At 39.3% G+C, this 129,704-nt stretch overlaps 2 protein-coding genes across 3 annotated transcripts; one reads left to right on the forward strand and one right to left on the reverse strand.

The window, feature by feature from the left end:
* The first annotated feature begins 12,000 nt into the window (after nucleotides 1-12,000).
* LOC103134328 (glutamate receptor, ionotropic, kainate 2) lies at nucleotides 12,001-87,628 on the forward strand. 2 transcript variants are annotated; one of them, XM_007546522.1, is made up of 16 exons: nucleotides 12,001-12,050; nucleotides 29,514-29,681; nucleotides 30,484-30,747; nucleotides 34,500-34,681; nucleotides 37,025-37,078; nucleotides 38,416-38,589; nucleotides 62,317-62,460; nucleotides 63,276-63,383; nucleotides 63,513-63,626; nucleotides 63,755-63,961; nucleotides 66,451-66,674; nucleotides 71,580-71,698; nucleotides 74,063-74,280; nucleotides 75,150-75,375; nucleotides 79,071-79,321; nucleotides 84,576-87,628. In XM_007546522.1, exons 1-16 carry the CDS (start codon nucleotides 12,020-12,022, stop codon nucleotides 84,738-84,740), a joined length of 2,649 nt encoding a protein of 882 aa, XP_007546584.1. In that variant the 5' UTR covers nucleotides 12,001-12,019; the 3' UTR covers nucleotides 84,741-87,628. The 2 variants fall into 2 exon arrangements, with proteins under 2 accessions (XP_007546584.1, XP_007546601.1); XM_007546539.1 differs by having other exon boundaries at nucleotides 30,484-30,741.
* A 6,957-nt stretch (nucleotides 87,629-94,585) lies between these two features.
* lin28b (lin-28 homolog B (C. elegans)) lies at nucleotides 94,586-121,130 on the reverse strand. Its single transcript, XM_007546554.2, has 4 exons — nucleotides 120,901-121,130; nucleotides 119,985-120,187; nucleotides 104,779-104,966; nucleotides 94,586-102,735 (listed from the first exon to the last, which is right to left on the reverse strand). The coding sequence occupies exons 1-4, from the start codon at nucleotides 120,908-120,910 to the stop codon at nucleotides 102,423-102,425; spliced, it is 714 nt and encodes a 237-aa protein (XP_007546616.1). The 5' UTR covers nucleotides 120,911-121,130; the 3' UTR covers nucleotides 94,586-102,422.
* Nucleotides 121,131-129,704: the final 8,574 nt, after the last annotated feature.

The following is a 129,704-nucleotide window of genomic DNA, read 5'->3' on the forward strand; positions in this document are numbered from 1 at the left end:
TATATATATATGGCCCTCAGCTTATATATATATGGCCCTCAGCTTGCCAGTGACTGTGACGTTGAGTGATAGTATTATCGCTGCCATCTGCAAACAGCATTGGCAAAACCAATTTGTCTCTGGGCTGTCAGCTGCTGGTGAAATCATTGTTGACTCATAAATGCTCTTTCTTTCTCTACACGTTCTGTTTACATTTTCTTAGTATAGACATATGCTGGATATATTTCAGACAGAAATGCAATCATTATTTTTCATTTTGAAGAAAGGAAAAAAAAATCAATTATTTTCTTTCAGTCAACTGCCAAAAGACAAAAATCCCCTCTGGTGAAAAAAGAGAAGGTGTTTTTTTTTTCCCTGACCTCCCTCACTATGTCTGCACTGTGATATGGGATCTCTTATTGCATTTCTAATTATAAAGAGGCTCCGTCCTGTGAACTGATTTATGGCGAGGCTAAATGTTCAGGGTGAGAAAGAATGGTGGGAACAAATTCAAGAGGAGCTGATCACTAATTGACTTTATTTGCTTTCGGTTTCTGCCAGTCTGGAGTATCGGCAGGCTGGAGTTGAGTTCGGGATTGTAAGAATTATGGATAACACCCAGCGCCCTGGCCCGCTGCCAGCATGTTCACAGCGAACCCATTTAAATACGCACAAAGCTGCTTAAAATATTCATGTGTCACTTGGCCTCGCTGTGGCTTATAGAAATGTGAAACTATCTCTGCTGGCAAATGATTTCCATGGTTTAAAAATACCCACTGTGGGTTTCAAGAACAAAGAGGAGATCTGTCTCACATTAGCATGCAGCACCACACGTGGACTCGAAGCAGAGAACTATCTAGATGGATTTCTAAAACATGTTTACAGTCCCGACTCTTTGAAGGTCTCGCTGTCATGCCTCGGCTACGAAAAACCTCGACGCTGATTAATTCTGGGGTGCAGATTGTTACCGTTTTGAAATGGCAAATATCCGTGAGGTATGAAATTAGTTTTCTTGCTGTGCTAAGAATTAAGCCATTTTCACAGATTTACCAGTGTCATTTTAAAAGATTATTTACATAGGAGGTGGCTTCAGCTGATTGACCTTGTCTGCAGCCATTTTTCAGTTTTTTTTTTTGCATATCAAATAGAATACACACGAGACCTGTGCTTCTCTCTTGTTGTTGGCTTCACTCCTGTGTTGGATTTTCACTTTTCGCAGCCTTTCACTCACTGTCATCATCGCTCATGAATTCCAGTGTTAAGGTTAAGGGTTACATGTGCAATTGTTCTCTGAAATGTCCCTTGAGAAGAGTGCCTTTGTCCCGCTTAAAGCTAACTGAAGGTCAGAGCTGAGAGCACTAGCATGGAAGACTTTTTTTTTTTTGAGTGTTTGCATTCTTTTTAATGCATGCAGAACTGTCCTTCTCAATGTTCCTCAAAGGGAGATGGTGGCATACATTGATGTCATGGAGGGGTGTGAAAAAAAAGAACAAAAAAAAAAAACAGAGTTTTTCTTTTTTTTGTTGGGAAGGTGGAGAGGGGCTGTAGAGTGTGAGTGAAAAGAAAAACAGTGAGTGTTGAGGCCAGCAGATACAGAGTAAAGATAGATTAGTTTGCCTCAGAGCAGTCCACTCTCAGCCCACTCGCAGTTCTGGTCCGTTATTGCCGTTTTCTTATGGCTTTTCGCGAGGAGAGACAGAAAAGGAGAGAGGAGTTTGCTGTGGAAATGTGGTGGGAGGCCAAGAGTCATGCACTGCATCTCTGAATAAATGTCAGCGGAATCGTATTAAGAGAGCTGCAAATTTGCCTGCGACTACAGATACAGATGAGAAGACTTTAACAGAAGAGGAACACGTCGGTAACACTAATGTCCTTGTGGTTGCTTTGAAAAATTAAGCTGGGGATGTGTTTTTATTAGCCTTTATTAGCTGTGTGTCTCAACCAACTGTAAAATGGTGGAAATCAATACGAATCGAAACGCTGCTACGGGGAATAATGAAAAAAAAAAAAGTAGAGAAAGAATCAGGCAGTGAAAAACAAATAAGCAATGCAAAGTCCCAGATGCCACCCTCTTTCATGTATCACGGGTTCCCATCTGTGGGAAAGGAAAAAAAGGTAAACAAACATGAGAAAAGCAAACGTAGACGTGTGCTGCAAGTGTGCGTAATTGCGCCAGGAATACATTTCTCCTTGAATGATTGACAATTTATGAAGTAATCTTATTTTCCCGCAGTTTCTAATCAAGATAAAATCTACAGTTATCTGATTTCGTTCACTTTCAGCCATTCTTAATGTTCTTTTAAATGTCCTAATAAAAATCAAACGGTGTCGTGTAAATTTGCATTCAGCTCCCTTTTCTCTGATACCGCAGATAAAGAATGCAATTAACTGCTTTCAGAGGTCACTGAATGAATAAACAGTGCCCACCTCAGCATAAGTATGGCTGTTTTGCGGATGCCTTGTGTGTGTTTTTTTTTTTTTCTTTTTCTTTTTTTTGTTGCATTAGTGGAAAAAATACTGGACCACAAAAACCAAGGAACAAACAATTTTTGTAAGAAGCTTAAAGCAGTGTTAGCTAAAGCAGTACTCCATTCTTTGAACATCTCAAGGAGCACAGTTACAACCATCATTCAAAACTGGAAAAGGGATGGCACAACATTAGACTCACCAAAATGTGGCAGCCTACCTAAAACGGCCAGGAGAGCATTAGCCGGTGTCGGAAACGTTGGAGTTGCCTTAGATAATGTTTAGCATGAGCCTTAAAAGCGTAGCCTGAAAAGTACTAACCTTATGTTAAATTGTTCTAAGATTTACAGCCTTTTAGAGACGTCACATTTTGTCCAAGTGTTGTTCGTCTATTTGGTAGTTAGCAGCTACCACTTTCAGCCCTATGAAAAAAAGAAAGCATATTTGAAGTTAAACTGTCCAAAGCCCAATGTATTCTGTTGCACCTAAATGTTACAGTTGTGAAATTGTAGAAGACTCTATTGTTTTAAGCTTTGGTCTATTTTTGAATAATACAAATACAATAATAGTAGATGAAAGCAACTGCTGAAAGAAAACTGTCAGCGGTTACAAAAGGTTTTAAAATTTCACCTCCCAACAAGAAAGGCCAAAACATAAAAAAATAAAAAAAATAAAAAAATCAACAATGATCAAAGCATATCCATGTGTTAGGATGGACCAGTCAAAGTCCAGAAGGAAATTGAATTAAGAATCTGTGGTCAGGCTTCAAAATTGCAAAACACTGCCACGCTCCATTTGATCTGATGGAGAATGAGCGATTTTGCAAGGGATGGGGAAAAAAGCTGACTCTCTAGATGCGCAAAACTGGTTGAAACGTAACACAAAAGATCTGTAATTGCTGTGAAAGGTGGTTCTGCAAACCATTGAGTCCAGGGGAAGAACACAAAGGCTTATCACATTTTCAGATGTCTAGTTTTTTTGTGTGTGTGTCTGAAAGATGAAAAAAAAAAATTTTTCTTCTATTCCAATTTTGTTTACATTACTTTTTGTTGATCTATCTCATACAACAATCCAGAAATATATTGAAGTTTGTGGACGGAAAGTGATAAATCTAAAAAAAAAAGAAAAAGAAAAAAAAAGAGCAAAACTTTTGCAGTAAATCCAGCTGCTTTAGGTATCTGTGATTAGTTTCTTGAGAAGAAACAATCGTAGCATACCGCCTTTCAGTTCTGAAACTGTACATTAGCGATAGGTGCAAGAGTGCATGCTTACTCTGTATTTTCTCGATTGAACTCTATTAGGCTAATGCATTGGACTTCATAACCATTTACTTCATGGTGGTATGAATATGCATCAATTATTTATCCCCCCTTTGTCTTCATATATGCATCTTTACAAGTTTATAGATATAGATGTAGATACAGATACAGATATATACATATATATACACACACCACACCTGTAGACGAATAAATGCTTCCTGTAAACCAAGACATCAACATGTTTATTCCAAGCACACAGCCAGAGTAAACAAACCTGAAGCCACCTGCACCACAAATGAAATCTCTGACGTCCAAACTGTGCGGGATTCTGAAGTCAATCGATTACAGAAAGCCCTCTGGCTCTCTTTGCTATGATGTTAGACCCTGATCAGGTTGGGTTATCACTTTCCAGCTGAATAAAGGTCTTTGAAGAGGAGTGGCGCAACAGTCTAAAGGATAGAGGACAGAATTCAGGCTTCGATTGATAGAAAAAGCCCGTCGGAGGTGGGAACATTTCTCTGTGTGAACCAAGGACACAGAGAGAAACGTGCTCTGTGGGTGCACATAGTCAGGCTGAATTTACTTAAAATCATGTTCTTTGAATCAGCGTGGCGCACCTTTGTCTACAACACACCAGGGCTATGCAGAATGTCTCCCCCGTTCAGAGTTTTTTCCTTTTTTTTTTTGTACTTTCATTTGTTTCTCTTTGAGAAGTTATGTGTTGCTCTCTGGTGTTTTTGTCTCAAAGTAATTAGTGGATTGAGATGTGAGAACAGAAATATGAAAAAGAACAAAATGTTGGGTTTTTTTAGACAGTTATTGCAACATTTAAAGACGATCCCAACTATATCTATGTGGTAAGCTTAACAGTTTGAGAAAGCTTTGACGCTTTTTTTTTATTTGGCTCCATATTTTTGTTTGAATTTCGTATTTTTCTAAAATGACAAGTCTGCCACGTGTTAAATGTTTTCATAGATAGATTTTGCATGCAGAAATGTGCTGTGTAGTAACGGTCATAAATCACCCATAGAAAAACCTTCCACACATTTACCCATCTCCTATCATGAAGAAATGTTGCAGTTACAAGTAAAATATGTATTTAACATCTGTAAATGGTACTATACCAACATATCAAGCGCCTATAGGAATACCACCTACGTGTGAAATATTTCCATAAATATTTCCATGTCTTGCATGCAGAAATATATGGTAACATTTTGGCCACAGGACAAAACCTTCCCATGTTTGTCATGTTTAAATTATTTTGTGTTGTACTTTTTTCCATGGGATAATTATACCATGTAGTAAAGTAGGAAACGCATGGTAAAAACCGTTCACATGTGAATTATTTACCCACATTTCAGATGCTTAAAGCTGTGTAGTGACATGTGAAACATGCTTTAAATGTTCCACTTATAACAAACATGTATTTCCCCTCCTACACATGTTGCTGTGCTTATTCCCAACTGTATTTTTATTTTGCTGTCATTGCTTGTGGGGCTTGTTTGTCGTAAATGGGGGAAAAAAAAGTAAATTTTTCTTGCCATTTTCTTTTTTCCATAAACAGCATTACTGCAGAGTAAAAAAGAAACTTGGTCAGATTTATTTTTTCATATTGCACAAAGGATTTTGATCAGACTTAATGCAACCCACCGGCGCTGTTTTCTTTACATAGCCGCCTATCAGATATGCGTACAGAGATTTGGCCTCTTTTTCAACATGACAGAAGGCTTCAAATTTTCTGCCTGTCGAGGTGTGACTAAATGTCAAAAATAGTGAGATATTGCAGACAGAAGGTCAGGAGGAAGATTAAAGCAAACCTTTTTTTTTGATTTTCTTCCAATTTCATCTTCATTGTCTCTCTTTCCCTTACCCTCAATGATCCTTGTTTACAGAGAACAAAGTGAGCACACACACATTTTTTATATATATTTTTTTTTGAGGGGCTTCATTATTTGGTCTGTTCTTTTCATTTGTCTGCCTCTGGCTATTTTCTTTGCAAGAGTCACTCTGCAGGCCTCTTTCTTTATTCTCACTCTCTCTGCTGCTGTTCAATTGCTTGTGTGTTTGTAGAACAAGTGAGGAAAAATTGACACACCTTTGCAGCAAAAGTGTACCTGCAGCTCTGATCATGAGCTAGCTTCTGAACAACATGGGAGGCTGATGAACCCAGACCAGAAGCTGACATTTTCCTGCCCTGCGGCAGAGCGAACGGGGAGGGAGGGGGAAGGGGGGGGGCAGGTGTCTGTTCAGGTCTAATGGGCCATCCATTCAGGGCTTTAATTGAGTGTCTTTTATCTGCCTCTAGTGACCTCTTTTATTCTCAATTCTTCCCTCTTCGTTTCCTTCGCTAATCCATTTTTTTTTGGGGGGTGGTGGGGGCCCCACCCACCACCCATCTTTCCACGTTTCCCTTTCCTTTTCTTTCCCTGCCTCTACACTTCACAATTTTCCTCCTTTCAGCTGCCATACTTCTGCTTCTCCTTTTCTAGTTTCAACATAATAACTGGAAGCCTGTTGTTTTCTGAACCCGTCTGACAGGTTGAGAGGAGTCAGTATGACGACATGGTGCACTTTCAGCATCAAAATCATGTCTCTTTTACTATTTTTTTTTAATGCCCATTTCTATCCATTCGTCCTTCACTGTCCTTTCGCTCCCTTTGGCTTTCGGCTTGTCTCCTTGTCCGTCCCCTACTTTATTCTCCCTCTTTTTTCAATCAAGCCGTGCTCCTGTCTGTCCTCTGGTCTTAGTGTGCTCAAAGACAACTGCATAAATCCTCATTTGACATGCACAGTGTAGACTTCGATTTTTTTTTTTTTTTTTTGTGGTCCCTTCAAATCCTAAAGAAAAGAATACAATCCCAACTATAAACTGCAAGTTTTGCATAAGGATTACATTGACGATACATCTAAAACACATTCAAATATGCAAATCTTTGTGTACGACGACGATATTCGCCTTAAAAATACTTCTCCAGTGCAGAAACACAGTTCCTTGACGAAGACCTCATACCTTTGAATGCATTTTAACATTTTATACAATCACAAACTTCAATGTATTGCACTGGGATTTTGTATGATAGACTAATGCATAGAAAGCAGTATGCTGTAGAAATATTTTAACATTTTTCTTCAGTATCTTTTACCCTCAGAAGCCTCCCTATTTTGAGTCACAAAGCAAATCCTTTTGCATCACCCTGAACACATAATCCCTGCCATAAACATAATGGTGCAGCATCATACTGTGGGTGTGATTTTTTTTTAAACCCAGATGGGAAGGCTGGTCTCCATTCAATTTTACTGAACCTCAGTTATTTTTGCAAGGAACCATTTTAACCAAATGTACCACTATAACTGCAGTAAAAAATGGTTCTACAAAGTAATGATGAGCGATGGGGCTGAATATAAATGGAACATTTTTCCGCCTTTGTTGACATTTTTTGAAAACCATGTAGAATATTCCTTTCATAGATCAATGAGTTGCCTATGTGCTGGTCTATCTCCAAAAATCTGAGCAAATACATTAAAGCTTGACGTAAAGTTTCACACTCAAAATGTGAAATGATTAAAAGGTTGTAACTTATTTTAAAGGGCGCTGTACCTTTGATGAATAATAGAAGCACTGTTTAAATGAAATCTCTCAGTCAGAGTTTTAATTTTGCACATTTATATACTAATATCTAATATTTATGGAGCACGTTGTGTTTTAAACGGTACATCTAGGACATATAAAAGATTTTCCACCCTATGTTCATTAGCTAGATGAAAACTGATGATTGGATGGATCGATATACATATGAAGATTAAAGATTATACTAAACCGATTAACAAAACCTTTTCATTCTTCCCTTCTCTCTCCTTCCACCCTGTAAAAATCCTGCTGTGAGAATTAAAGAGCTGCCTTCTGAATTAATTCTTGACCTTTGGCTCTAAAGGGAGATAACATCTACCCCTCTACATGGAAGAAAGTCTAATTTTACAGACATTTTGATCCAAATTACAATAGAGAGTGTAATACAGGGCCATTTTAATGTGCAGGAGAACAGAGAATGAGAACAGGAGCGACAAAGGGAGCAAAGAGTACAATGGAGTCCTGTATAATTTGCTTTGGCCTAATTGCAACAGCATAATTTGAACTTTTCAGCTCCATGTCAAGGTCTGTTAAACATCATATTTATTAGAAGCTCCTTAATGCAAATCTATCTTGTCATCCTGCTGGAAAAATGCGCCTGAAGATTCTACTTTTTCATGACATAGAGGCAGCTTGAGCTCCCCATGCTTAACTTCGCGAGAGTTTGTTTTAAGGCTGCAGGATCACTGTTAGCAGAGTCCTTATCCATATTTATTTTGCTGAGCGATGGTGCTCCAGGGTCTTTGCATCCTGGGATGCACCAGACAGTCCATCCTGCCTCGCACTTCTCATCTGCAATGCCAATAATGGTGATTTTATCGCAACAGGGGAAAGCGATAATGAACCAGCGATGCACATGCATAGTCACAGTATTCTCCAGGTTGGACTCTTCTAGCCTGCAGTGGATAATTAGCATCTCTCACATGTGCTTAGGCTTGATTAAAACTCAGTTTACAGTGAGCAGCGCTGTGAGGTTGCCATCTGTCACCTGCAGAGGCCACCCTGTGATGTGCTCTTGCCTGAGAACGCTGGTTGGTGCGTGCGAGCGCGCGCGCGTGTGTGTGTGGGTGTGTGCGCGCGTGTGTTTTGATGAAGGATTGAAAAAGATGAGGCACAGACAGAGAAACGACAGGAACGAGTGAGGCATGAAGCCATCGGAAGCATTCTATTAAATAAGAGTTCCTTCTCGCTCCCAATGGGCTGTACATTAGAGCCAATGCACATATTTTCTTCTCACAGCAAAACCCTTTGACTGCAGTTCTGAGGTTTATATTTACTTGAACCATATCATAAGACTGCAGCTTAGGGAATACGTATCTTTATCGCGAAGTGATGTAAAGAGTGTGAAAGCGCCAAGGTTCTTAAACCTACTTTTTTCCCAAACAAATGCATGTTTACTGAGCCCCTCTTCATTTTAGTAAAACAAAACATTGCATCCCACATTTGTAATAAAAAGTTCATCAAACTTTAATGCCGCATTTATATATTATTGCCGAACACGCATTTGCAGCGTTATTCATCGCGGTGTTAGACGACCTGACGTTGTTGCATATAAAAACATCCCGTTTCCATAGCGATGCCTTCTGGATTTAATGTTCTATCATAAAATGTTTGGGCAATTGAAAAAGACATGGAGAAATGAAACCCCTTCCATATGTCAGATATGGAGACAAGATTTCTGAAGTGCCCTGTGGAAAAACAACAGAGAGGAAATATTTATTGAGGCTTGACTGATTTTCCTGAGGCGCTGCTGCATTATGCCACCAACCGGAACCGTGTTGTTGTTTCTCTTTTCTGTTAGATTAGAGCCACTGTCTGGGATTTTCTTTTTGTTTGCTCTGTGTGTTTCTCGGGAAAAAATTGTCCTCTTTTTTGTATGAAATGGGTTTTAGTTCGTGAGCAAGACATTTATTGAATAATGGCACAAAGTTTACCAAGCAATATTGACCGTACAAATGCTCTTTTTGATGATATTACCTCTACGTTTATTACACTGTGAAACCTATTATAGATGTTGAGTATTTTAAATAAATTTCCTTGCACAGTAGTTAGATATATTTTTATTTATTTATTTATTTATTTTTTACTATTTACTGATGCAGAGTCAGTCAAGTTAATTCACAGAGCAACAATATAACCAGGGGTTTAAAATCATTTGAATGATTGGTGTATCTCGAAATAATAATAATAATAATAATAATAATAATAATAAATGAGATTTGCAATCTTTTCTGCAACACATTTGTTTTATCACTTTGTAAGATTGTATACACAAACACTAATAACGTCCTTTGCATTCTGCCTTGTCTGGGTTTTTTTGTTGTGGGAGGAGCTTGTGAGAGCTGTGATTGGCTGGGGGGGAGGAGTTTGTATAAGACTTGATTGGTCGTTTTGGGTGGGTTTTGAAAAAGTCACAACTTCCTACCTTCCATTATTGTGCTACTGGAGACTTTTTGACAGAGACACGTGAAAGCACCAATTGTACTGGAGCTACAGCGAGCAGTAAGTGCTGCCGTGATTCCCTTCCACCTCCCAAGCACTAATGGTGGTCAGTCTGAAAGCAGCCGTGTCGTGCAGCAAACCCAGCCCTCACTGAGAGCAGACAGCAGAACCACCATATTCTGTTTTCATATTGTAAATGTAATATGACTATAAATGTTGATGTTGCACATAATTTTTTCCTTTTTTTTTTTTGTTTTTTTTGTTGCGCATCAATAAATCCCTGCTTTTGATTCACACAGTCATGGATTCACCTCCTACACAGCGCGTGCCCCTGATAACTGTCTTTTGGTTAAAATCTATGTAGGTTCAGGCAAAGTCTTTACTGCACATAAATAATTTCATAAAGTTCAATTGTAGGGTTAAAGATTTTCAGAGTATTTGTAATCACTTGATATTTCTATCTTCAACTGCCTGGATTCACATAACACATAAGTAAATTACACTATGATGTTATCTAGTGACTTCTAGCATCTTTTAGGTCAGCCAATAGGGTCTTTCCTTGTTGTGGAGTTGGCAACAGTGACTGCAGCGGCCCTGACTGGACTTTTTATGCAGCTAGTAGCAGCAATGAAGATATTTAAGAAATATCTATTTGTAAAGATTGAACAAAATATTTCCAAAATGTAAATGTATAATTAGTTGAACACGTTGGCGTAAATGTGTTGTAATTTTCTTATTAACTTAAAAATAGCTGTTTGTGATACGTCAAAACTCACAATGACTTCAAAAAAAATATGTCTTGCTATATTTTTCACACATGGACGTCGCCATTTTTTCAACTGTGCAATAGTGTTGGAAATTTCGGCTCTTTTCAAAGAGCTGGCTCTCACGTCTCGGCTCCCAAAGAAGAGTCGGCTCTTTCAGCTTCCAAATGGCTCTTAAATTATTATCATCTGCAGCCCCATATGTTAACATAACTTGGTGAGTAGGGATGCTTTATATGATAAAACCTTTTCCATTCAATGTTCTCTAATGAGAAGACTAGGGCATTTCTTTCATCTTATGTATTTGTTCTGTTACAAAAGCAGACATTCTCACTTTTATGTAATATTTTAGTCACTTTTAATTTTTTAACAAAAACAAATGGTTAATTTATTTGGACTCTGTTTTTCAGCATATGAAAAATAACTGAATCCGCAAGCAAATCTGCCAAGCACATTATTAAGTTATTATAATAACTTAGATCTTCAGCCAGATAGGGCTTCTCTTTTACAGGTGGGCAGTTATATGTGTGGGTTTTGCGACACATTCCTCATCACCACTGTCTATTTACTGAGGAGATGGACTCACCTCACAGTTATGTCATTCCCCCTCTCTGCTTTCACATAATGGTATGATCCAATATCCTCTCAAGTAGAGGTTACAAGACTGCCATGCTAATCGAAACAGCAGTCTCCGTTCAGCGGAGCCACTCAAAGAGTGAGAGCTAAGCAACAAAAGGGAATAAAGTGGGGAGACGGTGTTCTGAATGTGAAGACCAGACCCTAAGCAGGAGTTACAGACCAAAGACCAGACTTGACACAGAGCTACTTAGAGAACTACTTACCGGATCACACAGTCCGATCAGAGGTTCGTGTCATTCATCATTTCATTCATGAAGTTGAAGGTGAGAACAGAAGCACAAACACCAGCTTCTTTTGCCAGAGCTGTTTCTTCTTCCTCCGTTTGGTCCGCCTCATCTTCATTACCTCTTGGGATTTCTACATTCCCGTCAATTTCAAGTGCGCTCTGTTTCAAATTGTAAAGGCTTAATTGCTGTTTTGACTGGATAGAGCTAGCCAATCACATCCAGTATAATTTACCCAGAATGCATTGCGTCTTGAACAACACGGTGACTTCCGTGTGACAATATTTTATTAAAATTAAAAAAATAAACCCGACAGTTTTTTTTTGTTTTTACATCTAAAATACATATTTCTCAAATAAAGGCGATTGTTACAACTAATCATTGATCCCTTTAAAGTTGTAGTATGTCACTTTTATAAAAAATAATATTTTTTTTACATATTTGTTGAAACTGTCACTATGTGGAGACAGTTTGGTATGAGACATAATTTAACTTCCCTGCTTTCTTGCGATTCTCCCAAACTATAAACACCAGTCAGAGCCCAAATGGGGTCTTAGGCTGTCAGTCACAATGTCATGTGACCAGCTGATTTCCTAGTTAGCGTAGCCACTGATGACAGCGAATAAACGGTTTCCCTGTAATGGTAAGTTGTTTTTCTTTGATTTACACATTTATAAGTGTGTGTTTGAGGGGTGAGTGGCAGCTTTAAGACTTTCCTGCTGGCTCTGATTGGTTGTTTTTGAGCGGGAGCGGTGTAATAGCTCAGGGACAGAAATGCTCATCTGTCTCTTATCATACTGTCACAAAATAGTGACAGTTTTAACAAACATGTAAAAAACATATTCTTTATAAAACTTAAATACTACAGCTTTAAATGTTAAGAGTTTTGAACTGTATATGTATTATGTTTTAGCAGCTAACTTTGCTGCAGTGCTAATGCTAACCTGCTTGCATAAACATAAATGTTGGTTTTAGTTCATTTATTTAATTTTTCTCAATTCTTTGCCAGAGTACTATTGCTGTATTGTTAGGTTTTTGGTCATTTATTTTCATTCACCTTTTTGTTTTGTTTTTTTGTTTTTTTACCATTCCAGTTTACCTGACATTCTTGGCAACAAAATGTTAGGTATTTGAATGTATCTACCATTGCACAATCTACCGCTTACAATTATTTTTACTTGATGGGGGATCTATAGGCAATATTTTGTTTGTCACCTGGCCTTGATTAGATCAATGCAATTTTGAAAACTTTGTTTTCAAAATATAATTTAGTTATGCATGACATTTGAACATTTTTATGATGATTTATTCTAATTCATTAAAATACGTGACTGCAGTAAAAAAATGTCATGAGTCCATGGATACCAAATGGTGATAAAATGAAAATGTGTAGAAATGAAATGCAAAGACAGTTGTGATCGTCACCAATGCTTGGTTATCCTTGTCATAGATGTTTGTATGTGTCTGAGGTGAGGGCCAGTTTTCTTTTAATTTAAATCGAACAGTCTGTGATTTTTTTTTTTTTTAGGTTTTTGCAAAGACCATTCATTTTTGTTTTATTTTAATACTTTAAAACAAATAATTACGTGCTTGGTCTACTATCAGGGGCCCTGTGATATTGGCAATACCTCCTTATCAATGTAGAAAACAGTTTTTCCTCTAACAATATTCGTCTAAGCAATTCTTAAAGCTCAGCGTCCTCTTAGTAAAATATGTGCAGACATATATAGGCTGAGTGCATCAACACAACAACTCCCAGAAAGATAAATTACATTTTGTAACATTTCTATGCATTTTAATGGAAATTAACAACTGCGCATATCGTATCCTATTGTTGAACTCCTGACTCTAAATTTCCACTTGTGTTCTGATGATATCTCGGTGACATCGTAACATTTTGACTTTAAAGAGCTCATCTAATCTCGAGAGCAGCCTTGTATTTCTGTGAAATCTGTGTGTGTCCGCCTGTTCCCTTCGCCAAGCATGTGCTCTTAGCACATATGCATCTTATTTTCACAGCAGATAGGGTTTCTTTTCAGTCACATTTGCAATTCGAGAGCTGTGGAGGGCTTGGAAACCACCAGCACACAGAAGTCATTTAGGAATTCAGCAATTCAAGGCCTGTGGAAGTGTGTACTCACAGTTTGGCTCAATTAGTACAAAAAAAGGGGTCCCTGCTTGACAAATTAGCACACAAAATGTCAGCTGGTAGTTTAGCACATCCACAAAGAGTACTTGCAAATTAGCACATATTTTGAGGAGGGAGCTGGCACGTTATTATGAACTGAAAGAGCCCAGGAAATTAGCACATCTGTTGCCAAAGCTGAGAATTAATACATGTTACACGATCACAGGTTTCCTACTTGGAGCCGGGTCAGGAACCATGGCCATGGCAACCATTTCTAATTGAGGATTGTGTATGTGCTCATTATAAGAGATTGATGAAATTGATCTTGTGGCAACGAACAAGCTAATCATTACGCAGAGTGCAGCGGAACGCAGGTATCCCTGAATGCTGCAGGCGTGCACTCTAAATTCCCACATCAGTCACATTTCCCCTAGACTCAGTTGTTTCTTATCCGACAGATTTGTTTAGTCTCAATCATTGCTATGCGTGCTCATGTGTGTTCACTCTTGCACCGTCAAGTGTGTGAGTCAGCCTGAGGCTTAGCGTCCAGCAGTGGCAGGTGACAGTCCACTCTAATGTCAAGAGGCTTTACGTTGGCAGGATTAATTCTGTTCTGGAGGAAACGCTCCCCAACAAGCTAAACGAGGTATAGTCGGATCATGCCACGTTTAGTTTTCAGACTGTATCATTTGCCCTTCAACTGATCAATTTCAGACATTGATTTACTGACTGCATCTCCCCTTAGTTTTTAGCATATAAATATTGCAACTGTTTGATTCTTGGTGCAGCATTGAATGTAAGCGATACCCTGGTTACCGGCTTTCATTCATTTGTATGTTTTACTTTATTTTATGCCCACAACACATTGATTAAATTGTTTGATAAACAACCTCAACCTTAAATCTTGAATTTATTAGTATTTCCCTCCCATTGCCCTTCATTCTCTGCCACAATATGAAGTGTCTAAAAAGTAAGCCATCCCAGTTATCTGTCTAGATGAGGCAGCAGGCAGACATTCATAGTTTTCTTTACCGCTTTAAGACTAACAATTCGGGAATACCTCTAAAGGGTCAGAGCTGCATTTTGCAAATCGACTCACAATTGTAAATGTTTTCTCATTTATCATAATTTTAATTGTACAATTGCAATCAAATGTCTTGTTTGATCTATTCATTATTACATTTGGTATGATTTTCAATACCAAGTATAACGTTTGCACAAACACTGCAATTCTGACATCATTGATATTGTTAAATTTTTAAAAAAATTAACCACCATGACTACCATTCTAGTGTGTAATTTGGTGCATGCCAATGTCTGAACAAACAACAAACAAATGAAATAGCGTTACTTACGACTGTTTAAACTACACCAATTAACAACAACCTTATAAACACCCATCTGAGCTGCCATAAATCCTAACCCTTTGAAGTATCGAGTTTACCAGACCCCGAAGGTCTCATTGCTGTTATCCTGCCAGAGCCATAAGGAATAATGAGTCAATAAATAAATGTCCAATGTATGCAGCGATGCTTTGGTAGCGGCTATATGACAAAATATCATCCATACAGATGGGAGGAACCAAAGTTTCTCAGCAGAACACTGGATGAAGCATTGTACTACTTTTGCCATTGTACCTTCTTTCCATAATCTTCCTCGGTGTACGTTCAATAAATTAGAAAATGATTGAAAAGCTCACTCATTTCTGTACCTCAGCTTACTCAGTAAAGCATGTTAAATAGATTGATTCATTAATTACACAAAAGTTAAGATTAGAATATTACATCAAATCAAGAAAAGTAACAATTTGGGCTTAATGAGAAGTATGTAGAATACTTCTTTAGAGGAGGTATTCTACATTCCTGATGGAACTGCGTGTCTTCTGAGCTTATCGTTCAAACTACGTCCCAGGACAAAGGCTCCTAAGAAGTAAGTAAATGGCTTAATGGAGGAGCATTATTGTGATGACATACTGAAGGCGGCGTATCAGAAAAAGCTGGAGCTTATTAAAGAGACAGAAGCCAATTTCAAGGTGTCAGACTGCGGATATTAAATTGAAGTTATGTTGGATATATACAGTGGTTGTATAACAAATCAAGGTATCATAATTACTTGATTGTGGTATAAAATAGCTCTCTGTGCCTGGAAAATACAAAATACCCCCTTTAAGATGAATAATGGTCAGGCTTCATGAATCAGTTCTTCATAACGCTGAGCCAGCTGCAGACTTATAATAATTGCTAATGACTTATTTATTACTGATCACTTAACCATTAATTATTGTTTTAATAATCCTGACTTTATTTATTATGTTCATTGCAATTTTATTCTCTCTTGCCAAATTGCCTAATAACCCACCAAGCCAACCTTAAAAATAGAAGCCAAATATTAAGCTGTAACTAAAGCGTAGTAAATTAATGTTTAATGTGATAAAAGATAATTAGTGGCAACTTATGGCAGAAACTTATACTTTTTAAGATGACGATAAATGGCTCATCTTGTTCAATTAAGTCTTTAATTATTTCTGGCATTCCTCTTAATAGCTAATTATTTTTCTGGAAAATTTCAGGTTCATTTAGGTAGACTGAAACAGAAAAGAACATCGCGCCACAAAAACGAATTACAAATGAATACATGTCGAGCAATGGCGCACAGAGAATTGAAGGGACAGTTTTCTGCACAGTACACCTATTATCTGGTCTGTTTATATTGAGTACAAACGGCACAGGTGAGTGTCCTGCATACCCTGTGCTCCGTCCAGATATCTGGGGATATATTTTCAGGTAGAGAGAGAGAGAATTGGCCCCTGTGCAGCACAGAAAGGTCACTCCACCACTCTACCAAGGGGAGCATCAGATTAATGACCGGGGGTGGCAACTCTCCGCAGGCCTTCATGCATCATGTCCCATTCACCGCCAAACATGTCGGGGAGCACTCCCACTGGGAATTTCAGTGATATTTATGGAGCGTTCCCATCACTTTTGCCTCCTGCCTATTGGCTCTGAGTACTGATCCCCGCTTGTTGAAAGATGGAGGGAGACAGAAACAGGCCATGGAGGCGGGGGGGAATAGTGGTGCGCTGGGTGGGCGGAGGTCTTCGAGCCCCTAAGTGAGAGACGTCATGCCCATACCTGGGCCAACTGCCTCAGGCAGCCACCCTGCAGCCCACCGCCCTCCTGCTGCTGCACCATTAGTCACGGAGTCAAGTTGTTCATATTGTCACAATAACCCCCCTCCTTTACCAATCTGGTGCTCAGATTCCAAAACTGCCAATGCTTTGGCGCCATAGCATAGATGAGTCACTATGGCAACATATCTGAATCTCATCGCTCATTGTACAGAGCAACCTTGGGTGGAAAGAGCGGGCTGGATTTCTATTCATTGGTGTGTAAATAACCCTTTTTTTTTTTTTTTCTTCCCCGACGCCATTTTCTCTGCAAGGACTCAAGAGTGCTCTGAAGTCACAAAAAAATAGCCTCGGCTTTAATAACTTCTCCGAACAGCTTGTGAACGAAAAAATGTACTAAGAGAATGTGAATCGCATTGATATTTTGTTATGATTGCATGTGAAGGACATTTCTGTACACAAAAAGTATTACTCAAAAAAAACTAATTTTCATTTAGCAAACACGTGACAAAGTTATTTGTGAAGTATGTAATATAATAGAGGATTTTAAAAGGGTTCAAATCCAACTGCGACTGTCTTGCTTTGCATGTTCGTTTTGACTTTCTGCTTATTTTTGATGTTTTTACTCTCTACACACACACACACACACACACACACACACACACACACACACATACACACACATAACTGCACATTGCCTCAACACACATACCCACATCTAAACACACAAAGACCTTTGGATCAGCTGGCCTGTTTTCTCATCCGGGTGGTTATTCAGTTCATAACTCACTCTGGGCTTTCAGTTGCGCCATAATTTACACCCGGTCTGACTGCACAGTTCACACGTACAGAAGCACTCTCGCAGACACACGCACACGCACGCAGACACACACACACACACACACACACGTGCGCGCACAGACGCACACAGACAGATGCAGACTTGCTGATTATCCCAGCTGTAATTCACTCACCTGCAATCAGACAGACCACAAAAACAAGAAGGAGGAGGATGGAGGAAATGATAAGAGAGGTGGTATTATTAGACTTTAATCAAGGAAAAAATAGAACACGAACGACATGAAGGGGGAAAGTCTAGTTAGAGGTTCATGAAGTCCACTCGGGGAGAAATGTCAGATTCATCAGTCACAGCAATCAATACAGAGGCTATTTGATCTAAAAAAAATGTTATGTAAGTATTCATGTTAAGTGTTGCAAGCAACTCAAAATTAGCGATTTTTGTTTTCTGGTTGGTTGTTCAGTGTGTTTGAAACATCCATAGCAACAATTGTGCATTCTCTGAAAGGTAAATAGTGCAGCGTGCAAGTTTTTGCGACCGCTTTCAACATTTTCTCATGTTACACTCGGGGTATTTTATTTGGAATTGAATCTATTAGACCAGCACAGAGTAGTGCTTAACTGTGAAGTTGAAAAAAAAAAAAAAAAAACAGCCACAGATTTCAAAATGTTTTACATCTAAAANTGATGTTATCTAGTGACTTCTAGCATCTTTTAGGTCAGCCAATAGGGTCTTTCCTTGTTGTGGAGTTGGCAACAGTGACTGCAGCGGCCCTGACTGGACTTTTTATGCAGCTAGTAGCAGCAATGAAGATATTTAAGAAATATCTATTTGTAAAGATTGAACAAAATATTTCCAAAATGTATCCCTTTAAACGGATCCACAATTAATTGAACACGTTGGCCTAAACGTGTTGTAATTTTCTTATTAACTTAAAAATAGCTGTTTGTGATACGTCAAAACTCACAATGACTTCAAAAAAAATATGTCTTGCTATATTTTTCACACATGGACGTCGCCATTTTTTCAACTGTGCAATAGTGTTGGAAATTTCGGCTCTTTTCAAAGAGCTGGCTCTCGCGTCTCGGCTCCCAAAGAAGAGTCGGCTCTTTCAGCTTCCAAATGGCTCTTAAATTATTATCATCTGCAGCCCCATATGTTAACATAACTTGGTGAGTAGGGATGCTGTATATGATAAAACCTTTTCCATTCAATGTTCTCTAATGAGAAGACTAGGGCATTTCTTTCATCTTATGTATTTGTTCTGTTACAAAAGCAGACATTCTCACTTTTATGTAATATTTTAGTCACTTTTAATTTTTTAACAAAAACAAATGGTTAATTTATTTGGAATCTGTTTTTCAGCATATGAAAAATAACTGAATCCGCAAGCAAATCTACCAAGCACATTATTAAGTTATTATAATAACTTAGATCTTCAGCCAGATAGGGCTTCTCTTTTACAGGTGGCAGTTATATTTGTGGGTTTTGCGACACATTCCTCATCACCACTGTCTATTTACTGAGGAGATGGACTCACCTCACAGTTATGTCATTCCCCCTCTCTGCTTTCACATAATGGTATGATCCAATATCCTCTCAAGTAGAGGTTACAAGACTGCCATGCTAATCGAAACAGCAGTCTCCGTTCAGCGGAGCCACTCAAAGAGTGAGAGCTAAGCAACAAAAGGGAATAAAGTGGGGAGACGGTGTTCTGAATGTGAAGACCAGACCCTAAGCAGGAGTTACAGACCAAAGACCAGACTTGACACAGAGCTACTTAGAGAACTACTTACCGGATCACACAGTCCGATCAGAGGTTCGTGTCATTCATCATTTCATTCATGAAGTTGAAGGTGAGAACAGAAGCACAAACACCAGCTTCTTTTGCCAGAGCTGTTTCTTCTTCCTCCGTTTGGTCCGCCTCATCTTCATTACCTCTTGGGATTTCTACATTCCCGTCAATTTCAAGTGCGCTCCGTTTCAAATTGTAAAGGCTTAATTGCTGTTTTGACTGGATAGAGCTAGCCAATCACATCCAGTATAATTTACCCAGAATGCATTGCGTCTTGAACAACACGGTGACTTCCGTGTGACAATATTTTATTAAAATTAAAAAAATAAACCCGACAGTTTTTTTTTGTTTTTACATCTAAAATACATATTTCTCAAATAAAGGTGATTGTTACAACTAATCATTGATCCCTTTAAAGTTGTAGTATGTCACTTTTATAAAAAATAATATTTTTTTTACATATTTGTTGAAACTGTCACTATGTGGAGACAGTTTGGTATGAGACATAATTTAACTTCCCTGCTTTCTTGCGATTCTCCCAAACTATAAACACCAGTCAGAGCCCAAATGGGGTCTTAGGCTGTCAGTCACAATGTCATGTGACCAGCTGATTTCCTAGTTAGCGTAGCCACTGATGACAGCGAATAAACGGTTTTCCTGTAATGGTAAGTTGTTTTTCTTTGATTTACACATTTATAAGTGTGTGTTTGAGGGGTGAGTGGCAGCTTTAAGACTTTCCTGCTGGCTCTGATTGGTTGTTTTTGAGCGGGAGCGGTGTATTCAGACGTCAATAATAGCTCAGGGACGGAAATGCTCATCTGTCTCATATCATACAGTCACAAAATAGTGATAGTTTTAACAAACATGTAAAAAACATATTCTTTATAAAACTTAAATACTACAGCTTTAAATGTTAAGAGTTTTGAACTGTATATGTATTATGTTTTAGCAGCTAACTTTGCTGCAGTGCTAATGCTAACCTGCTTGCATAAACATAAATGTTGGTTTTAGTTCATTTATTTAATTTTTCTCAATTCTTTGCCAGAGTACTATTGCTGTATTGTTAGGTTTTTGGTCATTTATTTTCATTCACCTTTTTGTTTTGTTTTTTTGTTTTTTTACCATTCCAGTTTACCTGACATTCTTGGCAACAAAATGTTAGGTATTTGAATGTATCTACCATTGCACAATCTACCGCTTACAATTATTTTTACTTGATGGGGGATCTATAGGCAATATTTTGTTTGTCACCTGGCCTTGATTAGATCAATGCAATTTTGAAAACTTTGTTTTCAAAATATAATTTAGTTATGCATGACATTTGAACATTTTTATGATGATTTATTCTAATTCATTAAAATACGTGACTGCAGTAAAAAAATGTCATGAGTCCATGGATACCAAATGGTGATAAAATGAAAATGTGTAGAAATGAAATGCAAAGACAGTTGTGATCGTCACCAATGCTTGGTTATCCTTGTCATAGATGTTTGTATGTGTCTGAGGTGAGGGCCAGTTTTCTTTTAATTTAAATCGAACAGTCTGTGATTTTTTTTTTTTTTAGGTTTTTGCAAAGACCATTCATTTTTGTTTTATTTTAATACTTTAAAACAAATAATTACGTGCTTGGTCTACTATCAGGGGCCCTGTGATATTGGCAATACCTCCTTATCAATGTAGAAAACAGTTTTTCCTCTAACAATATTCGTCTAAGCAATTCTTAAAGCTCAGCGTCCTCTTAGTAAAATATGTGCAGACATATATAGGCTGAGTGCATCAACACAACAACTCCCAGAAAGATAAATTACATTTTGTAACATTTCTATGCATTTTAATGGAAATTAACAACTGCGCATATCGTATCCTATTGTTGAACTCCTGACTCTAAATTTCCACTTGTGTTCTGATGATATCTCGGTGACATCGTAACATTTTGACTTTAAAGAGCTCATCTAATCTCGAGAGCAGCCTTGTATTTCTGTGAAATCTGTGTGTGTCCGCCTGTTCCCTTCGCCAAGCATGTGCTCTTAGCACATATGCATCTTATTTTCACAGCAGATAGGGTTTCTTTTCAGTCACATTTGCAATTCGAGAGCTGTGGAGGGCTTGGAAACCACCAGCACACAGAAGTCATTTAGGAATTCAGCAATTCAAGGCCTGTGGAAGTGTGTACTCACAGTTTGGCTCAATTAGTACAAAAAAAGGGGTCCCTGCTTGACAAATTAGCACACAAAATGTCAGCTGGTAGTTTAGCACATCCACAAAGAGTACTTGCAAATTAGCACATATTTTGAGGAGGGAGCTGGCACGTTATTATGAACTGAAAGAGCCCAGGAAATTAGCACATCTGTTGCCAAAGCTGAGAATTAATACATGTTACACGATCACAGGTTTCCTACTTGGAGCCGGGTCAGGAACCATGGCCATGGCAACCATTTCTAATTGAGGATTGTGTATGTGCTCATTATAAGAGATTGATGAAATTGATCTTGTGGCAACGAACAAGCTAATCATTACGCAGAGTGCAGCGGAACGCAGGTATCCCTGAATGCTGCAGGCGTGCACTCTAAATTCCCACATCAGTCACATTTCCCCTAGACTCAGTTGTTTCTTATCCGACAGATTTGTTTAGTCTCAATCATTGCTATGCGTGCTCATGTGTGTTCACTCTTGCACCGTCAAGTGTGTGAGTCAGCCTGAGGCTTAGCGTCCAGCAGTGGCAGGTGACAGTCCACTCTAATGTCAAGAGGCTTTACGTTGGCAGGATTAATTCTGTTCTGGAGGAAACGCTCCCCAACAAGCTAAACGAGGTATAGTCGGATCATGCCACGTTTAGTTTTCAGACTGTATCATTTGCCCTTCAACTGATCAATTTCAGACATTGATTTACTGACTGCATCTCCCCTTAGTTTTTAGCATATAAATATTGCAACTGTTTGATTCTTGGTGCAGCATTGAATGTAAGCGATACCCTGGTTACCGGCTTTCATTCATTTGTATGTTTTACTTTATTTTATGCCCACAACACATTGATTAAATTGTTTGATAAACAACCTCAACCTTAAATCTTGAATTTATTAGTATTTCCCTCCCATTGCCCTTCATTCTCTGCCACAATATGAAGTGTCTAAAAAGTAAGCCATCCCAGTTATCTGTCTAGATGAGGCAGCAGGCAGACATTCATAGTTTTCTTTACCGCTTTAAGACTAACAATTCGGGAATACCTCTAAAGGGTCAGAGCTGCATTTTGCAAATCGACTCACAATTGTAAATGTTTTCTCATTTATCATAATTTTAATTGTACAATTGCAATCAAATGTCTTGTTTGATCTATTCATTATTACATTTGGTATGATTTTCAATACCAAGTATAACGTTTGCACAAACACTGCAATTCTGACATCATTGATATTGTTAAATTTTTAAAAAAATTAACCACCATGACTACCATTCTAGTGTGTAATTTGGTGCATGCCAATGTCTGAACAAACAACAAACAAATGAAATAGCGTTACTTACGACTGTTTAAACTACACCAATTAACAACAACCTTATAAACACCCATCTGAGCTGCCATAAATCCTAACCCTTTGAAGTATCGAGTTTACCAGACCCCGAAGGTCTCATTGCTGTTATCCTGCCAGAGCCATAAGGAATAATGAGTCAATAAATAAATGTCCAATGTATGCAGCGATGCTTTGGTAGCGGCTATATGACAAAATATCATCCATACAGATGGGAGGAACCAAAGTTTCTCAGCAGAACACTGGATGAAGCATTGTACTACTTTTGCCATTGTACCTTCTTTCCATAATCTTCCTCGGTGTACGTTCAATAAATTAGAAAATGATTGAAAAGCTCACTCATTTCTGTACCTCAGCTTACTCAGTAAAGCATGTTAAATAGATTGATTCATTAATTACACAAAAGTTAAGATTAGAATATTACATCAAATCAAGAAAAGTAACAATTTGGGCTTAATGAGAAGTATGTAGAATACTTCTTTAGAGGAGGTATTCTACATTCCTGATGGAACTGCGTGTCTTCTGAGCTTATCGTTCAAACTACGTCCCAGGACAAAGGCTCCTAAGAAGTAAGTAAATGGCTTAATGGAGGAGCATTATTGTGATGACATACTGAAGGCGGCGTATCAGAAAAAGCTGGAGCTTATTAAAGAGACAGAAGCCAATTTCAAGGTGTCAGACTGCGGATATTAAATTGAAGTTATGTTGGATATATACAGTGGTTGTATAACAAATCAAGGTATCATAATTACTTGATTGTGGTATAAAATAGCTCTCTGTGCCTGGAAAATACAAAATACCCCCTTTAAGATGAATAATGGTCAGGCTTCATGAATCAGTTCTTCATAACGCTGAGCCAGCTGCAGACTTATAATAATTGCTAATGACTTATTTATTACTGATCACTTAACCATTAATTATTGTTTTAATAATCCTGACTTTATTTATTATGTTCATTGCAATTTTATTCTCTCTTGCCAAATTGCCTAATAACCCACCAAGCCAACCTTAAAAATAGAAGCCAAATATTAAGCTGTAACTAAAGCGTAGTAAATTAATGTTTAATGTGATAAAAGATAATTAGTGGCAACTTATGGCAGAAACTTATACTTTTTAAGATGACGATAAATGGCTCATCTTGTTCAATTAAGTCTTTAATTATTTCTGGCATTCCTCTTAATAGCTAATTATTTTTCTGGAAAATTTCAGGTTCATTTAGGTAGACTGAAACAGAAAAGAACATCGCGCCACAAAAACGAATTACAAATGAATACATGTCGAGCAATGGCGCACAGAGAATTGAAGGGACAGTTTTCTGCACAGTACACCTATTATCTGGTCTGTTTATATTGAGTACAAACGGCACAGGTGAGTGTCCTGCATACCCTGTGCTCCGTCCAGATATCTGGGGATATATTTTCAGGTAGAGAGAGAGAGAATTGGCCCCTGTGCAGCACAGAAAGGTCACTCCACCACTCTACCAAGGGGAGCATCAGATTAATGACCGGGGGTGGCAACTCTCCGCAGGCCTTCATGCATCATGTCCCATTCACCGCCAAACATGTCGGGGAGCACTCCCACTGGGAATTTCAGTGATATTTATGGAGCGTTCCCATCACTTTTGCCTCCTGCCTATTGGCTCTGAGTACTGATCCCCGCTTGTTGAAAGATGGAGGGAGACAGAAACAGGCCATGGAGGCGGGGGGGAATAGTGGTGCGCTGGGTGGGCGGAGGTCTTCGAGCCCCTAAGTGAGAGACGTCATGCCCATACCTGGGCCAACTGCCTCAGGCAGCCACCCTGCAGCCCACCGCCCTCCTGCTGCTGCACCATTAGTCACGGAGTCAAGTTGTTCATATTGTCACAATAACCCCCCTCCTTTACCAATCTGGTGCTCAGATTCCAAAACTGCCAATGCTTTGGCGCCATAGCATAGATGAGTCACTATGGCAACATATCTGAATCTCATCGCTCATTGTACAGAGCAACCTTGGGTGGAAAGAGCGGGCTGGATTTCTATTCATTGGTGTGTAAATAACCCTTTTTTTTTTTTTTTCTTCCCCGACGCCATTTTCTCTGCAAGGACTCAAGAGTGCTCTGAAGTCACAAAAAAATAGCCTCGGCTTTAATAACTTCTCCGAACAGCTTGTGAACGAAAAAATGTACTAAGAGAACGTGAATCGCATTGATATTTTGTTATGATTGCATGTGAAGGACATTTCTGTACACAAAAAGTATTACTCAAAAAAAACTAATTTTCATTTAGCAAACACGTGACAAAGTTATTTGTGAAGTATGTAATATAATAGAGGATTTTAAAAGGGTTCAAATCCAACTGCGACTGTCTTGCTTTGCATGTTCGTTTTGACTTTCTGCTTATTTTTGATGTTTTTACTCTCTACACACACACACACACACACACACACACACACACACACACACATACACACACATAACTGCACATTGCCTCAACACACATACCCACATCTAAACACACAAAGACCTTTGGATCAGCTGGCCTGTTTTCTCATCCGGGTGGTTATTCAGCTCATAACTCACTCTGGGCTTTCAGTTGCGCCATAATTTACACCCGGTCTGACTGCACAGTTCACACGTACAGAAGCACTCTCGCAGACACACGCACACGCACGCAGACACACACACACACACACACACACGTGCGCGCACAGACGCACACAGACAGATGCAGACTTGCTGATTATCCCAGCTGTAATTCACTCACCTGCAATCAGACAGACCACAAAAACAAGAAGGAAGAGGATGGAGGAAATGATAAGAGAGGTGGTATTATTAGACTTTAATCAAGGAAAAAATAGAACACGAACGACATGAAGGGGGAAAGTCTAGTTAGAGGTTCATGAAGTCCACTCGGGGAGAAATGTCAGATTCATCAGTCACAGCAATCAATACAGAGGCTATTTGATCTAAAAAAAATGTTATGTAAGTATTCATGTTAAGTGTTGCAAGCAACTCAAAATTAGCGATTTTTGTTTTCTGGTTGGTTGTTCAGTGTGTTTGAAACATCCATAGCAACAATTGTGCATTCTCTGAAAGGTAAATAGTGCAGCGTGCAAGTTTTTGCGACCGCTTTCAACATTTTCTCATGTTACACTCGGGGTATTTTATTTGGAATTGAATCTATTAGACCAGCACAGAGTAGTGCTTAACTGTGAAGTTGAAAAAAAAAAAAAAAAAACAGCCACAGATTTCAAAATGTTTTACATCTAAAACAAAATCTGAGATGTGTGGTGTGCATTCAGCCCCGCCGAGTCAATCCTTCATAAAACCACGCTCTGCTGTAATTACAGCCAAAAGTCTTTTGGGGTGTTTCAACATCTAACATATATTAGCTGCTTTCTTTCTCTTATAAACTCTGAACAGTTTCCCTGTTTCAGCTGAAGAAAAGCAGGATGATGCCTTTCCATTAGTAAGCTTCACTATGGTGATGTTACCTGTAGTGCGATATCCATCGATTTCAGGTACACAAATTTTAGTCTCATCTCACCAGAGGACCTTCCATATTTTCCCTGTGTCTTCTGTATTGTGGCAAACAACTATTGAGACTACTTATGGCTTTCTTCTTGGAACGGTTAGTGCGTAGCTAATAGTTGTCTTGTGAACAATTACCTGAGCTGTGGATCTTTTCAGCTTCTCCAAAGTTACCTTGCGCCTCTTGGCCGTTGTTTTCATGAATCCTTACGACTTTACCTGGTACTCCATGTTTTGGTAGATTTGTAGTTGTGCTATAGCCAGTGTGATTAAATTTCACATATATGGACTCTAATTAAATTTTTAAAAAATTTCATTTATAGATATCAGACCAAAAGGTTATTCGTGCCATATCTTTCGGATTTTAATTTGAAAACCATCCATCCATTTTCTGTAGACTCTTGTCCCTATTGGGGTCGGGGAGGTTGCTGGTGCCCATCTCCAGCTAACGTTCCGGGCGAGAGGCGGGGTACAGCCTGGACAGGTCGCCAGTCTGTTGCAGGGCAACATAGAGACAGACAGGACAAACAACCATGCTCACACACACACACACCTAGGGAGAATTTGGAGAGGTCAATTAACCTGACAGTCATGTTTTTGGACTGTGGGAGGAAGCCGGAGTACCCGGAGAGAACCCATGCACAGGGAAGAACATGCAAACTCCATGCCGACAGACCCTGGGCCGGGAATCGAACCAGCAACAACTCTACCAACTGCGCCACTGTGCAGCCCCATTTTGAAAACCATTTATACACAAATATTATTTTTTTTGTCTTTTCACTTTGAATATCTGTGCTACTTTGCTTCTAAAATCCGAGGTTGTAAGGTGACAAACTCTGGTAATGTGCACAGGGTATGAATAATTTTAGAAGCCACTGAATGATTTCTGTTAAATCATGTTCAAGTCATTTAGCGGCTGAAAGGAATCGGATGAGCATGATTTAACACCATTATGCTTAGCTTCACATTCACTGAAATAGGCCTGCAGTGTTCAATGTGCTACCCCTGGGATTTCATATAATAATTATGTATTAGGTCAGATAGACATAATTTCTGTCATCTTTTATGGTATTCAATCATTTCAAGATTATCAGTGGAATGTCTGCAATGTAATACTGCCGTCTGAAAGGAGTGCTAAAACAGGAAAACTAATTAAAATAGTTCCCTTAATTGCACGTCAAAAGTTTAAACATTTACTATATTGCTGTGCAAAGGTAACCCATAACTCCTGTCCAGGACTGGAACGTCTTCTTTCACCGTCTACACTGTATATCCATACACAGAGTATAAATGAAAATACCATAAAATAGAGTAAAAGACCCTAAAGTATGGCTTCACAGCGGTGACAGTGATAAATATCACTTCCCTGGGTTAATGACATATTCTTTGGCCTCCTGCACACATTTTCTATCACTCCCTGCCACAGCCACATGCTATTTATAGCTACAATGTCCATTACAGAACAACTTCCCCTCTTTCTTTTTTTGTGATCTTTTTTTTTTTATTTAAATTACCTCTTTCTGTGTATATTTCAGTCTCATTTTCTCACCATGTCACGGCACCAGTAAACAAGCCTTAAAGTTTTTCGGTTTATATTTTGTCAATCCTTTTCTCTGCCCTCTGAGAAGAGGAGAGCTGTGGATGGACTCCCGAACTCCCCTCTCTTTCCCAAGAGAATTTTTGCAGAGCTGCTCTCACTACCCTCACTGCCCTCTTTCATCTTTTAACTCTCAAACATTCCCTTTTAAGTCTGAATTCCATAAGCTTTCTTAAGATTTTGGTTTACTTTCAAAGGTGTGGGATGTTGAAATATAGTTGTTTTTTTTTATCCTGTTTATTTTTCGTACGTGGACATATCTCTGTAAATTCGAAAATGCCTTCCAGTGGGGCTTGTTTGTCAGATTAAAATAATTTTTAAAAATGACTTTACATTAAGCCCACATTTCTATATGAAAACTGTTTTGTTTGATTTGATTTGGTGTAATATTAAAAGTAAATGACGTGCTTCCATCAGCTTCAAGTGGAAAATCATCACAGTTAAGAGAAGTAAAGATGTGAAAACATTTGTGTGTGTAGGTAGTAAACATATGTTTTTTTTGTTTGTTTTTTTTTGCTATATTTATGTAAGGAATTTTTCAATAACTGTCACTTTTTTTTTGGGATTCACATCCATCCTAGAGATAGATGTAAGGAGATACTTTGCCATCGTTCTCCATAACCTAATTCAATTCTAAATTTATATGTACCCTCCTCTCTTACTGTTTAGACATTAGATGATGAATAAAAATGTAATCTCACTCAAGCCTTGCGCATCTTGGCTGTGATGGCAGTCAACCCACATGTTTTTTTTTTTTTTTGTTTTGTTTTCTTTTTTACATGTGGTGTTTGTTTAATGAATCCTCCTAAATCAGTTTTGACATAATCACAAAATGTGGCACATTTTTTGTGAGTCGGCTCCAAACGCTGCTTTCGTTTGTTTGGGATTGTAAATCACGGAGATGGAACATCTGGAGCTTTAATCATCTCTGTTCAGCCCAGAATAATTGACAAGTCTGAAGGGAGCTGTTAGAGGCAGACAGCACCTTACTTTGTGGAAGCGGTTATTTGTCTGATGCTGAAATGCTGCTTTTTCATACAGTCTTTGTTTTTTTTTATGGGCATTTTATAAGGATTTTAGACATTGGTGTCCTGATTGTATCTTCATTTGTGATTTGACTGGCCTTCTTTATTGTCGTCTCCTCACTCCTCATGAATTGTTCCATTGCTTTTTTCTCTCTCGCTCATCCTTCTATTTTCTATTGGCTAGGTTCATTTGCTTGCATTTTATTTGAAAATTGTTCAAATTAAAGGAAGAAAAAGTAAGAGCCAACCTCTCGGTCTGCACGAAAGAATTTAGGAAGGGCATCCGACCCTGATCTCACCTCCCAGTGCAGATAATTGCCTATAATTACACTGACTGCTCCCACAGAATGCAAATCCCCTGATATCTAAGCATCTTATCCTCACTGTAAATCTGTTTAATGCACAGATACACCCAAATTGAATGTGGATATCAACATTATGGATTTAGGAGGGGGAAAAAAATGAATGCACCGTTTGATCTGTAATTGCCTGAATTAAATTGATCATGTTGTTGTTTGAGGCCTCCTGCTCTTTTCTACAAACTCATTATTTTGCTCTTTTTTTTCTTTTCTTTTTTTTTTTTTTTTTGCTTTTTGCTTTTAGGGGGAATTTTTGAATCCATTGAGAGTGGCCCCTCCGGAGCAGAGGAATTAGCCTTCAAATTTGCCTTGAACACAATCAACAGGAACCGCACATTGCTCCCGAACACCACACTGACCTATGACATCCAGAGAATAAATATCTTTGATAGCTTTGAGGCCTCCCGAAAAGGTGAGTAAAAAAAAATGTGCAAAACTTAAATTTAACTCTTAAGTTAACACAAATTTTTCCTTTTTTTTTTTTTTTTTACAATTACTCTGTCCCCCTATATTTTATGGTATTGCACTATATTATATGGTACTTTATTGAACTTTAAAATTTCACAGCATAACCTTATGCCTTGGAAGTCCTAGCAAGTTTTAATTGGCTTCTGCTGTTCTAATTATTCCTTTTTATAAGACTCCTGAAAATTCCCCTCTTATCTCATGTGGATTTTTAACCAAAAGTAGGAAACTTGGCTCAAAATGTCCAAAATCATTCTGTTGGACTCCTCCATTTGCTTCTCAAAGCAATGGAAAATCTGGTGCATTTAAATGAAGTTGTGCGTAAATGCAGTAGTTTCTCGCACAGCTATATTAGTTTAGTGTAATTTTGGCGGTGCTTTACTATGTGTACAAAAGCATAATCTAATTAGAAGACAGAAATGGCTTGTTTTTAAATGAGCTTCCGTAAACTTTTGTGTTTCTGCATCTGAAATGATGATCTAATAAAAGCAAAAATGTATATCTATGTTGAAATTTAAAAAATATTTGTCTTCATCAACATGTACGTACATGTATCTATTTTATTATATGGCATATAATGTATAGCTTCTAATTCACTTTATGAATCCAAGATACACTTCTCCTCGTGTGACAACATCTTTGTGCAAAAATTAGTACTGAAGTTAATCTAGTGAAACATGATTCAATTTAGATTCCCACTAGAAAAAGAAAACTGACCTAATGTACACTTCTGCTTTCTTCCATGCCAGCATGTGACCAGCTTTCTCTTGGAGTGGCAGCCATTTTTGGCCCCTCGCACAGCTCCTCTGCCAACGCAGTCCAGTCCATCTGCAACGCTTTGGGAGTGCCCCACATCCAGACCAAATGGAAGCATCAAGTGTCTGACAACAGAGACTCGTACTATGTCAGCCTGTATCCTGACTTTTCCTCCCTCAGCAGAGCCATCCTCGACCTGGTGCACTTCTTCAAGTGGAGAACTGTCACCGTGGTCTATGACGACAGCACAGGTACAGGTACAGTCGGTGTCTGTCCTTATTCTCTGCATTCACACCGTAAAATGTCTCGGAATAAAGATAAAAAAAAAAAAAAAACAGGGAGCGGATGAACTGCAAAGTGCCACACTGCTCCCGAGAGTTCAGAGGACGCTTTGTAACCTGTCAAGTTAATTCAGAAATCAATAGCTTACTGTTCTGTCTTATTCCTCCAGGTGCTGCCAATGTCAGTCTTCCGAGAGACTGAACAGTAGGACAGAAATAAAACTCAGAAAAAAAAAATTACCCAGAATGACCCTGTGTCTCTTCAGCTTAATGCAATGCAAAACTGTAGTATGTGGGGGCTGACAACAGCCATTAATAACACACAGAGACACTTGATCTCCGAGGGTGGCTATCAAATGTGTCTGCGAGCTATTCTGTCTGTGCTGTAACTTTGTGGAGTGCCTCATAATATGCATTTTAAAAGGCGAGTCATATTTTAGCTTGAGTACAGTGATACTTTTATGAGGTGCAGTGTAGTCGCTCCGGAGAAGATGACAATATTCAAATGCTTATCCTCAATTTATGAGCTATTTGGCGTGATGTGGCTGACAACTAAATCTAAGTAATTTACAAAGAGACGCAAGGAGAATCGCACTCTAGACTTTAGACAGATTGTCTAATGAATTCATTCCCTGCTTCGCTCGATTGGATCGTGCCCTGCAATTGTCATTTGTAATTGTGCCGCTAAATATATAAAACATTGATTTGTTGCTTTTGTCCACATGCGGTGCTTTTCGTAACAATTCGTACCCCTTAAGACTTCTTGTCGTGTTAAGTTTTTTTTTTTTTTTTTTTTTATAAAATAATAAAGAATAAAAAGAAGTGGTGCAGTGCACATGTGCTTCACTCACTTTCAGTTTGATTTCCTTAAACGAATTTTTGAACAAGACATTTTCTCCAGAGGTCACCTAATTAGACAAAATGGTTTCCGTGTACGAACAAGTGGCATCTTTAAAACCAAGAAGCACAGCAGACAGGCTAGACTAATAGTTTGGAGTGAAGTTTACTGCTCAATTCATCATCTGAATATTGGGAGTATGGCACAACTTCAAACAACCCTCAACATTACTACCAACTCACGTTGACAGGGCTTTGCAAGGAAAGCATTAATTTAAAAAGCAGCCAAAAGGCCTTTCGTAAACATGGTGGAGCTGAAGAGATCCTCAGCTCAGATGGAAGAATCTCTTGACGGTACAACATTTACTCTTCCACGAAAATGCTACCCGTAATGGAAGAGAACCACAAAGAAAGCCACTGGTGCAACCAAACCATAAGACATCTTGTCTGTAGTTTGAGACAAGTCACAAGCGGACATACGAGATCAAAAATGAACAAACTAAATGATGTGCAAAATGGAGTGTTTGGAGTAAAACTAAAACCATTTAAAGTGGTACAAACTGATTGTGGTTTTTCTTCAACACTGTCAGGGAAGCTGGTCAGAGTGGATGGTAAGATGGGAAAGCTTAATCCAGGACAGTTGTTGAAGAAACATTTTTAAAATACAGACTGGGGCCAGAGGTTCACTGTCCAACCGAATAGGAACTCAAAACGTATCACCAGAGATGCAAAGTGATACTTTCGACTCGGTCGTTTTCGTGTGCAAGAATAGTCCTGTTAAGTACAGACCTAAATCCAATTAAGAATCCGTGAGGAGATTCGAAAACTGATGTTCACAGACACCCCTTTGTGCAGTCTGACCGAGCTTGAGCTACTTTGCAAAGTAGAATGAGCAAAGCTGTCAATCTGCAGATGTGAAAAGCTGGTAGGAACGTACCTCAGAGGACTTGCAGTTGTAATTGCAGTGAAAGGTGTTTCTACAGGAGAGAGGAGGGCCGAGTGCAAATGCACTCCAGATTCTCCGGGCTTTTATTCGTACAGATTTCTGAAAGCCATGTATTTCTTTGCTTCCACATCTAAATTGTGAGCTACTTTATGTTGGTCTGTCTCGTACGGTCTCTATAAAAAAAATCATTTGGAGTTTGTTGGTGTAACATGACAAAATGTGAAAAGCATCAGGAAAGAGACAATCCTGGCGCATTCTAGCACCATTACAACCTCGGCTTGTGTCTCGAAAGCCCAACTGCCGCATTATTTTGACTCATCTTCATCACTGTTCGTCACTCCACTCCTCGGCGCTTGGCGCTTTTCCCATCCTAAATCCCTTTAAAATTGCCCCCCCCTCTCCAGAGATTCCAACAGATAACCTCTCGCTTTCCCCTCTCTGTCAGTCGAAGGTATCTTGGGCCTCCTGTCTGGACATGTTTTTGTTTTTTTTTTTCTTCTTTTTTTCTGCTGTACGACACCTGACTTTCTGAAGAGTGTGACAGCTGCGTAGCCGTGTTCCGTAGCCCCGCTCCGCTTCCCGCCCGGTCCCAGTCTCAGGCTGTAATCACACAGCTTCATGCTCCAGGGCCCTGCACTGCTGATTGGAGTCTATCTGACGGCTGGCAGGAAAAACTATCGGAGGGGATAAAATATTCACACACGGCCGTTAGAAGATCCAGGGGGAAAGTCTGAAGGCATTAGCCAGAGCTCACAAACATCCACACTGACAATGTTTCCCAAACGCTGAGCTCCCTTGACAGATTTTTTTTTTCCTTGCTTAACACCTCCCAAAGTGTCATCACGAACAAAAACAGGGAGAAGCAGACATGCCCCAGAGTGGGGATCTGCAGGGATTACCTGGGGACAACTCTCGGAGGTTTAGAATCCCTTCCTACTGTAGTTCCTTTCACGACTAGACTTGCGTGGATCTGTTTCACACCAATTTTTCTGCGGAGCCTCGGGGAGACCGAGCCGTACGCACAGTGAGGCCATTAAACTGCGCACACAGCACTTTGCTTAAAAAAAAAATAAAAAAATGGCTGAGCTAACTTAAAGAGGTTCCACAGGAAGAAAACGAAAAAAAGAAAAAAATCCTATCTCTCTCCAGTTCCCTCTCAAACTACCCTTTCTGCTCCATCCATTTTTATACCCATGACAAGTAATCATCTCTCCTATCAATCCAGCCCCTTTCATCCCTGGACTCTGAAGTTCTTTACTGAGGGAGAAACTCATTGTAATCTCATCACAGAGTCTCCTGGAGAGCCGTCTACCTGAGTGTGCGGTCGAGAAATGAAAGGTGAAGATTGTAGCTGAATATGTGACGGCGGCGTCAGGCTCCCCCACAGGGGGGCGCGGGGGGGGAAGTACAAGCTGGGCAAACAGTCTCTCTCTCGTCAGAACACATCTGAAGTGTGTGTGAAAAGACAGAAGAGGCAGAATTGACCGCGGCTTTCCATCAGGATAAAATTGAACCCATTCGGCGCTTTTGTGTGGTGTCGTGGAACACAAGGAGCAAATCAACATTTTGCAGGCTGCTGTCAGATTGGGAGTTAATGTAGGAGGGTGCAGATCGAGATTTTTTTTATTTTTTTTTTTCATGTTTTTGCGCTTTTGGTTTAAAAGCAATGTGGTGGCGTGGTGTAGCATTCTCTTGATAGGTCTGTAGCAGTCTGTTTGCTTGCCAAGCATGTGTAGGAGGATCAATAGAGTGTGGATTAGAAAGGCATGCATATGAGCCTTTTTCTGCTGAGAAACTCCGATTCCATTTTTTATTTATTTATTTTTTTTCTTATGGCAACCCTTAGAATCAGAGATGCTTCAAAATGGCGACAGATCAAACACGGCATTTTGCTCCATCTTTAAAACTCCTCTTTCATGCTATGTGCTGTCCTCTTTGTCCGCAGGTCTCATTCGACTGCAGGAGCTGATCAAGGCTCCGTCGCGATACAACATTCGTTTGAAGATCCGGCAGCTGCCCACAGAGACCAAGGACGCCAAGCCACTTTTGAAGGAGATGAAGAAGGCAAAGGAGTTTCATGTCATCTTTGATTGTGGACACGAGATGGCTGCCTGGATTCTGAAACAGGTGGCGTCACCTTAATAAGCTGAGATGCCTTCATGGGCCTGTAGCAGAAACAAAGAGACAGACTTCTCTCTCTTTCTCTCTTTTTTTTTTTTTTTCACAACCATATGATGAGAAGTAATGGGGAAAAAATTGCGTTCGGCAAAACACTCGCAAATTATTCGCCCCCTCCGAAATTTACTATGTATGAACTGAGAGGAGCTAAATTGATGAATAAATGAGCAATTTTATCATATTATGTTCCGCATTTAATTAAAAAGTTACTTAGGAACAAAATTTACATAATTTCCCTCGTAAAGTCAGGACTGAACACAGAAGCACATCCCTCATTCATTATGTATAAGTGCTAAAACAATAGTGTGTTCACTTTATTACGCCTCCTGTTGGATTTCTCCTCTCTACTCTGTGCACCTTTACTCCCCTTGTATATAATGAGATCCTGAAGACTGACCGCTACTAACGGATGCTCTCAATTGCACAATAAAGTTTTTTTTTTTTTTTTTTAATTAGATTTCTCCTCTCTACTCTGTGCACCTTTACTCCCCTTGTATATAATGAGATCCTGAAGACTGACCGCTACTAACGGATGCTCTCAATTGCACAANCACCTTTACTCCCCTTGTATATAATGAGATCCTGAAGACTGACCGCTACTAACGGATGCTCTCAATTGCACAATAAAGTTTTTTTTTTTTTTTTTTTAATTAGAAAGTCCAACTCTGCTCACAGGCATCTTGAGTTCATTTAACTGAAGGTCGTTATTTATGAAAGTTGCGGCGGCTCTTATCGAAGTGAAGTCTTTATTGAAGAATATTTTAGCATTCTCTCTCGCAGACGAAAACTTATTATGTAATCTTTTGATTTTGCATCTTGAACTTGCTAGCTGAGCAGGTGAACTGAAGCAAAACTTCTTCTAGCCATCTTTGCTCTAGTTCAGCTCAGTCCTCTCTGTCACTGCCCAATCTGTTCAGGAAGCATGATCTGTTCTGTCAGCTCATTTTGTGCATATGCTAAACGAAACACTACCGGCGGGGTGGTGGTTTTTTTTTTGTTTTTTTTTACCCCTTTGTTCTTTGTGAATTTCACTGTAATCATGAAATAATAAATTATTTAAAGAGAATAACAAGAAATGCAGATAAAACTGTTTAATGGCATTTTGCTACACTAGTGTGACTGCTATTTTCTGAAAAATAATCAAGTAAATGTGAACAAGAGTCAAACACAAGGATTTGTGTTTCCCTTGAGCACATGGGATATATAATTGCACTATCGCTATCATTTAATCTCATAGAAAATGTCTGTATTATATTAGTAAGTCTTCTCTTGTCCTTCTGTGAACAAGGAACAGTCCACTCAGTCCAATACACAATTATCTACATAAAAAAACAGAACATTTTACGGAAAAAATCATAACTATTTTTTATCATAAATTAAAAAGGTACACTTTGTCTACATCTTAGCATTGATCTGGCAGTATTTCTTTAAGCGCATGAGCAAACGTTTAATATCGTCACATTTCAGTTTGTCAATTTTGCAGCAGTGCCCCGATCTGAACATGCATGTGGTAACAATTGAAAGAAATGACTCCCTTTTAACAGGAAGAAACCTTCAGCACAGTTCGGTCCAGCGTGAGAGGCCATCTGCCACATCCGGCATATATTCTAAAACGTTTGCTGACCGTTCAGCGCTTGAAGTGAGTTACGAAAGTAAACCATGAGAGATTGAGTATTTTGTATATCTCGTGATTTTAAATAAATATTAGGAGCCAAAGCAAGTCGCATAACCACATTTCCTTACAATATGGGTGGTGAAAAATCTTTATTTGTGTTTGCCAAAAATAAGGTGCAGCAGTTTGTAGGTACCGAACTGTGAAATAAACACATTTTTATCAGTGTAAATAACACATTTTGTGTGAAATATATCTACTTCGAACTTCTTTCTAAAGCAGATATTTTAACACTATATGTGAAAACAAAACACAAAAAAAAAGACAAAGAGAGAAAGCTTGGTTTCTTCTGAAGCTGAATCCTGTGGAGTTGGTTACAAATAAAAACAAGCACAAAGAAAACAGTATTTCTGTTTAAATGGACATAAAATGAGGCGACTGTTTCCAAAGCATTTTTGTAAACCACTCAAGTATTTTTGAGACATTTTTTTAATTGAAATTATGTTTTGTTTCTTTTTTTTTTTTTTCCTTTTCTTGTCATTCTTACTGACCACCTGTCAGCTGCTGTGTAGTGTTAAAGGAGCAGCTGAATAAAAACATCTTTTAATTGACGTTGCATTCTTAGAATTAGTTTTAAATGCAAATTTATATTACACTTCCTGGTTTTTGTTCTCTTCTAGGCCCTGGCCATGGGCATGATGACTGAGTACTACCATTACATTTTTACTACCCTGGTGAGTAAATTGGCACTCTGAATATTTTTGCACATCTGATGACGCTTAGTGATGCTTCTTTTTTTTTCACCCTTTCCTTTTTTCCAGGCACAAACACTATCAGTTTTGTTTGCTGGAAAACTAAATTCATCCGTCTGTGTATCTGATAAGAGTTTTTCTTCTCTCAGAGCAAAATTCAACATAGAGCTTTCTGTAGAGACAAAGAAAAAAAAAACGAGTCCAACGTGATTTTTACCGTGTGTGACTCATTTCAAAGCTTCACTGCAAAATGATAAAACTAGGTAGCTTCAGAAAGCTGAGTCACTTTCAACTGTGTTGTGACTGTCACTTAGTCTGCACTCTCTGTGCATGTTAAAATCAGTTGTGAAAGTTTAACAAAAATTGATTTTCCTCCCCCTCCCCCTAATCCGGCACCCCCTAGGTGACCAGAAACCTGGATGTGGGAGACAAAAGCAGGTGGAAACATTTTATTCTGACTCTGGGTGCCACTGAAGTTCTCCAAAAAAAATCTTTGATCTTGCTACTACAAAGATTGCCCACCGCTATGTTCCAGATGAAAAGCAGCACCACATCCCCAGTAAAGCCAGAGAACAGAAGACTGAGAGCTCAGATAATAGCCCTGAACAGATGATAGTGTCATCCATTTGGTCCATTATAGCTCTAACAAACAAATGATGCACTATGTTATTTGGGAGTCCAGAAGAAAGGCTGAAAAGGTCTGCGTCCACACACATGTAGAATCCTCTCTGTATGTAATGAGACTGACAGCAGGTATGTCATTGAAAGAGGAAAGAGAATAGTGGTTTTGGCTGCCGAGATGGAAACTTGCCCACTTCGAAATCAGCCAGTGTTTGGCAGAAAAGTGGCCACGGCGCTGGCCTGAACTACTGTATACTGGTACCGAGCCATCCGAGCTGGTTTCGGAACAGCAAATATTGACCATGGCACCCGTGTTCCGCGTCCGTCACCTGCTGTTGCTCTTTCAACTGTGTTGTTGTGTCCCAGAGACATCTGCCTGGTTAGATGCCAGATATGCTGCATGCAGGACAATTGGGTTGTCCTTTCACAGCCACATGATAAATGGCAACCCACCAAAAGACTGGCTGTGACCTTGAAATCTTGCCTTAATCAAGGCTACCGCCTCAGTATGATGAAAAATAAAAAATAAAAATACCTTTAGATAAACCTCTTAGCCCTCAGTCATTAGGCCATGAGTGCCAATCAGCTCACTTCTCTTGACTATTATTATGAAAGATTTATGTAAACTTCTTTCTAGATCAAACACGACATTATGCTTTCATCTTTTTTTCTTTTTTTTTTTTTTTTTTTGCTTCCAGGACCTTTTTGCCCTCGATATGGAACCGTATCGCTACAGTGGAGTTAACATGACTGGGTTTCGCATTCTCAACACGGAAAACTCTCAGGTGTCATCAATCATCGAGAAGTGGTCAATGGAGCGGCTACAGGCCCCACCCAAACCAGACTCAGGCCTGCTGGACGGATTCATGACAGTAGGTTTAGCCTTTTTCAGCGCTTACGATCCATGCGGGGGGAAAAAAAAAAACATGTTTGCGGCGACGGAATGTTTCTGTCTCAATGACCGAATCAATCGGACGCCATCTATAAAGTAATGGTAACTTTGAAGATTTTGTGATGCAGGAAATTGTGCTTGTGAGCAATCATTAATTTCTGTTGTTATTTTTTGACATATTTGCTATTTATTTGAGTCTAAAAAAAAATGGCTGGGTGTTAGTTGTCAATCACAAGGCCAGTGCTGCTGGGTTCCTGGGGTGGGAGCTGGAGCAGCATAAATGCCCCTCTGCGTGAAGCTTTGGAGTTGGTGCTCCCGGGTCTAAATGCCCAGTAATGAGCCGGTGTGAATGGTAATAGCCGTTTATCTGCCCTCCTGCCTCTCACAGCACTCCTCTGGGAGCATGGCCAAAATATGACAATCTGTCAGTGTTCATGCAGGGAGAGGGAGCAAATTGGATGGAAATTATGGCCTTGGTTTTTTTAGGATGGCATCCAGAAAAACCCGGGGATAAGGTGACTTGAAAGTGAAAAAAGGGAAGGGAGCTCGTCATGGACATTCAAGGTCCCTCTCTGGGTCTGTTGTTGTAAACAGTCAATTTACTCCACCTCCCTCGCAGCACCTTCCTCTGAGACAAACACCTTTCTTTTCTCCAGCAATCCATTCTGTTTTTCTTGGCAGATTTGGAGTGTAGCATGTAGAAATCTGTGCATTAAAAGAAATCTCGTTTCATCAAAGGCTTTCCGACCAGCCTGTGTCTGATTTGGTACGGCTCTCAGTGTGTATCCACACAATAACAGCTTTAATTCTCTAACTTATGATCAAAAAGAAAAAAAAAAACACCATCAATAATATATATCTATTGATGTTTTTCCACATGCTTTAATCTAACATATTGTGAGGACACTGCACTGCATGTGGTTTTTATAACGAATAAATAACATTTCCCCAGAGGACATGCACCAGCATGTGAACCTTGAATTCAAAACAAGTATAGAGGAAGGAAAATTACTCAAAAAGAGGTTCTTCTCCAGAAACAGAATTCTGTGAATTAATGTTGTTAAAGTGATTCATTAGAATGTTTTTTTTTTTCTTTATAAGTATCGGTTCTTTCAGTATTTAGAGCAGTTGTTTCTTCAAAAACATGATCTAATTGGGTGAATTTTACGGTTCTAAAGTACCAAACACAATGAGAAATGTTTTATTGCTCTATAAAAGAGAACTTGGACTCTGCTGTTTTGTAGTTTTTAAAATGGTATTAAAACAGAAAAATGGGAAGAAAATATTAATATCAATTGGTGCAAAATGTTTGGTTGAAGGATGAGGTTTGTGGTGCATTCAATTTTAATTCAAAAGACAGATTAGTAAAATATTATAAGTTGGGAGTTCAGATTTGATTTTATTCCTATATCCTAGGTGTCATAAGTTGTCAGTGTGACTTTAGGCGTTTTCGCACTGCAGGGAACGGTACGGAACGGAACGGTACGGAACGGAACGGAACGGTACGGAACGGAACGGTACGGAACGGAACGGAACGGAACGGTACGGAACGGAACGGTACGGAACGGAACGCTTCCAGCCCTGTTGTGTTCACATTGCACTGAGGGCGCCATCGAAGCGGTGCCGGACGTCATTATTTTTGAAACTACTACTTACTCATCAGCGAGTAAGCGGAGGAAAAAAAAATACCTCATCATTAGACCAGGTGATTGCACTATATTGAGACGAATCCATGGGTAATTAAAACTAATCATAAAAATATTGAAAAGAGCACTCTTTACAAAATAAAATACAGTTTAGTGAGAGCCAGCTGTCAACGGAAAATCAACGTCTGACTCCATAACAACCAGCGGCCAATCAGCTGCTGGTTCTAAGCAGAACCGCTTGGCCGGCACGATTGGAACCACAGCTCTTGTGGTTCCATGGGGCCGGGTGGAACCGGTCGCAAGTTGTAATGCGAACACGCTCGGAACCGTTCCGTTCCGTACAGTTCCGTGCAGTGCGAAAGCGCCTTTTGTCTTGGGTTTGTGTTGTCTGCTTCAGTTTAAACTTAAAGTTCATCACCTTTTAATGCACATTTCAAAAAATAAAATGTTTAGAAATATAATTAATGCACTAAGCTTTTGTAATCACGTGATTATAACAAGCAATAAAAAAATGTGTTTTGTATACATTATAAGAACAACACAAGTAAAAAGCATCTTAATAGTGCCTTTATTATCATATAAACATTCTTAAAAAGAAAGCATAAAAATTGAATGATAACGCTGTTATTGATGTAACAGATTTTGGACAATAGGACAAATTGCATTAAAAAAGATGTCTCAAAGATGCTTATTCACATCAAAAATTATGCACTTGCCATTATAGAGTTAACATACCCTCTACAGCAGTTCACATCTGAGGAGTTACTATTTGAAGCAAAGGTTATTTTTTTTAACAAAGTTTTACCTGGGGCTTATCAGGTAATTAGCAATTTATTTATGTTGTAAGGGGTCATTGCCAGAATTTCTTCTATTTGTCATTAAAGGGGTATTTGTGCCACAGTTTGAGAACCTTAGCTTTAAGCGGCCTTACTAAAGCCAATTCCATGACATGACTGAATGAAGATAATTCAGCATGAATTTAAAGGTAAAGTCCTTCTAAGGATTGGATAAATGCGTAGCAGAGGAACATTTCTGCTGGCTTTACAAGATATATAGCTCTTACCTTTTGTGTAACACAGTTTTCTTTATTTAGCAAGCAGATTTCCTGATATTTATGCTGGAGCACTTTGGCTGAAGAATCCAACGTTAATGGCATCATTAAATTAAATAGAGGGTGGACTGCAGCAGCCAGTGTGTGACCCTGCATCCCCCTGAACCTTCCTCCAGGCTTTTATTGCCTTTCCTCGATGCCTTGTTCAACGTTTGTGCTGCTCCAGCCCCGTGCTGGGCTTGGAGCTTGTTTGCACTCGTTGGCCAGGCAACAGTTGTGTAGCAATGGTTACCAAGACAACACTGTACATGTCACCTTGTGATTTCATGAGGGGATTGATTGACTGAGATTGAGGGAGGGAGGGGTGCGGAGGAAGGTGATAGAGATTGCAGGCAAAGAGGGCTTTGATGAGAAGAAAGACAAAGAAGAATGGACAGGAGGTACAATGTGAGGTTTTTGCAACTGCTGAAAGTTGCACGCAATGTTTTCTCACATCACAAGGCATGTGTAAATGGGGGGCCAGTGTAAAATCACAGTGACATTCAGTGCCTTTTGGGGGTGAGGCTGAGTTTCGTCTCCAGCAAACATGCATTCTGAGAAGTTCAAGCTCGCAGCCAAAGACTTGCTTTGCGCGTTGCCTCCTAAATGTGTTTGAAAAAGAATGTTTCTGACGTGTAGAGACACATAATAAGAAACATGGATACTAATTAGTATAATTTATTTTCTTATATACTGAATGTGTTGCTGGTCACAGGATAATTGTAGCTTCCGAAAGTGAAATTATAGCTTGTAGAAAATTGAGCTCTACAAACAAATAGATGCACTGAGAACAATGCTATGCAAAAGGTTGAGTATCCTATTGTCACTTGCCCATAGTTTATCTTCCATTGGTAGCACACTTCTTTTTCTTTTTTTTTTTCAACTCGATTGTTGTTGGCTGGGGTGTGGCGATGGCCTGGGGGTCTCTGATGAATGAGTAAAGGAGGTGTAAAGGGCATGGGGGGTGATTTGGTGAGATTCTCTTTGAGTGGATATTCAGGTCGTGCCCGTAAGGGTGGGCCGTCAGAGTCACTGGGTCTCGGGCTTGAACCGCGTGGCGGGATATGATGGTGTGGCTGGGTTGTGGGGTATCATCCTCGCCCTGTGCTCTTGGGTGCTGCTGCTCTTTTGCTTCGCCAGCATCCTTCCTCTGCGTGGGGCTTATAACTGCCCCGGGCCGGGGCGGTCATAAGCTTTGTGTTTGCCTGCTTTGGGTTGTTGGAGCTTTCTAGGGTTGGGTTCACCCGTCCTTTGCTGCCCTTTGGTGCTGTTACAGGACTTCCACTGTTCTCATCATTCTAACAACCGTGCACCTCCGGGCGACAAATTCGTTCGCATACACCAACTCAACACAAGCACAATTATTTCTAGTTCACCAAGCTGCAACACACAAACACACGCGCCAACATGCATGCAATTCCAAATGGTTGAAGGTCATACAAATACAGGTTACTATTACATCATTGTTGCGTACCTACATTGATGCTGGGTGCAGTTTTGATTTAATAAAGTCAGTCACGCAAGTAGGACACCATCTTAAGGCAACCTTTTTGTTGAGCAAGTCTGCCCAGTTGGTACATGTAGGAAAATATTCTCAATATGGGGTGGTATTAGAAATGCATCTGAGGATTCCATAAATGCTGACAGCTTAGAAAAATGTCTGAGCAGTAGGAGTATTTTTATTATAAAAATGAGCCTCACCTGTCCGCGTTATTAATAACTGCTACATATATGGGTTATGAGAGGTAATGAGTTTTACACTTTTGTTGAATGTAAAACTGTGAAAAAAAAATAAATAAATAAATCTGCCATGGTTGGAATAATGAAAATACTGTTTCATCTTGAATAGCACTGTTTTGTTGCCCTGCAACAAGGTTTCTAGTTCAAAAAGTATAGGAGCTCCAGCTGTCTCTCACGCCTCAAAAGCATAAAACTTTTTTTAAAGTTATCTTAGGAGTGGGTGTCCGCAGAGCCGTTTGTGCTTAAGGTGGGCTGATTGGCTGGTGACAGCTGTGCAATGAGCATGAAAAAAGATGGTTTGGAAACTGAAAATTAAATCATTTTTGATGCAGTTTCTCTTAGGCATTAGTATAATATTTGGAACCGAACTGAACTTGAGCACCTCTCAAACTGGCTAGTGACAAAATCTGGCAATTTTGTGACTGATTAAACAAATATGTCAGAGAGATGTTTATTGATGGGTTAATGGGAACAATACTCTGTCCACTTCAGTTTTCATTGGATTCAAAACTATTATGTTTGAAATGTTACCTTTTTCTATCACCTAGTTATTTGGCTGTCAGCCTAAAGAGAGGCATTAATATAAGATGGTGTAATGTTATCCAACACTGGACTCTATCGTGTAATGTAAACACCATAGAAAGAACAAGCTGATTAGAGTACATTATGTATTTAACTTTTTGGCGACACACCCTGGACAATTGGCTGGACTTAGGCATTCACTGCGGTCTGCTTGGCCATATGCTGATACTTTGGTCAGGCTAGCCTCTGCGCACATGAGGTCAATGGACTGTGGCAAAAAAAGTGTGTGTGTGTGTGTGTGTGTGTGTGTGCGTGTGTGTGTGTGTGTTGGTTCAGGCATGTAACTACTGCAGCAGACCTTGTGATAGTAGAGAGAAAACCTTGAAGGTACATTTGTGCTCTGCCTCTCAGCTTTGAGAAAATTATATTTAATACAAAGAAAGGCTACATGAAATTCTATAAAGTGCTGTCCGACTGGTGTACGTCTAATATCAGTTCAAACACAGTCGATATGCAGGAAAATAACAGAGAGTTAATGCACAAGTAATCACAAATAGGTCAATGCTACATTAAGTTGTTGGATTAAAACAGTGCTTACACCCATCAGCGTGCATGCATAGCAGTTCTTAGAAAGAACATCAGAGCGGGCTAATATTAGAGCTGGCATGTCAACCCTAAAAGAAAAACACAATTTGTTATTTGCCGCAAATAGCATGAAGCTAATGGATATATGAATATGCAGAGCTACCACCATGAAAAGAGCTTCCCATCCGAAAATAATTACTTCCTACGAATCTAATGAGATAATTTGATGGGTTGGTTTACTTTAATTTAAATTCTTTAATCCTGATTAAATGAATTAAGAATACACTTACATTTAACCAAGGAAATATGAAATTGATCATCTTTCCCTTTATGAAGCCTTGGGCACAGTTGTTTTCTACCTCTGAATAATTTTACTGATGTCTGCATTTCACTGAGCTGTAATTACCTCCACAGAGAACTGGATGTTCTCCAGTGTCATCAACACAATTGAAATTTCTGGTGTAATAGCTCATAATAATGACTTTTATTAATAGTAAGTACACATAGCAGGGACCTCTTTTAGCTCTTCTGGGGGCTATGAGAATCATGTTAGACTTAAAAAGGCATAATGAACTGAAAACAGAACGAGCAAATGGGAAAACATGTGCATGCACCAAACATTTAAAGTATTTCATTAGAATATGCAATCAAACTGGTTAAGAAAAAAAAAAAAAGAAAATTGCATTTGTACCAGGTTGCATAATATTTAGATATTTCATCATATAATGTAATTCATAGGAAGCCTTTTTTTTTTTTTTTTTGGAACGCTTATACAAATTTTTCCTGTCTGTAACGGCCATTTTGTATAACTCTTTATGGCAGGGTGTCATATCCCCAGTGGGAAATAAACGGCGTAGAGGAGTGAACCAGAAGCCACGTTATACATACTGCAGGCAGGTTTACCAGTATGCTATTTAGAAGCAGATAAATCCACTTATATTAATGTTCACACAATGCACTCGCCAAGACACACTCTTCATCCGTGGCTGGGGTTTGAGCGTGGTTCATTTCTTTGGGGGTTTAAATGAGGAATGGCGGGAGCAGAGGATGAAAAAGGAAGACAAATAAGGAGGAAGCAGGTTTGCTGGGATATGCTTAGGGGCATAGAGAGAGGGAGGGGGAGAAAACAGACACGTAGCTGCATTAATAAGCACTGCTGGGAGAAGAGTGGATGATACCCACAGTGAGTGCTGGAAGAACCTGCAAGGTGGCAGCTATACACTCCAATTAGGAAGTGTTTATCATGCATGTTTAAATACATGTTTGTGCTGTCCTGCAGGTAAGCGTTAAATATGCTGAACACATGCTGAAAAATGTCTGATTCAGTTCCCAATTTGATTGTGCCCCCAAAGAGAGGACTTGGCTTGTGGATTGTTATAGCAAACAATTGTCTGAAATCTGGCAACTGAAGACACACAAGTCCCCGGACGCTTCATTTAAGCAACATTTCAACCAAATCAGGGCCCCTCAGTGAGAGTGTTGAGCCAAATTAGGCAATCCCCAGTCAGTCTAATATTGAACAGAAGATGCAGACAGTGGTTCTGCCTGAAATGAATCACTGCACAGATAAACTTTACACAAAATAAAAATTAAGCACTTGGGAAATCTTTTCATCTGGACAAACTGGTTGCAGTTTCTATCCTGCAGCTTACATAATCTTAACGTCAGAAAAGAATAAATAAATAAAATAAATATATAAATATTCACACAGTTAATTGCACTGAGCAGTAAACTTCTCTATTCTATTTGATGCAGTGTTAAAGAGAAGCATTAGCATGAACAGACCCAGTGAGGGAAGGTGGGAGATGAAAATGATAACGCAGTTTCACGTACTGCTGTAAGAAAACAGATTAAGAAATGCATGAGATCATCCAACAAAAATACTGCCTAGACTGGTGCTTCTGAAATCACATTCCTTTTTTAGAGTAAAATTTTCTCATTACTTATAGCTATGAAATTATGTACGATATTGATAGTTGTTTTAAACCTTCAGCACACATTTATAGTTAACATTGACAGGCCAGCTAATAGCTAATAAACCAGATATTACCTAGGTCTTTTTTTTATTTTTAAATAGATATTCAAATAATAAAAACCTGAATAAAAAAGCGATATCACAGAATTATTTATTATTAAACATTATTGAGAAGATGGCTGGATTTACTACCGCCATGCCATACCGTAACCATTGCACATACTATCAGCACTAAGTCATCATAATGAATCAGCATTTTCTGCTCAGCCAAAAAACATATTCAGCATTCTGCTGATCACTAAACTTAAAGCAGATTTGATTTGTTTTTCAAAATAAATCTGATCTTGCTCCCAAGGATCACAGGTGAGAAGGATCACCTTGGGGCCAAACACCCCCACTGGGAGTTGTAGTCGGTGAAATATTGCAGACATATTTTTTGAGGTCTCTTTAAGTCTTTTGCCTTTTAGGAGCCAGAGTCTAGTGAGCCAGATGAGGCAATTTATAAGCTATGCTTTCTGCTTTGGTGGCTAGCCTGCAGTAGGCTGTTTATTTTGCTTACAGACTTGGTAAGGCTTAATTTATGCCCCACAGTCCACTCTATCATGGCTTTGCAAATCCTGTCAGATATAAATTTTGTCATCAGTTATCGACTCGCTGTGGCCGCTACGACTCTCCACAGACATTTGCAGAAATCTGTGGACTTTTGTGAGTGAAATATCAAATGTCCCTGTCGATGAACACAGTCAGAGTGTGGCGCTGATTAATCGGCAGATAAAGACAAGGATTATAGTTACAACAAACTGTAAACAAGTGAATTGTAGTTTCATTTAAGAGGCCATTCTTGGCAAGTTGTTGTAATGCTTTCAGAGCGGCTTAAAATAACACAGGGCTTTAATGATGCGTTTGCTACGTCAAAGACGGAGCGAACAAAATGAGTTCTGCACAGGTTCACAGGTTGATTGCGTCAATCACAGCAGTGTGATCTGCCTCCCTCTGATCCCACTTGGCAGTGAAAAGAGGCTTTTAAAGACAGCGACTAGGGACAGCAGACACTCGATGCCCTGTGCCGGGCATCACCAGCTGGGCTTGGCACAGCATCAACATTATTAGCACCACTGCTGTCTTGGTCCATAGCAGCTATTTGTGAGTGGGTGAAAACAGACGTGGGGGAGAAAAGGAATTTATAATGAAGATTTGTCATCCTTTTCCCTTTCGCTTCGTTTTTACTTCATTGCAGATTACTGCAGTGGTTCGTCCATTTTTTCCAATCAAGTCCCCTAATATTAAACGTGGAAAAGAAAAATAATTCAGTCTAACAGAAATAGATCAATAAGGCAGGACAAAGTCAAACAGATTCTCAAACGGTAATATCTAGAATATATGGATGCCCACCCGCATGTTCATGAAGACCACACATTCCTCGTCAGTAATGAAAGCAAGAACCTGCTGATGTTATGGGGCAATAAAAGCCTTTGCATTCAGGGACTACAACCATCATCAGATCGGTATCATACAATCATCCCCTGGAGGTTAATGGTGCCGGCAGTAGGAGATGAGTGTTATATGTTCACCCTTGGACTTGGGGATATTGGATGGCCTTAGGAACCTGTGGCATGTTATTATCGTTTCCAGGGTTGATAGACTGACCCTTATCATTTAGATTTAGGTTAGGAGCTTAAAGCACATATCTGTGGTAGACATTTAATTATAGAGTAATGGTTAAAAGAAAGAATACCCTTGTAATTGTAGAGAGAATTAAGAAGTTGGCCCTTACTGGTTTCTAAGATTATTTAAATCCAATCAAAGCATATGAAACAAACCATATATCCTTCTAGCTATATTTTTTTAAAAAAAACAAACATGAAGACATAAACGCCATATATCGTTTTCGATAAACGAATATATCGTTTATCGAAAACGATATATTCCCCAGCAACACTAGATGTGCCCAAGATACATGGTACCCTTAATTAAATTAAGTTTTAATAAGACATAGATTAAACTTGCCAAAGTCTTATGAAGCAGGTAAAACTAGAAATATAAAACTGCAATAACAAATGTGATTTCTATAGAAGAGGCAACCCAGCTCATAATGCATTACAGCAACTGAATTTGGGTTCAGAACTAGCAAGGTTTTTGCAAAACTAAGAAAGCATAAGTGTACATATTCTTTAGTTTCTAAATATAAGTCACAAACTGTTTTATAAGATGTGTAATAAGAGTAGATTATTCCAGTCCAGGTTGACTACAAAGAAGATTGTATTTATAGTTGTTGTCGAATAACTCTGAGGTGGTCCAAATGCCAAAAAACACAAACAAACAACCACAAAATGTTCACTTTTACCAAATTTTAACAAGAATGACAAAATATTTCTACATACCTGAATTAACAACAGAGAACATTGGGAACGAAAAATAAAGAAGAAACTCCTATTGAGCCACCTTTAATTGCTGTTGTACTCTGATATGAGACTAAAGTGTCATGTCTTTTTTGGGAACTATATTTGGTCCACAGCAAGTGTAGCTCCCTCACTTTCACCTCTCTGGTCCTGCCAAAAGGAAATGTCTTGAGGCACAGCTGTTTGACCTGGAAGGTCACCGTCTTTGCACTGCCTCATAATGTTGCACTGGTCCCCTCTTTTGGACATCTCAACCAAATTATAAGCAATTCAAAAGACCGTCTTGTAGAAAGCATTTGACTCGATTGGGCCCAATTTCTTGTTTTTGTGTGTTGACTAGTCACTCAGTCATGGCCTATCTCTCTGGCTCTCTGCCCCATTCATCACTTTTGCGCCACTGACTCACTTCTCAGAAGCACACAGTCGTCAGAGAGTTATTGTGAAACGTCTGCGTAGATAACTGTTAGGAAAGTAATGTTTTTCCAAACATTGTGTTCACTTTTTCGGAGAGTACGCCATTTCTTAATATACAGAAGAGTCTCACCATCTAGAACAGTAGCCCTAAGGTCTGAGACATGCATTCCATCTGAAAGGGAAAATGAACGATTTCTTGAAGTTTAATAGTGTTGAGTTTCACAGGAAACGTTTTTTTAAATGTAACTCAGATCAAAATATTTTAAACATTGTGGAACAAAAGAGACTGCTTTAGGACAATCCTACGAGCTCGGTCTGTGGAAATAACAGATGACGTAGTGAAATGTTTACAACTGCGTAAACATCAGTATGCTCAAGGTCAGGTGCTGTTCATTTCTTGATGATACAGCAAATTAATTAAAAACTGATGACCTTTTAGCTAAGTGTCACTGCGAAGCTAAGAAGCAGGTGCAAACGTCATTGTTATTCACAACCAATGGTTAGTTAGGCTGTACTCTTACAGTCTTTACAAATCAGTACCATCATATGTTTCCTGCCACACAAAAATGCTTAGAAGTGCAATGCTACTGCAAGAAAGTGGTGTGAGCTTTAAATATACCTGAATATATCTGAAAATATGGGGGGGAGGGGTTATATATTTTTATGTATTTTTTTATTTTGTTATAAAACGGTTAAATATTTTAACATAAACAGAATACTTGGAAAAATAAAAAATGTTTTTGAAGACGTATCGTGCCCTTATTTAGTTTCTGTGTTGAAAACTTTCTTAACGTGGGCTTGAATTCATATTGAGAATTTTTCCTTCCAAACTCTGGTAAAAAAAAAAAAATAAAATGTTCAGTCTTTGGCTGAAACTCTGATGTAATTAAGACGGCCTATAATGTTTACTCAAGGAATTAGGTTGGGACTCCCTCCACAGACCCCACACTCCTCCCCCACTGTCTCCTCTGTTGCCTCCTGTTCTCTGGCCACGAGAGCTCACCAGATGGCAAGTGAGATTCAAAGAACTGCTTAGCCATTCAGCAAACCCTCCTTTCCCATTTCACTACTTTGTAGAGTTTATCGCCTACTCCTCCCCGTAAGAAACGATGGGTTTAAAACCTACGTGACTCACCATTTCATCACAGGCGCGACATCCTGCCCTGTTTATTGCCAAGGGACGATCAAATCTACAAAAGTCTTTCGAGCTGCATTTGTCTGAAGATTGATTGGAAACGATGACGGGCTATCATGTAAAATGGCTACTTAATCAGATGTATGCTGGCTGGGGTGGCATTTATTGGAGAGGACGCTGAACCGGACTGCGCTGCCAGCTGCATGCTGCTGCCTGAGGGGTCATGTGGGACACCGCAGCTCTGAGCAATCACAGCCTCTTTTGTCAGACCTAATAAAATAGTTAGGCACCGCAATGTATTTGATGTTTGTTGTGTGCAATCACAGTTTGAGATATTTTTAACCGTGCAGCCGAGCGGCTTGGCTCGAGGGACAGCTGAAGCAGTCTGTCACTTAGTCTACCACATTGTGGTTGTAAATAAAATGAATTTGCATATGCAGACACCACAGCATTAAATGTATTTATTACTCCGATTACCTAATTTCTTTTTTTTTTTAGGGCAGGGCAAATTCAAACTAAATCAAAGCTTCATAAAAATTCAAACTCAGACAAAAAGAAGGAGGGAAACCATTCGAACTTAGAACCCAGATAGTTTATTTGTGTTGGTGTCAGTGTTGCCATGCTATCAAGTGCTGGAGAAGCCTGTTAACCACCCATTTATTCAGGCCCGTTGTGCGGTAGAAGGGAAACTCCTGAAGCATTCGGGCCAGTGGTCCCTCAGGACCAGGACCGAGAAGCACTGTGCTGCGTGAATAGTTTTCTCCCAATTTCAAGGTGTGTTATAGAAGTTAACGCTATTTGTTCTTCTTTAATAAAATGTCAGCACAATTTTTGACAGCAAGGCAAGAAAGGGATGGGATTCGGGGAGGACTGTTCCAAATTACCTGATTCTTTCTGGGCTGCAGTGTTGTTGTTGGCGTATGGAGGTTTCAGTTTTCAGTCGGTGCTGTGTTTGGGGTTTCCTTCTTGCAGTCAGTGGGGGGGTCAAAATTATACTGTATGATTTTGACGGTGTTAGGCTGGAGCTCTGCGGGACGGGGTCAGCCAGCAGCGACTCCCAAGACTCTTCAGGGTCTCCAATAAGGGCTGCCTCCAAATCTGGCGAGGGTCCTTTGAACCCCCCCCCCCCACACACACACACACACACACCGCTCCTCTCCACAATTCAACTAAAGACAACCTCTGCCTCCACTTCTGTAAACACATGCATACAAAAACATGCTGACACCTTGCACACAACGGATGGATGCACAAACGACACGTTTACACGCACACAATTATATGCAGAGGCTACTTCCTGGCTTTTCTCTTGTTACTCTTTGGCGTCTTGTTTTTCGTCACTGCTATTGTTGTGACTTCTCAGGCTCCATCAGCCATCTTTATCCAATTTTATTCTTGTGGCCTGTCCACCTCTTTGCCTGAATCAGATACAATCTAGTGAACCACCGAGTCACTTCAGTAAATTTAATTATTTAATATTTGATTAAATTAATATTTTACTTTCTCATTTTGCATAGCAAACGCTAGTAATGCTGCAAAGCAACGAGCACCACCATGTTTTCCTAAGCTACAGGGCAGCACACACACACACACACACACACACCAAAGACACAAATATGAACAACCAGTGATCAAAGAAGTTATTCTCCAACAAAAAGGTAATTTCAGTAAAGTTAGAGCACATTTCCATGATCAAAATTGAGGTTTCGCTGCTCGCTTAGTTTTTGTTGACGGTACTGTATTACTCAGCTGATCTATGTGCGCGAACATCTAAGAGCTTTTTCTCCCACCGGACCTTTTAAAGCTAAAAAAAAAAAAATCTACTCTATGGTCTTTTATCCCTCATTAAAAAGAGGTTAAATCTAGAGTGAAGCCATGAATGAGCCTGCCAAATAAATCCGTCTACTATCCTGATGAATCTATAACCAAGAAGTGTCAAAATCTTTATTAGACGTAGCTGAACTCGTCTGGTGCCGCAGCATGGGGAAGTGGCGGTAAAAAAACGTTTACATTTCTGCACAGAAAGAAAAGTGAAGGAGGAACCACAAATCCTGCCATTTATCCCCCCACTTTGAGCAATGCTGGCGCACAGTTCTGTGAAATACTGTGGAGAGCAGCTGGCGAAGGCAGAGAATCAACAAAAGGGATGTAAGGCTGATGGGAGGAGGAACCCCAGCAGAACACATTGAGCAAAGAGGCAAGAGATAGACAGAGTTGGAAAAGTCAGGAAGGAAGAGAGTGAGAGGAAGAGAGAGAAGGAGAGAGAAAAAATGGCTGAATCTCACTCCAGGGCTTTTTTTTTTTTTTTTTTTCCGCTGAAGTGATCTGACACCGCCTGTTCTCCATTTTCCACTAGGAGACCTAAGACAGATATAAAATGACCCATAAATCACATATGTCTCATCTCAGTGTTTTTTCAGCCTTCGTTTTTTTTTGTTTTTTTTTTTCATTGTCCTTCTCAGACTTTGTCAATGCAGACTCAGTTTTTCTTATTCAAGGTCTTTGGCACCAGATTTATGGCAGCAATCCAAGTCTGTGCAGACTTCTCAGACACACACAAGAAAAGCAAAGATGATTTCAAAATAATCACATTAAATACCATAAAAATTGCTTTTTTTTAATCAGTTTCTGGTATTTTGGAAAGGATAAACCTGAGTCATATGAGCATCATTTTATGACCATCAGTGTTTTCACCAACAGAAACAGCATCCTTAAAACACTCCCAGTAGTTAATTTCAGATTTTATTTGCTCAGTATAAACTGAAATATGAGAGCCTTATACTAAATAGCTAATTTATAAGCAGTAAAACCAACATGGCTATTACTTGATTTTTTTTTTTTTTGCTATGTTTTTAATTACTCTGCAAGGGTAATGATTTCACATACATAATATTTATTATATAATTGCAATGTTACAGCTTCTTTCTTCATTTTGCTGCCTCAGACTAATACGCCTCCACCATTATGTGATAAATACGTTCTAAGGTTGTGGATAGATTTATTTTGTTGTATCTAGTACTTATAAGAAATGGCGATAGCGGTATCTATTAGCATAAATATTGTTTTATTTGTTTATGCAAGACCAACAAAAAAACAGCAGGGGAAGTATCATCCATGTAATTGCTGAAATATATCAACAGCGTATCCCTCAACTGTTTTTTTTTTTTAAGTTCACTGAATAAAAAACGAAGGCTGTTCAAAGCAACCAGAGAGGGAAAAGTAGTATTGAATGATGTGGTAGTCTTAAAATTAAATGCATCTGTAATTCATGCAAGATGCTGTCAGGCAAAAACGTTTATAAAGGATTTTCATGTAAGGCCCATTTAAAATCGGATGGTATTTATCAGATTGCAAACCCAACACAGCAGAACGCACCACAAACTGCATGAGTTTGGTGGGGGGTTTTTAAAACCACGGCACATTATTCTGAAAATTATTCTACATAAAAATGCACATCCACAACAAGAAGAAAAATATGTTTACCTGGATCGAAAGCATGTGCCAAGGTTCACATAACGTAAATATCTAAACAACAAAAAAACATACAGTAACAATAATAAACACGGCTAAAAATAAAAGATCAATAAATGCTGCTTTATGATGCTAAGTTAAAAAAATAAATATTCTAATCATTTTCGAAAATATAAAACGGATAATGTGCCCAAAGCCGTTCTGTTTCATTACATAAAAGTATCTCAATGATTCATTAAAAATAATTAAGAAATTAAACCTTAAATATAGCTGATGGGGAGAAAAAACAACAACTACTGTACTGCACATTATGGATGCTTTTGCTTTCACAGTGGTTTCTGTTGACAGATGGCACTTGTACGCACTGGAACCCAGCTGATTGAAAGGGTTGAATAAAATCAAAAGCTTGTCATTAAATTTGCAGAAAATTTTTGTAATCAACTACTAATCTGAAAAAGGGTCATTTTATTAAGCTATTTTTACGCTATAAGGAAAATGGAGCGACTGTGCAATAACTATGTTTTTTTGTTGTTGTTTTTTTTGTTTTGTTTTGTCATTTTAGTCAAAACAAAACGTTTTAGTCAAAACAAAACGTGTTTTGAAGAGGAAATGATCAGTGTTTGCAGCATGGCTTTTGACTGTCTTCAGGTGGGAAGCCTAAGGAGGATCATTTGCTGTAAATCAGTCTATTATAAAGAATTGAACAAAAAAAATGTTTAAAACAATGTTTGAGAAAAAATACTGATTAGGTATTGTGTAAAGGAAGGGACACTTAGGCATTTAACCCAAACACGTTTAGGATCACGCGCCCCGAATGACTCTTTATGGTATTACATTTTGAGGCACTTTTGCTTCGGCCTGACTTGTCGGACCCAGAGTCGACGCTCCATCATCCCAACAGTTCATGCTCTGTTTCAGTGTCTGTCCCAGCCTGACTCATACATGTTGAGATGAGGGCGCCGTCAGAACCATAGCATCTGTTTACGCACTCTTTGTTTATCCCTCAGTTGACGCTAGAGCAGTTATTTATGACTCTGGCTGTACGTCTGTCGCCATCATGCTGAATGAATAAGGGCGCAATCAGACACCTCCCTAAGCTGTATTTCATCTCAGCCTTGTTATTGCAGATAATAACGTAACAGCTGGCTTCTGATTTGCTTTTGGACAGACAGATATTGGTCTTTGTGGGTTTTATCAAACAAATCAGTATTAGCCAAATGAATATATTTCTTCAAAATTGTCACTCCTGGTAATGAGATCGGGTACATAATAAATCTTCGTCCTCGCCGAGTTCACTTTAATTTATTAACTTTACTTCCAATTACCTTCCTGGTCAGCAGTGATAAAGTCTAGATATTTCTCACTGGTGTCCATTATGAGCAGCAGGCTTTAACCTTGGCATGTTACTAATAAAATGTCTGGCCACATTTTTTGCACTCATGATAAATATATAAATGTAAGAGGACACTGAGTAATAATATCACTCTGTAAAAATGGTTGGATCCTTCTAGAGTTTGAGTGAAAAAAAAAATGTGGGGATAAAAATCCTCTATGAATAAATAAGCAAACGTTCTAGTGTCACAATTTTTTGAACCACCATCAATTCTTAAAGAAAAAAAAAAAAAAGCAAAATATACTTTGAAATCTTGTAGAAGAAAACTACATAAATGCTCTTTAGACTACAGGAATACCACTAATTGTGCCTACAGTTGTTTTATTGTTTTATATAAAGGCATGACATCTTTCCCCACTGAATAAATGCACTTGTATTACAGATTAGATTTTTCAAAAATAGTTAGTGTGAGATTATGCTTTTCTAATAAAAGCTGAATTCATTTTAAGGCTTTTAACATACCGTTGCCAGGGGTGAAAAATAAATGTGTGTGCAGCTCCGTTTAAACGTTTGCTGAAATATTTTGCCTCCTGAACATAAAAAAAAAAAAAAGACATTATTTTTTCCCCTGCAATACTTTTACTGTGCGCTCGATGAAGCAGCACAAATCCATACAAACTCCGGAATGAAATGAATAATTACCTCCCTCTTCAATCAAATCATCAAACCCCATGGGTCCGTATGTGATCTGAGGGTAGAGCGACTTCAGTTCCACTAAAACAAAGACTTTCTCTCTCTCTCCCGCTGACACTGTGACTCTGTTGCTGATGGCAGCGCTGCCAGGATTTTTGTTGCGTTTTATTTTTTATTTATTTATTTATTTTTTTGTGGTAAACGCCTCGGCTTGCCAGTTCATGTGTTGCTTGTGGCTTGCCTGTGCCTTGTAGCTGCAGCCCGGTGATGCATGGTGAATAACAGGCTCATGCTAATTACATTAGCATTAATCATATGTATATGATATGTATGAACAGTAGAATTCCATCACACATCAGTGGCAGCAGTGCAGGCCCCACCACCGGGCCAGGTATTTGAGTGTGTTTGTTTATTTATTATGTAGAGGAAAGCCTGGAAGAGGACAGCTGTTTGGAAGGAGGTAAGGAGAGAGGGAGATGTCGCTTTTCAGGGTGCTGCATTATCATATGGAAATGTGCGCAGATGGAGAAGTGGTGTGAATACTTATGCTGCAGAAATGAATATATCTGTGTAAACACACACACGCACACAGACACTGGCGTACAAGAGCTTCCTGCAGTAGAGAGGGGCTCACCTGTTCTAAATGAGGAAACGGCAAGCAATAACAACAAATGAGGTACGCCGATGGGAAGCTTGCAAGTTGGGGGGTTCGTCACCGTGTCTCGGAGTGATCATGTTTTCTTTTTGTTTTTTTTTTCTTTCCAAGCGTTTTCACGGTGCATACACATCTTGCTAATTGGTTTTTGCACGTGAGTATTTGCATGCCTCTCACGTATTGCTTTTATGAGAGGGAGAAAATGCAAAGAAGAACAAAAGAATAAAAGGGGAAAGAGGGAAAGTGAGTTGTTGCAGGAAGGAAATGACTTCAGGACTGGTATATTTACTGAGCCAAGAGAGGTTTTGCAATTCCAGATGGCAGGGACTCGAGGAGGATGTCGAAAGGTGGGGAGAGACAGAGGAGGCGAGGATGCGAAGGTTCTGGGTATCTTCTTTGAGACCTTTTCCCTTTTCTGAGTGTCCCGAAGGTGCAAAATTGATTCCACTTAAAGCACTTAAAATGCCCCAGAGGATCTTTGCTTGGCTCTGTAATAAATATCAAGATAGCTCTTGAATTGTTTTTAAATTGAATGCAATCTGCCAAAGCGGTGAGCCATCATTTCATCTTTTTTTTCCTCCCTTGATCTTCGCTTCCACTTGATGCCAGTCTCTTTTTGTTTCCAGCAAATAGGGATTTGCGAGCGATTGTTCGGCTCCAAAGTGGGGAAAAAAGAAAAAAAAAAGATCCCTGCCTTAAAAATAATTGGAAACCCACGCTCAAATTTGATGTATCACAGCCATGTAAAGTTAAAAGATGGGAGGATAGAACAATTTCTAGGAAGAGAGAAGTCTGAATGAGTAGGAGAAAAGACTGAATTAAATTGGTCAAACAAAGAGGCCCGTGGTGGAATCGGTGGATTATTTTGGCAAACACAGTTGCTTTCAGATCTGTATTTATAATGTGGCACAGCCAATATCCCGCCTGCAAACAAAAGGATGCATCTGATCAATTTTTATGTGATCGTAAACAAAGTCCCATCTTCTACAGTGCACAGATAAAACATTTTTACACTGCTGCTAGCAAACTGTTGTGGTTGCACTTTATGAGCCATTTCCAGAGCGCTTTTAGACATATGACTCCTCGCAAAGTCTCTAACGGAAGTTCCTCAATCTTTCTTTTTTTTTCTTTTTTCTTTTTTTTTCCCTTATGGGTTTCCTTAGATTCATTTCATGCCATCTATTCAAACAGTGCATTGAGTGTCATTATGAGAGGGATTACTTGTAATGATCTTCATCTCCACGCAGCTGATAAATTTTACTGGGAAATGTGAATTTTTTTTTTTATTATTATTTTTTTTTAGCTGCTGTCTTTCTTGGTTTGCTGTTTTAGTTCAGTTTTTTTTTTTCATTTTGTACAAAAAGTGTTAGCAACTTCAAATGACTAATAATGCTCCTATATTCAGCAATGTCAAGCACATTTTTATCATATTAAATTAGAAAAAAATATGTTAAATTAATTAGTCTGACCACTAAATAATCTTTCTAGCATAATGTAGGTCTCTTTACATTCTTACTTTCATAACACCTCTGACCTTTTAAGCAGAGACACTACACTTTAGCTCCACTGGATGCAGTAGGGGTGTTTATGCATCATACATTTTGCGCTTTGTCTCACAGATTGGGATCAATCCTTTTGGCAGTCTGCCGAATAGATTTTTGGGACCAGACTGCTACTGTCAAGAAAACATGCTGCCTTTAAAAATATTCAGTAAAGCCAAGATGATAATACATTTGGGTTGTAATGATATATGCATTTGTACTGATGTCACCCGGGGCTACATGCTGTCAGATGATGAATAAATTAGCTACAGTCCCCCCATACCTCCCCATCCAGGAGCGGGGAAAATGAGTAGATGAAGATGCCATCCAAAGCTGTCCACAGTGACAACCTGCAGAAGGCTGAACACTCAGAAGCTTGTTTTTAATCATCAGTGCACAAAAGTTTCAGGCAGAAGCAGCTGGGAGAAAGCAGAGGGTACGGCAAGCTCCCGCGTCATATATTATTGCGGTTTGAAACACTCAATATTCTCCAAAGGTGTGTTTGATGTGTTCTGTGAAGCTGGAATCTCCAGATTCCAAGTCAGGAAAATCCAAATAGAATGTCGACTGAAGTCAAAATTTTGACACAGGATGTTGGAAGTCCTGGAGACACTTACTACTGTTACAGTTCAATATCCAGCATGGCTGCCACACATGTGCAATGTTGTCAGAATTTCAGGAATTCAATTTGCACTTTTAATTGTTTGTACCAAAATAACCTAGAGGCATGCGATGTGCTTTAGCGTGTTATTTTATTGTTTCAAATCTTTACAATAGAGCGAGATCTTCACCATCTTATTATTTTGTTAGCATTGATTAACATTACAACAAATAAATCCCATTGCAAAGAAGATTGGAGTAATCAGTGAACCAGGAACTTTAGTGGAGATAAATCATACCTAAATACAATATTCTAGCACATGTTTTCTTTCAGACTTAAATGATTATTTTGACGTTCAGACTTCTTTCAGCCTCTTGCAGTCTGCTTTTGAGGTAAGGTTGCTCTTCGACAGTCAAAGAGCACATCAGACTAAATGTCTGGTATTTGATCGTGGCAAATATCCAGATATACCTTAGTAATGTTGAATAACAAAGTTTCCATCATGGCAACTTAAAATACTTGCCCTCATTTAAATCTTTCTTTTTTTAAGACTATTTTGAAATGCTACAATTGATGCAGGTTTCAAAAACACACAAACTTTTATAGGATGGCTTTTCATTTTTTCCACATGACGGTATATGAACTGTACAGTATGCGTACTGAGCAAACAGCACCTGAGCATCAGTACTATTCACCCTGTGCCAATGTGGTTTCACTGTTGTGATTTAGTGATTTGTATCAATTCCTTGCCCCCTATCTGTCTTTTATGCTATTTTTGTAGAATTAAAAGAAAAAAAACAGCATTAAATTACAGCAAGGTCTCATCTAAGTCAGCAAAAAATAAATAAATAAATACGGTATTATGATACGAACACCAAAAGTGATTGTATTTTTACCGCAAAAGAGACAAAAATCAAAGTCATTTATTTTCCTGTTATTTTTATTTTCTTTTTTTACGAGGACTCATTTACACAGTAGAGTAAAGAACTTCATGGAGAAGGAAAAAAAGCAGCGCAGAAGAAGTTAAAGTTGGTCTTTTAAGCTTTCATAAAATGAATTGTCAGCCTGCTGTCACATATCAAGGCTGCGCTTAAAGCAATCCAGCTGGATTTCAGACTCAGGCATATTTCAGAATCAAAAGTAAACTAAATATAAACTTCCAGGCTGAACTTTCAGACTGTATCTGTTTTTCTGTCAAACAAGCTGTCAGATATTTATTCCCAGAAGTGCATTTTTTTATTTTTTATTTTTTTCCCCTCCTCCTGAATAAATTTAGAGCCAGGCTGATTAACTGAAAATTCAGGGCATACAGTTGACGGCAGACGAAAGAGAAATTAAACTGATTATTGCTGAAAGGAGAAAATCAAGATTGTGGCTAACAAAAGCATAAGAGACAGGCAAAAGAATTAATTATATTCATTAAATCTGTGAAATAAATAGACTGACGGGGAAACATGTACTTTTCTAATAGCATGTGAATATTACTGTCTTTATCTTTACAGACTTTTAGCTGTAGGACACACACACACACACACACAGAATTTAATCCACCAACTTGACTTTAAATAACTCGGTAATTGAAAGATAACTCCATAACAAACTTCCCTATTAGTTGAGAAAATATTATTTGGAGACCGCGTGCTAAGCTCCCCTTCATCCAATAAATAGAGCACTGAAATTACAGACTGTTTTCATAATCAGCTTTTGTCATGATCGCCACATTGACACACTGCTCGCCGATACAAGGAGGAAGCAGACATTAGCCCTTCTCTTCCCCTGCAAAGCAGTGGTGGATTGAGCAGTTCAGAGATTTATACCATTATTTACTGCCTTTTACATCAGCAGCTACCACCTCTAAAAGCAGAGGGGAAGAAAAAATAAATAAATAAATAAATCCACCTTCTTTTTTTTATATGCTCGAATGTAATCAAATTATCATTGTCTCAAGCTGTTCGGTGCAAGGCTGATTTCTGTAATTACCCTGTAACCATTAATAAGGCTTGAAAAAGCCATATAGAGTATAATTTTGCCCTGCTGGAAGCCTTCATATATCCCGTTCCTGCTCCATGTAAAAATAGATCCCGCAGGGAACCGACATGAGATGAGCTGCAACCCTGCTCACCATCTCTGACAGGAACGACAAATACCGAATAGTTGTAGTCCTTGGAGGAATTTTTCACATCACCTTGCAAGTTAGTCATCAAGGAATTGTCAAATATGATCAGCGCAGTGTATCTCAGCCTGCGTGGGACCATGTAAAAAGGACCTGAGCTGACCTGACTAGAGTAAATGTGGAGTGTCTCAAACTGAGTGGACAGATAGCATGCAGGGAACTCGTGTGTGTGCCTGCTGAAGCAGTTAAGAGAAATCCCAGCATGTCAGAGTAGGCTAGAGAATTTACAGGTCTTATGACTTATTTCCAGAGTTATGTGGAGGCTCTGGTGGACAAGTCAAGTTGCAATCACAAGCACCGTGCGCCCTAGTGGGATTCAGAACAAAATAGTGCGTGATTGTGAAGCGAAACGGGAGTGATACGTGTTCAGATGTGTTACAAATAAAAAAAAAAAAAGTTGAAAACTCTGTGATGCGTCTGGATTCAGTCCCGCTGAAGTAATTTTTTCTCGGTATAAATACAGATGTTCTCTTACAGAGGTTTGTGGAAGAGCTGTAAAGATTCACTGCTCAGATGGGAGAATCTATTGATAGGAAACTACAAATCTGGCTTTTATGAATAATTGATGAGACGGAAGCTATTGCTGAAAGACGAAGGAATTGAAGAAAGTTTGCCTTAAGCCATGAGGTCGGCACAGCAAACATGAGAAAAAGGATTCTCTAGTCAGATGAAACCGACGGTAAACGTTTTAATCTATATGTTAGTCATAACATGTGGTGGATACAGTCAGTCCAAGCACACGATGCGCACTGTGAGACTTATTAGTGGCTGCATCATGCAACGGGGAATACGATGGGAATATTGATGGGGCTAGACACAGAGCAGTCCTCCAGGAGGCCTGCAGCTGTTCTACAACCCCAAACATAGTTAGAATAAACTGGTTTAGATCAAACTGTGTTCTTTTATTAGAATGAGTTCTAAACAGAAACCTCAACAGTCATTTGAAAAGACGTACATGGACCGACATCCTCAATCACGAGATGGACAAAATGATCTTTTAGATGTGCAAACCTGACAGAGCTATTACTGGAAGACGTGCAGCTGAAAATAGTCCTTCAAAGTGAAGATTCGGGTTGACTGAAATCAAAGCTCTACGCAGCTCATATGGTTTTATTTGTAAAAAAAAAAAAAAAAAAAAAAAAAGCAGGTATCCTTTTCCTTCATTTATGCATCACTTTGTGTTGCTCTATTGCAAGAAATGACAAAAAGATACGTACATTTTGTGGCTATAACCTGACTTATTGTGGAAATTTTTGATAAAAAATAATGCCCTGCATCGTGTAATTGAGTTACGTAATCCAGTGTGCATCCCAGTCATTTTATTTTCCATTTTCTGTACCTGCATGCAGAGTGAGCCTGTCAAAAACGGTCTTGTCTCCACTGGTGGCGGGTTTCTGTGGAAAATAGGCACACCCATCAGGCCCCATTAGTCTTTACACTGACAGGCCCGCCTTCCACTGAAAGACTCTGTCTAGCAGAGGTTTCTGATTGCCTCAGACACTGGTCGGATATTTTTACTAACAGGCTAAGACACAGTGCCATTTGTTCAGGGCATTTACTGCTGGTGATAATCCTGATTTAAGTTTCCCGCAAGTGGAGAGAGGGACAGAAGACTTTAAATAGTTTCTTATGCTCCCTCCGCAAGTGATGAGACGAGGAGAAGGAAGGTCATTCAGACGGAGGTGTCAACAGGTCTTGTAAAAACGTCTGATAATGTTACCTTCTTGTTTGCAGACGGACGCAGCTCTGATGTACGACGCCGTGCATGTGGTGGCGGTGGCAGTGCAGCAGTCGCAGCAAATCACCGTCAGCTCTCTGCAGTGTAATCGCCACAAGCCGTGGCGCTTTGGAGGTCGTTTCATAAACCTTATCAAAGAGGTAAAAACAGGCCATCGCTTTCACATGGGCTGGACTTTGGAGCTCGCTCTTTTGTTGCATGCGTTTGCTTCGTGCTGTGCTACTCTTCACTTAACAATTTCGGCGTCGTTTTCTTTTTTTTCTTTTTGTTGTTCTATCGAAAACATTTTGTCTTGTTGTCCCTCGTGGTGATCATCATAATCAAACGGACGTAAACATCTCCAACAATTCCCAACCTTCACACCCTCTGCAATCTTTTTCGAAAATGGAATCCAAAGAAAACAGTGCTTTACTCACAATAACAATTATTTTAGGGATGTTTCATTCTCTTTACCCCTGCATTTTCTCTGCGCTTATCTCCTCCTGTGTTTTTATCAAAGCCTTGCCGTCTCCTTAACTCTGGTCAGGGTCAGCCATTTGCTTTGTTCTACAAAGCTCTTTCATTCTGCGGATGGTATCATTGCAGGTAATTTTCACAATGAGCCATTGTTGTGCAGCCGGTGCTTCTACCACCACAACAACCTCCCATCCGCCCCTCCAAACCCCGCATCCACACCTCATCCTGCTTCTCCCGTCGCTCTCAACGCCCGTCTGTTCCTCCAAACGGCTTTGATGTTAAACTTCAAGCCCAATGAACCACATGCATAATGAACTCTTACCTGTCAAACCTGTCTCTGTTCTTGCTGCTTTATTGTTTCTTGTTATGATGAAGGGGAGAGCCAGCTGGAATTAGAAATTAGTAGAGAAAAATGTTAAGTTTAGAAGAAAAAAAATTTTTTTTTCTCGAGAAAGGCTATTGTGAAGCTGTGAGACTTCAGCATATTTCTGCTTTCCAGGCTCACTGGGATGGTTTGACGGGACGCGTTCTGTTCAACAAGACCAATGGGCTCCGAACAGATTTTGATCTGGACGTCATCAGCCTGAAGGAGGATGGGCTGGAAAAGGTGTGTCCTTAATTTGGCGCTGTTGATGCCGAGTGATGTCTGATGCTTTGGCTAAAAGCAAAATGTTGTTTCTTGCTGCTTTGAAGTCACAAAAGGTGATGTGAACTTGACACTAAACTGTTTGAACAGATTGGAACGTGGGATCCTCCCAGCGGTCTAAATATGACAGAGACTCACAAAAGCAAGACATCCAACATCACTGACTCCCTGGCAAACAAATCCCTGCGCGTATCCACCATTCTGGTAAACGAGAGAAAACACACAAGCACTGCACACTTACAGTATAGAAATGTGTCAGCTGAGCAAAAAAGACAAACAAACAAAAAAAAAAAAACCTCTGATTTCTACACCAGCATGTGTTTTCTTGACAGGAGGAGCCGTATGTGATGTTCAAGAAATCGGACAAGCCTCTATATGGGAATGACCGCTTTGAGGGGTTCTGTATTGACCTGTTGAGGGAACTCTCCGGGATCCTCGGGTTTCGCTACGAGGTGCGATTAGTGGAAGACGGGAAGTATGGATCACTGGACGAGGGTACGGGCCAGTGGAACGGCATGGTGCGGGAGCTCATGGACCACGTGAGTCGACATTCACAAAGGCGATGTGCATGCGTATTTCTGCTGAAAGCCCAGGTGTGTTGTTGTTGCCCCCTCTCTGAGACTTGAGCTCATCTTTTCTAAAAAACCTCATTTGAAAACTCAGTATGTCTTCAAAATGAGATTACACTCCAGTGCTACTGCTTTTATTTGTGTGCTGCGAATATCTGTGATACAAACCCAGAAACTTAGACAGCTTTAGTGAATTAACGACTGAATCAATTAACAATAAATCCACGTCACCTTAGCTCTTTCAAAACCACAGAGTTGTAAAATCAGCTGTTCTGAAGTGTCAGGTTTTATTACACATGATTTACACTTACCAGTCATTTCATTAAGTCCACCTTGCTGATACCAATTTGGACCATTTTTTTTTCTCCCTTCAGAACTGCCTTCATGCTTTGTTTTGTAGATTCAACAATGTTTCCGAAACTCTTTTCAGAGATTTCGCCCCTCATCGGAATGACAGAGTCACACAGTTGCCGTAGATTTGTTAGCTGCACATCCATTATGCAACTCTTCCGTTCCACCGCATCCCAAAAGTGCTCTGTTTAATTGAGATTTAGTGACTGTGGAGACCACTGGAGTATGGGGGAACTCATTGTCAATGTTCAAGAATTCAGGATTTGTGAGATGGCGCGTTATCCTGCTGGAAACAGCCATGAGGAGATGGGCGTACAGGGTTGGACATGGCCAGCGTTATTACTCTGGTAGGCTTTTGAACTTTAAAAGTATTGAGTTAGTATTAAGCGGCCCCAAACTCTTTCCAATACACCACTCTAATGTCACGTCACCTGAATGTTGCAGCTGAAATCAAGACTTGTCAGACCAGACAGCAGCCTGTGTGCGTTTTGTAGCCTCAGTTTCTGGTTGTTAGCTGACGGGAGTGGCACCCAGCGTTGTTTTCTCCTGCTGTAGCTCACATCAAAAAAAAGGCATGTTTGACAACATAACTGACAACACAGCATAACTGTTGCCGGATATTTATCTTTTTCAGATTATTGTCTGTAAATCTGACAGACGGTTGTGCGTGAAAATCCCAGTAATTCAGCAGCTTCTGCAGAACTAAGAACAAACAACCATGCCCCATTTAAAGTCACTTAATTTTCCCTGATTCCCCATTCTGAAACTCTATAGTTCATCAGGTCATTTTTATCAAGTCTAGATACCTAAATAGAGTTGCTCCCTTGTGATTGCCTAATTTGCTAACGGTATTAACAAGTAAACAATGTGGACAGTTAAGTTTAGATCATTTAAGTCAGTAACTGCATGCTGTATTTATAGATTATTTACAATAGGCAGAGTCAAGTCTTTGGATAATTTAATCTAGTCTTTGATGTTCCAAAACAAATAAAATCTTAAAGCAACTTAAATCAGTAAAAGGTATTAATATGTACATTTTATTCAATCTCCAAGCTAATTATGAACAAAGTCAATAGGAGATGTCCTAAATGTCTAAATCCACTTTGTTTGAGAAATAACAAAATATCTAAAAAACATCTTCCATCATGCGGGAATTTTTTTTTTTTTTTTTACACCTTAACGGTAGCCACACGTGATCAGAGTGTCATGGAAACTAAGTGCCTGCCTACTGTCGGTGTAAACTATTGGAATAATTTGAGTAGATTGTAAAAAAATATCCCGCAACGCTTGTACAAAATACAAGCTGGTGTTCTTTTTTATTATCTGAGCAATGATAGCCATGAGGAGAAGAAGTCCGTGCCAACCACAACATCAAAGAGCGTCTTGAGTAAGAACTCAAAACTAAATGGGGGTACACACCGCTGCTGTACAAAATTAAATAATTCTAGGAAGGATTATGTAAAAATACTCAGGCACAAGTGCTAAGCAGGAGCCCAAGGGTCTAATGTTATGTTCAGAGGGGACACAAGGTTAATTTGTCACACATTAATCTACAGCAAAGACTGTTGCCTCTGTGACTCACCTTTGGCGCAACATAAGAAGGATTAGACGTAATACCTGTAATTTCCAGAAAATCTCTGTTTAGCTGAAGCACTATCAATGCCAGTTTCTATTTTTTTTTTCTTACATTGGTTATTTTCTTCTTCATTGTAAGGTCAGGTCTAACTGATGGAAATCAGTCATTATTTACGCAATGATATTAACAATATTCATTTACTATTTATTTGGTTATTTGTTAGTTGGCTGGCTGCTTGGAGAGTCGTTTATAGTTGTTTGATGAATTACCTAAATTTTGGTCTGTTTGTTTGGTTGATTGGTTGATTGTTCTGGTGTCAGTTTGTCCATTCAGTTGACTGATTGCACTGTTGATTTCTTTCCTTGCCTGTTGATTGGCCGGTCTAATGGTTTCTTGGTTGGTTGATCAATTGGGCAGTTATTCAGTTGGTCATTAGATTGATTGTTCCATTGTTTGTCTGTCTATATCTATTATGTGTCATGTATTCCTCCCCCCTCCCCCCAACGAAGCTAACTCTACTTTCTGATTGCAGAAAGCAGACCTTGCTGTTGCTCCTCTGGCCATCACCTACGTCAGGGAGAAGGTCATTGACTTCTCAAAGCCCTTCATGACTCTGGGGATAAGTATCCTATACCGCAAGCCCAACGGCACCAATCCAGGGGTCTTCTCTTTCCTCAACCCGCTCTCACCGGATATCTGGATGTATATTCTGCTGGCTTGCTTGGGTGTCAGTTGTGTGCTGTTTGTCATAGCCAGGTAACATGTCAATCCCTCTGATTTTATCCCTCCTACCAATTTTCTTCCCGTCAACCTGTCTGGCTTTTATCCTGACATACAGGTGTTACTTTGTCCTGGAACAGGAAAATGCCTTCTTTTTTTTTTTATCTGTAGTTACGATAAAAGATATTTGAGGACAAATTATTTGCCTTAAATACACTAAGACCTACACTAGTGTGGTCTGTGAATGGAGCTCATGTCGTGCAAGGTGCCTTTGCACAAACGCTGCTACTGTGAATGCAGCTGCCATATCTCCTGATCAAGGGCAAGAAATGTGTTGGAGGACGGTTCTTTACGCTATCTTGATGAACCTCTCACACTTAAATTCCTGATGCATAGCTGATGCAGTGTGATGTGTGTTAACCCTAGGGCTCTTCTCCTTTCATCCTGAGAGGTTTGGGTTTAATGCATATCTCAGTGAATGTTACCGGCAAAATGATCACACGAGAGGAAAGCAGCAACTGTCACCTAAGTTAGTTCAGAATATGCAAATTACGAGCATTTGTTTCTGCAGTTGGCCAGGGTAAGTAATTACCATAAAATTACTGTAAAAATGTATTCTGGTTCAAATAAAACAAGCCCTCTGTAGTTTCATGAAATTACCACCTTCTTTTTCTCTGCTTATGCTATGCGTTATGTTCATCGCATACCACATCAGTCATGCAAAAATGTACCTGGTTATTTCCACCGGACTATAAATATGCAGTCCGATCTGAAATACAGTGTTCTCTGCAGTTCGCTGAGTTGGTTTTCTCATAATTGTGGTATTGATTGCACAGCCGCCAGATTGATTAAACAATCCCCCCAAAAGCAGGGTATATTATTTTCTTTAATCCCCTGCAAATAGAGTGAGTGGAGTGAGCTTATGAAGTCCCAGTTTTGCACAATAAAACACTAAACACCTCAATCTCACTGGGGATTTGTGTCTTTGACTCAATTTACTCACACATTTTTCTTGACTAAGTAAGCTATCTCATTTCAAAGCTCAGGAATAAAAAAAGAAAAAAAAGAAAAGGGGGGAAAAAAAACACATTTCGCTCAGTGGTTTCTTCCACCTCTGTTTGCGGCTGAATTGATCGGTGCTATTATTTACTTACAAAATAAATAACGTTCTCTCAGATCACAAAATTGGCAAGACAAAACATGACCTCACCTTCCTGAAGAATGGATGACTGAAAACGATTTATTACACGTTTGTGCGACTTACTGTGTTTTTTTGCAGCTTTTATTTTATTTAATTATTTTTTTTAAAGCGCTTTCCGGACGTCTTTGCAGCAAGCTTCAGGTGCCTGCAGTTTCTAAGACCCCCACCAAGACAACATTTACACTTGGCGCGAGGTGGGAAAGACAACAAATCTATAAGCCCGGTGCGAGAAATTGAATCCAACAGGAAGGTAATGGAGGGAGCGTGTTTTGTGCTAATATAGTTAGGACAGGTGAAAAGAAAGGGGGGAAAAAAATAAGACGGGGAACAGTTCTCTTAAGATTCAGCTTGCAATTCGACATGTCCCATGAGCTGATTCTGAGGAGGTGACCTTACGTCTGCCTGTACCACATCCACTCCACACCCCTCCGACCCCCCGCCCCCTGATTGGTGTGCACGATGTTGCTCTGCAGGAATACAGGCCAGCCACAGGCAAAGGTCGTACAGAGCCGCCGTCGCACGTTCAGAATACACATGTAGACACTGACAGACACAAACACAATCCAATCAAGTGTGCATTTTATAGATCTACACCCCGCAACCTTGCCGTCTGCATACATCTTGCGTCGCCCTCGGTCTGCCTCGGGCTGCAGCTTCACATTATAAGTAATAACTGTGAAGAGCCACATAACTGTTTGACTGCGAGATGGATGTGACGACGGCGTCGGTCGACGCGAATGCGCAGGCGCTTCTGCAGAACCTGCGCGGCTATAAAGGTTCTCGCAGCAACAGGAATGAGTCAGTGAACGGAAGAAGGAGAAAGAGGAGGAAAACAGCATGTGCAGGCAAACAAATTGAAACCCACTTAGCTGCACAAGGCCATTGTGTCATTACCGTTGCCTGTGGTTCCAAGGAGACGGAGCTCATTGACATTCCAGTAAATCAGGCTTCCTGATGGTGTTGACAGGAAGAATTATAGTGTGTCATCACCGCCATGTCCACACAAATGATTCTCAAGGGGACAGAAATGCAAAAAGCTGCCAAGGAAGGGCAACATCTCAGAAATGTTGCTGCATTCTAAATGCATCTAAAATCGGATAGCTAATAAGCCAAGCATGATTAAAGAAAAAGATGAAAGTGACATCAAATGACATGTCTGCATTTGCATCCACAGTTTTCACGCAATAGCCTTTCGCTTTGTTTCATCACTGATTTCCAGATTTGGGATTTGTTTGTCAGACACACAATGCAACAAACAGCCTGCAGCGACATGTTTGCATGAATAAAGTCTTTTAGAGCCAAAGAAAAAAAAAAAGGTTTAGAAAAATGGAAATCCAATAAGACTGAAAAATTTCACCAGGTTACATAAACATTATTGATTTGTGGGGGTACTTTCCTCTAAAGGGACAAGTAAAAGCAAACCATGCCAGCATTATGCTCTCAAAGCATCAAGCATTCAAGTTCCCTTCCCCTCCTCCCAGTGAAAGATGACTCACCGGGAATAATCACTTTTTCTTCCCTCCACATCTCTGCAGACCATCACCTGTGTTTTTTTTTTTTTTTTTTTTGCACCACTGAAGTCTTAAATGTGCACTCATCTGTGTAATGAGAGGTTTATGCACTGCAACCCCTCCATAATATCCCTCACTTTGTAATTGTGGACAGACTGTTATTGCTGACACAGTCCGGTCACGTCCTGCATTGACATTTTGATTCACCTGAGGATGTGTTACACACTGCTTTCCTTAAATATCAAACTAATGCACAAGCACTGCGGCCTTCATGCGGCGTTTTAAAAAAAAAAACATATCCATGCTCATTGATCATTTTCACGTTTCGCCACCTTTATAAAGTCCTGTATGTTTTGTAGGGATTCGGGTTTTTTTTTTTTTTTTTTTAAATAAATCAATAGAGAGTAACGCACAACGAGGAAGCGAAAGGAAAATTGTACACGTTTTTTCAAAAAGTTTGGTGAGTAAAAATCTGGACGGTTTGACACATCAGGCATACGCATTGAGCCTTCCTTTGTCGGCCACTGTTTACTTCAATTACGACCGCGTGTTTGCACATCTACAGACTAAAATTCAGTGCATTCTTCTTTGCAAAATAGCTTAGACTTAGTCAAACTGAGTGGAGGACATCTGCAAACATTGATATTCAAGTCGAGCCAAAGATCCTTGATTTTGATCTTGAAGTTGACTGGGTCATTCTCTAGGTCATATGAAAATGCTTTGATTTTACTACTTTATAGAAGCTCTGGCTGAGTTCAGAGTCACTTTCTTTCTGGATGATGAATTTCCTCCCCAGTCTCAAGTCTTTTTCAGCCTCTTACAGTTTTTTTTTTTTTTTTTTTTCGAGATTACCCTGAATTTTGCTCCATCACTATTCCCATCAACACAGAACAGCTTAGTTTTCTCTGATGAAAGAAAAGCATTCCCACAGCAAAACACCGTTGTTCACCGAGAGGCCAGCGTGTGCAAGGATGATGTGGAGTATTCATTTCCAACGCAAAAAGCATTGCGTTCCCCTTCCACTTTATAATTATATGTTGTTTTATGTTGGCCGGTCACATATATCTGTCACAAAGTCTGTAATTTCACAACAAAATGCAAAATACTTCTTGCACTTTATATGTACATACATAGAGAGCGAATCCATATCACCGCGCCTATCTTTACCTTATTCTGTCACCCTTTTATACATGCAAGATTTCGTAAAAGCCAGTTTTGAGTTAAGCTGCTTGATATGGCGTTCTGTCATTAAGTATCTTCGCCCAGACAAGCCGTCCAAACAATCCAAGCAATGTGTCTTTCCTCCTGCATCTCTAAAAGCCACAGCTGACAAATTGGCATCACTTTTCTAAACAGTCTAAGCCTTTAAGACATGGCCACAGGCTTATTAGCATGCACTAAGTTGCAGAAAAAGCCCCTCAACAGCATTACCTGACGGACCCCTTGACTCTGCATAAGCAATGTTCTCTCTATCAACCACTTCAGCACAAACTCAATCAGTTCCCCATGCTTAACACTAACCCAATCACCTTGTGCTAATGCCATGCCACTTTTGGTTAGGATAATAAATGGGAAATGTCCACAAGTGACCCGGAGACACCAACAATCTGCCAAGACAGGCAGCAGATGAATGGGGGTAAAAGGGGGAGGTTCATAGGGGAAGCAAAGCCCTGGGGGGTAAAGAGAGGGAAAAAAAACAAAAACAGTTGGTTAGAATGAAAAGAGAATGAGAGCATCGAGGGTTGGGGGGACATAGGGGGTTGGGGCTGAGAGAACAAGAACAAGCTGCTTGGAAGAACACATGAGATCTCTGTTGTGAGAGGAAGAAAGAAAGAGAGGAACACATTGTATCTGCAGACAAACGGTGACTGCAGCTGCTGAGGAAACATTTAAATCCTCCGGAGTAAGGTTAGCGGCGATGATGGCCAATATCATCATGCGCTGGGACATTATCATCAGTGACAGTGTTATTTCAGCATATTGATCTGTTCCACAAGAATCCGATGGCATTTAATTATGCCGATCTGTTGATTTCAATGAAAACAAGAATGATTTTCCTTCCTTTGTGCAGGAACGCTGTTTTCTAAGAGCAAAAAATAAATAGACATTTCCAATTCTTTTATTCCCGTTGCTTCAAAGTATTATTTTCTCATTGATTTGCATCAGGGAATTCAGTGTTCTGTGCTCTTTATTACTGACTGGTATGTCTTTCTGCTCTTTCTCCTGTAGGTTTAGCCCGTATGAGTGGTACAACCCGCATCCATGCAACCCAGACTCCGATGTAGTGGAAAACAATTTCACACTGCTCAATAGTTTCTGGTTCGGAGTCGGGGCTCTCATGCAGCAAGGTATTTGCCTCAGCCTGTGGCAACAGTTGCTCTGGGGAGCTGAAGCTCTCTGCGCCCCGCTGTCCTTGAGGGCTGGACGCTTTGAAAGGCCACTCGCAAAAGAAAGAGACGTCAAAGGACGCTTGGCAGCTTTTTTTGTAAACACAGACAAAAACTACGTTTTGAAATAATATAATATACATTTTTGTCACAAAATGTATATTTTGTGGCAAAATTGGAGTAAAATTAGAGGGTGCCAGAGTAAAGGCGTTACTATCAATAAACCTTTGATATTTTACAATCTGCACAAAATTGTAGATAATTGTGGGGCGTAAACGTGGAAAAACATAAAATGTTTTTCACATTTTATGTCAACAAATAAAAGTTTCAAATGCGTGTTCAGTGCTCAAGTCAGTACTTTGTAGACAACCACCTTTGGCTCTGATCAAACCTTGCACATTTGGAGACTGATTTTTTTTTTTTACCTATTCTCTGCAAAGTAGCTCAAGCTCAGCCTAACTGAGCTTTGCTCATTAAAAGCTAACTGCTTTTAATGATGTATTTGATGTTTTTTTCCCGGCGAACTGCTTTTGGAACTTAACTCCTTATTTGTTTCCATTCCTTCATAAAGGTCAGATTTGGAGAGGATATTACTTGTAGTTGTCATGTCAACAAATTCTTCCACCCCCAGAGCTGTTATGAGCCTAATTGGTACTTTACTTAGCCTGTTAGTTTAGGTTTAGTTAGATTTGTAATTTTGTCATGCTCTTACCATTTACAGTTCTCATGTTGTAACTGTTGTTAGCGCTGTACATCTCTGTCCAGCTGTCCTCTCACAGCTGATTTATCTGTTCTCTAATGTCCTACAACAAGCCTCTTACACCTTTACAGGACTGCTGTATTAAATGCAGAGGTGAAATCATAAAGAGGTGTAATTAAGTGACCAATGAAGGCTGTTGGGACTGGATTTAATTTTGGGATATTATAGTAATGGGGTTCCTTTTGTGCAAAATTATGTTGTCTACCCGATGTAAACTATTGAAAAATGCAGCATACTTCAATGTTTTTTTCTTCATGCCAAACTTTAAGACTGTTCAATATGTGGCACACATTCTACCATAACTTTTTTTTTTGTCCAAATAATTTCCAATGCTGGATTTTTATTTATTTATTTATTTTTTTGCAGCATCTGAGCAAACAACAGAACAGTGGGGGAGGGGGGCATTAAGAAATATACCGAGCTCTATAAACTCAATATTAGGACGTTGCACTAGAGCTACGAAAAACTTTTGACATTGTGCTTAGGTGGCACGTAATGGTTTCTTTTACAATAAATCACGAAAGGTAACAGATGTAGAGTGACGACACCATCAAATTTAATGTCCGCTCTCCATAAAGTAAACTCCAAAATTAGATGTTGTCGTTCAGAATCAAATTGGCAAAGCAACCGAAGGCCTGAATCACTTGGAAATATATTTTCTGCCACTTGATTTTCAGAGCAAAAAAAAAAAGAAAAGAAAAAATAAATCTTTCATGTCACATCAAAGAAACAGTAGAGCACATTTCACACGTTCTTAAAAGCTTTTGTTTTTATGTCTCTGTTTTACACTCAATTAATTTACAAAGGCTCCGACGTTACAGTTTCCATCTGCTCTTTCCACCAATCCTTGAAATCCTGGAGCTTAGTTCAATTGCTGCAAGTGTTTTTTTTTTTTCTTTCTCTTATCTCTAAAGTTTTATTGAATAATTTATGGTGTGTGTTTTGGCCCAGCTCGGCGGAAAACTTAAAACACACCGTTTATGTGACGGCAGCTCTAACCTTAATACTTTGGAGATTTACAAGCCTGTGATTACACAACTGCCAATATCCAGCCTCCTCTTCTCTTGCCAATGGCCTCTCAGCACCTTGAGCTCAGCGGGGTGTGGAGTCAGGATGTGAGGTTACCTTGGGTGCATGACTCTCTGGCTCTCGCCTCTCTACACTGTTCCGAACAATCGATACCGACTGTGTTTGATTTGAAATCGTTGATTTATGCAAACACTCTCCTCCCAGCAGACGTATTAGACAGTACTTTTGGCTTTCTCTTGAATTAATTAAAGGATTCGCTTCTAGATAATTTAGCTTGTTTGAAGTGTTTGAAATCGTCTGGTGTTCAGAGGTCCCTTGAGTGATATACACTGTTGAGACCAGTTGCAGACGTACTCGAGCTAAAACAAAATAAAAATAACTCGGGAGTTCTCAAAGCAAGTTTAATTGATACAGTCGTGTGTTTTTTTTTTCGTTTTTTTTTCTTTACTACATGATGATGAGAAGATTAGTATCGTAAATGAGACAAACATGTTTTGAAGCATGATACTCATTCCTGCCACTTCCCCTCACCTCAGGCTCAGAGCTCATGCCCAAGGCCCTGTCAACTCGAATAGTCGGAGGCATCTGGTGGTTTTTTACCCTCATCATCATTTCGTCATACACAGCCAACTTAGCTGCTTTCCTCACTGTGGAGCGAATGGAGTCGCCGATAGACTCCGCCGACGACCTGGCTAAGCAAACGAAAATCTTGTACGGACTGGTGGAGGACGGTGCCACCATGACATTCTTCAAGGTAGGGTTTCGTTACTTCGGCGGTATCGTGGCGTCACTGTTTTAGTCAATACAGGGTTGAAAGGTCGTGGTGCTTTTGCCTCTTTCACCAGTTTTTTGGGTTTGTTTATCTTTTCTAACCTTTGCACTTATTAAACAAAGCCAAACTTTGTTGGTTGCTCAGTACCAACAGAATGTGTCATTCATGAAAGCTTTGCTAATGTCTTGTAGCTGTCATGAAAATCGGCCATTTTAGTTTTCTGTAGTTTTCTATAATGGTGTGATGTCGTTCCCATATTCTTGTTTCAACTCAAAGTAAATGCAGTGCAGCAGCACGTCATGCTTAAGTCATGTTTTCATTACCTGTATGCAGAAAATAATTTAAAAAATTACAGAAATAAAGGTCTTGAAACATAAAGCATCCACGTGTGTAATCTATGATGCGTTTTACTTATAGTTAAGTTGCTCAAGAAATAAACTTTTCAATAATATGGTAATTAATTGCACCTGACTGTCAACTAACATGTTGCATTGATATTCAGTCTTATAAGCAGCTCAGCGTTTAATTAACACAGCGCCATATGGAGATAATTGGCATCAATCAAAAATAAAAGCCTGAATATTTCCTGGATGTGCCACACATAATATTAAACAAGGCGACGATTTTTTATTTATTTATTTTTTTACCAATCATACTTATTTTCTAACTTTTAAATACAGGACAACAAAAATGCTATGTGTTTTGTCTAATAAGAGTTAATGAAAAGTTTCTGTTGTTTTTCCACAAAAAATACTTGGATAGAATAATGTTTCTTATCCTTCTTAAAACACATCAAGAGATCAGATTGTGACGACCTTTCTCCTCTTTTCTTTTTTTCTTTTTTTTTGCAGAAGACAAAGATCTCTACGTATGATAAGATGTGGGAGTTCATGAACAGCAGGAGGCAGTCTGTGATGGTGAAGAGTGTGGAGGAGGGCATCCAACGCGTTTTGACCTCTGATTATGCTTTCCTTATGGAGTCCACCACTATTGAGTTTGTCACCCAGCGCAACTGCAACCTCACACAGATCGGAGGCCTCATAGACTCCAAAGCGTATGGAGTTGGAACACCTATGGGTAAATCACCTGAAACCTTACATCCTGTTTCTTTTGACCGTTTTGCACCTGCTACGTGTTTTGTTTCAAAGTAGAGCATGATTGTGAATTGGAAGGAGATGTAACGCAGATTTTAAATATGGCACGTCCTGTGTTTTCATCTAACAAGTTGGACATGTCGAGAGATACAGAATCGCTGAAAAAATATGTTACTGGAGCAACGATTCAGTCCTGGCAGCGGCGGAGTTTATCTGTCAAAACCCAGCTTTTATTTTGGTACTACACTTTCGCTTATCAACAAGCCAATTTGCTTATTTGCTAAATATTTAGCATGGACCTAAATATTTATTTAGCTTGCTACCTCGCTAGCTAAATATTTAGCTTGCTAAATGTTTAGCTTGCTACCTAGCTAGCTAGCTAAATATTTAGCAAACAAGCTAAATATTTAGCTAGCTAGCTAGATATTTAGTTAACAAGATAAATATTCACCTCAGAGCTAAATATTTAGTTTGGAAAGTAAATATGTAGCTTTCAGGCTACATTTTTATCTCGGACTTCAACATTTAGTTGGGAGCTAAATATTTAGCTTCCTAACTAAATATTTAATTTGAAAGCTAAATATTTAGTTTGTAAATTTATTTCTTATTTATTTTAGGGTTAGTTGAATATTTAATTTGGTACTCTGATATAAATGTACGCATAACATGGTGAAAATATGCCTTTGAAAAGTGAACACCCTTCTTTTTCTTTCTCTGTAACAGGTGGGATAAGGCAAATTATTGCTGTTTTTTGTTGTTGTTTTTTTTTTTTTATTGTGTAACTTTACAAACGGCACCCCATAACAGACTTCCTTCCTCAACTGTGACTGAGCCTGAGCTTATTTTTTTTTTTCCCTTTTTAAATGGCAAAACTCCCACGCTTTAGATGTGCAAAGGTAGAAACACAAATCTAAAGACTGCAGCCAAAGCTGTGTCATTTCCTTCTACTTCCCAAGGTTGCATTATTTTTGCGTTGGTCATAACTTAAATATGAAACAAGCGTTTGTGGTTGTTAGGTGAGAAAATTGTGAAATAGATCCTGGAGCATGACTGGCTGACAAGACACAGTAATCTCTTTTGCAAATTTGATCATTTGATAACAAAGAGCACTTAAGAAGAAGATTAAAATGAGTGTTTCAGTTGCCGGTTTGAGCCAGTTTGTGTTCTGCAATAAAACAGAGGAAGTCCATCTTTCAAAATATACTTTTTGTTACCAGACAACTAGAGCCCAGTAGCACACACACATTAAAGCCATAACATCGCTAGCCAGAAGCTGTAAATTTATCCAGGACCAGCATCACAGAGGTTAAAGTGGTCACGACAAGGCCACAGAGGACACTTTTACCAGCTGCAGTAGCGGCGCCTATCATCAGCGATACGAAAGCCATCAAACCAGAGAGAATCATTCTTGGCTGGCCACATCTGGGCCTGACTTATGTCTTTGAGTCTAGGCCAGTTATGAATCTGCAGGGATGCAGTGATCGCCGTGGTGATGGGAAAGCTAAAGAGATGCAATGAAATATATCCCCATTGTGGCTGTGTAAGTGCAGAAATATTTACAGTGACGCCCTTGAGATGGACATATTGAGCCAGAAGATGGATTCACTCGTCTTTTTTTTTCTTCATGTGGCAATGCAGTGTAGGGATAAAATCAAATCGGTCTACAATGCATAAAAGTTAATAATCAAAACGTTCAATCTCAAAGCAATTACTGACCACTAACACATTTCTGCCTCTTACTCTGCTATTCATTCCTCAATAGGCAAATTACAGCCATCAGAATGTTTCCTCAGCGGTTGTGAGATAGTTAATATCTTTATTAGTTCAACTGAAGAATAGAAGTTATTTCCTCCTTTTCTTTTTTTGAACCGTGCCTTTGTCCTCATTTCTTTCCTCCACACTCTGTGAAAACCTCAGCTGTTACATCAACTTAAAAGCTCTTGCAGCTTTAAGACAAAAGCAGCTCCCGTATTACATCTTAACCTTTTGCTGCTTCTCAAAGCTTTCAAACGTGTTTTTTTTTCTCCCCCCCCAAAAAAAAAAAAACAGAAATGCGTCATCTTCTGCGCTATCGACTTAAACTGTGATCCTATTAATGCTTGAGGCCAGACAGTGGTAAGAATGATGGATGTCCTCGGGTGTTGAATATCTGTTAGGTAGCTGTGTATGCACAGAGTGTCGGGAACAACGCTTTTCCATTTGCCCAGATCCCGCTCTCCGTATCCCCCTCTCCAAGGACCCATCCTATTAGCATTTATCCAAGGCCTGCTTTGTTAGGCCATCATTAATCATTTGAAATATGAGAGGAGCCAGAACCTGGGGACTCGGAGACTCGATGGATCTCTCATCTTTAAATGAAGTGGAGAAATGCTTCTCACATGCAAGCTCCCATGCATATACACGAATGTGTTTTGAGACCTGTGCTTGCTCCAGAGTGCGGAATGCATACAAGTGAGGCTAAGCATCTGAGGGGCGGGGGGAAAAAAAAAAAAGATCATAAATTACTAAAGAAGACTGTCTGGTCAGAAAAGATAAAAAAAAAAAAAAAAAAAACACTTCAGTGGTACAAAGTGTTATATTCTGTTTTGTTCCAACACTTTCTTGTCAGTGTAAACACAGAGACTGAAGATGAAAGGATGATGGATGATGATGGATAAATGATAGATGAGACAGCGGGGGAATTAGTAAAAAGGAGCTGACAGGCTAAACTGTATCAGGGTGACAAACAAAGTGATGCTACCAGCTACCTGGAGCCATATTTTATTAATTTCCCTTGAGTTTCGCACAGAACGTTTTCATGTTTTTAAAAATAATTTATTATTAAAAAAAAAGACACATTTGTTTTTAGTCACGGCTTGTAATCCGCGGAGCCGAGTGTCTAAAATGGAGATGTAAAACCATGCTTCATTATGCATGAGATTGTAATCACGAAAATAGACTAATAGGCTTTGAGAGCTGTAAACGGGAAGCGTGAGGGCTCAGCCTAAGTGTTAATTTTTATTTTTGGTGGGGTTAAGAGAGGGTGTGCGCTCTGTGGCTCCGCTGTGGATGGGAGAGGACCACGACTCGGCTGCTGTGTGACAATTGCTCCAGCTTTGATCATGCCAGCACCCACTGAGCCTCAATGTCACTAAAGTCTGGCTCTCACCCACTTTCCGTGGATTTGGGCCCCGTCGCCTGAAAAAAAAAAACACACACAGCAATGGTGGAACTTTTATCTCCAGTACTCACATATAATCCCAAACACATATGGAACCGTGTGATGTTTGCCCCACAGGGTTCCTCTTTCTCTCTCTTTCTCTCTCTTTTTTTTAAGGCGCTATTTCTGTTGCATGAAAGTGTCTGTGAACAGCAGCTAATTTGTCAAAATCGACAGCGGTTCTGCTGCACAAAAAGCCAAATTATTGTTGCCAGCTCCCCGCACGTTATAATCCTCACGCTGCAGAGATGAGTGAGAATTTTGGAATCACTCTGTGAAAATACGGATTAGCGGGATTTGAAGAAGGACTTACAAAAAAAAAAAAAAGAAAAACTCCCTCTAAGAAGCCAACAATAACATGACAGGTTTTTATGATCACAAGTCTCAATGTGTTTCACACACCCACAAAACAAAAGAGGGACTATACCAGACTCTTAAACATGTTCGCCAGGCTCATATTGTGCCGTTTGTATCCACAGGCTCTCCATACAGAGACAAGATCACAATAGCTATTCTTCAGCTCCAAGAGGAAGGGAAGCTGCACATGATGAAGGAGAAGTGGTGGAGAGGCAACGGCTGTCCAGAGGAGGAGAGCAAAGAGGCGAGCGCTCTTGGAGTGCAGAACATCGGGGGGATCTTCATCGTGCTGGCCGCAGGGCTTGTGCTCTCGGTGTTTGTTGCCGTAGGGGAGGTCCTTTACAAGTCCAAGCAGAACGCCCAGCTGGAAAAGGTACAGCGGACATTTTCGTCACGACTACAGGAATCGGTCTCGGTGACAGCTAACGGTAAACGGTCGCGGGGGGGTCGTCGTTCAAAGACGCGTTTGTGTTTTGCACCGTGATAGAGGCTCATATCTGACAAGAGTAATCACGATGTGCACCGAGACGAGAGACGTGTACACGTTTCCACAAAAAAAAAGAAAAAAACACTCTGGGCAGGTGCTTGGGTGAAGAATGAGAATTTTGAACGAACAAAAAGGCTCACACACTGCAGGCGTCCATTCCTGCTTCATTTATCGCACCGTTTCATAGTGCAGAGGTGACGTGTTGAGAGCCCTGCTCTTCATTAGACCAGAGTTCTGCAGCCTGGGAGACTTTTTGTTCATTCAGCGTGCAATCAAAAGCATTTTCGGTGAAAGACTTTTTTAAAAATCTTTGGTAAAGGTTTAAAACTTACACAATGGGTTTGCTTGAGTTTAAACCCGCCAGCAGTTATAAGCATTCTGAATAACCGGAAATAAAATCAGCTGTCTTACCGACATTTACCTGACATTTGCTCATTTATATCCTCACTTTTGTCTCATCTTTATGCATTTCTGTCAAGTCCTGGATTTGCTCTGCATGTGGTAATACTCTACTGTTTTCTTTATAAAGCTATATATTTTATTAGACGGTCTACAAATTAGAATAAATCACCAATAAAAGACAATCACAGCAAAACACGGTAGTGGCTGCATCATGCTGCCAGACTGCCTTTTTTTTTGCGTTTTTTTTTTTGTACAGGTGAATGAAATTATGAATTATGCAAGTTCTGACCTGGATTAATCATGCATCCACTAGAAGGATGAAGATGAAGATACCGGTAATTTCCAGTATCACAGTGGGTTTAAGCATACATCCAAATCTATCTGAGAAGTTCTTCATGAAAGGAAAATTAGTTTTAGAATCGCACAGCCGAGTTCAGAACTAAGTCTGATAGGAAAGGGTTCCGGAAGAGAGCTGCACGCGCAGCCCCCGTCTGATTCGCTTTGGAGAACTTCTGCAAATTAGAGCGATCAAATATTCATAAGTAAAGCTCTGGGACGCTGATACAATCCTACCAAAGAAGACTGAACGCTGAAATAGAGTGAAAATACGCTTCAACAAAGTCGTAGCTTAAGGCTGTTCACACGTATACAACCGGGCTTTTTACTATTTTCTTCCAAAACAGGTCTGCTTAGTTTACAGTTGAATCTGGTACATCACACCAGTCTTGTGTGAGATACAAAGAAAAATGTTTGAAAATGGTTTATCAAGATCTCGTTTTCTTACCTTAGAAGAGCGTAGAAAATGTATTTTTTTTTTTCATTGTACTTAAAACATGTGAATGTTGCATTGCAAGTTTCTACACTGGCTGGCATAATTTCTTCAAAAGATTTGGAGGAAGTCTGTAGGATTTTGCTGCATCTTACAGTATGTCACATCAGAGAAATGTGACCATGGCTACAGTTAGTAGCCACTCAGTGTAGTGAAGACATTTCAGTGGAAATAAACAAAGAACACTTTACAGAGAACCTTGTTTTTTTTTTTATTTTTTTTTTTATATTCTCTCTCACAATATTTGCAAAGCTGCAGATTGCATGACTGCAATCAGTCACCCAATCTTATTTAGCCAAATCGCACAAAAGATTAGACAAGTTCATGGGCAACGCAGGGAGTGAGCCGGTGTGCAAGAAGAGAAGAGTCAACAACCCCCTGCTTGTGTTCAGCAGTTTGCTCTGCTCTCAGGGTTTCACAAATTGTTTTGGTTTAAGTTTTAGATAATTTATTTATGAGAACATTGTTTTCCTTTTAGAGGGATTTCCACTTAAGCTGTTCCAGTGCCACACCGGTACCAGTGAGCATTTAGCATCATTTCGTTTTCCGTTTCTAAGCCCCGAACCGCTCACCTGAGAAGCTGAAACAAGCAGTGCAGTGCCACCAATGCATTACCGGGCCAGAGGACAGAATCACACCAGGGGCGGGTTCCTGCAAAGCGACGTGTATAAATAAGTTAGTTTCACTTTCAGGCTGCATAATTTAGAGAGCAGCAATAAAGAGGTGAGCTTTAGCGACTAGGAAAGGTGTAGCATAAGCTTGTTGTCTCTCTCGCAAGCTAAAGAGAGGGCTAGACACGCCGCACAGAACTGCTTATACTTACTCTTTTGAGGTGAATTTACAAACTCTGATTGTGACTCCATTAATAAACACTGTTTGTGGTTTAATTTCCCCAGCTGGCACTGGAAATTCTGGCTTGAAACGGTGACTGTAACTCACATTTACGGCGTGTTTATGGGTCCGACTATGACTTACAGAACGGATATGCCACCCGGCAGTCTGAGCCCGGAGAAAACACATACTGTAGCTAAAGCAAGCGATTTCGAATTAGACTTATAGCATTAGGACGTTGGTTTGCATAGATTCTGAGATAAATATTGTGTTTTCTGTAGATAAACAGTCTCCCCGCCATGCGATCTTCAACAGCAATTCAGAATACAGCAGATGGAAGCTGTTGAGAACTAACTCTTGCTTCAGCCCTGGTGTCACACTGGAACTGGCGTTCATACGGCACATCATTGAATTTTTTTTAATTTTTTTTATTATTACTATTAGAAAAAAAAAGACAGCTTGTTAATAAATATCCACATACTAGGAAACATTAAGAGCTCGCAGCTGCCGTCACTGTAAATAAGGCCACCTGAGTTAAATAATTACCACGAAAACGTCTTTTAATCAGCATATATTGCACCATCTTTCTTCCCCCTCAGGTTACTTTTCCAGAGTCTATCCACCGCCATCCGGGCTCTTAATATACGAGTGCACATTATTCATCAAGCAGAGTGGAGTATGTATTTTAGCGCACCATAATGTGTGCAATTGCATTTCCACATAATTGCCGAAGTCCCTAGATAGCATTTTTTAATTATTTACATCTCAAGAATTAACATAGTGCAGCAGCGTGTCACTTTATAGCAGTTGTAATTATTTCTATCTTCTTTTTTTTTTGCAGACTGCATATATTTCATAGCATATCTCAGCTATCATTAGTCAAGAGCTTCAGGACTGGGTCACAATATTCAGATGATTTGCAAATGCCAGGATTTTCTAGGCTTTCCAAGGTGCTCGTTGTCGTAATTTGCATACAGACAACAAGCCTCTGCTCTCCCCGCCTGCAAACCTCCTTCTACCCCACCTCACTTTTCACTACTTATTTCTATTTTCTCCTACACAGTTCTCCACTTCCCTAATCAATCTGCTCCTTTAATTATTTATTTCCTAGCATATATAAAAGATTGTATTCTTATCCCAGACAAATATATCGAGTACATGGAAAATAAAATACCTGGCGCTTTCTATTGATATCCATCTCAAACGCCCACACACATAAACAAACCGAGAAATAAATAAGTAACAATGTCATATTTTTATGCTCTCTCTTTTCTTGTATATCTTCTCCCCTCCTACAGCCTTTGAATTTGAATTACATCCTGCATAATTGGGTCAGGAATGCATGAGAATTGGATTTGCCAAAGTTGGTGCAAAGGCATATTGACATTTTATAGGATTTTACAGCACATAGATAATTTAGGCACAACAGAATCTCGTATTGTAGAAGTTACATAACGCCATAACAGTTTACCAATATTTTTGGATTTAATCTTCTTAAGTGGGTTTTATGACCTAGAGGTGGCATTATTCTTTTTTTATTTTTTTTTATACATAATTCCTCCTGGATTTGATTCTTGTCTGGGGGGGGTGACGGCTGTAAGACAATAATAAGACCTTCAGATGACAATGATACTGATGGGCAAAAATGTTTAACAGAATTGTAAGTAGATCTCTTCTTCAAATTCATTCTTAGGGAATTATACATCCGGGTCTGCTTTCCCTGTTGCTGCTCAAATCGATCTTAGATTTTCTCCCCCAGACAAAATATGCCTTTTTTTTTTTTTATTTTATGCGTTTGCCGGCAAAATCTGCATTTTTTTCTCCACTGTTGCCTTTTCCATCTTTAAATTGTCCATAGTATTCTCAAATATTGCAGCAGCAATCAATGTCTTAACAAATATTACATCATTATTGTCAGCTCCTTGTCTCAAGCAGCTGCAACTGGAGCTTTAAACTCAGTTGGTTATTATCGTTTTTAGCACTGAAGAAGCCTTAGAAAGTGTCTTTTTTTATTTTTTTCTTAGCTGTCAAAAAAGAGTAACTCAGTCTCTGCCACTTCAGTTTTATTGTCTATTCATAAGCACATAAATTTTTAGGGCTGCCAACCAAAACTTTATACAAGCAGGAGCAGAGAGAGATTTGTTTTTTTTTTCACATAAGCTGAGATGCTGACAAAAAAAAAAGGTAACCTTTAGCACTGCGAAAAGAAACAATGCTCCTGAAACCAAATCCACTTCTGCTGCTTCTATTTGAGCTAAAACTAGCATTAGCATGCAACATAGCAAAGAGCTCATGAGCCCTCAGTTTAAATGTTCTGGGTTAATTTATCGCCCCCTTTTTTTTTGTGGTGACCATTAACACACCGACGTCTTTTCCTGAATGCTCGTCTCCGTCACTTTAGGAAAGCACACTTGTTTCTGTGTGTTTTTGGGGCTGTGACATTTGAGTATGTCTGGAAGATTATTAACTGATTGTTATGGAGAAGGAAAACTACATGACGAAATGCTGAACAGGCAACCAGCTGACTGAGTGCGGATGCATAGAACAGAATGTGCTAGAAGAAAGAGAATGGGGTGGCAATCTGAATGAAGCAACTACACCACAACATAACGCTGCAGCGTTTTGCACCCGCAAGCAAGAGACTGCTGCCTTTTTGACATCTCCATAGCAAAAGTGTGTGATTACAGCTGGATTGACAAGCTCTGCTAGCAGCAAGATTGCTTTTATAGAATCAATGAGGTGACCGTTTTGCATAAACCTCCTGTTCGGGATCGGTTGTGAAGTTCTGAGTCAAGAGCCGAAGCCAAATTTGAAGACGTTTGTCAAATTTGTTTTTGCAGGGAAACAAATATAAACTTTGTGATTTTCTTTTCACCTCACAACTCTGTGGTATTTGGTGTTGGCGTCTGTTGTGAAATGTGTAACATGGAAAAGCATAAGATCCTACATTAATCCCCACCCCCCCCCCCCAACCCCTCACTTCAATATTGATCTTGCTCAGCTGACGCTTACGGGTGAGCGTAACATAAAGAATAACTGCTCTGCTTCTTGTCCTTCTCCTCTTGTTTTCTTCTGCAGCGATCATTCTGCAGCGCTATGATGGATGAGCTGCGCGTTTCTCTGAAGTGCCAACGTCGTCTCAAACAAAAGCCTCAGCCGCCCGCCATCGTCAAGACGGAGGAGGTCATTAACATGCACACGTTCAACGACAGGAGACTCCCAGGGAAGGAAACCATGGCATGAAAACTGACAACACCCTGAAACATTCCCCTCAATTAAAATCAGCGAGGGGAGACGGGCGGGGGGTGGGGTCAAATTAACGCAGACTAGACCAGGGGCTGAGGTTAGCAGTAACAACAGGATTCCTTTTTGAACCAACATGCTTATGTCGACCGATGTTTCCTGTGGAAATACAGATACCTGAGAAGTGTCACCTCACTGTGACCGTTACTTTTTGGAAGGAAGCTGGAAGCGGCGGACTCTCTCCCAGGCTGGGCGGGTGACGTGCGTAGACCTCAAAGCGGATTCAAGCAGGTTTGGGACAGAAAAAAAAAAAAAAAAAAACGTTTGCTGGTTCACACACCAGAAGTGGATTTAAACACAAACACACACCTGATGTACACACAGACACTCATACTGTCGTTTCACACTCTTTACTGCTGTGCATAAGGGAGGACTCGGTTCGAACAATAAATTTGGTTGTAGTTTTTCTGTTGTCGTCAATGCCCCCATCGTCTTACTTCCATGTCTGTGGCCCCTTCCTTCAGTGGCTTGAGTTTCTCTTCAATCATTTAAAGCAAACACTAATTTCATACCAAAAAAAAAAAAAAATTAAAAAGTAGTCAACACCATCCGGGTTATTATGAACTGCTGTATAAAAGTGATAATTAGTTTGGAATCATCTATGCTGATCTTGTCAAATACTGTCATTTTCTTCTATATGTGCCAAAGTTCTGCCATTGTGAAGAACTTCCCACCACGCCTGTTTCTGTTTTGACGCCTCTAGAAGCAATGTAATCTGTCAAGCTCCTGACTCATGTCCGCCCTGAAACACTGTCAACGGTTTTTGCTCTGTATCGGTCGTTGTTTAAAAGGTGGGATTTCTACAAAAGTGTTCGTTTTTGTACAAGAACAACGAAGTTTTGTAGTACTTTGTATCATATAGTAGCCCCTCCCGTGGACAAAATATGTAGCAGATAACCAACTCAGCCCTCGGACTCTTGACAACAAAGCTTCAGGCTCTGCTGTGTGGAGTGCATTGCTTTCATCAATCTGCGATTCAGTCTTTTGTCTGCCAGTCTCACGGGGGCCAGCGGTACATACTGTTTGGGGACAATGTAGTGGATTTTTTTTTTTTTGGTTGGGGAGAGGCAATAGAATTGTAAATGAAGAGATCGCAAAGTAGGCAAAGGCGGTGATTCATGCTGAAAAATTCAGCTCTTGTCCCATCAGCGAAGGGTGTGGGTAAATAACAGTAGCTGCGGTGAGTCACCATGAAACGCATGGTAAAACATGCAAATGTTGCTTTTGTGGAATATAAATACAGTCGTAGTTTTGTAGATCTGTTGTACTACGATGATTTTTTTTTTTTTTTTTTTTTTAAATGGTATGTCCTAAAAGTATTATTTTTTAAACCAGTGGTATTAATAGGTTTCACATATGCGTATCAGAGACTTAAGCATACAAAGTACTTTGTTTAAATAACATAAATTATATGAACAGACACAATTAAAAAACACTTATTTTAAAAGCTTTTCATCAACGAAAAGCTCTTTTCAGTTACTATATAGTGTATATACTGCAAATATTTCTGACTTAGTTTGGAAAATGATCACTTTTAGGACTCATATTTAGTGGCATCTCAATAAATTATAATATCATTGAAAAGTTAATGAATGTGGCTTACAGCTAAACCAAAGAGCAGCCTCTCGTGAAATTTGAATACTACACATGACCCATAAAACGCACTCAGCTGTCCATTAACACACCTGGATACGGCTCTCTCTGAAAATCCAGTTTGTTTAGCTTCATGTGCAGGATGTCACCGAGTGTTTGTTTGACAACTGTCAGGTCCTTAATCTATCCCACGATCTCGTAACATCCCCATATCACAACATTTCCGTATTTCGAGATGCTTTTTTTTTTTTCTTACTCTGATGAGATCCCCGAGGTTTATTTCTGAGAAACACAATTATGGATGTTATTAGCTGTAAGCCATAATCACAAAATTACCAGAAATAAACACTTGAAACATATTAGTCTCTGCGTAATGAATGTGTAAGATGTGTGTCTCACTTTTTTTTTTTTTTTTAATGCAGAATTGCAAACGAATTCACTTTTCAGCGATAATCTAACTTACTGAGATGCACCTGTAAGTGACCTCAAAAGTGGGCCGTAATGATAGGGGTGTGAGTTGTGTGAATGTTGAAAACAGTGCAGCTGCAGTCAATCGGATGGTGGGCGTAATCAGGAGCCGCGAGGCGCTCGTATGTTGGATGGCAAATGTCCCACCTTAGCTCAAAAAAAAAAAACGGGCTGCTCTTCACTCATCTTTCCTCGAGTGGGCTTCATCATCTTGAGAGCTTGATGTTGATGATGGCTTGTGGGCTGAGCGAAATCATTTCTCCGCTAATTGTCTCCAGATGTGTGTTATCTTCATGACCTAACACGAGCGCATTTGGTGCAACAGCTCTTCCTGTCTGGTAACTCTATGTTCCCTGTTGTGAAATGACAAGCACACTCGGTAGGTTACGGCTCCCGCTGCCCCCGTCTTGACCCGTTCGTTCAATTCATCTGGCGTTACAGGTGTTAAGACGACACCAACGCCCACGCGCGGCCCTCGAATAATCATACATTCATGGGGTTAATTTAATAATCATATAAAAACTGACGAGAGGGATTATGTATTTAAGCTTTTGGTGATCTACTAGTGTTGCTTGTCATTTTTCATATAGCTATATCTAGTGGTGCAAAAACAAATTGAATTCCTGAAAACAATCTTCAATTGATTCCAAAGGCTTAGCGGTAAAATAAAGAAAAAAGAAAAGAACAAAAAACAAACAATGTGAGCTCATGGAGTTTGACATTGATGCAAGGTTTTACAAAAACTGTCATTAAAAATGTCATAACTGTAGCTCTGCCTCGTGTTTTTACGCACAACTCAAAGTGGTCTTTGCAAACAGATGTACTGTGGAAAAGTGTTTTTTTTTATATATATATTTTACTATGTCTTTCTGGTGTGTTTCCACATTGTTACAAAGTAGCCTCTAGTTATTTGTTTTGTAATAATTAAGGTACAACCAAGCAAATAGTCACGTTTTTGAACTGTGGGAGGAAACTGAAGCACCAGGAGAGAATCCACACATCCACAGGTAGAACATGCGGAAGAACCACAACCTGGGATCTGAACCCAGAACATTCTCGTTGTGAGGTAAAAATGCGTCTGTGCCTCCATGTAGCTGCATATATGCTAAGTTATCTTAATTCTGTTATCCTACTTGTTTTTGTCAAAAAAAAATGAAGTCTTGTTTTAAGCATATACTGACCTATGTGTGTGGAACAAAGGAAGGGCAATACATGAGAAATGAAGCGGCCAAAGTCTAAAGAATAGTTCTAAAAAAAAAAAAAACTTAGTTCCTGACTGTCACTATCAGGATTATTTCGGCGATAGATCCAGCAGAGTGACGCGATTGCTGTAAATCAGAAGAAAAGGAGTACATGAAGTTCAACATTTTGACGTGTAAGAACATTAAAACCACTGCATGCATTTGTTTTGAGACTCATTCAACATGATGTAGAACGTCCTTCGCTGCACTTACAAAAATACAAGGCCTTTGGCTAGGCCACTACCGACTTTACACATGCAAGACTGGCATTCTGCCCACTGCTTTATTGTAAGATAATTCAAGGTCAGTCAGGAGCAGGACGGTATGTCAACATCAAAGCTCAAGTCTTTCCACAGATCCTCAAGTGGCTATCGCTCTGGACATTGAGTGGCCAATTCTAACAGATTAATATGTTTAATTTAAGCCACTCCACCATGGCGCAGGCTGAATGTTTAGTAACTGCTCATTTGGAAGGGGAAGTCCTCCCCCTCCACCCTCGTCCAAGTCTCAAGTGTTTTCCGGCCTCCGACAGGTTTTCTTTCAGAATGGCCAAGTATTTATCTTCAGCATTTTCCCACCGACTCTCACCAGTTGGTGGGAAGATGTTGAACAAAAAGCATCCACACAGGACGATGCAGCCAACATCATATTTCACAGTAATTACAGGGTTTTAGCTCTTCATCATACAAAGCTCAGAAAGTTCCATTTTAGTCTCGTCCGGACAGGGAATCTTCTTCCTTGTTCTTGTTTTATGCCCTACGTGTAAAATATGAAAAATTGCTAAATGAAATAGTCAAGACTTTCTTTGATCACCGCTTTCTTCAAGTTTGTGGAGTACATGACAAGTACATTTGACGGATTATCCCACCAGAGCTGTTGCTCCTCCAGAGTCACCATGCCTGCTTCTCTCATTTAATGATTCAGACTGAATTAACTGACATGTCGAAACATGAAGTGCTTTTTTTTTTGTTGCTTTTTTTTATGCTAAAACTGCTTTAAACCCACAACTTGATTCCTGATCTGCCTGGTTTGTTATCTTGGTTTTTAAGATGCTGCTTTACAATGTTCTGAATGTAAATGGAAGCTATGCTTTTATGGCTTATCATTTAAAAATATCTAAAGTATAATTTTACTTCTACAGCACAACCAAGTGTGCATAAAATCCTTATTGAATTACATTTAATTTCATAGTTTTAGAGTGATAACAGGTGTATTTGTTTTAGCCTGGCATGTTAATCTGTCGTTAAATTATTTATGTTGTTTATTTCGAAGCACACAACTCACTATTTTGTAAGAGTCGGGCAAAAAAAACAAAAAAAACAAGAAAGTGATCAAGACCACATAAAGTGTTTCAACAAAGTTTTGCTCTTTAGGATGTAAAGAAATAAAATAAAAGAGAAAAAAATTCTCTGTGGAGTAAAGCCTCATCTATTACCATGAATATACTCCTCAAAAGATAATCAAATATCAGGCTAATCGACTAATTCCCCCCAAAATACTTGATTTAATCACACTGAATGAATGGGATATAGTTGAACTGTAAGTGAAGACCAAACTGAAAGCATGTATGACAAGGTTTTTTGTTTTTTTTTGTTTTTTTTGCTTGCTCCCAGGCTGCCTGTATAATCTTCCCCTCGGCGGTGCACCTTTCTCTCTGACTTACACGGGATTTTCCAGAAGTTACAATGAAAAACCGTCTCTGCATCTGCAGCTCTGCCGCCGTCACACAAATGGCCACCCCTGTTTGCCCTCCAAAGTGACAGGGAAGGTCAGAGCATGCTTCAGTGCGTTCAGCGGGGACCGTTTAGTCTGTCACACTTATTTCCATCATATTAAATCTTCTTCCTCCTTTTCCTAAGTGCTGATTGGGAAGGTATCCTTGGATAACATCTTGTTCATCAGACAATTAATGGCCGGGATTGCGTTGTAGACAGAATATCGCTTTCTGAATGTGACTTTGGTTTGTCACACAGATATCATAAGTAAATTGAGTCTGTCAAGAAAGATCTTCAACGAGGACGTTGGCTCCGCTGCTCACTCCCAGTGCGTTCAATAATTTATGATCGCAGGTCGCAGATTAATATCATGTAAATCTGCTTGATTATTATCATTTAAATTTTTTTTTTTTTTCCCCAAGAGCGCACCCATGTACAGAGTCCTGGTGTATTGCACACTCTTCAAAAGATAAAATATGTAAAGTTAAATATATCCTTCCTTCATATCACTGCTATTTTTTTATGGAGTCTCAGGTTTTGCTGGGCATTTTTTTTAGAAACCTTGAGAGGAAAATGTATTTAATTTTTTTTTTTTGATTAGCAGCAGCTCTTATTTTATTTATCTAGCATGAAGCTGAGACGATCTGCGCTTGGAGGGACTCCGTCAAGATAAGAAATCAATTTTTTATCCCAGAGTTGCAGTGGTAAGTCTACCATGATGGTTCTATTTTTAACACTTATTAGGTGGGGGATTATTAAATTTTGTGGCAGGATTTATAATTCTGAACTGATTGATTTGATCATAGACCTCACGAGGCCATTTTCATGAGTGCTTCGCCCTGAACCTCTGAAATTTCATATCCAAATCTTATTAGTGAGGGTTGACAAAAAAAGGAAGATTTTTTATTATTATTATTATTAAAGCTAATAAAGTGCCATATTGAAGCGTCTAAGTGGGCTTAGCGTGGTCTGATTCAGCAGTCACTTGTGTAATGTGCTCAGCACTGATGCATAATAGTGGTGCGAATACAGCAGTCTACTGTATTTGCATACCTTGCTATGTGCAAAGAGCAAGCAGTAAAAAACAAAAAAAACAAAAAGAGCGGACGGGGTGTGTGCAGCACCGCACGACACGTCAGGATGGAAATGACTTAAATGCGGTTTGTGTTAGAGCAGCTTTGATTGTGGCATAATAAGAAGACAAGATGACAGAGAAAATTAAGAAAAAAGCTGCAAGCTAATCTGCATGATGATGGTGATGAATATGTTGTCTCCGGCATTTCTCTGCATTGCCTTTCTGTCTGCTGGCAGGATTCCAACATAAGCTAGTGGAGTCACTTGTTTTCCTTAGAAAATGTGACTAGTATTCAGAGATTTTTTTTTTTTTTCTTATGGCGTTTGTGGCTCAGAGGGCAGTTTAGTTGTCTAACAATTGGAATCGTCTTTGTTCAATTCCAGGTTTGATGTCACCTTTGGGCAAGGCACTTAGCCCTGACCTGTGTCATAGTTTGATCAAATGATGTGTGTGTCGCTCTGGTTTAAAAAACATTTTTAGGAGTTATGACCAGAACAGCACAACATAGATGGAGTTCCTTGACCATTGATCCAGAAAATTGATGAATGGGGAAGGTACTTCACAGCTTTTTGAACAATGAACAAATGCTGCAGGTGGGAATAAAATCGTTTCAGTTTTCTGTGAAAAGAAAAATTCTGCAAACTTTTGAATTTACGGCGGCTTCAACAGAGGGCTAAATACCAGAGGAGCTCTTGACACATTTGTTATCAATCAGCAGTACAAGGTCTAATGGTCTGGGATATTCACTGGACAGGTTTCTAGTCAATTGTTGGGCAACACAAGGCAACCATGCATACACTCAGACCTCAGGGCAATTTATAGAGGGCATGACGGCATTTACCTAAAGATAACCTGTGTATTCATAGGGAGATCGTACAAACACTGTAGAAGGGTTCTTGCAAGGATCCCAACCTGGCTGCATTGATTGCCCCAGCATGCAGTCCTTCCAAGTAAAACTGAAATGCATAATGAAACTACGTCCTTCAATCAATCAAGTGGTGCCAGTGGGAAATGATAGAAGGCAAAAAAAAAAAAAAAAAAGCTTTGTTCTGATGAAGTGCTGTTTTTAATTTGGCCATCATTCCAGAACTTGGTATTTTATCACATTTGAAAGCTGCTGCAGTGGGTAGTTCTTCGTCTGCGGACATTTTGGTGCTTTAGAAATTAGCTTTGGTCTCTTCTTGTGAACTCACCCTGTATAAAGGGAATTACAGTAAAAGCGGAACCAACTATATACCACACACTTGGGAGTGTCCCCCATTTTTGTCCCCCTCCTACACCTACGACAAGAGGGGGAGGTCAGTGCAATAAATGTTGGCCCAACACATCATTTAAGCGATCGGCTTCAAACTACAGCAGTTTCTTTTTTGTGCGTGTGACCTGAATGTGAGTTTTTCCACAACTCAAGGTGTGCAGGATACAAACTCAGTTTTAGCTGCAAATTAGTTTCAATTTGAAAGAATGATCCTCTGTGTCTTGCAGCAGTTCTCTTTTGGTTGTGGTTGCATATCCGAATGTCTTTTCTCCCAGTGGCAGATGTGTTGTGGTGGGTGGCAGCTGCAGAATGGAGGAGCACAGATTGCTAAGTGATTCACCCTGCTCCTGGCATCTCCGTTACCCCATGAGTCTTTTCACTGACAGTGTTTTCATTTCTATTGGCTTCATGTGTAACTAGCATGGTTTGGTGCTTTGACAGCTCTGTCGGGAAAATGACAATTCAGGTCTCCTTGCTTAGAGGTTATTTCCTCTGCTGTGACCCGCTCTGTGGGGAGAAAAAACAAAAAACGGAGGGACCCTGGCTGAACATGACACAGGATCACATTTGTTTTTTTTTTTGTTTTTTTTTAAATGCACGTGTTGCTGGTGCTCGGTCCGATAAAATCCCTGGCCTGATGTTACAAATTAGCTCCGCGTCTGATGGCATCTGCTGGCCCTTTATGCACACACCAGAAATAACAGTGTTGAGTGTTGAATCGGTCACATCTCCTGAAGTGTGAATTGTATTTTGTTCACTGCTGTCAAATAGTATCCTCATCCCTTCTCAAAAGAGAGAGAGAGATAAAAAAAAAAAAAAAAGAAATAATCCCCCCGTTTGGTTCTCTCGAACAAATGTTCTGCCTCCTTCCCACTTCCATCTGCCTTTGAGTCATTCATAGTGTTGATTCCACCTCTGGAGGAATACATGAGGCATAACGCCTTTTTCTTTCATCAGGGCATCAGCTTTAAAGTAATTTTCCTCCTCTCACGGGGAGCCAAATGGAGACGAGGAGATGTCGATTCTCTCATCTCTTTGTCTGTCCCCTTTGATCTCTTCCAACATGAATTCCCGATGCACAAAAAGTAAATGCCCCCCTCCCCTCTCCCTCCTCTCCCCTCACTTTCTCCGGAGCATGGTTGATCATACAAAATTGACCAGAAATGACTCCTAATGACCCCTGTGTTTTACTCGGAAAACAGAATACCCCCACAACACACTCCTTGCTTTCATTACGCCCAGTGCATTTTAATGATGGATGAATTATTCAGGGTGTGCTTGTAGATATAATAGTCCAAACCGCCGATCCTGAGAACATCTTTATGAGCCCTTGTGCGAGATGAGAAGGATTTTGCGACAAAAGGACGAGGGCTTGAGCAAAGGCGCGCACGCTGGCGCGTATCGTTGGCTGTTGCATTTACAGTCAGCGGCTGTGATTTATGTTGTATTCCCTGTGCAGGAGCCCCCTCTATCTCGAAGAAAAGGTTAAAGCATACAGCCTGGAGGCAGTGCTACAAAGGTTAACACGCAGTTTAGGCACGCGGCATAGGGAAAAAGGATTGGGAAGATACGTGGTCCTCTCTTCTCTTTGGCCTGAATTCTGCCTCTGATACCCGAAACCCTCTCTGTTTAGGGGTATTTATCCCTCAGTGCTCTCCATCCCTTGCTTTTTTAAACATCCAGCACCAAACACCATAAACACACCTGACCTTGACAAAGCCATCTCAAGAGATTGTATCTCAGAGAAGGGAAGAAACACGATGATGGGTAACTGAAGGAAAACCGTAAACAAACAGTGTTCATACCGTCCAACGCCTAAAGCGGTGTGCTTAAAGATGTGCTCAGGAGAGAGTCAGTGAGACAGAGTGATGATTATAAAACACACACACACACACACACACACAGTGCTAGACCATTAAAGAGGAGAGGGATAAAAGAGAGAGGGCTGTGAAGACACACCAGTGTCTTGGTGAGTCAGATGTGTTGAGGTGATTAATCTGTTTTGGCTGTCCTTCACAGGCCTGAGGCTGGGTAAATATCTGGCAGTGCTACGCTGCCCCCTTTTGGAGAAAAGAGGAAGACAATAGCATGTACAAAATGAATCATCCTTCATCTGAATTTTGAGATATTTGTTGTCCATATTTGATAGAATGTCTGGTTTGAAAGTAGTCTGATACTTTTTACACTCAACCTTTTTTTTTTTTTTTAGTTTTACCTTTCTAAGATATTGTAATTTGTTTTTACCTTACAGAAACTTTCATTGTGACAGATAAAAATACCAACTACCAAAGCATTGCTGCATCACATTTGCCTGTAAATCACCTATTATTCATGTAATAATAAGCTGGTTTTCTTCACTAACGGTAATGTTTTGTGATAACTTTATTTATTTATTTATTTATTTATTTGTAGAGAAGTAATGACATCATGCAATCCGGTATACAGCAGACTTTTATTTCTTTTCGTACATCAGGCTTTTAAAAAAACCCGCCACATTCTTCAGCACTGATTTGTTGAAATAACTATATTCGTAGCTACAATGTATTAATGAATTCGAATTTTTTTTTTTTTTTAAGTTGATGTGTAAAATCTAAAAAGTCCTTTCCTTTAAAACAAAACAGGCTTTGTTAGGCTACAAAACGATACCAGTGCACAGAAATATTGAGATACCGAATCTGAGATTTGTTTACCGATATCTGAACATCTTGGAGCAATAACACGTACTTTAATCTTGTTATGATAGTTTTATTTTCCAATCAAGTGAAACATTAAAGACATTTAAAAATCCAACCCAGACTTCACAGAAATAAAAAATAAAAAAAATAAAGCAGTACACAAATACTGAAACTGAAATAATGATTGATTTGCACAAAGAGGAACATTTTCCCAGTTCAAAAGCAAATCAGTGCTTCAATTTAACAGAAACGGAGCATAAAGACTCTCTGGCCACAATGTAGAGATTAAAAACACGCACAAACATGGAAACAGTGAGGTTATTCATCAGTGCATAAAAGGATCCTGCACTTGGCTGAATTTAAAAAGGTCCCCAAGAGGTACAAACGTTCGGCTACGGCTTTTTACACAAACACTTCTGAAGGTAGGCTTACTACAATAAAAGACAAAAAAGGAAGAGCATATTGTATGTAAAAACACAGATCGGCTGTCAAAGGCAGCAGTTGAGGTATGTGAAGTCCAGTATTTATCTGTCCAGCCACTAAATGTTTCCCTGCCCTGCATCATGTCTTTGTACATTCTGTCTGCCAAGGAGCGTTTGGTAACTCACTGCTCCGGATATTTAAGTGTTTACATTTATCATTAAAAAATAATAATAAAAAACATATATATATATATATATATATATATATTCAAAGAATTTGAACTTACAAATGGGTCTTTGAGGCACACAAAAAAACATTTTAAGAGAATGCATTCATCGCTAAGACCAATTTATCTGAAGTTAAACATTGTGACGTGGGTAAATTAAAAATATTGTTTTCTCTTTTTACCTGCGTTAACTTCCACTGGCTTTCATGACTCTGGTGGACAAAATCGCACAATTATAGATACTGAGTGAATATTTTATGCATTACGATAACTTTATGATAACTTGCATACATAGCTATAATATCACTGCGTGATGTTTAGAATACCAAAAAGGTGCCACTATGCAGCCATTTTCAGCTCTACTGAGAAGACATTGTAATGAAATTAGTCAAATAAAGATGGCCAGCTTTGTTATACAGAGATGCTGAAACACTAAGGATATTTTTTTTGAGGGGGCGGGGGGCATAAAATGTGATCCAAAACCTTAAAACATGCATTGTGCCAGAGGCTGTTTGATGCATACAAAGTTGGGTGTACTCAGCAGTTTCCTGATCTACAATATTTTCTCTGGTCAGACTGTAATTGATTATCTGATAAATACTGCTGTGTTTGTCTCGGGAGTCAGAACTCGTAGCTGAGAATGACGCCACACCCGAGTTGAGTGTGTTCTAGTTGCAAGTCGGAAAACCAGCGGGATTTAAGAATTGCGTTGGTCCTACATACGACAAGCAATTAATAGCGTTTTAAGTCTTCAAACACAAATGATTTCAAATAGACATTTTACAACACTATATATATATATACCACTGGTTTAACGAGATGTAAACACAACAGAAAAGTGCTAATAAATGGTTCGTATCAGCAATTTTCGCAACATTTTATGAATGCATTACATCAGGCTCGAGGCTGTTCCACGAGCTTTGACTATCCCAATTGCTATCTTAACATTAGGGGCTGCTCCTCTTTAACCTTTGACTCAAGACACTAGAAATCAACATTTCTAAAGGTCAAAGGTCAAATGTTTTCCCCACACAAAATCTTCAAATCCAAATGAAGCGAGCTGCATGTCTAGAGAGAAACTGAAGATTCTTCCCCATCAATAGGCAGTGACATAAGAAATGTCCAACAAATACAGCCAAAGAGTTATTTTAAAGGATTTGAAGAATTATTTCTGCCAGACAGAGGTGGGTTTGACACTGGGTCCTCTATCTTAGTGGTCTATAAAAATTACAAGGCAAAATATTCACAAAATAATGAACCAATTCAAACGATCAAGGGCATTCTGGAGAAGAAGCATTATAAAGAATCCTAGCTATTTCAAATAAAACAAGATTTATTTGAGATAAAAGGGGCAAACAAAGAATTAAATAAATAATTTTCTTTACATTGCCAATGAGGACAAAGGCCTTTTTCTTGTAGCTTTGTAAAAAAAAAATATATACATAAATAGTTGTTCGGTATGATGCTCCTCAATGTAAGTTCTTAAGCAAGAAAATACAAAACACTTCTTGGAATCCTTTAAACTTCTTTCTTGCTCTATTGTGTCTTTAAACTTCATTTAATATAATCAGATTTTCATTTCCCATTTGCAGAAAAAAAAACATTTTTTATGATTACATGTTTTATGCTTTTTTCTTTTTTTTTACCTTAACATACACACAATTCAATACTTAAGGCAGTTGAGAAAACAGCAATGCATAAGAGGGGAAAAAACTAAAACTGAATCTGAAATGTCTTACACTTTATGCTGCCTTTAAAAACCACACATTGTTCATTTGTGCCATCAAATACATTAGTCAGTAGTTTCAGTGCTTTTTAATAGATAACAGATTTCTTACAAATTTTTAAACTTTTTTTTTTTTTTTGGCAAACCTAAATGTTTCAGATCCTCCGTAAAATAGACAAACACAACTGAAATAAATACAAAATTAAGTTTTGAAATGATGCCTTCATTTATTCAGTGGGGAAATATTTTCCCGTCCATCTACGATGCCTTGTTGTGACATCCTAGACAGAAGCAACTGCCACTAAGTGTTTGCAATGATTGGCAATCGATATTTTATTTTCTAGGCACAGACTGCAGTTTAAGGTATCTCAATCACACTTTAACCAGTGTGCTCGTCCATGGAAGGTTACCGACGATCCCATAACCTCCATTTTGTATTTCTGAACTGGAGTTGTTATAGCATGCGTTAGATCGTCATCCTGCAGCATTTAGCAGACGTTCTCCTACAAGATCTTCTGGCTGAGATAAGAATTCGTCCCCATCCAAACCCTAGATCAGTTTTCTGTGACCTCTTGGATAAGTGTTAGTGCGTTCCTGGAGTGATTTTTGTAGTTCTGCCCCCTCAACCACAGGGAAGGTGTGGAAGAAATTGTGTTGATGATCTGAAACATTTAGTTGTGAAAAACGAATCTAAAACCAGGAGTGAAGGAGAGAAAGTTTTTCAAAGCACTGCAAACTGATCAAGATCAAATATTAAAGCGAACAATAACACTGGAAAGTCATGTTTGCGTGTACATCCCAAAGCTCATTTGAACAAGCTTTCTGTCCCGTGTGCAGGTCCACCAGAACACAGTCATTTTCTCAGTTGATTTTGAAGAGTAATACTGCTTTTATACGCAACGTTTAATCTCTTAGAAGTCAAAAACACTTTTAGGAATGTCACTAAATAAAAACAAATCACCTTTTAGTACAAAACCTACTGATTTTTAAGAGTAACTGTTATTATCTCTGGTTTATATAAAACAAACAAGCTTACACCAACGTAATCATTGTTAACGTCAATTAGCTATATCTAACAGAAACAACTTTTGATTATCTTGAGCTGTGAAAATGGTTGACTAAGACCATTACCATGGAGCCTGCAGGCAGGTAACAATATCTATTTGGTAACAAATCAAACTGATAAAAATAAAAAATAAAACACACAGGGAATCTTTGCTCAAGTGCAAACCTATTATTCTTCTCCTTAGGCAAATCATCATCAAGTGGTTGTAAAAAAAACCCCAAAAAAACAGTTACGATAAAATGCAAAGTAAAAAAAACCAAACAAACAAACAAAAAAACAGTCGTAGTATTTTAAAAATGAGTCTCACAACCATAAAATATTACATTTGTGAATAGCTAGCCCAACAATCTGAGGTAAACTCACTGGCTTTGTGCAAAGTAATGGGTGTTCACTCATCACTTGCAGATTTGAGACCTTGCGAAAGTTTTAGGAAAAGCGGCAAGTAGAAAGAAACAAACGGTAAAAAATGATGGAGAAACAAGCGAAAAGCCACATCGGGGCTGATTTCTGAAAACCATTGTGACACAAAGTAATAATAATTAAAAAAAAAAAAAAAGAAAAACTGCACGGAGGAGGCATGCGACCTGGGAGCAGGTAAGGAGCTTGTCGAGGAATAGCACTAATGAGGTAGTTTTTTTTTTGTTTGTTGTTTTTTTTTTTTTGCTGTAAACAAAAAAACAGTTTTCCAGTAAGAAAAAAAAATTATTAAATCTGGAAAGGAAGACGGGGAAATCTGTGGCAAAACATAAAAGACTGTCTAAGACGATTATTATACAGACTAATATTAATAATACAGCTCGATTAAAAAAAACAACAAAAAACCCCAGAAACCAACAGCTATGTGTAACTCAGGAGGTAGTTGCTATCATCAGTACTTGAACTGGTTATATGTCTCTTCGCCGTTGCTTAAGAGTTTGTGGAGTCCGTCAGTGGATGATTCCCAAAAGAATAATAAACACTTCTTTGCTTTCTTTTTTTTTCTTTTTTTTTTTTTTTTTTTTTTTTTTTTTTTTTTTTTTTTGGTTAATTCCCTGAGACGAGTTAATCATCCTGAGAGGAGCTGTGTGTAAAAATGTAAAAAATACGTCATACAAAAAGATGTTTCCATAGAGATTTAAGCATGAGTTGCAGTTTGGTCAACCACCGTCTTTTTTTTTTTTTTTTTTCCTGTCAAAGCTGCATCTGTTGTTTGATTTTCAATGCACGCACACATTCAAAGCTGTATATTACTTAGAAAACACTTTGCTGCACTTTCAGCAATAAGTTGCTCTATTTCCGAAAAAGCAAGCACTTCAGCAAGTCTCAACTTTTAAATGCCTTCAAGAAAAGGAAAAAACAAACAAACAAACAAAAACAAAAGCCAAACCTCTTTGGTATAGAAATATACCAAAGAAAGTTGGTTGTCTTAACAGAGCTTTTCAAAAGTCCACATGCCAGTTTGATATACGTGTACAAAGTTATTTGATTTGTCAGAACATTAAGATACAACTCCAAAGCGACCTTACGTGAACTTTGTGAGGAGTCGACTTCAGATGAGCTCTTTTCACATTCAGTATGGTCAGAGAAGAGTTGTTGGGGTCAGTTAAGTGCCACTAAAGCCGTGCTTGGGATTCAAGTTATACCGAAAGCAACACAATCCATCCGGCTATTTCTTCCTCCATTGTTTTGAGTCTGGAGGAGCAGCAGCAGCAGCAGAGACGTCATCCCATCACCTGACTGGTGCTGACTGACAAACGCTAGGCACTGACGGATGAGGAAAATATGGTTCGACTTTACTGAAAAACATTTTTTCAAAAATTAAAAAAATAAATAAATAAAAAAAACCACTAAGAGAGCAGACGTTATCGACATTCACTTCCCGAAGGAAGAAGTTGTGAGGTATTATGTGAGTAAAGCAGCTATGATAATGAGGTTATACTAGAAACTACACCTTCAAGGTGAGCTTTGTGCTGTGACCACGCAGTCAGTACCTTGCAAATGTGTTATGCCCTTCAAACTTTGACACGACTTCAACCAATATCATTAGGGTTTTCTGTGAAAGGGCAGGAGTGAGACAAATACTTGGTCATTTAAGGATCTACAAAGTGTGGTGTGTATTAGTATTCAGCCCCCCCTTTCAATCTGACAACTCTCAAAAAAATCTATCTTGCAGAACTTGGAAGGATTTGATGGGAAGATGGATGGAGCTAAAATATGGGATAGTTCAGGAAAAAACAAAATAAACAACAAAAAAACACTGGATCCTTGAGGATCACCTTTCAACAAGACGACACTTAACACACAGACAGAGCTCCAATAGTTCAGATCAAAGCATATTTGTGTGCTACAATGGCCTAGTCAAAGACCAGAACAAAATCCAATTGAGAAACTGTTGCAAGTCAACTTCCTTGTTTTTTTCTCTCTCTCTCCCTCTCCATTGTCATTAAATATTGACAACATTCCCATACAGTTGGCCAAATAAATTGCTGGCATGCTGGTACCTGAAATATTATATTCCACCAAAAACTCCATCCAAGGAATCATTTGCAATTGGGGCTTTCGAAACCAGGCAATTCAAACACTGCACGTTGCAATTCCCATTAGATGTATTGTGTGGCTGCGACACACCACTAAAGACTTGCACCTTTAATTGCAGCAAAAAGTATCGACTCGGGGGTGCCGGATACAAACACTCTGCAAATGTTTTTTTTTTTCTTTCCCTTACTTATTAGAACTGAAATATCCCCAATTCTTTGCTGGTCAAGAACATAAAATACCCAATAAATGTGCTGAGGCGTGCAGTTGTTACACAACAATCCATGTAAAAATTTAAAGGGGTGTTAAAACTTTTGCAAGGGACTGTAGAAACTAATCGGTATGAGAAAGAGTAGAGTATAAAAAATGGAATTGTCTACGTTGAAAACGGGTAAATAGAGGGAGAGTTTTCACACACCACGACGTATCCCATGCACTTAAAACAGGGCTGTGCACCTATTTCAGAGCCAAGTCCTTATATATATATATGCTTACTTAATGTTAATATAATTTTAATTATATCTTGTAACTTTACATATATATATTAAAAACTACTTTAAACTAATTATGCAACAACCAAAATGGAAGTCTAATGATAAGGCCTTTACTTAAAACCTAAACTATGACCTAGACTGATTACATATTTGCCTTATATAATATGCGTCTATCTGTGAGGACAGGGAAACGGTGGAGTTTTAACAGCCATGATTCGCCCACAAAGAACATAGTTCTCCAGTTTGACAATTGTGATTTCTTTCGGAGTCTCCGTGCCACGCGCGCGTGCACGCACACTCTCCCTCTTCTCCTCTTTGTTCTCAGTCTTGCACTTGCTCACACTTCAACAATCAGTTGGTCCAGTCCGTGTCACGAAAGCGATATGTATCGAGGGTTTTGAAATGAGAGAAAACGTACTCTAGCAGCTCAGCGGCGCTTTTAAAACGACCCCTCAGGAATGCATTAAGTTTCCCCAAAAGATCTCTAGAAGCCAGGCTAAAAAGTCCTGTGGGTCTGGATTATTACTTAGACGGACTCAAGCTCTTAAGAGTTGTCCCCTAATCCATTTTAAAATGAGCTACCGTGTGTGCTGTGAAGATGCAATCGGGATTTTTTTTTTTTTCCTCTCTCTCTCTCTCTGAATGATTAGGCTTACAGTATACAGTTGTGGCTTTCAGTCTGCAAAATAAGCAGGAAGGGGGGGGGATTTTAAAATAGCCACCCTTCAGGTCCGAGGGGGAGAAGAAACATCACAGTCATCAAAACCTACACACAAATGACATTTCACCATTGAGCTGCACAGATTGAAACAAAGAATTATTCCCTGCAGTCACCTTTCCAGCAGTCGTTTCCATAGCTGCACCAGATGACTGCAAGTCAGTCGCACACATTCACGCACGTCCCGTACCCCGCTGATCGCTGCCACAGCTGTGCTGGTTAGAAAAATAACACAATGAAAAATAAAAGAAATAATAATAATAATAAAAAAATTAAAAAAACTCCCTTTTTTTTCACAAGTGTGAGGTAGACGAGGAGGAAAAGGGGGGAGGTGGGACTTCGGGTAACCTTGATTGAGGGTAGACATGAAGGTCAGAGGCTGCGTGTTGGGGGAGGGGAAGAAAAAAAAAAAGTTCACCTCGACGGAACATTTTCAGGATTTCCTCCACCTTTGGATCCGTGAGCTCCGGTGTGTGTGTGGCTCCTCGGGTGACGAGGAGGACCCCTCCAGGGGAGACGAGCCGGAGCGCTCCTCCTCCTCGGGGAGGCAGAGGTGAGGCCCCGTGCCTGGAGCGGAGGCCGAGGTAGACGCTTGTTGGTCCTGAGAGCCTGCGGCGGGTGCCAGCGCCTTGTGGGGACACTGGGCGACCATGTGAGTGATGCTCTGGCAGTAGTGGCATTTCTTTGGCTGGGGGGGCAGGCCACACTCCTTGGCATGGTGGTCCAGACCTCCACAGTTATAACAGCTGCAAACGAAAGGAGAAAGAGGCAAAGGAAAACGGTTACAGAATACACAGCGCTGGAAAACGGTTTGAATTTTTGGTGAGTCTTTGGTGATGTCTAACAACTTTGCATTCATCTAACCATCAATCCCTGCTCCTGCAGAAGCAGTCATCCAAAAATGAAAAATTCCACCTGCTATTACATGAGTCACCACAAGATGGGGGTATGTCGCTTTATTTTTTTTTCAGTTCTCAGCACAAATCTCTGTTCCTTGATTGACAATTGGTTGTCAAAAGATTAAAATCTATCCTTGAGGACAACTTCATACCAATCAATTTAATTTTTTTTTCTGTTGTGTCAGCTGATATACGCTCTGGACATTGTGTGCTTCTAAATTAGGGGGATGGTTTTGTTGTTGTCCGTTTCCTATATCTTAAACAACCACAATAACTAAGGAATCAAAACCCAGCTTTCTCAAGCAAGAAAGCTGTAATGTAAGCTGCACCAAACGGATAGCTTAATGAAAAGGCAGTTACAAAGATGTATTTTTTAGCACTTCACTAGAACCAATAAGGAACTCATTCATTCATTGATTCAGTTTTTCTAAGATATTCTACTGACCAATATGGATTTTTTGTTGTTGTTGTCGTTAATCATTTTTGATCTGATGAAACCAAAGCAGTTTGACACATGTGATGGTACTTATTTTGACCTATAAATATGATTAACACCAACACTGGTTGAGGATGTACAAAGTGTTTGCACCACCACAGTAAATCCTTGGGAGGAAAAGATTTAAATATCTTAAAAAGAAGAAATACAAATAGACAGATGTGTCAGTAAAATAGGGTCACAAAACCTACAAACCTTGTCCTTTGACTGAACTTGTAATCAATCAACGTTTAGCCATGACTCGCTATTAGTGATGTATGAAACAAAAACCCTTCACAGGGAGACTAAATACAATTTACTGAAGTAAGGAAAGTCTATTTTGCTCAGATGCATTTCCAAAAGACATTTTCTCTTCACAAAATAACATGTGAGACAATATTTGTCAGATAGCAGCAGTTATTTGTTCAAATCCTAAAGCAAACAGTCTGCCGGAGCGGAGCTCTGAAGGGCTGGCGTGTTGTTATACACTACCACAGCCAGCAGGGGTCAGAGTGGCATCACTTTCAAAACGGCTGCAGCGACTGAGCATGCCCCAATAACGCCAATTACGTCACAGTCATCTACCTGCCATCTATGAATCCAACACTGGCTCCTTCCAGCCTTGCTAAAAGTTGAGACACTTGACCCAACTCTGGATCAATTATCCCAAATGAGCTGAATTATTCAGCTGTGTAAAACAATCATGGAGTCTCCTCTCAGATATGGTTTCTGGCTGTCCAACAACAGCGTTTGTGTTCTAAATTTTCAAAAGGAGCACAACAATGCTCCGGCTAGTTTTCCGGTAACAAAGCGTGGCAGGGCTGGGATTTAAAATGCAAATGCATCCTTAAAACAATGCGGTTGCATATAGCGGTCGTGGAATGAAAGCGCTCTCGTTTCCCCTCAGAGGACAGGGAAACACGCTTACCTCTAACCGCCAGGTGTTTTCAAGGAGCCCCACACGGCTGCCGTTCACACATTTTAGCACATCACTCTTTAGGTTGTTACCGACGACGACGACGACGAAAACAATCGCGCTTCGGAGGAGCCACCTATTCGCAATCACACTCACAAATGTAGGAGCTGGCAAATTGATTTAAAACAGCGCCTATGGCAGGCGAAGAAGAGCCCTATTCATTTTCATATTACACTACACAATAACCATGGCAACAGGCATGTACATTGGCAGGTTGAATAGAGTTAATCTATACTCTCCAGCCCACTCAGAAAGGGCTGGATGCTTCAAGATGTACATTTGTGAACTCTCATTTTACTACAGCCGTCTTTCACACACACACACACACACACACACACACACACACACACACACACACACTCAGATTTTGTCGGATGTGCTTCTTACTGGGTGTACAGAGGTGTACAATATATGGAATAATTTCATTTTTAATGCTTACCGATCTCCCTTTGGTTTACGTTTCAGGAGTGGAACCTTCCCTTTAGGTCTCCTCTCACTGCCCGCACAGGGTCCTCCACCAGGTCCGGTCACCCGCAAGGACTCCAGGCCCTTAGAGGACTTCTTATAGATGAACTCCACCTGCTCACCCTCCTTTAAGCTGCGGAAACCCTCCATCACCAGTTTGCTCTGTTGGGAAATATAAAAATAAATAAATAAATATCAGAGTTCTCTATATGAAAGTGAAAAAAAAAACCCGCTGTACGCTGAAATGCAACGTGCGGGGTTTTTGCATTATATTCATGGATACCTAATGTGCAGTACGAGAAGAAATGCGACAATCAGTCAGCCAGACATGAGAGTTGGCCAATTTTTCCCTAGAGCGGCTCTGATCGTTGACATTCAAATCCATAAAAGAGAGAGGAGGTAAAAAAAAAAAGAACTCCCACCATTTTCGGTGTAAGAACAAATCGAATATTACAAACAATTTGATCAAATTTCATACAAATCAAATTTATCTTCTGATCCCTTCCTTTTCTGCTTGATTTAAAAGTACTAATTCTATCAAAGAATTTACCTGCAGCATGATTTTTTTTTCTTTTTTCAGTTATAATCATTTGGATTTTTCTAGCTGTTATCGTTGTCTAATTTTCTTCATTTTTTTCTGTCAGTGCATCCCTGGAAAATTGAACATCAGCATAATGATAAGTTATTTAAATCAAAAAAAGACACAAAAAAGCAATTCAGAATTAGATTTGATGCAACCGTAATGACTAATGTATTTAACTTAGCTTTTTTTCACTTCATCTTAGAAAACTGACAAAAAAAAAAAACAATTTAGGTTCAAAGAACACATTTCTCTTTCCTATACAAAATATGACTATTGCACTGGTTTCATGTTGCATCCACCGTTGCCTCGGAGTTCCAGAAGCCCCCCACCACCACCACACACACACACACACCGCCATCGGGGCAAATTTAACACCTACATATTGAGCGGTCGCCACATATATCGTAACTGTGAACAAACAGCTCTCCAATCAACACTTTCCAAATCCAACCAACTTTTCACAGAACATCAGCACCAATAAACAAAAATAAATATTACTATGTGGGATTTTTCACACTGCCACATAAAGAAAAACATCCAGCAAAACAACGTGAAACACGGCGAGCTATATGAACATAGCATGACAGTTTGTGTGCAGCGTGTCCTTGGCGTTCTCTCTTTATCTACTTTTTGCAGAGATGCCACTTCCTATCCCTTCTGCAGCCTCAAAAGACACAAGTCATGCTGCCATGCCATCATTTCCCTTTAACACATTCGCCATCCGTCTTTTCTACATGATCCCAGTTATTGATTTAGTTACTGCACAACCAGCGGACAGTGATTTATGTCTCGTTGATCGCGACAGAAGCGGCCGCTTTATAGGGACTGTATCCGTGACCTTCACAAATCGAGGCGAGCCCTGCGGATCCCGGCATAGGTAAACACACACACACACACACACCCACACGAGCATGCAGCGTGCAACAGCAAGCCTGCAACCTGCTATGCATCAAGGGGCTATAAATAACAAATGCAGGTTATCTGTAAAAGCAATGCCTGCTAAAGAGACAGATGTGTAGGAAGACAGGAGAAGGAAAGAAAGAAGGAAAGAAAGAAAGAAAATAAGTAATGAGTTCTGAACGGATCAAACGTAGAACTGTGGAGGCAGGAGAGAGAAAATGCGCTCAGCAGCTATTTTTTTTTTTCTCCCCCTCAAGTCTACTGCAGTTGCAGGAAGCTAAAGGTGATCTATAGGAGCCTTGTATGGACAAATGAATGTATATACAGGAAAGAAAAAAATGTCAATGTATACAACAAAGAGAAGAGCATGCAATGAGGCTCAGTGGATGAACCCTCTGCAGTTTAATTTACAGTTGAGAACCAAGGAAAGAATGACTTAGTTTTATATATATATATATATATATATATATAAAGTAGCGGAGGAGTCTTATTCATTAAATCCTACTGATTAATAGAAATCTATGAAATCACAATATTTGCTCTTTGATCTTGACCACTATCCCCAAAAGTGTCGGTGAAAACCTTTTAATTTCCTCATCATTTTTGTTTAATTATTTGCGACTAAACTAAATTAGAATTTGAAGGTTTTTGAAGTAAGAAAGAAGCAAAAAAGATTGAAGGAAACTTTAGAATTCGTGCGATCATTTAACTTTTCTTTTGATTCCACAAATCACTGTATAGGCGTCGTTATTTTTGGTCTTCTACGCCGTGTTGTAGTAATTGCATTTGTACACAATTGTACAGTTACAATGTGCAGTTAACCCCCAGTTATTTAGGTTTAAAGTAATCTATTGATTTTTGGCAGCCTGTTTCTTCTGACTGAATGTCTTGGAGTGGCCCAGCCAAAGTCCCAAATTCAAACTGAGTCTGTGGAAGATCGAAAGATTGCAAAGAGACCTTCAAACTTCGAATACTTGGAACTGAAGACAAATTACCAAAATAGCACTGGGACAATGAAATTCAGCTTTTATTACTGTAGTAAAAACAGATTTGTCCACTGATTATTGAGAAGGGTGTAAACAATTTTTGACATACCAACTCTTAATGAAATGAGAATTAAAAAAAAGATAATTCACGTTTTCAAAATCTACACTTCTTGTATCATCTTTTAGAGGCCTGTCTTGTTTTCAATGACAAACAGACAGGTGGTTAAATAAAAGAAAAATAATAATGTAACTTTGCCAGGGATAGGAATCATTTTAACCCCAGCTGTACTTTGTATTTCATACACATTTTATGTTTAAGTTTTTCAAGCTTTGCCAGTGATGGGAGTTCCGTTGTAGCCATGCCAAATCAATATTAACAGCATTTATTCGTTTGCGTCAATACTAAGCAAACAAATAAAATAATAAAATATATATTTTTTTTTCATTTCACCTCAACTCTAAAATAAAATAAAAAAGTTTAAAGCTAAAACCTGTGTTCATGTTTATACAATTCAACATTTGAAAGTTTTAAAGAAATATATTAAGAAATATTTTTCTTCTCTCTGATATTTCAGGAGAATTTTTGCAACAAGCTAAGTGGTAAAACTCTACCAACAGAGGGAGGGTAAATATTAAACAATGATCAAATCCAACTTATTTTAACTATTCAAACTAAATTATTCTAACTTTTTTTTTATATAACTGATATAGTTGTATTTACAATATCACAAAAATCAAATGTTTATCTTTTTGCTTATGTCGTTGAGCTTAACGGGCCTAACTGTTCTACAAATAAAATTAAAATGATAAAGTAATTGCTGTCAGATCTTTCTTTTTTATCATTTGTAAGGAATGTAAATATTTCTGCTTATAAAACATAATTTACAGGCTACAAGCTCACAAAAGCGAATGATAATCACAACAACAACGAATAGTTTTAAATGAGGAGAGAAAACTGTGAAATTTACAGAAGTATAAAAACAAACAATTATGCAACTCCTTTAATTAGACAATTTATTTATTTTTTTCAGAAATAACTGTTTCTTCACATTCATCAACTTTAAAGCTATTCTGTCTTCTTGGAGACAGGCCGCTTTGCGCAGTTGACGCAGCTCTTCCATTCCTGTTGTTCAGGTATTGAGGAAGTGAAGGAGGATCAGGAAATGGAAATGAGCGAATGAGCAACAGCTCTGCAGTGCAGATGCAAGAGATGGAATAAAACAGAAGGGACAGAGCAAACGCGTCACAAACGAGAGTGTGTGGCTTCGACCAACTGACACCGATCAAACTGGCCGTTATAGCAATTTTTATCATTATTGTTATAAGGATCATCTTCATTTTTTACTTGTTTAACATTAGATACTTTTACCGTGAACAGATATTAAATGCAGTGGACAAAAAAAAATAAGAGCATACGTTATATTAGTCATTCATTTTAATATTTCGTATCACGTACAAATAAATGCGTACAAAAAAATTTGAAATAATTTGCTATTATTTTAAATCGAAAAATGAATTTTATAAGCAAAAAAGACATTTAATAATCATCAACATTATAATTTTTGTCTTTTTTTTTTTAGTATGTAGACAAACAAACTTATTTTTTGCTATAATCTTATTTATTAGCTGGTACTGCAACTAAAATAAATATTTTTTTTCTTTATTAATTTCATTATTGCCTCCAAGCCAGGCATTCTTTCAGTGGAAATCTATAAAACGGGAGCAAAAACTTGAGCCCATCCCCCCCACAAAACACTGAGAATCATGATGAATAATCATCGACCGGTCTCCCGACTGTGGCACAAGAGTATTTCCTCTTCCTCTCCTCCCTTCATTCACCAAGCAGTTTCTTTCTCCAGGTCAAAGTTGAGTGGTGCATCTCGTAGTCCGACCCCCCCCTGGCACCCCCTCCCTTTTCCATACTCCTAAATTCCCACAAGGCACCAGTGAGGAAGCCACACAACCCCTTTTGTTCTGCAGCAATGCAGGAAAACACACACACAAATCATTAAATAGGAAGTAGCATCATTGTCGCGTCTCGCATGAGCTCTGCAGCATGCACTTGCAGCAGCACATGTAGTGAATTCTTGGGCTGTGTGTGTCTCTGCCTCTAATGCAGAGTGCGCATACGTTATAGTGAACGCAGGAAAAGAGAGAAAGACGAAAAAAAAATCGGAGTAATCCGAGTTCCCTCCTCTCGCTTGACCTGTCGGGTGTCCTGACCCGTATCAGTTTGTGCAAAGAGGTCAGCAGAGGGCATGACCGAGGAGAGGGAGAGAAAAAAAAGCCAAGGAGAACATGAAAGGCAGAGCGATTGGGAAAATACAGAATGTGGGAGTGTCCTGCAGGGGGGGAAAATCTGCAATGGTTGTAGTAGGGGTAAGGGAAATACCTCGATCATATTCTGTTGAGTTCCAGCGGAGGAGCAACTCTTGATCCAGATTGTATTCGGTAGGTTAAATAACCAGACATGATTGGAAACTTCACTGCTCAATGACGGAAATCCTGTGGTTAGTCATCTTAAATCAATCCAATACCAACCCCCCTACCTTACTAAAGACCAATTCAACACTCTGTTCTCATACGCCGAGTTGCCAGCTGACGCTATTCAGAAATGTACCCAGTAAAAACACATATCAAAATCCAAGTCCAACAATTTCATTTTCAAAAAATTAAGGCGAAATCAGTTTGCTTATGTTCGATCGCCATGAGGTGCACAGACAAGCTACGCTGCTTATGGCTGTAATTCAGTGGGATTACAAATGAACAATGAACAAACGAACTGATACCTGCAAGAGGAAAAGGAAGAGAACCATTAGTAGGGAATCAAACGTCCTCTAGGACATTAAGATAGAGCAGAACAGAGAACAAAAGAAAAGATCTTCGGACCCCCAACCTATAAATCCAATTAACAAAATAGACCATAAACAAATAAAGCAAATCCACAAGGCTTAAAAATCTATGCAGGCTGGCATGAAATAGATAAATAACAAAGCAGTTCATTTTGTTGCCATGGGCGACTCATTTGGATTCGTTAACAATGCTGACAGCTTTTGAAGTAACAGACTAAAAACCCCTGAAAACACTGTGTACTAGTAATAGTGCTTTCCAGTCTGAGTGAAAGCAGAATAAGAGCTAAAGCATCTTTGGAAGATTCTGATGAATTACGAAGCATTACGTATGCAAAGTCACCGCTAATGAAACGAAGCCGACGTCTCACACAAACAGCCGCAGGTTAGAGTAGTTTATAAACGTCCAAATATTTCCTTCTTTTGATATATTTCATACACTACAACCCATACACTGTCTACCTCAGCTTGTCCAGATCTAATTCACCTGGCACCTGACTAGTAACTAACCAATCGGAAACACAAAAAAATCTGAACGTTTTCCTTCTCGTTTGTGGAGGATGTCACCGAGTTGTTTTCAGAAACTCTGAGAAGTTTATCGATAAAGTCAAAGGTGGCACAAAGATGTAGCAAGACAAGAACTGCACCGTTTCTCACCAAGGCTGCAGGAAAGTGAGCGAGAGCGAGACTTAAAGCTGATAACAGGAAGACTAAATCAGATTTGTTGAACCACTTTTTTTATTTTTATTTTTTTTATTTTTTATTTTTTTTGAGTTTTCAACCTCTGGTTTGTTGTGGTGGATAGAGAAAGGCTGGCAGCCTTTTAAAAATCTCAGTTCACTAACAAATACAAATGGAGACTTTCAGAAATGCCACCTGTCCAAATGGCTTATATGTTTGTTTTACTTCTTTCTCTCTTACACAGCACTGTGGCATGAAACAGTTACTGACAGGAGGAACGTTAAAACAAAATGTTCCAATTCTATTCTTGTAGCTCGAACAGATAAATCAGACTCAACCAAAATTTGCATTGGCAACAAATTTTTTTACAGTACTAGAAATAATTGGTTACACAATTTTGATCTCATCTCTGTCATCATCAAATTTTCTTAAGAATAAAAATAAATTGCTGAAATAGTGCTGCACAAAAGCTGCTGCAGCGTCAACTAGTCCAGCGTATTTTGTTGGGTATTATTATCTACGTTCCTTGGGGTCGCAGGTCAAACACTTCTGCATACTTGATTACCATCTTTTTAGATAAAGGGAATCTTAGCTGATGCCTCCAGTGAAGGGCAGAGGACACAGTGAACACGACTAAAATCCCCTCAATCAGGAGTATACAATGTTTTGCACATTTTCTTTTTTACATCGCATGCAACCGATACGTTGCTGCCGTCATCAATACAGAATATGTGCTTTCCCTGAATGGATATCCTTCTATAGCTCTATGTGTGTGTGTGTGTGTATGTGTGTGTGTATAGGAAGAAGCCTGTGATCAATATATATACTCTGACATCCTGGATAGAAATAGCTCTCCTTTTCATCAGGCGGCCCTCGTCATCACCAGCCCCAGCAATCAATACAGGAAGCTGTAACGTGAGGGGAGGGAGGGAGAGAAAGAGAGACAGAGAGAGAGAGAGAGAGAGACCCACCATCCTCCAACCGCGTCTCTCCAGGGCGACCGACACTTTTGCAATGGCTAATTACGGGATGCTTTGAGTCAGAGGTGGCCCACGAGGTGCTGCTCTCTGAATTAAGAGGACAGGGATTGTGTAAAAAGGTGAGAGTGAGGGAGATGGCGATCAACATGCGGCGTGGGGCCATTAGGCAGCTTTTTTTTTTTTTTACGTGCAGGAAATTCCAAGCAAGACAAAGCTGGGTGAGAACCATCTCAGACGGACGTTTCTCAGCGCGACGTGCATCAGCCACGGCAGGAAAGAAGATGGGAAAAGGCAGGAAAAAAAAAAAGAAGTGTACAGACACATAAAAAGCAGCAGTGAAAACCACCAACAGAGCAGCTCTCCTGATGCGGAGTCCTCCTCAACACATTGTCATTAGTGGCCCTGACCCTTGAACCAGGCCCCCAGCCCCCATCAAACACTTAAAAGCCTTCACGTCTCCCCTGCCTCAAATTAACAACATCCAACACCCCCTGATTATGACTGGAGCAAATATTTGATCTGGGCCAGGAAGCACTACATCATCTCGGTACGTTTATCAGCATGAGAGGGGGAAATGAACCCTACTAAGGTGACTGGTGATAAAACACACAGACACTGCTAACTGCACCTAATCAAACAAAGCAGACCAGCTGCGGGGGAAAAAATAAAAAAACTAACTAAATCTGCTTTGATCAGACAAAACTAGCTGCTTGATTCATAATTTTTTTTAATCTGTTGATGATTGGATTATTTGAAAAACTAAAGCATTAATCTGATTAGATCATTTTAAGTTAGGCATAGTCTGAATCAGCCAAATGGATGACTGTGGATCAAACATTACTTAGGCAAATCTTTAGATGAGACTGGATGATCTGAAGTAATTGTTATAGACAGACGATCTGATTGTAGAAGTTTTTTTTTTTTTTTTTTGCACACAAAACTGACAAAATTATAACTTATGTATTTGAGTCCTTATTGTGACTTATAGCTAAATGTTAAAATGTCCGTTTCTTAAAGAACTCAAATTATTTTTCCATTTTGGCCCATTGCTATTTTGAGATCAACAGCAGAAAAAAGGGGTTGATTTACTTTAAATAAGTTATTTATTTTAAAAGATTTTATTATTTTAAAATTTGATATTAATTCGAAATAAATATTAAATTTATCACCTGTGCTATGTATTACCCAACGATCCGTCAGCGTTATATGTGCCGATTATCTTGTCAATAATTCACCATTTCTCATGTTAATTAAGTGATTCAATTAAAGTACAATTATTTATTCATTTATTTTGTTGCATTTATTGTTTGTATTTATTTTTAACTATTGTGTAGTTATGCATATATCCCGTCTACAGGATTCTGTCCCACAGAATTACTTAATAAACTGATTTGTTTCCAGTGATTTGTTTCTTTTATTTTGTTTAAATTTATTCATTTATTTACTTATCTGCTGTGCTTAATTGTCTTGTACAGAATGTCGCAATTTAGCACAAAATATAACACTATTCAGCTCATTTTTTTTTATTTCCCAGTCACATAAAAGTAATTTTTTTTAAATCCTTTCTTTCAAAAAAGCTAATTTTGAAGAATAAAGAATGTTTTGTTGTTTGTTTGTTTTTTTGTTTGTTTTTTTTTTTTTGCTGGAAGAGAATTTGGATTAATTAATAAAGGACATTTAGAGGAAAAAACGAATACTAGCCAGCAACAAAAAAAAAAAAAAAAAACATTTCTGTTAGTTGCGCCTACCTTTTTTTCTTTTGAATAAATTAAGCAGATTTTGATGAATATGCAAGCGATGATCAGAATTTTATCAGCTGCATTGCATTGCAATTGCACAATTAATTGTTAATTGTCAGTGGCCTCGTGCTGAAACAAGCCAGATTTCTTCGTAATTTTCTTACACTTTACTATTCCTTGACAAAACCATAATTCACACTGACAAATCACAGAAATATTATTCATTTATTCATTTTTTTTTTTTTTTTTTATTTTTTTTTGTTTTTTTTTTTGTTTTTGTTTTAAGCAAAAAGTTTAAACACAACCAAAATCAGGATCGGCCCACATAATCAGCTGTCTTTGTGTATTAAATGAACTGTGACTCGTCTGAAGTCCTAATGCCCCCCCCCCGCCCCCCCCCACCCCCCACCCTCCACTCAGCCCCACCCCCGATGCCACTGTTCCAATTACCAATCATCTCCGCTGCATGTGGCCAGCTCCTCAAAAGGAAGTCACGTGACCACTTTTTCTTCTTCTGCCTTTCCCCCCCCACCCCCCCTCCCAAACGTAGAGAAGAGAAGGGTGGGCTGGAGCCGGTGTGGCAGCAGGAGACATAAAGCCTGACACTGGCTATCTGAAGGCAGAGATGGGTGGGGTCTGCATGCCAAACGGTGACACAGACCAGAGGTTAATCTCACTAGGGGCCCACTTTAACCTCACTCTCTCGAGTGCTGTAACATCTTACAACCCTTTCGCATCAATAACAGAAACACACTTGTAAATTAAACACACACGCTGGGGAGATTTCAGGCACAAACCGTTCAAACGTTTCAAAAACGATTGCAGAGTAAGGGCAAGCGTCCCTTTGCCACCACACACACACCCCAGAAAAACAATTCTCTTTTCAAAAGAACGCCCGAGGAGAAAACACCTCGAATGTGGCTGGAGGGGCATAAAATCCACAAGCATTCACACCGAGGAGAAATGTTCCATCCAACCAAACGGGGAAATAAAAGTATGAAAAAAAAAAAAAAATCAGAGAGATATCAGGAAGTGAAGATGCCTAATTGCTCTCTCGCCTTCCTAAAAAAGGGAAGTGATCGGATGGACGGGAGCGTTGATGAGGAGGCCTCCCAGGAGGAGAACTCGTGGTGGGGCGGAGGACCCTAACATACACACACACACACACTGGGCCTCCCTTTTCTTACCTCCCGCTCCTGCGCTCACTCATCTTTTTCCGAGCTCACACTCATGTTTTTCCTCCACAACCCACCACTAGCGCCCTCCCTTCCCAAACCAGCACCACCACCCCTCACCCACACGTAGGTTTCCCACAGCCCTCCTCTTTCCCTCTCCAGAGGAAACTCCTCCTCTCTCTCCCCCTCTTTCTCCTTGTCCCCCCTTCCCACCATTCTTAACGCAACTCTCTCTCTCTCTCCTCTGTGTATACATATTGCCAGTGTTTTGCAGTTAAACTTTTTGTTTTTTAGCCGTTTCTATTTTGTTTACTTTCAAACAAAACTTTGCGGCAAAATGATGAGAAAATCGCATGCCATCCATGTCAAACAGAAATGTCTCTAGATATAACAACCTCCTTGCGGACATTAGATCAATATCTCTGTATTTCTTTTTGCCTAAATACAGATCTCAAATCAAATTTTGAAGGAAAAAAAAAACACCACCACCACCACAAATTGACATTTTTTGATCGATTTCTCTCCTCTACCTGTAGAAATCATGGAAGCAGCTTTAGGCTGCTGGCGGAACAGACAGAGAGGGAGGAGCAGCAGAAGAAAATGAATGACTGTCTTAATGAGGGTGCATGTGAATCCTCTGCAAAGAAACGAGCTGTTTTGCATTCAATATGATGATTTGCTTATGAATGCATATTGTCTTCCCTTTGTGTGAGATGACAGATGTGTTCTTGTAAACACATAGCTGGAGACTTTGGGATGGAAATGCATTAGCGTGACGACACAATTCATTGCGGGCTTGTTAATTTACCTAAATAGCGGTAATTAGCTTTTTTTTTTTTTTTTTTTTTAAATAGGCAAAAATACATGTGGATAAAATAAACCCATACGAGATCTTATATCGCAGCGATCCTTCTCTCGGCGACTTTCACCGGTTTTGCGAGAATGCAGATTTTTGGCATAATTCATCAGAAAATACCCGTAGAGAAATCAAACAAAGATGACTCAAAATTACATAAAACTAGCTTTGCAGCATTTACTAAAAAAAAAAAAAAACATCACATGAAAGAATTTTGAAAGAGAGCACTTTTTTTTTTTAGAGATCATTATTTTACTCTCAGCACAACAAAATACCTGTCAATAAAATAGATCACAATGCTTAAAACAAACCGAGGGCTTCAAAATGGCGAGTATCCCTAACCGACCAGCTTTTTACCCATTTCCATCCCAAGGTTTTTACAGTCCTACAGAAATACACCGATTCAACCAGAGTATATGCAACACCTACTCTTCACTGTTCCACACCTGATCCATCTCTAAAGCATCTGAAAGAGTCAAGAATGAAAGGAGCCCACAGTATTCAAGTACTAGTGGTCTACTATGTCAATGAAAGCAGCAAGACAGTCAATAAAGAACAAGGTGGTGAAGTAATCCACTTTGCATGGTAAAAACACAATTAATTTATAAACTGACAGAATGTTTGAAGCTTTACAATTTCATGTGTATATAATTATATATCCTACACGGTGAAGGACACATGAAGTGGACATATGTGCATCTTAGGCAGACTGCACTGTTTTACTTTCATTATAACAACATGACCGGTTTTTCACTCATTTGTTATAATTGTGGTGCCTATCTGCAGCGGTCAGCGGTACATGAATGAGTGAAATCACTTCTGTCTAAACGTGCTGCAAATTGTAAATCAATGTTTGCGAATCAGTAAAATAGCAGTGGCGTTCCAAAATGGCTGCATGTGGAAGCCCTGAAAGCAGTTTACTTTTTTTTTTTTTTTAAAGGAAAATCTTATAGTGTCTTTTGAGTTTGATTTTTACCTAACTCTTAGTTTTGTTTTGTTTTAAGATTGTTTATTCTTAATTTTACTTTTTTTTTCACTTTTTAATTGTAACACAGGGTAATTTTACTGGTTAAAGTTAAGTCACTTCAGTTTTATCCTTTAAAACAAACACCATGCAGAGGATGGCAACTCCTACATATCACCTACATATCAGCAGAAGTACAAACCCAGTAAGGGACAGGAAGCTCTACCAAGATCCAAAAAATGATAAAGAAAGAGAAAGAGAAAAAAATTCTCTTGCAAAAAGAAAAAAAAAAAGTTTAGTCTAATGACTGTTAGAGCTAAGATTCCCTTTATCTAACTGTAAAAGTAGGGGGAAAAAAACAGCAAATTTATCTGCAGTGGTGGTTTTTGATGCAGACAATATGGCCTTCATGGCTTCCCATCCAGGGCTCCCTTAGATGATGACGCAAAAGTAAAGCTTTGTTTTTGGTGTACGAACAACCTCCAACTGAAACAGCTATGAATACTGGAATATAAAGACGACAAGATGACTCCAAATTGGACTGAACTATTTTAAAACAAACAGATTTGTTCAACATGATGCAGCTCATATTTTGGGGAAAGCTGCTTGGAAAAAAGAAATGCATGATTCTTAGCTTTCTCAAAAAGATTCTTAAAATCTCTCCTTAAAGCGGAAATAGTGGGGATTCGCCCAGGGAAGCATTCACCCGTGTACCACCACTGCTGAACTGACCAGAAACCCAAATCGGTCTGTTCCAAAGACACAAAGATTTGATGCACTCGCCAGTAACAAAAACATAAAACATATATTTGGTGAAACCTAAACAGAAATTAAATGAAGACAGACATCCATCCATCCATCCATCCATCCATTTTCTGTACACCCTTGTCCCTAGTAAGTTCGGGGGAGGTTGAAGACATAATGTGTTTTTAAAATCCGATATATTAAAGCTACGAAAGTAGAAAAAGAAGTTAAATTCTTCATAACTGTATTGTTCTTTAAATAAGGGAAGGAGACATGAGCATAGATGAGGAGATCACATTTCTAAAGCATAATAGCTTCACTGCTTAAAAAACCTTTATCAGACAGAATAATCATAAACGTAGGTTTAGATATGTTTCTAAAAACACCTGAAATCTCATTTTAAGTTAGAAAATTGCTCTCTGTCAATCAATACATTTTTCTTAGTCGTTCACTCCAGCTGCATGTTGAAAAATTGAAGAAACTAAAAGGATTGTATCATTTTTTTTTGTTTCATTTACATTAATTTAAAACCTAAATCTAAACAGAGAGCTCCCACGTCATGCCCTTCATTGTTTTAATGAAAAGCTGTTAACATACGGCACTGTCTAGTTCCATTATTTCTGGTAGAAGAAGATTTTAATATAAGCAGTATGGCTACCACCCAGGGTAAAATCTCTACAGGGGTGGAAAAAAAAAAAAGAAGACATTTATTTAAAACCTTTACTATATTTATAAAAATACACAAAACTTTATCCAAGCTTTGCCACATTTCCACTTGTTAAGCGTGAAAACCCTAATTTGTCTCGTTAGCTGAACGTATCATAGCATCTTACCTACTACGTATGTGCGTATGTGTACATCGTGGAAATCCACAATGCAGTTACAAAAATTGACATTGGAAATTTGTGGAATTACCAGAGGAGGTTGGAGATCTGTTCTGACCCAAAAAGCAGCTGTAAGGGAGACATGGCTGAGTGAGAACCAGAGATTTGTGACTCTGGTTAATTTTGGAGCCGATTTCCCCGCAAAACATTGAATATTATATCCATGCTGCACCGTGCAAAGATCCACAACAGAACAGCGACGACAGCTTACCGAGTACTTTACTGAGATTCTTCGTCTAATAAATAAATGGTAAATTTGTGTCTGGCAGAAAAAGAGGAGCAGCACAGTGAACATCGTCACTGATGAGGAAGTTAAGAAGAGGACAGTCACAATGGAATTGTAAACCACACATTCCTGATGAAACGCTGTGTGAAATTAACAAGAGAATTTTAAAGAGCTTTATAAAACATAAAATTATTCAGTGTAACCATAACACATTTGGGTTGTTTTTCTACTAAACTGATTAAATTTGACGTTGTCCGAGGCTGGAAAATGTTTGCATGTAAAACATTCAATTCAGAAAACTTTTTACAAGATTTTCTTTGTTTATTTTTTATAAAATATAATTAAAAATATCTTAAATGATGAGGCAAGGGGGGCTCAATTAAAGGGTAAGTGGCTGGGAAATTAGTTTTCAATATGGGCGATATGGCTTTCTGCCAGGGGCCACCATTTGTTTATTTATTATTTGTTTGTTTGCTTGCTTTAAGGTGATTATTGTTATTGCCTAAATAAATTAGTGGCCCCAGTTTGGCTGCTCCTTTGAAAACTTTATGCAGGAACCTTTTTAAGGGTAATTAGTTGTGTGTGGGGCAAAAAAAGGTGTGGCTTGCCCAGGGCCTCATTCAAGCCAGAACCGCCACTGACTTGAGGGTTTTCAGGATCCTACGTGAGCGTGTATATATATTTTATAACACTGCCAAAATCTTGACCCTCTTTCCCCGACCAGTTTAGCTCAAAGTCTCCTGAAGGCCCACAACAACTACAGGACAGTGTCCAAAGAAACAGCGAACACGAATCTCCTTAAATCCTCGAAGAGAAACTTTACAGGACCGAAAGAAGAAGAAGAAGAAGAAGAAGAAGAAAAAAGGCCGAGTTAACGGGGTAGAAAGTGTGGAAAGAGTCGAAAACAAGGCCTCTGAATGAACTCCGTAGCCTACACAATAAATCAACAGAGCAACATGTGGTGGAAAAGCGAGCCTGGCTTCATGCGTTTCGGAAAGCTCCTCGTTAAATCACACAAAATCCTACAACAAAAGCAACAGCAGCAGAGAATAGCAGACCAAAAGAGTCAACGTGATGGCGTAAAGTTAAGACTATAAAGCGGAAAAAAAAAAAGAAAAAAAAAGCGGAGACACATGCTCGCCGACATGTTAGCAGGCTGGCTGGGTGACAAGCGAGCTCTGCTGTCCATTCAGGGCCAAAGTGTGAAACTAACCGTGTCACAGCCACACAACACTTCTTCCCTTCCCCTCGCGGGGCTGCAGAGAGGGAAGCAGGCAAGGGGGGTCGGGGGAGGGGGGGCTGGTCGCATGTGGCCCAAAGAGGAAACTTAACGTGTTTTTTTTGTTTTTTGTTTTTTGTATTTTTTTTTTCAAGCCCGTGGACAACGTGTGATTACACAGTAACATGTTGGGCAATGCAAAACATCCGGATGATACAATGAAAAAAAGCAACTGGCTCTCTGTGTGGAGAAACATCCCCCCTTCCAGCCCCTCTCTCTCTCTCTCTTTCTCTCTCTCTCTCTCTCTCTCTCTCTCTCGGGCATAAATCAAACTCATCACCATTACGGATCAAGTTATTTAATTATCAAATTATTTAATTGCTTTCCGACTTACTTGGTGGACGAAAACATCCAGAGGCGGGTCGACGGGGCTCCCCTCGCTGTTCGTCATTGATATAAATCCAAAGCCCATGCGGACGTTGAACCACTTGCAGAAGCCCGATCCGGACAGGACCTGGGCTCGAGCCCTCTCCTCCTGCTCGGTGGACTTGGCGGGGTCTTCTCCGCCAGCGCCACCGCCACCTTTACCCGGCCCTCCTGGAAACACACACACACACACACACAGAGAGAAGGCTGCGGGGTTAGAGAGGGATCTCCCCCTGGCTTGCGTACCGCTTTACATAAGTTGCATTAAAAGAAAAGAAGAAGAAGAAGAAGAAAAGAAAGAAATCAAACTTAGAAGCGGGGATTCCCCTATAACTTGCGATGTGAAGTTCACGGGCGGTAGAACATTTCTAAACTGATATCTCCTGACCACACAAACGCGGCGTATGTGTCGTGACCCCTGGAAAAGTTGTTAACTCCGTGACAGATGAGTGCATCCACTGCTACATCGTGCACAGGCATGCTCTGTAACTTGTGGAGGGGGGCTTTTCTGTCCTGTCGTGCATCTACAACCCTGTTCCTGCTGTGAAGTTGTAAAGGGGGAGGGAAAAAAAGAAAGGGCAGGTGTACACATGGGTTCTTCGAGCTTTTTTTTTTTTTTTTTTTTTTGTCTTTTACTACACGGCTATGCTCTAACAATGCGCGTATCTTAACGCAGCCAAACATGGTTAGATACGGTGCTCGGCAAGGGGCGGTTCAGGTTTTCCTCTGTTTTAGTAGCTTTGCAACAATAACCACGCTGCACCTTGCCTCCTCCTCCCCCCCTCCCCCCCCTCACCATCTTCGCTCGCATTAAAGAGCAGAAAAATATTTTTAAGGGGAGAGGAGGAGGGGGTGCGGGAAATTCATAATAATTGCAGAATAACCTTCGGCCATGTTTCCCCGCGGACCCTCTGCGCCCAAGTTGCGATAGAGAAGCTTCCTCTGCGAAAACGGGCTGCGGTCGTCACCATTAATCCGACATCCTCGATCCCGTCGGTCGCCAGTTTGGCTCGCATGGTACGGCGTGCTTTCTGCCTTTTGATATTTTTGTCATGTCTTTCTCTCTTCCCTCCGATCCCTTCCTCACTCACACCACCTCTGTTCTCGCTCTATTCCCCCCCTCCCTCCTCCTCACTGCTCTCTCTCTCTCTCTCTCTCTCTCTCTCCTTCGCTCTCATTCGCTCTCCTACTGGCTGTGCCCGTTCCCGTAGTGAGAACACGTGACTTTGTCAATTATATGCTTTTTTGTTTGTAATTTCTGCTCCCACCAATGAAGGCAACAGGACAGAATCCATAACAGCCTTCATAAAGTAATCACGCACATTCCAGGTAAGAAATATACTGTTTGCATCACCCCACCCCCCCTCCAGCTCCTCCCGCCCTCTTCCCTGTATCATAAATGGGCTGGTGTGGCAACCATGAGCCTATTATGCACACAGATTAGATTAGATGATTAGATGGGATTAAATTATGCTTTAATGAATGTTGCGGGGTAATTGGGTGGTGATGGCAACAAGAAAAACAAGAAAAAAAAAACAAGGAACAAATCAGAAACATAAAGCAAATGATAATGCTAATGACATGTGGCAATTAGCCCGAGCCTGGTCACCTGTACCGAGACTGACAGAGGTTTAAAACAAAAGTCAAAGTGTGTAGTCACACTGTTCAAGTGCAAGATGTCAAACGAGTACCGAGGGGGGGTTTTTCTGCTTTTCTGCCTGTTGCTGCACGCTGAAAAGTCAGCTGGCTGAAAGAAGGCTGCTGAACGTTTCCACTGCCCAAGAAGAAAGACAAATGTTTCTGTGCGAAATGATTTCTGCATGTGGAAAACACAACGGAAACCGAAGAGTGGAGAACAGAGCCGTGCGGGAACACTCCTCTCAAATCTGTTGCTGCACACTGCCTCATCAGCTTGCTGGCCAAATTAGCCTTTTTGAGACTCAGAGAACGGTCTCGGGAGGAGTTTCCACAACTTTCATTGTGGAAGCTAAAGTGGAACATGGAGAAGCAAAACGCTGCCTCTGCAGTGTAGAAAAGGTTCCTCCACTTTTCTCTTACTGGCTGCTGAAACATTCAGCTCCCAGAAAACACAGACAGCCGAGGTGTGGAAACTGCTGCACACTCCCCAGTCAGCTGACTGAAAGAAGGCTCCAACACTTATCGCTCGCTCACAAGGACATTTCCAGCTGCGTGGAAAACGCTGCCTGTAAAGACGTAGGAAATGCGAGGCGCTCCTTCTGTTGCTCTTACTCGTGTTGCACCGTTTAAAAGCTGCTGTTGGTGAGCTACAAGCTTGTTGGCGAGCTGTTTCAAAAAGTCCCTACGGCTCAGTGTACTTTGAAGGAGACGCCAGAAGGATCCGAATATTTTACTGTCTCGGTGGAGCATACCAGCACCATGTTGCCCATCCGCCACATGTTGCTTAAGTCAGAAAAAAAACACCAAAGAATCTGCCTGGAATTATTTGTTTGTCTTGCTGGAAACACAAACAGTCAAGATGCAGAAACCACCACACTGTTCACCCGTTTCTCGAAAGCTTAAGTTAAATCCAAAGCTCGGCTGCAACACGTCGTTTTATTTATCTTCGTGACACAGAAGCCGCTTTACGATTCTGGCTTGGATTTTCAAAGTTATGTAAGGTGACAATTCTTTGTACATTTCTGAACCGTTACAGCTGCATGTCAACCACCTGGCTCATGAAGCCGACTGATAAGGGCTCGCTATCTCTGAACACAGAGGAAAGTAAAGGGAGACAAACTGTCTGCTGCTACGGCACTTACACACAAACTCCGTATTTTTATTTACATTTTGTGGATCAGTGAACTTCGCAAGAGGAAGCTACAGATCCCCCTGACCTTTTCTAATTATGCTGATTGTAACTTATTTGACTTTTGCTATGTCTTTTTTTTTTTATTTTATTGTGAAGCACCACAGGATTTTTATACTAAAAGGTAAAAACGTACTGACTAATGCGCTAATCTGAATCAACTGGCTAAAGGAAGCTAAAAATAATTGTTTATTATTAGTTTTTGTTTGTCTCCAAATACAAAAAGCATGAATTGTCAAGGTTTGGAGACTGCAAATTTTACACCCTTTTAAATATGAATTGGTAGGCAATGAGCTTCTAAGCGATTTGTGTTTAATAAAAGAAATCACAGCATGGCTAAATTTGCAAAACGTAAAATGTTTTTTTTTAGCTACTTTTTTCTATTTAGTTTAGCTCTGATCATCTTTCTGGACATTGCACAACCAACGAAACGCTGCGGATACAAGATGTCATGCAGTCCCACGAAGCAATAAATCTGATTTAAATCTCAAATAACGGCTTCTGTTTCAACCATTTCAACCAAAGATAAAACCGAACACCACTTTGGTACCTGAAGCTTAAACTGAAGAAATAATAATAATAAAAAAAACAAAAACAATTAAGAGTAATGTAAAACAAAGCACAAGCTCATGTTTCCAACGCACTATGAGTAACCTCCCAGCATCCTAGTGGGCACCAGAGGAGAGCTGAACTCACAGCTTTGGAATGTGAGCAGAAAAGTCTGGAAAAACAAGCCCGAAAACTGTCATTTCTCATCTCCACTCGGTAGTTTTTGGCTTTGCTGCTTTCATCCTGCACATCTTTGCAGATCGCTGTAAGTAAGTGAGTGCTTCTTAAACTGCAGCAAAAATGAATAATATACAGGGAGAACTATGGGTGAATGGATGATTGTGCGGTCTTTACTGTTGAAATTTCATGCAGGTTCGAGACTCAATTAGTGATGATTACATCTGGCAGGTTTAGCATAACTTGAAACTCCACAACAATTTCTTCTTCTTCTTCTTCTTCTTCTTCTTCTTCTTCTTCTTCTTCTTCTTCTTCTTCTTCTTCTTCTTCTTCTTCTTCTTCTTCTTCTTCCGTGAGCTCAAAAACAGAACGCTGCAGAGAGCGAGGGAGAGAGAGAAAAAAAGAGGAGGAGGGGATGGTTGTGAATCCTCAAGGCCGTCCACCAGCTCGAAAACAACAAGCATGAAAAATAGTCTGCTCCTGGAGAACCCTCCACCCCACCCTCTCACCCCCTAACTCCTTCACACCCCCTAACCCCTTCACACCCCCTAACCCCTCCATCTTATCTCACACCTAACCCTGGTGGGACGTTTCTCAGGGTGTTATTCCCGGTTGTAAGGAGAGAGGGAAAAACACGTCGGAAGGAATGAAACAAAAACAAGCCCATATCCCCACCCACCCACCGCCAAAGAGTCCGCCCTCCGGAATTCACAGGATTTGCCCCTACCCCCAGCCCAGCCCAATCCAAGCCCACCACTTCTTACCCCCCCGCCCCCCCGTGCCCCGTGCAAAAGGCCCTGTTTTTGAAGATGCTTGTGGCGGAGGCTTCCGCAGTCACCACAGAATTACGGTTGGGGTCAGAGGGCTGGATGCCAGTGTCAGATGTTATCCCCTCACTCATATCCCCGGCAGGAGCTTTCTGATCAGGAACAGTCGGGGGAGATCACCTCTGAGCTATTCGCCGACATGTGGAAGAGAGGGAGTACTTGTGCATGGGAGGCTTGTGTTTTTTGTTTTAGCTACACCGAGGTATTTAAAAACAAAATGGGAATAAAGGAGATTCTTGTGAATTTCTAGAGGCATGAAATCTAAAGTGATTTTATTTATTTATTTTTTTTAAGAAAAAAAAATAAATCCATTTAAAAAAAATCTAGATATAGACAGGATTCCTTCGTTAAGCTTTAACTGCTTAACAATGCTCTGTAATTAAAAGCAACTACGAGTCAGAAATTAGCAAAGCTTTTTCTTCACTCACTCAATGTAAGACATTACTCGTCTTTTTTTATTTTGCTCTCCTAAATATGCATATTGTTTTTTTTTTAATATTAAAAAAAAAAAAAAAAAACATAAGACAACCAAAAATAAAAAACGTTCATACTGATCCCAAGCTTTGTGATATGTTTTTTAGTTGTACATTTTGGAATAACTAAATCAAATAAACCAAAGTCATTAGATTTTCATGCAACACTTCACAAAAAGGATCTTTGTTTCTTTTTTCTTTTTTTTTCCTGACTTGTTGCATCTAAAAGAACAGACTTGGAAGTCAGAGTTTGTTTGTGTTAGTTGTTCCAAAAAAACTTTGTCAGTTTTAATTTGCATTTATAAGGGATTGGTTTATTTTCAGCTTTGTTTGATTATGAACAAAGAAGGACAATGGATAAGATCCCAGAATTTGGTAAAAATAACATTAATGAAAAAAACTGACCTGCATTTAGTAGTACTCATTCCTCTAAGATTTTTTCTTCAGCCACAAATGGTTACTTCCCCCTGTGTTGCTATAAGTAAAAAAAACAAAAAAAAAACTAAAAAGTTTTTCATGTTGTCGAAGGAAAATGCCTAAAGATGGTTAAGAGTGGAGAAAGTATTGGATATTAAAAAAGCTCCAGCTTCCTTCCGCTTTTTACGCATGTCAGGATTTTTTTGTCTGCTATTTTATGCATTCTCCTTTATTTCATGTGTTCAAAGAAAACATGAATGTTTTTCATTCGTTCAGGCAATGCTGATTAATGAAGACAAACAAATGTGGCATAACAAATGTGGCATAATTTGTAAACTGTCTGTTTTCAGAAATGAATGCTGTGGAACAAGATCGAAACACTGTTTTAGATACTCCGACATCCTCAGTGATTTGTATTTATTTATTTATTTGAAGCTCTTATTGGGTTATTCAGCTTTTTATCTGTTGTCTATCCCAGTTTTTTAGTTTTTTAAGCATGGACGGGGAACTTTCAGGTTGAAATATGATTTAAATTACTCTGTGAATTATTGCATTTCTGTGCCCAGTTGTGTAACAGATATTTACTCTGAAGCAGTGTACAGTAAAACAACCAATGATGATCTCTTTACCATTATATGTACTGCAATCTGGAATAAACTATTGTATTTTAAAATCGATTGTTAAAAATATTGAGGTACCTTGTTATCAATTCATCTTAAAATGAGAAAGGCCACTGATCTGGATTTGAGTAAAATGTTTTCGATTTGTTATTATTTTAGTTTATTTATTTTTTTTTTTTACAAGAGCTGACATAAAAGCAGTTGGTTGTCCAGAAGAAGTATACAAAGAAATAACTTGTTGCAGATACAGTTTTAATTCAACATGCACATTGTTGTTGTTTCATTTCACAACACAACTATTTTACTGTCCCAATGTGGTTATTCCATATGCTAGTTTTGCATTAATTAATTATATTTTAAAATTAAAACACTAGAGCTGCTGGATCATTTCTGCCAGAAACAAGCAAAACAATAGTTTCTTTTTTATTTTTTAAAACAAACTGTTCTCGGTGTGTTGCATGTCAGCCAACTCTGGTTGGTTGTTAGTATAATTGTAGGAAAAATAAAACTGATGTTAAAATAACCTTAAAGTAGAAATTATGTGATGAGATTTAGAACAGACAAATGTGTATGGATAAAGCCTGCCTGTGCTGCTTACATTTGCACATGAGGGTGAGAGGAAAAAAATTGCTTTCTTTTAGCTTGACCTATTGGATTTTGTTTTATCAAACCGTGCAACATACCTCTAACTTAATTTAAATGTTGTTTAACATCAATCACCATTCATGATTTGGACGATTAAACAAACATTTGATATATCCGCCATCATTCTTAGACATATGCGAATGAGAGCCTGGTGAAAATGTTTTGAAACTTTGTCATTTCTCTCCTTAAAGGATGGGGGAAACAAATTGGATTGTGGTTTGGGTCGGTGCTTATTGTCATACCAACTAGTCCCACCACAATTTATGTTGAACACAACCGCTGAGATGGTAGCTTTGAGAGCTCTGATCATGTGAACAGGAAGTTACACTGATGCATCTGGAAAAATCCTGAAGACATCCTGATGCTTTTTTTTTTTTTTTTGGAGGTGGGGGTGTGTGAGGAGAATCTGCATTTGTGAGCACCTGATAAACAAAGCCAGATTCCCGAGTTGTTTGAATACCAACCTTCTGAGCAGACTTTGCACTCCATCACCCCAGCTAACCCCACCCAACCCCCACTCCTGCACCCTGTAGGCTCCCAGAGGAAATTTGACTTCACCCTACTCCTGTCAATGTAGTTCAAAGGGTTCATTGAGCCCCGTGTCTCTTTCCTTTTTTTTTTTTTTTTTACGTGAGGGGGGTTGTTTTTTGTCGTTTACTTCATGCATTCCAGCTACCAATTCGTTATAAAAAAAAAGAAAGAAAAACTTTCTGTAGGAAAGGGTAAACAGGGAGCCAGGCAAGTCATATGCTCTTGAATGTTTATTTTTATTTAATGTATAAAACTGATTGATATGTGAGGCCTAGACCACTCAACATAAAGTTGATTTATTAATTATTTATTCCGGTTATTACGTCATAGCTTACGTGAAATCCACAGTCCGGATTGTGTAGTAAATATATTTTTTTTAAACATCGGGATGAAATCAGGAGTTATTACGTTATAATAAACATCTCCCTTTGATAAAGCTACGGAATTCGTTAAATATTATTTGGACTCAACGAAAAATATTTACACAGAGATCATAGAAAGCACCGACAAAAGAAATTAACTTCAAGATTTTTTTCCCCTCCCCTTTTATTTTGTTTAGTTTATGTTTATCACAAACCGCCTATAATAAAACTACATCTGCGGGTTCATGTGTGTACTTTTAAATATCTGACATTGTAGACTTATATTCGATGCGTTTCCATTAAAATAATTGTAAAAACGCATTTAATGGATCAAACCAGATTTTGCATTTAATGAACTAACGAATGAGTAAGTAAGTTTTTTTTGTTTGTTTGTTGTTGTTGTTTTTTGTTGTTTTTTTTTACTAAAAAGACAAAAGTAGATTATTTTGGGATGCAATTAAAGAATTCAATTTCTCTGCCTGGTATAAAAGCGAATATATGTGAATGAAATATCGGTGACGTCACGGGAAGGGGGAAGACGGAAAAGCGGCTGTGCACAGGACGCGCAAAACTCACTTTAAATTTAAAAATGCCCACGACCGCATCAAATGCCTGCTCGAATCCGTCCGACTCAACATTTCATCGCTATTTATTTTTATACCGGCAAGCGAGGGGACGGCATGCTCCCATTAAACTTTTCTCTTTGCAGTTTTTGACGTCATGAGGTCAGATCATCCATTCAACAACCCATTCATGGACTGGCTCGCTCTCCCAAATAAATTCTTCCTTATGTTCTTTTTAAAATTAGCCGATTCAGAGGTGATCAAGTAATGAATGAAAAATATTCACAGTTGCCTTTCAGATCCAATCCCGTATTCTCTAAAATAAGAGCACGCAGCTATGTTACGATGAAAAAAAAAAAAAAAAAAGGTTAACGCATGTGCGCGCATCTTGAAAAGAGGACATTGTCTTTAAACAGGGGTCATTTCAGGTCAATGAGCTCAGCTTCACGTGTGTTTTTATGCCACCAAAAGCAAATATATAGATAAATAATAACAATAATAATAATTTTAAAAAAAACAAACAAACAGTAAACGCTTACAATTGAGTCAAAGTATTTCTGGAGACTCACCTGTAGGAGAGGCAGTTGAGGAAGTAGACATGCTCCCTTTTTTTTTTTCTTTTTTTCTTCCCCCCACTCTGTGGATGAATGAGATCTGTGATCCGGCCAGACTTTTTTCTCGTGCGGATGCTTCAGTTTGAATCACATGTTTAGGCTGGCATTAACCTGCGCGGCACACTGAAGACAAATGGCCGAGTGAAATCAAAGAGATTTTCCATGGATGAATATTTTATAGTGAGTCTGTAACACAAGCTGCGACAGCGCGGCTGGTCGGGCAGATTTGTTGGAAACGTGTCACACTGGACCAGGAGGTAACTGTTGGGAGGCTGCGGCTCAGCTCTAGGAAATCAGCTCCAAGATACCCCATACTCTCATTTCAACTCCAAACTTGTCCCATGAAGGGCTGCTCCATGCATGCTCAGGAGGTAATGCCGCTCCGCGCAAGTTGCTCCTTCAACCACGAACGCCAAAGATGTTTAGCGTTGAAATGGTGCGTGCAGCAATTCAGAAGGAAAATCTCCCCCATTCAAGATTTCCGTTAAGGAAGAAGGAAAAAAAAAAAAATCTCTGTGTGGCATCATCTATACCTTTTAAACCATGTGGAATGTGTGGCCACCCCCAACATGCTCCCATTCTCCCCCACCCCTCGTTTTCCCTTGTTGATAATGATCCATACTTCACATCCCCCACCCAGCTTGTCCACAATCAGCATTCAACCACTCAAAGGGCTGCCTGTTCAAAGCTGAAGCAAACATTTGTCCCAAAATACCCCCCAAACCATATATCCTGTTTGAAAAAAAAAAAAAAAATTCTTCCAAATGCATTAGTAAGTTTATTGCGAGTTTTTAATTTCATAACCCCCAAACTTTTTTCCTATAGATCTATCATTTGCCGTTCTCCTTACAATACAGCAGTAAAACCCAGCTGCGTTCAGATCAGTGATTGGGATTTGATCGGAAAAATAAAGTGGGAGGGAAAGTGGTGCTAATAGCCCCACCTGTTGGTTCACTGAAACCTCAGTATCGTTCAAAAATGGCCGATAGATATCTATCTATCTATAGATAGATAGATAGATGGATTGATGGATGGATGGATGGATGGATGGATGGATGGATGGATGGATGGATGGATGGATGG

Source organism: Poecilia formosa, unplaced genomic scaffold, assembly GCF_000485575.1.
Source record: "Poecilia formosa unplaced genomic scaffold, Poecilia_formosa-5.1.2 Scaffold1, whole genome shotgun sequence".
In the NCBI taxonomy this organism is placed as follows: domain Eukaryota; kingdom Metazoa; phylum Chordata; class Actinopteri; order Cyprinodontiformes; family Poeciliidae; genus Poecilia; species Poecilia formosa.

Bases quoted from the DNA above. Each gene is read 5' to 3' on its own strand.
- LOC103134328 (XM_007546522.1), top strand. From the start codon at position 12,020: ATGACAGCGAATAAACGGTTTCCCTGTAATG. The intron at 38,590-62,316 runs GTAGGTTTAGCC...TCTTGTTTGCAG, and splicing joins TGCTGGACGGATTCATGACA to ACGGACGCAGCTCTGATGTA. The intron at 75,376-79,070 runs GTAAATCACCTG...TTGTATCCACAG, and splicing joins TGGAGTTGGAACACCTATGG to GCTCTCCATACAGAGACAAG.
- lin28b (XM_007546554.2), bottom strand. The intron at 104,967-119,984 runs GTAAGTCGGAAA...ATTTCCCAACAG, and splicing joins TGGATGTTTTCGTCCACCAA to AGCAAACTGGTGATGGAGGG. The intron at 102,736-104,778 runs GTAAGCATTAAA...TTTCGTTTGCAG, and splicing joins CGTAAACCAAAGGGAGATCG to CTGTTATAACTGTGGAGGTC.